This window comes from Pocillopora damicornis, chromosome 13 (assembly GCF_964200805.1).
Source record: "Pocillopora damicornis chromosome 13, jaPocDami1.2, whole genome shotgun sequence".
Lineage (NCBI taxonomy): Eukaryota > Metazoa > Cnidaria > Anthozoa > Scleractinia > Pocilloporidae > Pocillopora > Pocillopora damicornis.
The window spans coordinates 18,324,652-18,466,415 of record NC_142682.1 but is presented as its reverse complement, the minus strand read 5'-3'; the positions used below and the strand labels follow the sequence as shown (position 1 = coordinate 18,466,415).

At 37.4% G+C, this 141,764-nt stretch overlaps 12 protein-coding genes and 1 non-coding gene across 18 annotated transcripts; 6 read left to right on the top strand and 7 right to left on the bottom strand.

Annotated features, from left to right (window-relative positions):
• The first annotated feature begins 666 nt into the window (after window positions 1-666).
• LOC113670674 (arf-GAP with Rho-GAP domain, ANK repeat and PH domain-containing protein 1) lies at window positions 667-30,821 on the top strand. The gene is made up of 45 exons (XM_027186851.2): window positions 667-2,184; window positions 3,342-3,907; window positions 8,303-8,365; window positions 8,801-8,838; window positions 9,439-9,514; window positions 9,998-10,066; window positions 10,507-10,573; window positions 10,762-10,814; window positions 11,386-11,439; window positions 11,821-11,870; window positions 11,973-12,021; window positions 13,150-13,262; window positions 13,580-13,664; window positions 14,160-14,220; window positions 14,457-14,510; window positions 15,114-15,199; window positions 15,782-15,870; window positions 16,077-16,170; window positions 16,855-16,923; window positions 17,305-17,344; window positions 18,062-18,102; window positions 18,243-18,270; window positions 18,379-18,431; window positions 18,878-18,943; window positions 19,377-19,433; window positions 19,555-19,661; window positions 20,103-20,172; window positions 20,464-20,554; window positions 20,723-20,803; window positions 20,917-21,051; window positions 21,672-21,777; window positions 22,403-22,487; window positions 22,732-22,815; window positions 23,258-23,287; window positions 23,392-23,439; window positions 24,471-24,551; window positions 24,804-24,915; window positions 25,274-25,380; window positions 26,094-26,207; window positions 26,316-26,431; window positions 27,056-27,103; window positions 27,506-27,569; window positions 28,271-28,339; window positions 28,770-28,811; window positions 29,265-30,821. The coding sequence occupies exons 1-45, from the start codon at window positions 867-869 to the stop codon at window positions 29,367-29,369; spliced, it is 5,034 nt and encodes a 1,677-aa protein (XP_027042652.2). The 5' UTR covers window positions 667-866; the 3' UTR covers window positions 29,370-30,821.
• Window positions 30,822-30,936: 115 nt separating this feature from the next.
• On the bottom strand, window positions 30,937-37,182 carry LOC113670673 (spermatogenesis-associated protein 4). Its single transcript, XM_027186850.2, has 8 exons — window positions 36,997-37,182; window positions 36,747-36,876; window positions 35,553-35,671; window positions 34,639-34,732; window positions 33,237-33,305; window positions 32,693-32,753; window positions 32,145-32,258; window positions 30,937-31,633 (listed from the first exon to the last, which is right to left on the bottom strand). The coding sequence occupies exons 1-8, from the start codon at window positions 37,071-37,073 to the stop codon at window positions 31,509-31,511; spliced, it is 789 nt and encodes a 262-aa protein (XP_027042651.2). The 5' UTR covers window positions 37,074-37,182; the 3' UTR covers window positions 30,937-31,508.
• A 691-nt stretch (window positions 37,183-37,873) lies between these two features.
• Window positions 37,874-40,756, top strand: LOC113670703 (visual pigment-like receptor peropsin). The gene is made up of 2 exons (XM_027186880.2): window positions 37,874-37,986; window positions 38,854-40,756. The coding sequence occupies exon 2, from the start codon at window positions 39,000-39,002 to the stop codon at window positions 39,903-39,905; it is 906 nt and encodes a 301-aa protein (XP_027042681.2). The 5' UTR covers window positions 37,874-37,986; window positions 38,854-38,999; the 3' UTR covers window positions 39,906-40,756.
• Window positions 40,757-41,754: 998 nt separating this feature from the next.
• On the top strand, window positions 41,755-47,854 carry LOC113670685 (cysteine-rich hydrophobic domain-containing protein 2). The gene is made up of 6 exons (XM_027186862.2): window positions 41,755-41,970; window positions 42,111-42,165; window positions 44,054-44,209; window positions 45,396-45,452; window positions 45,725-45,784; window positions 46,036-47,854. The coding sequence occupies exons 1-6, from the start codon at window positions 41,843-41,845 to the stop codon at window positions 46,084-46,086; spliced, it is 507 nt and encodes a 168-aa protein (XP_027042663.1). The 5' UTR covers window positions 41,755-41,842; the 3' UTR covers window positions 46,087-47,854.
• A 1,051-nt stretch (window positions 47,855-48,905) lies between these two features.
• On the top strand, window positions 48,906-52,856 carry LOC113670696 (histone PARylation factor 1). The gene is made up of 6 exons (XM_027186872.2): window positions 48,906-49,115; window positions 49,544-49,669; window positions 50,234-50,423; window positions 51,003-51,101; window positions 51,326-51,564; window positions 51,809-52,856. Exons 1-6 carry the CDS (start codon window positions 48,935-48,937, stop codon window positions 52,111-52,113), a joined length of 1,140 nt encoding a protein of 379 aa, XP_027042673.2. The 5' UTR covers window positions 48,906-48,934; the 3' UTR covers window positions 52,114-52,856.
• Window positions 52,857-54,508: 1,652 nt separating this feature from the next.
• LOC113670656 (uncharacterized) lies at window positions 54,509-58,410 on the bottom strand. 2 transcript variants are annotated; one of them, XM_089192396.1, is made up of 2 exons: window positions 57,659-58,410; window positions 54,509-55,701 (listed from the first exon to the last, which is right to left on the bottom strand). In XM_089192396.1, the coding sequence occupies exons 1-2, from the start codon at window positions 58,041-58,043 to the stop codon at window positions 55,406-55,408; spliced, it is 681 nt and encodes a 226-aa protein (XP_089048522.1). In that variant the 5' UTR covers window positions 58,044-58,410; the 3' UTR covers window positions 54,509-55,405. The 2 variants fall into 2 exon arrangements, with proteins under 2 accessions (XP_089048522.1, XP_027042631.2); XM_027186830.2 differs by having other exon boundaries at window positions 54,509-55,704; window positions 57,659-58,392.
• Window positions 58,411-61,399: 2,989 nt separating this feature from the next.
• LOC149035798 (uncharacterized) lies at window positions 61,400-67,571 on the bottom strand. Of its 2 annotated transcripts, XM_089192395.1 has the most exons (3): window positions 67,392-67,571; window positions 66,907-67,118; window positions 61,400-62,645 (listed from the first exon to the last, which is right to left on the bottom strand). In XM_089192395.1, exons 2-3 carry the CDS (start codon window positions 66,983-66,985, stop codon window positions 62,314-62,316), a joined length of 411 nt encoding a protein of 136 aa, XP_089048521.1. In that variant the 5' UTR covers window positions 66,986-67,118; window positions 67,392-67,571; the 3' UTR covers window positions 61,400-62,313. The 2 variants fall into 2 exon arrangements, 1 of the variants encoding a protein (XP_089048521.1); XR_016182560.1 differs by lacking the exons at window positions 66,907-67,118; window positions 67,392-67,571 and adding an exon at window positions 64,446-64,551.
• A 7,940-nt stretch (window positions 67,572-75,511) lies between these two features.
• Window positions 75,512-77,252, bottom strand: LOC113670702 (homeobox protein Hox-B4). The gene is made up of 3 exons (XM_027186879.2): window positions 77,059-77,252; window positions 76,505-76,881; window positions 75,512-76,284 (listed from the first exon to the last, which is right to left on the bottom strand). Exons 2-3 carry the CDS (start codon window positions 76,830-76,832, stop codon window positions 75,998-76,000), a joined length of 615 nt encoding a protein of 204 aa, XP_027042680.2. The 5' UTR covers window positions 76,833-76,881; window positions 77,059-77,252; the 3' UTR covers window positions 75,512-75,997.
• Window positions 77,253-83,660: 6,408 nt separating this feature from the next.
• LOC113670660 (proteasome maturation protein) lies at window positions 83,661-90,045 on the top strand. Of its 2 annotated transcripts, none has more exons than XM_089192393.1 (6): window positions 83,661-83,792; window positions 87,004-87,089; window positions 87,564-87,624; window positions 88,706-88,807; window positions 89,010-89,103; window positions 89,516-90,045. In XM_089192393.1, exons 1-6 carry the CDS (start codon window positions 83,754-83,756, stop codon window positions 89,581-89,583), a joined length of 450 nt encoding a protein of 149 aa, XP_089048519.1. In that variant the 5' UTR covers window positions 83,661-83,753; the 3' UTR covers window positions 89,584-90,045. The 2 variants fall into 2 exon arrangements, with proteins under 2 accessions (XP_089048519.1, XP_089048520.1); XM_089192394.1 differs by lacking the exon at window positions 83,661-83,792 and adding an exon at window positions 86,325-86,358.
• An 801-nt stretch (window positions 90,046-90,846) lies between these two features.
• On the bottom strand, window positions 90,847-102,338 carry LOC113670657 (sodium-coupled monocarboxylate transporter 1). Of its 2 annotated transcripts, XM_027186831.2 has the most exons (16): window positions 101,950-102,338; window positions 100,177-100,242; window positions 99,291-99,342; window positions 99,096-99,163; window positions 98,126-98,277; window positions 97,857-97,997; window positions 97,248-97,377; window positions 96,927-97,015; window positions 96,517-96,629; window positions 95,926-95,993; window positions 95,490-95,576; window positions 94,606-94,766; window positions 94,015-94,115; window positions 93,288-93,412; window positions 91,534-91,566; window positions 90,847-91,089 (listed from the first exon to the last, which is right to left on the bottom strand). In XM_027186831.2, exons 1-16 carry the CDS (start codon window positions 102,289-102,291, stop codon window positions 91,060-91,062), a joined length of 1,758 nt encoding a protein of 585 aa, XP_027042632.2. In that variant the 5' UTR covers window positions 102,292-102,338; the 3' UTR covers window positions 90,847-91,059. The 2 variants fall into 2 exon arrangements, with proteins under 2 accessions (XP_027042632.2, XP_027042633.2); XM_027186832.2 differs by lacking the exon at window positions 91,534-91,566 and having other exon boundaries at window positions 101,950-102,335.
• LOC113670658 (2-oxo-4-hydroxy-4-carboxy-5-ureidoimidazoline decarboxylase) lies at window positions 102,323-103,193 on the top strand. Its single transcript, XM_027186834.2, has one exon. It carries the CDS (start codon window positions 102,414-102,416, stop codon window positions 102,936-102,938), a length of 525 nt encoding a protein of 174 aa, XP_027042635.2. The 5' UTR covers window positions 102,323-102,413; the 3' UTR covers window positions 102,939-103,193.
• Window positions 103,194-106,062: 2,869 nt separating this feature from the next.
• LOC113670661 (uncharacterized) lies at window positions 106,063-131,722 on the bottom strand. Of its 2 annotated transcripts, none has more exons than XM_089192391.1 (23): window positions 131,215-131,722; window positions 123,069-123,353; window positions 121,776-122,081; window positions 121,148-121,288; window positions 120,439-120,735; window positions 119,267-119,569; window positions 118,091-118,366; window positions 117,370-117,681; window positions 116,337-116,672; window positions 115,564-115,893; window positions 114,547-114,837; window positions 113,603-113,932; window positions 112,910-113,176; window positions 112,186-112,467; window positions 111,572-111,757; window positions 110,751-110,858; window positions 109,953-110,152; window positions 109,428-109,550; window positions 108,978-109,048; window positions 108,643-108,683; window positions 108,176-108,272; window positions 107,567-107,675; window positions 106,063-106,767 (listed from the first exon to the last, which is right to left on the bottom strand). In XM_089192391.1, exons 1-23 carry the CDS (start codon window positions 131,303-131,305, stop codon window positions 106,489-106,491), a joined length of 5,061 nt encoding a protein of 1,686 aa, XP_089048517.1. In that variant the 5' UTR covers window positions 131,306-131,722; the 3' UTR covers window positions 106,063-106,488. The 2 variants fall into 2 exon arrangements, with proteins under 2 accessions (XP_089048517.1, XP_089048518.1); XM_089192392.1 differs by having other exon boundaries at window positions 116,337-116,679; window positions 117,614-117,681; window positions 131,215-131,477.
• Window positions 131,723-134,086: 2,364 nt separating this feature from the next.
• LOC113670691 (uncharacterized) lies at window positions 134,087-134,998 on the bottom strand (the record flags this gene model as incomplete). Its single annotated transcript, XR_016182207.1, has 1 exon — window positions 134,087-134,998. It is a non-coding gene; the product is annotated as an uncharacterized LOC113670691 (transcript).
• Between the last annotated feature and the right edge of the window lie 6,766 nt (window positions 134,999-141,764).

Below are 141,764 nucleotides of genomic sequence, written 5' to 3'. Positions count from 1 at the left end.
ATGCTAGATGACCTTGTGAGGAGAGTGGCTGGGGAGAGCTGCTTTTTTCGGAATTTTTCTGTTGAAGGCTTTTGTACTCACCTAAGCGTTTAGTGTTTGTTTGCATTCATGTTAGATTCTTCTTACATTTTAAAGATCAATTACCATTAAAACATTTATGTAAAATTCACCTAAGAATCGTGAGAGAAATTGCAAACATTTCAGAGAAAACCACGTACCTCGTCTTGAAGCAAAAATGAACACCCGTGCCCAAGCTGTTATGGTAGTTTCACAACCACAGATACCATTAGTGAAAATTTGCGAAATTCGTACATTTCTTCGTTAAAATACTCACTCTCACCTTGCAAAGCAACCAAAGTGATAGTCTTTTGACTTCTGGATCGAAACGGATCAATAGCGCGTTATATTTGGCATTTTGTTTAGATAGGGTGGGGTGGGGGGGGAACACGCAGGGGTGCATAAAATATTTTTTGTTCCGGGATGCTCTACCCCGTCTGGCTACACTCGCTTCTAAATCCACTCAGATACCCAAATTCATAATCTTGACACTGTTTTCTTAAAATCAATTCGTAAAAATCTCTTAAAAGGATCACTCTTCCGGGGTAACTATCCCTCGAGGTATGCCTTAGTCCCGTGACTGCTGAACAGTGGTCAGCAAAACACCTTATTCCGATTGTGCGCATTCCACAGGTCCCGGAAGCTTAAGTCTTATATCAAAAACATAGTCTCGTTTGTAAATTAAGTCTAGGCTTTGAACGATCTTAAGGTGGTAATGTGCATACTTAAAGTCCTACTGATGAATCATTTATTAGTCTTTGATCTATAGCCACATGGATCCTTGCAAGAGTGTGAGCGTTTGATTTCTTATGGCTACCGCAAAGGAAGACTTTGACGCGGTCAGAGAATGGTTGTTGGCCGAAGTCAAACTCGATAGGTATGCTGAGAAACTTGAGTCAAACGGCTTTACATCACTGGAGACCTGTTGCTCAATAAATGAAGATGCCCTTGATAAGATGGGAATCGTCATGCCATATCATCGAAAAAGATTTCTTATGTTTACGGAGAAACTCAGGGAAAAACTTGGTATGGATTTCACGAACGAGGAAGATGGCAGTGTCAGCCCGAACACGGACGTAACAACAGACAGGTCTGAAACGGGAACTGAGCAGCAGGACTCGCTCATAAATTTTGTTAGCGAAGACGAAAGTGTAAGTGCTTGTAATGATCAGCTTCCGAAGGAAGACAGTTGTGAAATTACCGCAGGTGAAGGCCTTGATACTAAAGTTCCTGACGTTCCTTTACTTCCACCGAAGAAAAAATCCAGCTCTTTGAAAGCACCTCCTCCTATTCCGCCAAGAGCAGATTTAGAAGAAAGAGAGATACCCTCTAAAGAGACTTCAAAAGTTTCAGATACTCCTCTACAAGATGCTAAGCATGTGGAAGTGGATCAACTCCAAGTTCAATCAAAACAACCTGATGTTCCAGCAAAAAGGGCCCCCTCAAAACCTCCCAGGAGAGTGATTAGGACCCCACAGGGTAGTGTACAGAATGGTATGCAAGAACAAGATATGATTTCTTGTAATTCTAATGCTGATAGTGTTGCAAATATTAGTTCCTCTGATGAGAAAGAACCTCAGGTGCAAATGAATTCAACTTCAAGCTGTCCTGTATTGCCTAACACAGACAATGGAAGTGATGAAGCAAGCTCCACTCTGCAGAGTAATGAAGAAACAGCTGCAGCAACAACTGAGCCAAGGGTAGTGCCAAAAGCACCCGAGAGGCTATCAGCAAAAAGACCAACACCTGTACCACGACCACGAAAAAGAAGACAATCAGAAGACAATGTATTAGTGTCAGATCTAGTTACAGATGGTGAATCAGAAGGAGGCAGCAAGAATGTGTGTTCGGCAGTGTTAAATGATGCTTCGGAACAGAGAACACAATCATTATCTCTATCTGGAAGAGGAAGTGATCTTGCAAATTCCTCTGTGGGAAAACCATCAACGCTACCAAGATCTGCATCAGCTAAACAAAGGCCTGCCCCTCCACCCCCTCCCACACGTCAAACAGGTTCACTGAAAGATCTCCCTAAAAGGCAGATATGTGATCTACCACTACCACCTGTTCCTGTCACAGGAAGTATGAACCATCGGCAAAATAAATTGATCAGTGCTCCTCACCAAGGTTAGCTTGCTTCTTTGGTAATTTTTTGAGAACTGAACTCTCAACTGAGCTATCACACACATGGATCTTTGTATGAAGCAGATCCCTTCTCCTTTTAAGTTCTTTACCTATCTTAAGAAATGTGTTGCTTCATAATTTGGCGTTTTGGCAAGAGAACTCTCCTTAGTTGAAATGTTCTTCCATTGCCATCGCTCATTTTGTAGGATAACAACAACAACAGAATCTATTTTCTATTTGGTCCATATTATATACCTCAGCCACAGACAAGTTATGTCTGTTAATGTAATTAGTTTGTTACATCCCTTTACACCCTAACATCAGCATGCATCATCTCCACACTGTTCTCTATACATTTCCTATAGTGCTGACAAAGAGAATTTGTTTAACAATCAAGAGCTTCCTTAGTTGGTGATCATTTCCTTTATTCTCATGACCTTAATGTTTGTTTTAGGAGTGATACTGACAAGAGAAATTAGATACTAATCACTCTTAGGGATTAAAGGGTTAATTTCAGTATCCATATTCTCCATACTCTTTTTGAAACATTTCCTTTGGTACTGACAAGGAGAATTGAATTAACAATCAAAACTTCTTAGGTTGGTGATCATTTATTTTGTTCTCGTGATCTCAAAGAATGATTCAGCAGTATTACTGTAAGGAGAAATTAGATGCCGGTGACATTTCAAAGGGTTAAGAGAGAAATCAGAGGAAGAGAAATTGTTGTTTTCAGAGACTGGTGTCTCTCTGATTGGGGGTCCATGTATTGCAGGTTTAACAGAATATTGTATATAATTTAACCCTTTAACTCCCTTGAGTGACCAAGACAGAATTTCTCTCGACATTATTAATACAATATCAACCATGTAAGTGATGAGAATAAAGAAAACTATCAATTTGGGGATAATTAGTTGATCCAATACTGAATCCTCTGAACTAACATTATAAGAATTGTATGGTTGACAGTAAGGAGAATTACAAATTTGGTCTGGGAGTTAAAGGGTTAATTATATTATAGGAAGTTAGTAGGTATAGCTGATTTTAATCTTACTTAGGGTTTGGGTTAGGGTTGGATAAAATTTTTATCCATGAAGAGTCACCTGTTTTTTGGAAAGAGTTAGGATAATCTTTAAATTTATTGCTTTGATACATTTTAACAGGAGCATCAGAGCCAGTGAAAGCTCAATCAGAGTCAACAGATGAATATTCACTGGTTCAACCATTACCACGGAAGACATCACAAGTGAAGTCTCAACCAGATTCAACAGATGAATATTCACTGGTTCAACCATTACCATGGAAGACATCACAAGTGAAATCTCAACCAGAGTCAACAGATGAATATTCACTGGTTCAACCATTACCACGGAAGACATCACAAGTGAAATCTCAACCAGAGTCAACAGATGAATATTCACTGGTTCAACCATTACCACAGAAGACATCAACAGTGAAATCTCAACCAGAGTCAACATATGAATATACAGAGGTTCAACTGTTACCACAGAAGACATCAACAGTGAAATCTCAACCAGAGTCAACATATGAATATTCAATGGTTCAACCATCACCACAGAAGACATCACAAGTGGAGTCTTCACTATATGAAGAAGTTTGGAAAGGAGATCCAAGAGAGTATCAGAGAAATAATGATACAGCTGAAATTGAATATGAAAGTGATGATTCTCTGGATCCATGGTGTGCAGATTTGCCAGAAATGAAAAAGGCAAGTCAAAACATGAAATCTCTCTTACATTGGGGCTGTGCTTTATCGTAGCCTGGGACTAACCTTTGTCTTAAGCTGACTTTTAAAAAAGATTTTTAGGGCTGTGTTTTTTCACAGATTTTTTCAGGGCCTCCAGGCACTAAGAAGGTACTTTAGAGCACAGAATTTGTTTTCAATTTGATCCCTTTTACTTTAACCCTTAACTCCCAAGATCTCATTAGCAATTCTCCTTACTGTCTGCCAAACAATTCTCATCATGTTAGTTTGGAGAATTTGGTATTGGATCAATTAGTTATCCTATAATAGATATTTTTCTTTATTCTCATCACTCGTCTGCATAGTATTGTATAGATATAGTAAGGAGAAATTCTGTCTTGGTCACTCACAGGAGTTAAAGGGTTAAGTAGAACAGACTACGAACTCCTCTCATTATAATAGTTGGGGTGTCTATTCTTAGTCTGAAGTCGATAGCTTCGTTAACCTGTTCATAGTTACTCTAAGTGTGCATTTCCTGTGACTCTTTTCACCCTAATATCAGTGTGCATGTTCTCCATTTCCTATCATACTGACAATGATAATTTGTTCAACAATCAAGAGCTTTTTTGTTCAGCGATCATTTCCTTAATTCTCATGACCTTAATGTTTGATTTAGGAGACTTTCTGTAAGGAGAAATTAGATGCTAGTCACTCTTAGAGGTCAAAGGGTTAAAGGTGCACCATAAGTGAACTGACCAACCTGGCTGGGCAGTCTAACTTGTGGTTTGTGACAGTAAATGACTCTGAACTACATGACAGTAATTGACTCTGAACTACACAACAATAAATGGCTCTGAACTACACGACAATAAATGACTCTGAACTACATGACAGTAAATGACTCTGACCTACATGACAGTAAATGACTCTGACCTACATGACAGTAAATGACTCTGACCTACATGACAGTAAATGACTCTGAACTACACAACAGTAAATGACTCTGAACTACACGACAATAAATGACTCTGAACTACATGACAGTAAATGACTCTGAACTACATGACAGTAAATGACTCTGACCTACATGACAGTAAATGACTCTGACCTACATGACAGTAAATGACTCTGACCTACATGACAGTAAATGACTCTGAACTACATGACAGTAAATGACTCTGAACTACATGACAGTAAATGACTCTGAACTACATGACAGTAAATGACTCTGAACTACACGACAATAAATGACTCTGAACTACATGACAGTAAATGACTCTGACCTACATGACAGTAAATGACTCTGACCTACATGACAGTAAATGACTCTGACCTACATGACAGTAAATGACTCTGACCTACATGACAGTAAATGACTCTGAACTACATGACAATAAATGACTCTGACCTACATGACAGTAAATGACTCTGACCTACATGACAGTAAATGACTCTGACCTACATGACAGTAAATGACTCTGACCTACATGACAGTAAATGACTCTGACCTACATGACAGTAAATGACTCTGAACTACATGACAATAAATGACTCTGACCTACATGACAGTAAATGACTCTGACCTACATGACAATAAATGACTCTGAACTACATGACAATGAATGACTCTGAACTACATGACAGTAAATGACTCTGACCTACATGACAGTAAATGACTCTGACCTACATGACAGTAAATGACTCTGACCTACATGACAGTAAATGACTCTGACCTACATGACAGTAAATGACTCTGACCTACATGACAGTAAATGACTCTGAACTACATGACAATAAATGACTCTGACCTACATGACAGTAAATGACTCTGACCTACATGACAGTAAATGGCTCTGAACTACATGACAATAAATGACTCTGACCTACATGACAATAAATGACTCTGAACTACATGACAATAAATGACTCTGACCTACATGACAGTAAATGACTCTGAACTACATGACAATAAATGACTCTGACCTACATGACAGTAAATGACTCTGACCTACATGACAGTAAATGACTCTGAACTACATGACAGTAAATGACTCTGACCTACATGACAGTAAATGACTCTGACCTACATGACAGTAAATGACTCTGACCTACATGACAGTAAATGACTCTGACCTACATGACAGTAAATGACTCTGAACTACATGACAGTAAATGACTCTGAACTACATGACAGTAAATGACTCTGACCTACATGACAGTAAATGACTCTGACCTACATGACAATAAATGACTCTGACCTACATGACAGTAAATGACTCTGACCTACATGACAGTAAATGACTCTGACCTACATGACAGTAAATGACTCTGACCTACATGACAATAAATGACTCTGAACTACATGACAGTAAATGACTCTGACCTGCATGACAGTAAATGACTCTGAACTACATGACAGTAAATGACTCTGACCTACATGACAGTAAATGACTCTGAACTACATGACAGTAAATGACTCTGAACTACATGACAGTAAATGACTCTGACCTGCATGACAGTAAATGACTCTGAACTACATGACAGTAAATGACTCTGACCTACATGACAGTAAATGACTCTGAACTACATGACAGTAAATGACTCTGACCTACATGACAGTAAATGACTCTGACCTACATGACATTAAATGACTCTGAACTACATGACAGTAAATGACTCTGACCTACATGACAGTAAATGACTCTGACCTACATGACAGTAAATGACTCTGAACTACATGACAGTAAATGACTCTGAACTACATGACAGTAAATGACTGTGACCTGCATGACAGTAAATGACTCTGACCTACATGACAGTAAATGACTCTGACCTACATGACAATAAATGACTCTGACCTACATGACAGTAAATGACTCTGACCTACATGACAGTAAATGACTCTGACCTACATGACAGTAAATGACTCTGACCTACATGACAGTAAATGACTCTGACCTACATGACAGTAAATGACTCTGACCTACATGACAGTAAATGACTCTGACCTACATGACAGTAAATGACTCTGAACTACATGACAGTAAATGACTCTGAACTACATGACAGTAAATGACTCTGACCTACATGACAGTAAATGACTCTGACCTACATGACAGTAAATGACTCTGACCTACATGACAGTAAATGACTCTGACCTACATGACAGTAAATGACTCTGACCTACATGACAGTAAATGACTCTGAACTACATGACAGTAAATGACTCTGAACTACATGACAGTAAATGACTCTGACCTACATGACAGTAAATGACTCTGACCTACATGACAGTAAATGACTCTGAACTACATGACAGTAAATGACTCTGAACTACATGACAGTAAATGACTCTGACCTACATGACAGTAAATGACTCTGACCTACATGACAGTAAATGACTCTGACCTACATGACAGTAAATGACTCTGACCTACATGACAGTAAATGGCTCTGAACTACATGACAGTAAATGACTCTGAACTACATGACAATAAATGACTCTGAACTACATGACAGTAAATGACTCTGACCTACATGACAGTAAATGACTCTGAACTACATGACAGTAAATGACTCTCAACTACATGACAGTAAATGACTCTGACCTACATAACAGTAAATGACTCTCAACTACATGACAGTAAATGACTCTGACCTACATGACAGTAAATGACTCTGAACTACATGACAGTAAATGACTCTCAACTACACGACAGTAAATGACTCTGACCTACATGACAATAAATGACTCTGACCTACATGACAGTAAATGGCTCTGAACTACATGACAGTAAATGACTCTGAACTACATGACAATAAATGACTCTGAACTACATGACAGTAAATGACTCTGACCTACATGACAGTAAATGACTCTGACCTACATGACAATAAATGACTCTGAACTACATGACAGTAAATGGCTCTGAACTACATGACAGTAAATGACTCTGAACTACATGACGATAAATGACTCTGAACTACACGACAGTAAATGGCTCTGAACTACATGACAGTAAATGACTCTGACCTACATGACAGTAAATGACTCTGACCTACATGACAGTAAATGACTCTGACCTACATGACAGTAAATGACTCTGACCTACATGACAGTAAATGACTCTGAACTACATGACAATAAATGACTCTGACCTACATGACAGTAAATGACTCTGACCTACATGACAATAAATGACTCTGACCTACATGACAATAAATGACTCTGAACTACATGACAGTAAATGACTCTGAACTACATGACAGTAAATGACTCTGACCTACATGACAATAAATGACTCTGAACTACACAACAGTAAATGACTCTCAACTACATCTATGTTTTTTTCTTAAACTGAAGGCTTTGATGCCATTCTTATTGAAGTCTCCAACTAGTATTACTTCTCAATATTTTAGAGAGGTGACAGCACAGAGAATGTGGACTACAGTAAGGCAATACCAAACAGCCTAAGTCCAAGGGTAAGTGTCCTGGTCTAGAAGAGACATTTTTCATTCATATGTAGTTCTTGATTTTCATCATATGTATTTGGTAAAACAATGGACCTCTATACTCACAGACTTTCATCTGATTTGATGATGGGGTACTTTTTTTTACAGTAAAGCTGAAATGGAAGTTTAACCATTCAACTTTGAAGATTTGATTGTTACTTATCCCCTTCAGCTGCTACACATTTCCTTTTGAATAAGTGATGAGAATTTGGCATCACAGATCATGATGACATCTTCTGACTGATAATAAATAATGGATATTATAGGGAAAAGTTAATACATGGTAATCACTTCTGGGATTTTAAGGGATACTTACATTCAAGGTTGAAATTTTTGAGAAGCTAAGGGATTTTAGTAAAACTCAACATCTCATCAGTAAACATTCCTTGTTCTTGCTTCTTGTAGGTTCGTAAAAGTGAAGGATACCTTTGGAAGCAAGGAGGGTAATTACAGAAAGTATTGCTGAGTATTTTTATGAGATATGCTGTATTTTGATGAACCTGTAGGGCAAGTTGCAATACAAACTACTCATAAAAATACGCAGTGATACAATACACCCGAACTTCTAATATTATATATTATTTTATTATACATTAGAATTACTATGGAAACTCTGATGGTCAAAAGCATACAGTCAATAACAGTGGCAGGTGAAGTTGACATGATAACCCAATATCTGCAGCAGATATTGGGTTATCATGTCAAATTCAAAGTCTGCCAAGTTTCCAAGCCCCTTATCTGTGTAGTGTTCGCAAACTTTTGCATACTCATAGAGAAGCATCTTCTTTTGCAGATTGTCTGAAAGATATTTAATAAAACAATTATTGAATGTAATCAAGCCTTGTGTTTGTGCTTTGGCAGGTAACTCAGACCTGCACTTTGATAATTCATGATGTCATGCTCAGCCTCATCCAATAATTGCTTATTAATAACTAGATATGAAAGTTGCAAAATCAGATACACAACAAAAATTTACCACAGAAGTGACTTGTAAAGTCATGCAGAGTTCAGTACTCTCAATGAGAATTTCTCTTCTATTTTAGGCAAAAGAACAATAAGGGATGGAGAAAACGGTGGTTTGTTTTTGATGGCAAGGACCTAAGATACTACAAGGATAAGGTAAGTTTTGTTCACCAAAAAATTGTCCTAAAAGATGAGGCTGTTTTGTTTTGAAAGTTTCTGTAGCATGAAGCAACTTACAAGTATTGGTTGCCCCCCCCCTAAATAGGATCTTATTCCATTACAGATTACCCCATTCATTTTGTAATTCTCAAGGTTTCCCTATCAGTTTTCTGGTACCCATCTAGCCAGTCATATTGCTTTATTTGTGATAAAATGCTGGTAGACTTCTACCAATTCTCTCTTGCTAGCATTTATTTATGAAATGACTTGCAAGTGTCCTGTTATGCCAATTAGTTTTTTTTTTGGTGGAACTACCCAGACTAACTTTATTTGTGAAATGACTAGCAAGTGTCCTGTTTTGCCAACTAGGTATTTTTTTGGTGGAACTACTTGTAATGACTCGCAAGTGTCCTGTTTTGAGAACTAGGTGATTTTTTGTTGGAACTACTTGGAATAACTTCAGTGTTTGTTACATTTCAGGATTCCCTGACTGAATCTCTTCATATAATTCCTGTAAACCAGATAAAGGACATTGAAAATGTGAAAGATGTAAGTATTTTGCCATAAAACTGTTGTTACAAGCCAGTGTTACTAACACAAAACTGACCAATCTGACCAATCAACAAGCAATGACTTCTTTTAAATTCTTCAACATCTCTGCTTACTGTGGTCTGTGGTGATGATTGGCACAATTTGGATTAAGTTGAAATCATTGTTTGTTTCTGATATTATGACTAGTCAATTTCATTCACCATTAGAAGTGAACATACTGTAATCACAAAGGTGACATTGCAATTGGTTGAATAGCTCTTGGTTCTGAAAGTTTAACAAGCACAATGACTATGACAGAAACACATGTTTCTTTTGTTTTCTCACTTTGTGGCCATGAAGTAGCTGTGCTGAGCCTAAATATTCAAATGCATTCTATTTGTATCAAATACACTGTTTTTAGTAAAAACAATTACTCATTCTAACTTTCATATTTTTAGGAAAAACGTTCAACATTCAAAGTGATAACTCCAAACAGGACTTTCATTTTTGCATCAGAAAACATCAGTAAGTTATTTCTGTAGTTCCTTTTTTTCCACCTCAATTGCTAATAATAATTAAATGATCTTAGAAAAAAATAAATTTTCACTTAAATATTGATTTTTTTTAACAAACTTTTTGATGCCATGTATAAACTACTTTAAGTGGGTGATTATTGGTATTCATTCTTGTAATGTTTTTGCTTGTTTCTCTAGCGGAAATGAATCTCTGGTCTCAAACTCTTATGGAGGCAATCATTGGCTGCAAGGTGAGGGTGAACTAAGGGTGGAAAATTAAATTGATGCTGATAAACAGCTGAAAATGTAAGACAGATTCCTTCTTGATTTTCAAAAGGATGAAAATTAAAGAGTTAAGTACTGAGTCTGAGTCTGAGTCTGAAATTCCTGGAGGAGAAAGGAAATACGAGATTAACAAGAGCAGTAAAGAACTGCTGATTAATTCCAGAAAAGAAAAACCAGAAAGAAGGCTGGAGCTAATTGTTTACCTTAAGTAAAGATAATTTGGGTCAATATCAGTATCTGGGCAACTGCCCACCTACCCCTCCCCTAACCCAACATTAACCCTAACTTGTTATCAATTGACTGTTGTTGAGTTTGGGGAAGGGTAGGTGGGAAGTTGCCCAGATACTGATATTGATCCGATAATACTCTTATGATGTCATGGCAGCCATATTGGTTACTGATAAACAATGAAGTGGTGGCAAATAACTTTCTGCGGCTGCCTGCTACAAAAGTGAAAATGTTACATATAGACTACTATATCACAGGCAGTACAGGATTAATTTTTCTTGATTTTATTTCTTCTCTTCTGTTTTGCAGGGAGATGGCAAGAATTGGAAGAGTGGTGGGGAAATGAGTGACCCAGACAAGGAGGTAGAAAAGATGAGCTTTTGGTGTCCTTGATCTGCAGTAAAAGCTCTATATGAAAAGAAAATTGGTTCAATATATTTATTTTATCAAAAGAAAGAAAGCTTTCACAGGCAACTGATGGGTTTATTCACATTGTCTCTCTGTAAAGCACTCAAATTAGCCATCTGCAAAAAGGCTCCATCTGTGAAACATGGTAGCACTCAATGTATGCTTAGTTAACTGAAAATAGAAAATAAGGAAAATCACAGTACATTACGTAGCATGTTTTTCCACAAGGGCAAATCATAATTTGAGGGTGGAATGTTTAAATCTCCCCAAAATTCTTTTTCCCACCAAATTTAGAGTAGCAGCCAGTGAATGATGTTCATATTTTTCTGTTCTCAGGGATGGCTGAAGAAACAGGGACACAATGTTGTGGCAGACTGGAAGAAAAGGTAAGAGGAATATGAATGTTGAAATGTTTCTTTAATTAAGCAGTAAGTTAATTCAACCTTCAAACAGTGACATCCAATTCTCAATTTTTGTGTTACATGTAGATATGTAGCTATCAAGGGGGACAAGATCTGTTACTATGACACTTATGAGGTGTGTTTCATTTTCATTTTCATTTTTTTTTTTTAATTAAAATTCTAGTCTTGATTCGTACATGTTAACCCTTCAATTCCCAGATCAAATGCTTCATTCTCCTTACTGTCAACCATACAATTCTTATAATGCTAGTTCAGAGAATTAAGTATTGGATCAAGTAATTATCCTCAAATTGATATTTTTCTTTATTCTCATAACTTATCTGGTTGATATTGTGTTGATATTGTAAGGAGAAAGTCTGTCTTGGTCACTCATGGGAGTTAAAGGGTTAGCTGATAAAAATTTGTTACCATTTTTTTTTTTAGTGCAGACAACAATTGATTCAAGGTCTTCAGACTGATACATTTTTTTAACCCTTAAACTCCCATGATCTCATTGGTTATTCTCCTTACTGTCTGCCAAATGATTCTTATTGTGTTAGTTTGGAGAATTTGGTAGTGGATCAATTAGTAATCCCATAATTGATATTTTTTTCTTTATCCTCATCACTTGTCTGCTCGATACTGTATAGATATACCGGTAGTAAGGAGAAATTCTGTCTTGGTCACTCATGGAAGTTAAAGGGCCAAGGGAATTCCCTTCTTTATCTTTTGTAAATTATGCATAAATATGCACATAAATTAGAGGAAATCTGTAGGAAACAGTTCTCTAGATTAGGTCTTGGGAGTTAAAAGGTTGAGGGGAAAATTGTACTGATAATTATGATCAATAAATTTGTTCTTTTTTGTTCCATTTTGTGGTTAAAATGAATTCGTAGCTCTTTACTCTCAAGATCTGATTTTTAATATTCCCTTTAAATTGATACACATTTCCCTGTAAATAATTTACAAGAATTTGGTGATAGATTGAGATAACAGCCTTTACTCGATAAGTTTGTGTACTCTGATCACCTGTTTGCTTGATAATGTATGGATGTTATAGGGAGAAGTTACATATTGATCACTTCCAGGGGTTTACTAGAACCTCAAAATATTACAATATTTAGGTTTTATTGTTTCTACAGATACAGGGATTTTACTTGAAGTGTTTTGGAGTATTTCAGGGCACATTATTATTCTCATTTTCCCATTGTTGCTGTGACTCACTGTAGAAAAGCACATGGTCATGTATGTTCTTTTAATTTAGGACTTTATTTATGCAACACCAATAAATTGCATCAATGCTGCTTTGGCCAAAGTGAAAACTGTTGACGGACACAAGAACAGATTTGTAATAATCACGTTTCACAAGTCTTATAGGTTAGTTTTATTTATTGTTATGGATTTTTCTTTACACTTATTTAAGCTACCTTCAGTCAACCATTTGCTGGTCACTTTTTGTGTAAAAATGTTTATTGAGAAGGTCTTGTAGAGTGTGACTGAAATGTTCATGAGGAGGCTTGTATGACTCTCAAATGTATTTTGTTTGAGTGTTTTAAAGCCAAATGAAAACAGAGTGAGGATACTGTATTAAGGCCTTAAAATAATATGGAATTAATAATATTAATACGAATTAAGGTAGGACTTGGAGAATTGGAAATGACTAATTGATGGCCACGAATTTTGATTGTTCATAGTTTCCAAGGAGATAGTGAATTTGATGCTTCCTCGTGGATTGTTGCCATAGAAACAGCCATTCAGATCGGACTTGGTGATACAACGGTGAGAGAACTTTCTCTTAGAGAACTTTTGGCAGTAAACTAGGATCTTGGGTCCTCCAATAAGCCTCAAAACTCTAGCAATGTTGACCGGGTGCTCAAACGTACCTTTCACCGGACGGAACTCCCAGGTAGAAGTGCTACACCACTATCGAGTTATTCTGAGAACACACGTCAAGAGACAGACGAAGTTGGAGGTGCAGCCAGTCATAGCTGGAGGGGGCACTCTATATGAGCGATAGATGAAGCGATAAATGGGAAAATTTTTTCTCTTTTACATCAAAGTAACTGAATTGAGAGTTTCTTTTGATTGGGGTCCTTCTTCCACTAAAAAGAGGAAAGCAGAACAATCAGTTGCAATCTGGCGCCTGCAACCTGCTTCCCCGCATGCTCGAAAAAAAATCTAGTGTGGTCTGATGATACCAACGAGGATTTTTTAATTAATTACTATTGTGGGTGTGTTACTGACCCCTCGTGTCTTTTGTATTTCCTACTGTAGATTCGTGAAAAAGTTTGGGAGAATCCGAGTAACCGATTTTGTGCAGACTGTGGAATGAAAGGTTAAATTTTGTATTTATATCAATGATCAGTTACCTTTTGGTGGCCTGTTTTGTTGAAATGCGTTTAACTTTAATCAGCTGTTACAGAACTCGGTTTCGAAGCATCCGAAGCACTATAAGGGAGGTCAGCGGTTCGACTCTTGCAAGCACTTCACTGCTACACTGGCTGAAGAATTAATTGATGCTTAACTTCATTAGAGCGCTCTTTATCTATTATGACTTTTTTTAAATTTCAGATCCAGTGTGGGCGTCAGTCAACTTCTGTGTTTGTGTTTGTGCAAAATGTATTGGTAAGTTCATTTCACAGCCTAAAGGTTTATTACAAGCTGCACAAGTTTTACAGGAAAGTGCTGTTGGGTTACACCTCATTGTGGTGCTACAGAACTGTGAGAAGAAAAAAAATGAAACAATAGCTTTCATTTAGCGGGAGAATAACCTCAGATATTTGTCAACGGATATGATCTGTTCAGAGAGGCTCGTTAAGGAACATGTTATGGCCAAGGATAAATATACAAGCATAATTTTGAGCCAACTAGAGACTATTGTGTATATGTCCATCCCAATATTTTCTGCACCGCGCGGGACGTATCTGATCAACAACATTTCCTTTCTTCATGGAATGTTGACTTTCCTGTGATCTGCGGCGAGGTTCATGAGCAAGCGTGTTAGTGTCTTTTTCTGAAACAAGAGCAGAAAGCTCTCGTCTATGTAATTATTTCCACGACTTTGATCACACCGTACTTAAAGCTTCAAAATAGGGCATATCATTTAAGGATTACTCGCTAGTACTCCAAAGTTTTAGTTAAAGGATATTCCGGCGGCGGGAGACCAATCGCGCATGACGGAAAATATTGAATAAATTTTCATGTTACGCATTACTTTTATTTTAAAAGGTGTTCATCGCAACCTGGGGGTTCACTGTTCTCGTGCACGTTCTCTTCTTATGGACGAGAAGATCTGGAACCCAGCCCTTATAGAGGTAAGTCTATTTCCGCAAGGAGCTTTTCTCATTTGAAGCATTTTGATTATAGGATCAGACATACATATATGGTCACGGTGCCCTAAAGAATCGTTGAACGAATAGTATTGTACTGAGGTCGTTAAATTGTATGCCTGTTTTGTATACGCCTTGTCATGGATTTACATAAGTGAATGGCGGAATATTCTCGTATTTGCCAGAATCCTGCGAGAATCTAGCGGAGGGGATTTGAAAACAGGTTGAACAGAAAGTTCATTTCCTCCACTCGTTGTCTTACTCATATTGATATTTTGACGTTAGAAGTTCAATGCTCAATTTGATCGGCATGTACTCACAAGATCAGGAGCGAATGTTTATCTCAGTAGGGTTTGGAAATTTTTTCAATATATAGAAAAATTTCGACCAAAAAATTTTCAAATACAGTACGACGAAACACCTTTAATTTTGCCTTCTCTCTGTACACTCGCACGAGTTTGTCTCTCGCCGAGTGATGAAATGTGCCATCACTACAAGCCAATGACTTTTTTCATTTGACAATTCTCCTCATAATATTGCACTGTTTCAACTTTTATCTCAACACAGCTGATGATAAAAATTGGAAATGACAACGCCAATCAACTTCTTGAACACAAGTTACCCGAAGACGACAAAATAACACCAGATGCCAATGTGTAAGTAACCCTTAAAAAAACCTTTTGAATTCTCCTTACTGTCTGCCATACAGTTCTTGTGTTGTAAGTTCGGAGAATTTGGTATTAGATCAACTGATCCCCTAATTGATATTTTTCTTTATTCTCATCTCTTGTTTGCTTGACATTGTGTTGATATTGAAAGGAGAAATTCTTTCTCGGTCGCATAATTTTAAAATTTATTTTAGTGCGGCGAGACGAGAGTTCATCTATTCCAAATACTGGGAAAAGAAATACGCCAAATACCATCAAGCTTTTGGAGATCCTGAGGCGCTAGGAAAGGTACATTTTGTAATATTTCAAGACAGAAGTTAGGCGGGGGAAACTTCGTCTCCGTTTACTTCCTTAGTGTGTGCGAAGTGTCCGCCATAACTTTGGTGGGAAAGCAATTTTTGAAACACCTAAACTGTCGTTAAGCGGTCATGTGAATAAGTTCTCGGCGAGTCTTTGGCGGGAAGGTAGTTTTAGACAGCGAATAGTCACTGTAGTGGGCAGTTGTGTGACACGTGCGTGTTTCCCGCCAGTTCTGTGGCTAGCAGGCAGCGTTACAGCTGATTCTGTGGCCTGAGGTGTGATCCGTATCAGACTCCCGCCAAAAGTGTCGCGCTACTAATGCATACTTTGCACCAAATCTGTGGCTGCCAGGCAGGTTTTAACAGCTGATTCTGTGACTTGCGGTGTGATCCTTATCAGTCTCCCGCTAAAAATGTCGTCAGCTGCCCGAAGGAGACCTTGACTCTAAATTTGTTATATCTTGTTTTGTAAAATCGTTAAACGAACTTTGAGTTAATACATTAATTTTAATTTTACCGACCGGTCTACCGCCTCGTTTGTAGTTTCTCACCTTACACGTGTCAAATATATTTTGAAACCGCATTAATTGCATCTTGTTTTGTTTGAACCGGACGCAGTTTGTTATGCACATTACCAATGGTCATTTTCGAATTTCGCTTTGTTTTGGTGTAGGTCTTGCAGGATACTGTGGTCACAAAGGACATTTTATCCACCATGGAACTAATTTTAAACAAAGTGGATGTAAGTCAATGATCCTAGACTTATTAGCCTTGACTTTATTTATGGGTGGAATACATTTTTGTCCTCGGAAGTTATCCTTTCGAAAATTTTATTTTCCACATCGAAAGATGAAACGCTATAATCATTTATTGCTGTATATTTTAATTAATTTACCTCTCCGTAAATAAGCGCGGCTAAAAGTTTTTCTTACCAGTGGCGAAACAATTTTGCGAGCATTATACAAGAATGATGAGACATGCAACAGAACTGGTAGGCGTGTGGCGATAAAATCGAGTTATTTTTACTCTGAAGATATATATTATTTTCTCAGTTTTCATAATGGATGCTTTCAAAAATGTCCACTTTTAATCTCTTTTAATTTTTTTCTCTTTTCTTTGCCAGGTTCGTTACATTGCCTCAGATGCTGAGGAAGAAAAAACGCGTAAGTTGTGAAATTCTTTCATATAAGTTCCCTGCTTTCAAACCAAGCCTAGAAACAATTTTTTTTTTAGTTTTCAATTTTCAATCCGGTTTCCCTTTCGCCAACAACTAAAGAGAACGTAATGGGCTGTAGGGTATATTTCAGTAGAAAATTTTGAAAGTAGATATAGTCGAACCTGTACCACGGGGAATGGCGGGGAAAATGCTTGATGCAGGTTGACCGCTAAATACAACTCCACATAACAGGAGCCAAAAAAGAATAAAAAACGCAGTTTTTCTTAACAGTCTTATGAAGAAATATAATCGGCAATGAGGAGAAGACATTTGAACTCAGAGTAGTGACAATGATTTCGGGAGATAAACATGAAATAAATTCGACTTGAGAGATTATTCTTAGTAATATTTTAGTGGTTTCGCTTTAAGTGATCGTTCAATACAGGTAGAATACAATACAAACAAGCTGTTGGGACTCAGTCAAAGGTGACTACGACCCTCTAATAGAGGTGATCGCTTAGTAGAGGTGGAAATTATAGTAACTACGGGGAAAAAAGTTTGCGACTTTGACAACCGACTGCTTAAAAAAGAGTGACCGCTTAATAAGGTGCCGCTTAATACAGGTTCGACTGTATCTCGGTTGAAAGGCCTAAGGTAAATGGTGAATGATTTGCTACGCTGAGATTGTAATTTTGAAATTTTTTTTTCCTTTTAAATTGGACAGCGCTCGAATTGGCGGAAGAAACTGGACAAACTCTTCAAGCAGTGAGTACTTTGTGTAGGAGTAAATTGTGTATTGTTTCTCGACTTGCTGAACGCCGGCTGAAAAACCGCTTGTTTTAATGACGTTAAAGTTTACTTGTTTTCAAGATCTCCTGATGTTTTTCATTCATTATTTAATTTAGGAACTGCTCCGACAGAATGGTGGAGAAGGTATGTGTTGTCTTGATTTTTTTCTACTTTTCTTCCTTGTCTTTGTCATTTTGGAATCGTTTGCAAGTTTTGCAAAGGAAGAGGTCTAACTCTTGCGTTCTTTTCTAGGAAAACCTGATCAGAACTTAGGTGATGACCAAACAGCGACGCTTAACACTGAGGTAAGATTGTAGACTGTCATGTCTGTAATACACGATATGGTATTGATGGACACATTCAGCGCTGTTCATCAATTGTCGTAAAGCAAACCCAAAGTACACACAGCGGCCAATTAGAACGAAGAGGAATACCTGAATGAGCCAATAAAAACTTGAATCAACCAGATTCTAGCGCGGGAAAACGCCAGAATTATTTTTTGCATCTTATTGGTTGAGAAGGTGGCACAAGATTTCAAGACACAAAGTGGAATAAAATTTTAATAAATTGATGCAAGTATGGATTACTTTCGACACTCAATTTTAAATTGCAAAAATTGTGGAATGGATTGGATCGATGTTTTCGTCATATTTTACCCTTAAGTACTGATAAACATAGCTAATTTCATTTCGTCATCCCATAATTCCAATAGTCCTTTTAAATCAAACGATGTTGATTGTTTCTTTGACAGGCTTCTCAGAGTGCTCCCATCGAAATAGTTTATGAAAAAGAGGGATTCTTGCAAAAGAAAGAAGGAGTAAGTTTTAAACGCTCTGATTTTAGAGACGAGGTGAAAAGCGGACGCGCAAGAATGGAAAGCGAAAACTGAGGTTGCAGTTCGGGATCAATACCAGTATCTGGGCAACTGCCCACCTACCCCTCCCCTAACTCAACAACAGTCAATTGACAACAAGTTAAGGTTAATGTTGGGTTAGGGGAGGGGTAGGTGGGCAGTTGCCCAGAGACTAATGTTGATCCGCAGTTCGTGTCAAGGAAACTGTTGTGTTGTTTTGCATTTTGCTCGGCGCTCCCACGTACAGTTGCCAACACCATATTCCGCGTCCATTTTTCTCTCATCTCTATTGAATTTAGCCTGCTGAGCTTGTTTAAGATCAAATCTCCTCACCGAGGCCCGTAATGTTCTAATGTTACTAACTTGCTGACATCTGCGATTTCATATTTTGTTGTAGAGCTGGAGAAAAAGGTGGTTTTTGTTGAAAGACAGGCATTTAAAGTATGCCAGAGGGGTTAGTGGAATTTTTTTTATCGTTGGTTCATTTCTTCAGGGAAAGAAAATCGAGTTTTGTAATTGCTTTTGTTTGAATGATAAATCGATTTTGCTAAAACTGCTGGCTTACTTGTTCGCAGCCACATGACAAGGACGACCTTGTTACGATTGACCTTAGAGCAGTGACGTCACTAGTGAGATGTCCCAAGGGAGAGCAGTTACAACTGGATATTGTTACGGTTGACAAGTAAGAAGGGTTTTGCATTATTCTTTACGCGAACTAACTTCGGTTGTCACTTTCTCTATACTGTTCTGTATACATTTCCTAAGGTGCTAACAAGAAGGATTTGTTTAACAACCAAAAGGTTCTTTAGTTGGTGATCATTTCCCATATTCTCGTGAGCCTAATGTGTGATTCAGGGGTGATATTGTAAGGACAGAGGAGATCCTAGTCACTCTTAGGGGTTAAAGTGTTAAATGTGTTCGTTAATTGCCTTCAGGTCCTTATTTGAGAGAGTTTTACTCGCAAAAGCGTACTAATTATGTAAGAAAATGTGAAACTGGACCTAAACATTGATTTTTTCTGTATTGTATTGTTTTCTATTGTAAGTTCGTTCTATACAAGTTTGCCCACACAACGACGAGTCGCGAGTCCGGGAAATACATATATATTTTTCGATTTTTATAGAACGCATAGTTTGAAGGCTGATAGTGAAGAGGAATTGGAGGGCTGGTACTCAGCTCTGAGAAGCAAACAGGTAAGAGTCTGGGACTGAAAGAACTGAGTAATTTAGTATTATCGACCGGGTTGATAACGTAAATTGGCCACCGTGAAGAGTTTCAAAACTGACATTTCGAGCGTGAGCCCTTTTCAGAGCGAATGGAGAAATTGTGGGGGGTGTGTGTGTTTATATGCGTATTTTTCTGCATATAAAAGCCGCAGTTTCTTTAGAAACTTACTCCCTTTATTGAAAGAAATGACTCGACTTTTATTAATTGGTATTGTGTAACCAGCGTATCCACTTAATTGAAACTATTTATTTCCGCAGGTTTTTGGTGTTCTGCTTTGTCAGCAAGGGCTTGGTTCTGATGGAATCCCACACTTAGTGGCAAAGTGCTTGCAGTTTGTCGAAACTTATGGTAATTCTTTTTTTTCTAGGCGGGAAATTGATGTGAAATGATTAGTGTGACTACAGACGCGCCCGATTTAAGAAAGCAGCTAATGCACCAATTAAATTTGAGGAATTTGGTATGGTTATGATTAACGATGTCATAACCGATTCTATGAAATATTTTCGATCACTCCAGGTGGCCTCGAGATGGAAGGAGTTTATCGTGTGAATGGTGGGCAGTTGACAATGAAAAAACTGAGAACTTCCTTTGATCAAGGTATCAAATTTGTCTAAAAATCCATAGTGATTTGTGATTTGAAAAAGAACTGTAGTTCATTATGTTGGACTTTTCGTGTTGTCTTATACCGACGTGTTGGTATCTCTCCTTAGACGCTGGTAGCGTGTTGCTAACTTTGGATGAATGCGGGGTCCATGACGTCACTGGAGTACTGAAGCAATACTTGCGACAACTTCCCGACCCAGTCATCCCTGGCACCATGTACAAGCATTTCATTGCAGCTGGCTGTAAGAATCAATTTTTTTGAGGGGGGGAGGGGGATAAATAGATTGTGTTGAGCGTCGTGGGTATTTTGAACGAGATTTCTCTGGATCGTTTAATAACAGCACTCTGTGTTGGCTCTACAAAGCTCGCACTGCTCTTTCACGACCCGTCGGATGTATTAATCACGTCTTGGTTGTGCCACACCTTGCACGATTTTTATGGTTGTTGCGCCTTTCACTGCTCGCATATTTTCCCGCGCTTGACATTTCTCACGTTTTTTCCTGCGCCTCTTCAGTGCCCCCGGCAATTTCTCTTGTTCTTTCGTATTCTATAGCTCTGTTAGTTTCTATTGCTCGCGCAACATTGTTAAAGCAATTAATAAAGATAAAGATATGGCCCATTTCTCATTGATTAGTTGCCAAACCACGGTCAAAAGTACATTGGGTTTCCCTGCACTTTTTACCCTCTGCCGTGTTCATGTATTTCGCGAGCACTATGCAATTTGTCGAATAAGAGATTATTTCGGAAGGTAGTGCATTAGATACTACTCGCAACGGGGCGTGGTAATTCATGATAATGTAGTTGTTTATGGTAATGTATCATTTCTTGGCTAATTTATCCTTTTATTTACTTCTTTCCTTAGCGATTCAAGACCATAATACAAGACTACAGACAATTAAATCTTTAATAAACCAGCTTCCTAAAGTGAACCATGGAACTCTTAAGGCGATCATCTCTCATCTGACTAAGTAAGTGTAGGGACAATAGAGGTTGCGCTCTATCAAAATCGAACCAGAATCACCGTAACATTTCCTAGTTTTACTTTCGCGCGGCCTTGGGAGACCCAGCGGCCTGGGGTCTAGGGCAGAACTTAGGATTGGGAAGTCCAGTTGGAACACCGACCAGCGGGTCGTCTTGTTTTCGTACTGATCTCCACTCTCCACCCAGGGGTATAACTGGGAGCTGGCGAACTGTCAGAGAAACCTGACGAACTGCTGACGAGGGGGAAACTGCGATGGATAAGCTTCTTAAACTAGAAAAAAAAACATATTCTCTCACTTTCTTTTATGTGTCATTACTTGGGGTTTGGGGACATAGTTCAGTCAGAAAAGCTACATCAAACAACAATGACTTGTCAACTGATCTTAACGCTCAAGGCGATAAGCTGCTCTGTTGATTACTTCTTGGGAGTTGTTAATTACCTCGTGGGAGTTGTTGTATTTATCGCCTGTTCCATGGACAGTCCAAATCAATTTTTTTGTGACTTTTGCGAAGAACGAATCAGCTTTACAAGGGATTATATACGAGAGATTTATTCAGGTTTTGTTTTGCCATGTCCTAATATTGGTTATTAATTTTTTTCTTCCTTTTCAGAGTGACCGAGTTAGTTAGTGTCAACAAAATGGGAGTGCCCAATATTGCCATGATCTTCGGTCCTACTTTGATGTCCAATGAAAGCGTAAGCATCGTTCATATTGTTGCTGGAACATAATTTGGTAACGAAAGTCATCGAAGAATCAGTGAATAGTTGGTGAACACAACTTGAAAAGCTTTTTTTCTTACAGTTGCTTACATTTGTAAATTCTATTGAACTCTCAAAGCTTCTTATTTAGCCTTCCTTTTTTACTTTTTACGGCTTTCTTTTTCACATTGATTGATTGGCCGTGTTGCAATTTTCTTCATCTTTTATCTTTTTCAATTAGACTGGGCGAATGGACGATTCCTCAATTAATCAGGAATTCTCCATTGTTGGAGACATGATCACGTATTATAAGTGGCTCTTCGACGTAAGTATGAGATAGTTACCTTCTGGTATAGACCTGGTTCATATTAATAAAAAAATTAATTCCCCTGCTTACACTTACTACTGGATAAGAAACGAGTTAAGAATGGGTTCTAGGTAAGTGTCAGGGATACCAGAAAAATCACTGGGAGAGGGGAGGGAGGTGGTCAACCTTCGATGGATTAGGATCCCACCTCAGAGGGGTAGCATTAGTTTAAGACGCAAAGTCTGCATTCAATTCCGAAAGTCACTCTGGTCAGTCTTGTATGCAGACTCTACTTCAAAGATAAAGCCGTAGAATTCATTCCCTCACTTTTGTGGAAGACTTTAAGAAAATTTGGCGCATCAGCGAAACTGTGCCCTTTCGTAAACAAGTGGAACTTTGGCTCCCACCAGTGGGATAGTTACAATAATGATTAATTTTCTATCTTTTTTTTTTTTTCAAGGTGAGTGAGGAAGAAGAAGAGAAAGCCCAGGTTCGAACGAAACATTTACTTAACCAATACCTTGTCTTTGGATTCGCTATGTTCTCGGGTATCTTTGCAGTGTTTTCAATTTTGTTTTCTTATTTATTAATTAGGTAATCGAAGAAGCCACTCAGAAGATACGAGAATTGATAGAATTGAAGGTAACACTTTTGCAACATAAGCAAGCTTTCTTCGCTTTTGGTCTTAGTTTTTGGTCCTAGAGCGCGCCTCGATGGAGCAACGAAAACGACCAATTATAACGAAGGAAAATATCACAAGACCACGAGCGCGGGAAAACGCGGATCACCAAGTCACGTGGTTTTCAATTTTGCTTCTCATATTGATCTAGCAGTTTTTTTTTTTTTTTTTTTTAATAGTAAATAAGTTGTCTCTTTACTATTGAAGCCAGTGGACAGAATTACGCCAGTTGCGCCTACGGTGTTATACGTGCGTGACATTTTCTGGACGTTACATGTACGAGTACGTGATCCGTTTGAGGGTCACAGATTTAGTGTAAATAGTTTTTTATTTTTTTATTTTTTTAAAATTTTTATTTTTAAATTACAAACACAATGCTTACAATACAATATGAAACACCACTTACACTAATTACAATGCTTATTTACATTACTCTACTTACAGTCACTAATAATTACACTACTTACAGTCACTAATAATTACACTACTTACAGTATCCAGCTGTATTAACAACACAATCTACTAATTATGCCATTACATACAAAAAGTACTATTTTCTTTTAACATTGCACAGTGACACATACCGGCGATGGCGACGCCCAGTTAATTCTCTAACAAAAATAAACTACAATAAACTAATAAACAAGGAAGAATATGAGATCTAAGTTTATGCATTGGTCTTCCATTCTTTTCCTTAAAAAAAGGGCAAACACAAAATTATATGAGAAATTCCCATCTAATGTCTGATCTAGCAGTTGGAGTGGCTTTTCTAGACCAATCACAGAGCATCTGAAATCAAAGCCCATACAATCTTGGATTACTTTTGACACTCAATTAAAATTGTTTTCTTGCAGTTTCTTAGTTTTAAAACTACGTCATTTCCTGTTTTTTTTTTTTCGTTTCAATCCGATTTATTTCTTAAACAGAAATTAATCCTCTCTTCTTTTCTGGCGAATAATGTTTTTAACTAATTTTTTTTTCTCACAATGTACAGGACAAACAAAACAATTCCGGAGGAGAATTCACTTTGGATATTTACGTAAAAGAGAAGAATGACAATCCACATTTAATGAAGGTAACACATCCCCCGTGGTGTTTTCCTGATCAATAATTAGCTTCTCTCGACATTATCAGTTTGTTTAAGAGCTTACAGTTATTTAGAATGAATAAACACAATTTATGTAAAGTAGGAACTAGCAAAGCTGCAAATGATGCAGTTTAAATCTTTCGTGAGATGCTTTAACTGCAACGTAGCTCCATAAGAACACTATGTTGGTTCGTAAGGAGAATTAAGGTTTTGGACTGATTGGAAATGTTTCCCTCTCAGGTTTCGTCTGAGATGACAGCAGGAAGACTTCGTGCAGAGATCGTTTCTCAAAAGGCACTATCGCCCGATATCGACTGGGTGCTGTTTGAGGTTATCGATAATGGTGCCATGGGTGAGTGTTGTATCCAGTCTCTTGTCACCTCATCTATAGTACTCTTCCATTGTATCTAGAAACACAAATCAAAGTAATCACAATGGCCATGTAGAACAAAGGAACATATCACAAGCAAATGAGCAAATGAGAAGCTAGAAAACTGCGTGAAAACCTCGCGAGAACAAAACGCGAGTGGGGCGAGGAGCGAGTTTTCTCGAAATCTCGAAGTGGGCTCTGAAGCGAATTTAGAATAATTCTGGGTTACTTTTAATTCTCAATTGAAAATTTGCTCCTCCTCTAACATTTTCAAACCTTTTTAAGTAACATGCCCGTTCAAAATTAGTATTTATTTCTTATTTTGTGTGTTCTCTATCAGAGCGAGCGTTTCAAGTCAGAGAGAAGGTCATGACCGCGGCAAACTGGGGGAGTGGGAACTACTTGATCGTCAAAGAGAATTACATCGCAGAACAGATCGCTCCATATGTAAATATTTTACTTATTCTCTACGAAATAATTTACTACAAACTTCTGTTTCGAGGAGGTCCTCATGATTCATTAAGTGACATTTTAAGAGACTTCAGTCCGATTGAAATTTGAGGCTATAACTGATGACCTTATCATTAATGCTTCTGTAGTTAGCGATTAAATTAATGTCTTTTCACGCTGTCCATATGTGATTTTAGATTTGCCGCAATATTGATTTGATTTCAGCGATGCTTGATTTTGCTTAATTGTGATGTACCTGGAAAAATGCCTCAACTGCTGCATGATTTTCAGTTTCACGCTCGCAAGCAGGAGTAGTAACAGTGATCCAGTCAATCCGGCTGCATTTGGTTTTCTCCTTAGAGTCGTTTTATTTTTGGAGGAGTTTAAAAGTCTTCTTATTACATGAAAACTTACTTGAACACGACACAATCTACAAAAAGGTAGTTTGACCAGAAAGAAAAGAAACAACATGGGACGAATCTACCAAAGAGGAAGGAAGAAGGCCAAAGATAGACATAGATGGATAACAAGATTAAATTTTGGTTAAATCTTTCTTTCAAGATGTACAGACCGAGACGTAGGTCCCCTGAAAAAGTTTCGAATGTCTTGTTGATGTAGCTGTCCTTGTTTTAAAAGTTTGTTTTTTCAACGGTGATATTGGTTTTATTTTTGTGTTTAATTGTTTTTTTTTGTTGTTCATCTGTTGTCAGGTCGGTACCCTCTCGATCGAAGGCTCCCTTTACATCCGGGATCCTAAAAAGAATTGGAAACCGAGTCTCGTGTGTCTGAAGAATGGCTACATGTCGGTCAACAAGGAACGTGGGGTACAAACTATTCCCTTTATTACAAGTTCTTTTTCCATTTGACGCTTTGTTTCCAAAATTGAAGCGATTTTATTTGTTTTACTTTGTTTGGTTTTTCTTTACCTTTAGTCAATTTTACGAGCCATCAAGTCGGACAAATCAGACTCAGAACAATGGCCACTGCATAAACTAACCTTGTATGTGGGTATTCCAGCCGAGAAAGCCACAAAAACACTGGACACGAGGTAATCAGTTATTCTGACACATGACGATCCACAACTGGATTTGTGAGGTCGCGTACATTGCCTATCAAAAGTTGTTGAAAGAGAATATTAAAACTTTTTCTCGAACCTGAGGCAAAGCAAAAAAAAGAAAAAATAAGAATAAAAAAGAGTTTCCTAGGAGAATTCAAACCCCAGATCTTCCGATTTTCGCGTTGATATTCTCTACCAAATGAGTTACAATGAGGTATGTGTTTGGCGAAGCAGGCCATTTATCAGGTTTTGGGTAGCAAAGAAAATCTTGCCTTCATATTTGTTTTTACGGCTGCTTTTTATTAAGTAATTTTTAAACTAAATTGAACTCGAGAACACTGACATGATCATTAGAATAGCATATGCATAATTTTTTGCGTTAGTTGTCAACAACTGCCGAGCTCTTCTACCCAATAGTAGAGGATATGAGAAAGTAACCTTGTGTGAGCGTCATTTTTGGCTCAATCTTTGCGCAAATCTTCTTCGCGCTGAATCGTTCAGATAGCGCGTATAAAAAAGTATTGGCGTGCATTAGCTTGAACTGCATTCATAAGCATTGCTCTGTATTCTGTTGGCTGATTATCATGAATTTTTTGGTTATTTTATTCTTCTTAGTTGCGGGTTCACTGTTGTGGTTAAAACAGATCAGGAAGACATTGTCAGGTTGGTAGAAAACAGTCAAAAACGTCTAGTATTGCAGATTTAATCAGACCTAGAGCATCCTTATGGCGTCGTCTGTTGTTACTTGGGAGAAAAGGAAGGCAGGAAAAAAAAGCGGGGGAGGGAAGGGTTAAGAAAAGAGAACACGAACAGATTACTTTAGGGGAAGAGAGAGCGAGGAGAACACTAGGGGGGTGGAGGAAAGAGAAGACACTCCCAGAGGTAAAGATATGGATTAAGTCAGGCACTTCGGAGTGAGAAATTTCTGCTCTCTTACGCGTGTTTCCTGCATTATTGTCAAGTGTGTGCGACGCGGGCAAGATGTATTTAGATTTGATTTACAAACATTTACAGCTTTAGACGCTTAATTCGAATCAAACGATTTTGTTAATGTTTTCGCTGTAGGTATATGTGTGCCAAAGACAAGGATGATAGGAACCGTTGGTTGGCTGCAACATTGAACATGAAGGTACAAAAAGAATTCAGTTGAAACTAATTCTGGGTTTACTCTAACACCGTGGTCTTAATAAATATATAAATATTTCTAATCGCGAGAAAGAAGAATGACAAAATATATTGAGTCGAGCCGTGTTCAAGGTTTCAATTTTTTTGTTCGAGTTCTTTAAGATATGCGAATAGTTCTTTGTTTCAGGGGAGATCCACATCAATTTATACTTCGCTGCATGTTCTTTGAAATATTGCGAAGACATTCAACTAAAAACCAGAACTCCTGTTGAGCTGCATTCAGGGGCAAGCAGAAGACCTTGACGCAGATGAAAGAAATTTTCAATTGAGTGTCAATCAACCAATACCAAAATAATCCCAGAAACCAATCAGAACCAAGGTTACATCATCATTAGCCAATGAGAACTCAAGGTGAAAACAAGAAAACTGCTCGAAGCGCGGAAATGACCAAGACTCCATTGCCTATAGTTTTGTGCCTGATTGGTTAAACGATAACTAGCGCGTATTTACTAGACCAATCACAGTGCAAAGGTGAGGAAAGCCAAAGAAGTCTCGGATAACTTTCGACATTCAATTGAAAAATGCTCCAAAGGTGATAAATCAACAGCTGCAGTAAGAGAAAGTTTCCAATAACCACATGTAATGTGTTTCCTAAAGAAAATCAGCAGTCTGTCTCACGCGAGCTTTTTTCGAATTTTTTTTCAGCATCCTGAAGGCATTTGGTCAGATCCCACACAGGACTCAGAGGTGTTATACTCCTTGGTGGGCCCAAAGGTAAAAAACAGTCTTCGTACAACAAGATATGAAAAGAGATCTACAAATATTTTTGATCTTCCGGAATTGTTGTTGAAATTATCCTGAGCGAGCTCTCTGCTTGTTGGCCTCTCAAGTGCGTTATGCTGTTTTAAAAGCAAAGGACATTGCTTAAAAAAACTATAATTTGAATACAAAATAACAGAATACTAAACAAGCTCAAATAAATTCGAGAGGTAAAAAAGCTGATAAGCGATATAATTTCCCCATAATTCCATACTTAATTCTGCAGGGGGATTGTTGATAAAGGTAACTACTAGTCTAAACGGCGACAGCAATAAATTACGTTTCGAACAGAGGCTTTGTTTGAGAATTGTATGGGTTACATGGAAATCTTTTCTTTGCTTCTACCAGCGCTAAACATTCTTACTAAGTTTGTTTCTTTAAACAGGGCGCGCAGGGAGACGATTCGCCTTTATTCCTTGGAAGACAGGTTTGTTACTTAACCAAATTATTTGATTTTATCAACTGAGTTGATAATGTAAATTGGCCATTGTAAAGAGTTTTTAAAGCTGACGTTTCGAGCGTTATCCCTTTGTCAGCAAAAGTCGAAGGGCTAACACTCGAAACGTCAGCTTTAGTATGTGAGGCCCTCTACAGGGCCTCACAGAATACCACTTTCCAGTGACGTGGGCCCCCTGTGTAAAGACTGTTATTATTATATTATTATTGTAATTATTATCTCTTTACGGTGGTGAATTTATAGAGTCAAATTATCTTGTTATATCTCCTAACGACGCAGCACCACAGTTTCCCTAGAAACGTACCCCTTTTATTCATTTGTTACAAAGCCATTTGATATCTTTATCGTATGGTGTCCTCCCTTTGTCAATTAACTTTTTGAAATGATTTTTTATCTATGATATTTGGCAATTTCTGTCAACAGTCAGTACATCTTCGACGGCAAGGCTCCACGAAGCACATCGTGGACGAGCTCAGAATTCGGCAAAAGTCCTTAAGACGTCCCAAAGACAGAGGCCCTAAGACATGAGCCGTAGGATCCATTAACTTTTTTATGTGTGAAGCCTAGAAAGAAAATAAAATGCACAATTTTTATTTCAATGGAAATTAAAAATCGAATGTGCACATGTGAAAATAGAGAGCGAAAAATTGGCCATTAGAATTTAAGCTAGTGACAATAATTTGTAAGGATAATAAACGGTAACACATTCGTGATCAGAAAATGAAAATAATTGAAAGTAAATATCAAAGTTTATTAGAAATGGGTTCTACCTGTTCATACATTAGTTAGGATGCATCAGAAAAAACGAGTTTGATAAACTCGTAAGAGGTAAAAATTAGAATTGAAATTTTGTACGCGTTGCATTCCTAGATTGTTTCGAAGGAAATTGGGGAACAAGCAATATGCTTGTCATAGGGGAGCGTGAAACTCGCGGAGAACGCGGAATGGAGTGTTAATCACGCGAAACCAAGCAAACCCGTGTCAGTAGTTAGGATCCACGCAAGCTTCGCGTGGTCACGTGCAACTTAAGCCTTGCAAGTTTTAAAGTGATCCACGCCAAAGTCGCGTCAAACGCGTTCCACGTAGATCTTGACTGTTCGTGCTTGTATCTGATAAAGAATTTCGTTTTTTCATTCATTTTTTTTTTCACGTAAACGTTATAACCCGGTAAGTTTGAAAACATTTGAAACTTTCATTCCCTAGTAAACCAACTTTCTGATATAAACGTTTGTAACAGTAATTTTCACTCGTGGTAAACATTGTTCAAAATTTCGTACTCTTCATCCTGTTTGTAGACTTGCCAAATTTAACAGAAGTAGCACTTACAGCCATGATCATGAGAGCAAGGTTTGCTGTTAAGACCTCTTACTCGTGTCATCATTTTACTTTGTATTGCGATAAAGAATGTATTTTTGTATCGTTTTGAAAATGTTGCCATTACGCTTTGATTACAATTAAAAATGTTTTCTACGTGTAAACGTTAACCAACTTTCTAGTTTGTTCTTTTTTTCTCATAAAGGACAACTAATTTTTTACATAATTGAATTTTGAAGTGGTCAATAAGGAGTTAGTGATTTGGTAACTATAGTCAATGCAAACTGACGTCAAATCATGAATCTGGTCCTCAGTGTCATGTTAAAGCTTTAGGATTTGTATGGGATATAACCAACAGTAAAACAGCCATGAAAAATTACGCAAAGAGAAGGCATCCCAAAGTCTCTATGGTTAGTTCAATATAATTATCTAGGATTGGTTAACACTAGTCAAGATGGCATACAGATTTACAGAGCTTTAAATTGATAATGAGTTATTCGTAAGTATTTGTTTTTTTTAAGACAGAAATATAGATATATGTCAGCCATTATTATTTTTTTGGTTATTTTGTACAAAAAAAATGTAAGGATTTTTATCTTTGGTATAACCCAGCTTCAGTGTATATTCCTTTGAATATCAATAAAATGAGAATAAAGATTGTCTTAATTTTTGTCTTGACAAATATCCTGTAGCACACAATTTCAAACTGACAATTACTGACATGTAAACATGAGGACTGCTTGTCCACACACTAAGGATAAGTCAAGTTTGAGCACTTAAACATAGCAAGGTTTATTTATTTACAACACAACGTATCAATTATCTACATAAAAATTTTGCTTTGACACAATGAAATTGAAAATTAGAAAAAAGAATGCCACTCTTAATCTTTATCTGATGTTTTCTTGAACAAATTGAGTATTGGAATGCATTTGATTGAAAGGTAAATCAGGTATCAAAATTTACTGAGCAACGCTGGAGTTATCAATTGAAAGGACTTCATCTGTGACATCAAGAACCAATCTTTTTCTCCAAAACAATGTTGTGAATGACTACTTTCTCCCTTACGTAGCACTACGTTGTCAAGCAGAAAGGTGACAAGAAGAAAGGAAAGTATTACTGACACTAGTTTTTCACAATCGTCAGAGCTGAATTATGAAGTGTATGTTGGAGATATTTAGATCTCAGCAGAGAAAGGGTTGAAGAACCTAAAGAGAAAACTTTTAACATGTGTGTTACTGAAAATTGAATGAATAGGCCATTAAAAGCTTGTTAATGATGGGACTGTCTCATCAAAGAATATTTATAGGCCGGGATTTCTGATAATTTTTTTTGTTTTCATGATTGCCATCCTCAGTGCACCATTGAGTACATTCCAGTAGTTTGTATTGGAGGAAGAAATCCTTCACTTGTGTCTGTCACTTGGTTTACTTGTATTTCTGTGTATTTTGCTGGTTGATTTTCATCAGGATTGCCCTCTGAAAGGGAAATGACCACAGGATTTAGGGTAAATTAAACACTATTGTGGTGAAAACATTTCCACTAATCAAAATATAAACTTTTTGATCACTGACTGGATAATTAATTACTCCAGCAGAGCACATTTTTGTGTGATTAAAAGTGGTGTTAGTTTTTCAATTGTCAACCACCATGCCCTTATGAAAGAGGGGGGGGGGGGGGGGGAAGAGAAGAGGAGAGGAGGGAAGGGGGGAGAAATGGAGAAATGTGAAATTTGAAATTGTGACATGAGTTTAAGCACTCTGGGAAATAATTTTGAGTAACTTTTTTACCTGACAGTGGTTTTAGAATAATTTCAAAAATGCTTATTTAATGTCTTCAAGAGCACAATTCACTTAGTGGGCTGGTGCAAACTGGTCTGACATCCCTCGGTTTTCACTACCTCCTGGCTTGACTAGCAACCACAACACTGAAACTGTAAGACCTGTAGCTTTCTATACTGTTTCAAACAAGATGGATCAATCCTCTCACCTATTTTGTGTCCTTTTGTATGCCTCTGGGGTCTTTGTAGTGATTCATTGTAGTTTGATGGGGGAACTTTCCTAGGACACCGCTGACCAAGTGTTGGGCGAATACCAAAACGACCTGTAATTTAGACAAACAAGCAATACTTACGAATGAATTTGCTGGTTCAAATATTCACAAAAAATTATTTTATTGAAGCTCTGGTAAGCACTGATATGTGTTGAAAGGCAAAGATCCCAATTTCATAGGATGGGGATTAACATTTATAACCAGTGTTTGTATTTTACATTGTTTTCATTAATTTATTAATTTAATTTTTTACAGAAAAGCATTTTCTTGAGAAATCTTAAAATAATGAAGAGGCCTCAAAATTTTTCTTAATGAAGAATGGCATGAATCATCAATAACTCACATATTATATCTAGTTACAGAATCAAAGATAAAAGTATATCAATTCATTTAGCTTTGTCCAGCTTTCAAAACACATCAAAGTATAGCAGGATCATGATTATTATTAATCCTTTCATTGATTTTTCTTCTGGATTTGTACTCACGGGGATCTTCAACTCTTTCCTGTCTTCTATGCTCCAAATGATCATTAATTATAGCTTGGGCCTTCAAAAAATGATAATGATAAACAAATAAATAAATAAACATGGTCCTCAATAATGCAACTGTGTATGACATATATTTATATTCAAACACTTTTGCTGCAAATTTCACATACTGGTAATAACTTTCTTTTAATAGCTCGACTAACATATGTAAAATCTAAAAGCTTAAATGATGAGTGAAATATGCACTGGCTGAAAATCACATCAGATCTTTTTTATAATTGTCCAACACCAGAAAACCATAAAACTGAGAAAGATCAATTTTACATGTTGATGTAACCTGATTTAAACACAAGGTTATGCAGAGAATTTGAGACAGTTCTGTAAACCTGAAATGCGGTAAACAGTTTGCATAACTTTTAAGAATTCTTTTGACCCACAAGTTAATGTAGATCTATGAGGCTATGTAAAGACAGAGAGTGTAAGTGGTACAAATATCATGTGTTTCATTCAGAAGTGTCTCATGAAGATATAACATTCTCACCTTTTGTTGACAGAGAATACGATCTGGATCAGTTGACAACTCTGTATTTGCAATATTATTTTTGATGGCCTATAAAATAAAAATCACAAAATTACAATACATTTATGATACTTCTGCTTAAGCTTAACTTAAAAATCATAATTAAAAATTGATATATTTATAAACTTTTTTTCTCAGTAGTCTCGCCCACCTACTTCTCCCCATCATCAAGGCTGATATAGCTTGAGAAGCAAAAGAACTTTCAATCTGCCACGATTTCACACTAACCGTTTGAAAAACTCATCCCCACCATGTGCCAACAAGTAAATAGCAATGTTTCATAAACTGCAGTGCTCGTAGCCAGTAATTTGTACAGAGCACTTTCATAAATATATAGAGACCCTTTGTAAATAGCAATTGTACTATATTTATATTGTAAAGAATTATACAATTCAGCCTTTGGTTGCAACTCAGTTATTCCTATTAAACTATCTAATAGTATCTATCTAACTTATAGTAATTGCTCAGTTACTGAGCAATTTTTCAATGTATCTTCACTTATTCAAGATTGCAATATATCTTTGGTCGGGGTCTATTAGAGGTACAACAGAGTTTCAGTTTGCTTTTCACAGTAAAATTTGAGATAACTAACTGTAGTCGAATAATTTTGATTTCCTCTCTGTTGGAGGATTGGCAGTGAGCATAGTCTCCTTTGCAACCATTATTTGGTGTTCTCACACAGTTGTGTTGTGTGACAAGACCAAACAACAGCTGCAAAGAAGACTACAGTAAGTGTGGCACTGATGCATTTTATTTTTTCTTGGAAGTATTTACTAGACAATAGAGACAGTAGACCAGTCATAATACCTGTACGAGTTCAGATAAATTAGGTTTTTTTTCTGTCTTTTTGCAACATTCTTGTTTTTTTTTTCTAAATTTATGCTCTTTTCACTGACAAAAATAAAAACATTAAGTACACAAACTGTCCCATCTCAACCTGCCTGGCCAAAAAAATAACTCTTACATACATGCATGCCTATCTATTTTTAGAGAAGGTTGAGAATGATATCATGAATTATTAAAACTGAGGTATGACTTATCTGACAGAGTGGAGGTTTGATAATTCATGATATCATGTAAAAATCAAATTCAATAATTGTTTTATTAATACATTTTTTAAACAATCTGCACAAGAAAACACCTCTCTCTAACACAGACAAGGGGCTTGGAAACAAGGCAGACTTTAAAGTTGACATGATAAATACAACATCCACCACATATTTGGCAAAATTATCATGTCAACTTCACATGCTATTGTATATTGATTAAATGCTCTTGACCAATTAGATTTTTCATTATAAGTCTAGTGTATAATAATATAAAATATTTTGACCTATAATGATAGTAAAATTCTGTTATTTACCATTGAAGCTGTAGATCTTGCATGAGCTGGAAGCTGTTCTTGGTAGTTGCTATCAGTAAAGTTATATTCATCTTCTACTGGTGCACTCTTGATTCTTTATTAGAAAATTAAAAACAATTTTCCATGTACATCAACTTATGAGTTAAACTACTATTTAAATTAGCCTTTCTTTTTACTTGAATTTGCCACATCATCCTCTATCATTCTGCATTTGCAGGCCCTACCACAGTATATTTAATATACTGCAATATACCTGCTATATGTAGAATGGGATATTTTGTAAATACAAGTAATTTTGTTGTGATTTTAAACCTACTTTTCTTGACAAAAAAATTTTTAAGAAAAATTAAAACAATTTTGGTGAAAAACAAAACAAAAGAAGAACCTGACTTACTTTCTGTTTGTCAACAGGAAGTATATCTTCTCTATTAACACTTAAATTTGCCACAACAGCCTCTATAATTCTGCATTTACAGACTCTACTAGAGTTAATATTTAATATACTGTAATACTCCTACTAAATGTAGAGTGGGATATTTTGCAATAACATGTAATTTTGTTGTGATTTTAAACCTACCTGTCTTGACAAAAAAATTTTAGGAAAAACCAAAACAATTTTGATGAAAAGACAAAAGAAAGAAGAACCTGACTTACTTTCTGTTTGTCAAAAGGAAGTATATCTTCTCCATTAACAGTTAAATTTGCCATAACAGCCTCTATCATTCTGCATTTACAGGCTCTACTACAGAAATATTTAATATACTGTAATACTCCTACTAAATGTAGAGTGGGATATTTTGCAATTACACGTAATTTTGTTGTAATTTTTTTATCTACCTGTCTTGACAAAAAAATTTTAAGAAAAATCAAAACAATTTTGATGAAAAGACAAAAGAAAGAAGAACCTGACTTACTTTCTGTTTGTCAACAGGAAGTATATCTTCTCCATTAACAAAGCTGCAGCATTAGGCTTGCAATGAATTGTTCCCTCTATTACCTCTTTAGGAATGTCAAATTCATGACGTTGAAAAAACTAAAAAAACAAAGAAAAGCAAACAGGGAAATCAATAACAATTCATTTAGTCTCTATAACAACCAGAATGTGCATTAGCCCATGGAGATTAGAGAATTCTCTGTCTAAATTTCCCAGCCTGAGCTTATCTTTTATTCAGATGCAGAGAGTGTATAAGCTCAGCCAGAGGGTGGTGTATTAATAATATAACCAATTTTTTCCCATCAGGTACTGATATATTTTAAACTTCCAAAAACTTATGTATCAAATAACCATAATTGCCCCAAGTTCTTAACTTGTGTCCTTACCAAATACCACAAATTCATAAAAAACGACTAGATTTATACCCCTCCTGTTATATGAAAAACCATATTCTTGATGGAAAGACCCTGTGCTGGGGCATTCTGGCTTACAAGTGATTTTAGCAGGTTTATAATTTATCCTTTGGTTAAATCTGTTCTAAGACAAAATATTTTCTCATACACACTTGTATCTATCATCATCAAGATCTCAGAGTATATCTTGAAATCAGTGAAAGCGAAGAAAACATGTATTTCATGTTAAATGTTTTCTTCTGTAGAACTTTTTCCTATTCATGGGACTAATGAGTTAAACATTATATTGCTGGCTAAATAATTCTCTGATCTCTGAAGACAAATGAACATCCTGCTGTATACATTTTAACTTTAAAACTGATTTACCAGTAAGTTCTCCTTATGAGGTGAACAGTAATACTGCAAAATTTAGCAGATAAACAGGTTACAAGAACACACAAACAGATCAGCTGGAGCTACAGTGTGTTATCCTGATAAAATACCAAACCCGGTTGCTTTAAAAGGAAATTCATCGCAGTTCAACAGTTTGGAGGTAAAGGATTAAATATTAGAGGGTGGGTCTGGTGCTTTCTATGAAAAACATGCAAAACACCATGTTTTCCCAATTCTAAACCACAAACCCACTAGTTCCGACTTAATTCAAAGAATTCAAAGTGGTTATTCCACATCGTTTTAGTAAGCTTAACTTAATCGAGACTAGTCCCTTTGATACCGGTGATTTTACGAAAGAGAAAATGAACTAGCGAACCAAAGACGCTTACCCTTTGTAGTTGAGACCAATTCCCTTGTCTACAAGGCAGGGATGTGCCATTATCGTAGGAGTGCATCTCAATTTCTTGTGGAAAATACCAAGAGAAAATCTCTGCTACGAGATATCCATTTGAGAAATCTCTGTTAATTTAAAAAAGATAAATGATTCGATATTAGAACGAATCAAATGGACAACAAATGATCAATTTGAAGATCGCCTTAATAAAACTCTATTTTCATGTTAAAAACACTCAGTTTTACCTTCTAGTATTTCTTACGGGATGTGAGAGGTCCAAGCTTTGTATCCATTTCAATATTTCACGGGGTAACCCGCTCATAATTGTGTAAAATCCCCTTAAACTCGCAATATATCTGCTTTAGTCTGTTCTCGGGCGCAAGCAAAGATATTTACGTTTCCAAGGGAATGGCATTACCTATGATTCTTCACGATCCTATGAGGTAACTGATAATATCGCGGGCGCATCAATGACATCCATTTGATACATGGAAGGGTCGAGAGGGTAAGGCCTTTGTGTTGAAAAGAAACGATAGTTTGGAAAGCGCTCCCGAAAAAGAGCATCTAATCACAACTGACCGGAACATTATTCTCTGGGTCATTTTTGCGATCTGCATTGAAAAAATCGAACTAGATAAAACTGGTGACGCAATCATTTGTTTATTTCTGGTAACGGAACCGGATGCCCGAAATATAGAGGCTGTCAAGTGAGAATTAAGAAATGATTTTTTGCGTTGTCCTTGTTGCTCCAAAGCTTTCATCCTTATTCGCTTCTCCCAAATACTTTTGGTTCCTAAGATAAGAAATGATCCTCTTCTTTGGTAAACAGTGATATCACAAAGTTTTCCGTATGTAACGGCTGCCGATTGATTCGCTTAATGATCTGGAAAAGTTTCGATGTTAGTGTAAATTGGGAATAATACATTTACGAACCTTTCAATTTATTCAATTGGTACACCTTTCATGTAAAAATTATCGCGTGTCGAATAAAAAATTTACTTGTAATAAATTGGAAAACGATTTTAATGACACGTGCTTTCATTTTTAAACTCAAGATTAAAACTTCAGAAGAATAAAAACAAAATCGAGAGCCACCAGCAATATACCTGTCCCCTGAGCTCTGTTACGATTTTTAAATCAGCGACCGTGACATTTCCATTCTTTGAAGCGGAGTATCAGCTGGAACCAATGAATCGGAACGGAAAACTTGAAATCCTGTCGTTCGGCCACGTGAGGTATTTAGACAATTTCATATTTCTCGAGCGTATTCCTTTATTAAATAACCCTAGAACCACGTCAAGAGAGCTTTTCTCCAGCCTTTTAGCTTTTATTATTTAACGCAGTGCCGGTTAAATTCAAAGACAAAAGATTTAAATGTCTCGGCTTATGAATAATTGTCACATCAAAAAAACACGTGCTTTGCTAAGGCACACACATGTTTCCTCAGTTTGTTTATTGTTCAGGGCATTGTCTCGCCGTTGCTCAGTTGTTAGCTGTTCATTCAAGCGAGGATACACGAAAAGGCGCTGCAAAGCTACTTTTAACGCAAATAAAAGACTTCTAAAAGACAAGTCGCACAGAGGCTCAATCAAAAGAGAGGGCAAAAGCGGGCTTCTATAAAGCTAACAATATCAGATCTAGGTTTCAAAACAAGATCATTAATCGAGTTATTCATAGTCCCACAGCAACGGCCATGCTCCGAGCATATATGCTGTTTTCCCGCGAAACATGAAATCCCCTGTATTTCTAGCCAATCACAACTAGGAAAAGAAAGTGAACCACCTGCCAGCCAATAAGAAGGCAGAATTCACAACACCTTAACAGGTGGACTATAGAGAAAATTTGGTCATAAATTTAACATTACTTTTTGCTCACAAACAGGTCCCTAAGTGATAAAAAAGTCTTTTGTAATATTTCTGTCAAAAAAACTCTTTGTTGGGAGCAAATTAATGCCAAATAGCCATTTTTGTCTTTTGGTTAAGCCATTTCTACGAAGCTTAAGCGGATCTCGTACTCGAAAGCAGATTTCTTGTGAGGCACCAATTTTCAAACCTGTGTCTTTTCCTGGATGATTTGAAAAGACTGTAACATTGTTTACGCAGAGACAGCAGCCACTAAATTGGCCTTAATCTGCGGAAAGTACGCAACACTACGGCAGTGAACTGGCCACAACAGCTGCTCCGTGGCTCGCCGGAGAGAAATAATTCGCACAACTTGAGGTTTACCGAACAGATCGCTTCATAAGAAAATGGGTTATGGTGGTGAAATTGGATTTAGCATGGAAATCACTTCATATTCTCCCGTCGCGTCCGTGATAGCAGTTTACTGTCTCATGACTATTGGAATAAATATTTTCGTCTGTTACTACATCTACCGCAAGAGGTGTCTTCGCACTTCATGTACAGCACTGATCGTGGCGAATCTGGCTGCGGTAGACGTTTTGGTCTCGATCAAAGATTTGCCTCTCTTGATCTCCGTGAGCACGACCGGAAGGTGGTATTTCGAGGAACACTGGTGCCGGAGTTATGGTCTCACCAATGTCATATACATTATCGTGGCGATTTCGACATTGGTTACCATTACGACTGAACAATATTTCCGATTGACCGAGTCACAGAAATCCCAGGGAAATTCCTCTCGCTCTCTACCACTCGGTTACATCATTGCACACACAACACTTTCATACTCGCTCTCCTTGTTGTGGAGCAAGTATGTTTTCATCAGTAGAAAGGCCTTTTGCGAGGTCGATTGGCCGCCTTCCGGGTTAGGATTCACTCTCATTACATCTTGCATCTTCCTCATCCCAGTCTCTCTTTTGATCTACAACTTCTTCGGAAATGACTCCGAAGACGACAAGAACTCGAGCGAAAAGGCGAAGCTAGTCAAGTTGGAGAGCGGAGAAAACGAGGAAAGCGACGAAGATAAGGCTCATAGTCGCCTGCAGCTCGCCATTTGCACTTTCCTGGTCACGTGGTCTCCGTACGTGATTGAGAGTTTTGTCACGTACTCGTCTGCGGTCCCAAACATTGTTGGAGTCGTGTGCGCCTTTATTCCGATTGTAACCACGACTCTAATCCCACTGTGGTACATTAAGTGGAGACGAAAAGCTGACAAAGTGCAATTATTTTCTTCATGCCACATCCAAAATTGTTAGATCTTGCTTAAATGCTTGAGAATGACACGCTAAGTTTTCTGATTCTTTCGATCTCTATAATTGTTTCCTGGTCGCTATCATAATTTGAAATTTGAAGGAACAAATATTAATTGGGAGTTTGTACAGACTGTAAGGCATCGTCTACACGCCTGATGTTTACTTTATCCTCGGGAAAAAAAGTTGTTCATTGATGAAATTCCGTCAATATCAAAGCCATTTCGCAAAATGTCTATCACTACGGTTGTACATTTGCCTCACTGGCCATCTTGCGACAAGTTTTTCGAATAGTTTTAGCCGTGAGTGGCTTAAGATTGAATTAATTTTGAGAATTAACTTCAGTGAAATTGAAAAAGAGTTAATTTTATCGAAGCATTATTCTTTGAGATAACTAATTAATAACTATTGGCGGATTGGTTTCGAATTTATTTTTCTTGTAAATAACTAAACAAATTTGATTATTTTATTTCGGATATACCATATATATTTTGGGCTAGAAACTTGCCAGGTTCCATATGATTTTATTTTCTCAGATCACAAAATTTATGGCGAATTCTCTTATATTTTCTCTCGAATCTTGTAGCTATTTTCCTCGACCGTAACCCTCATTATTGCTTATGAAATCTTCCGTTAGGATAATTACAACATAACCAAGAGAATAAAATTAATTCTTTTCTCTTAAACAGAACCAATATTTTCTTTCAACTTACAATGGTCAGACAAACGTCACTACCAATTACAAACTCTTTTTTGTTCACAAGCGTTGAACGGAAATACAGCGTCACGTTGATAGAAAAGTGATCTATTAAGTTTGCAAAAGAAAATACATTAAAAAGTAATTAATTATTGGTTGAGTTGGTTGCAAAATTTTATTCTTAACAGATGGTGTAGAGCCGCCCAATAGCCTGATTGGTTAGCGTTATCGAACTGCCAGACTCCCTGCCAGACCTTAACTCTCTCTCATTTTAAAATTTTCTTGAGCTGAAGATCAGCTGTCGGGTAATGAAAATTCTTCTGAATCGACTCTCAGTCTACAACTAGGAAGGAATGCCGCAATTAAAACTGCCCCTTTAATGAAGGTAACATATTGTGACAAAAGCAAAAATGACAATTTTTTGAGTCAGTTTTTGCCCCGTGAGTGGCTGAAGTTATCGCCGGTATTTAACTGTTCCAGAAGAGGGGTTCAACTACATTTTGAACATCTTTACTCTACGAATGTTCAGTCAGTCGCCGCCAAAACACCCATTATTTTTCTCAAAACACCCATTATTTTTCTCAGTATTTGGACGGCCCGTTTGATTCTGCCATAGCCATGCGAGCAAATAAATGGTTTCGGATACGCAAACGCTTTTGATTTTCTGCATCGTGTCAAAAGCGGTTTCGTAACATCTAATAGCGTCACCACTCATAATAATAGCGAAGAATTAACCCTTCTCTGACTTTTTCGCCCGTGGCTTTCTATGGACAACTTTTTTCTGTAGTTTTTGCTGTGCAAAGTGATTTCAGTATTTACCCAACACATGCTTAGGAGGAAAGTGTTTTTGAATGAAAACTATTCGTTAAATGAAGTTGATTCCCGTTCACTCGAACTTGAAGGGACATGAAAAAAGGTCACTAAATTACCGGAAATAATGGAACGACGGGAAAGGAGAAAAAATAAACGGAAGCTAAATGAAGAAAAAAGCCGATTCAAGGTTGTGGAAGTTTGACTTACCAAGGATAGAAATTATACATAATAACATACAACAGAAACCCAGGGAAATTATTTAGCCCGCGAGATTACGAGTAAAGAATTTATCAGAACTCTGTGACCGAACTGTTACCCAGCTTACCTCGTCTTTCAATCCCAGCGCTCTTTGCAGGCTGTAGTAAATATCCCTTCACTTCCGATTTTCTTTTTCCAAGCGGTGTCTTTTTTTCGCGGAAAAACATCGCAGTGAATGGCGAACTTTGACGCTATCTTTGATGAGAATCTTCAAGAAGATGAACAAAGTTCGCGTGTTTCTGACGAAAATGTCCAGGTGACACTAGAGCCGGTTGTTATTCGCGGAGTAGGACACATGACAGTGTAAGCTTTATTTACGGTTAATTTTACGTGCCGTCCAGAGTTCGAAGTTCTGCCATTGAGAAGATGCCTGGCAGTCTCCTAAAAAACTAGCAACATTTGTTATACAAGGAAATCATTACCTTTTCCTTCTGTCCTTTTAGGTTCGGGCTCAATAGCAAGTTTGATGTGGAATTTCAACAAGCCCTTAGTGCCAAGGTGAGGTAGTTGTTTCGGTAGAGTGGCTGGATTGAATCACGCGCACTCAGTCGTTTTATGGGGGTCTTTAATAACAACGTTAATATCCTTTCCGGTGACTATTTCATCTAGTTATGGTTTTTATATCACTGCTGGCTACATAAATTACTGATATACCAAGTTTTACGACTTTTGCTCGTCTAAAAATCTTAAAAATAATTGTAATAATTCGAACAATCGTACGTGTGCTTCCATTGTTGCGTGTGTGTTTCACTTTATCGCCGTTTACCGTTTGTCTGAGTAATTGTGGCGACTGGAGTCGTGATCTTCCTTCATTTAAAGCAGCAACCAAGATGACTGTTTCTTCTGCTTTTCTCGCGCTCTATCAACGTGTACAAAGAACGCCATCGCAGATGAGAATAACGTGCTGAGTGGATATTTCGCTTTGCTGTACTTTGAGTTTTTTCTCATAATGGGGTCAATCAATGAACAACACTCGCAGGAATTTATCTCCTCCATCTGGCTTTTGTAGCTCAAGTCTTGGAAGTAATCACCTTGCTATTTATGATTTGACCGAGGATGTAAAACCCATTTCTCTCTCGTTTCCTCGCAATTGGGCATGAAAGGTTCATCTGTGCAATTAAATAAAACCTATCAAGGAACATTGTTGTTTGCTATGATAATGTTTACTAAATTTTGCGGTGATTAGTGGTGTTGTTAACTCTTAAGGACAAAGGACTTAAATATAAAGCAGTATATATTCATATATTGTTGAAAACATCGATTTTACCTTGTTGGAAGTGGATCATTGTTTTAGATCAATTTATGATAAATTTTTCAATGTTAGCATATTTAATGCAGTTTAAAGGTTGCCAAGAAACTTTTTAACTCACACATTTTCAGTCATGAAAATATGACAAGTACACAGCAAATGTCTGTTACTTATTAATACAAGTTTATGGTTTTGTGAAATGGTAAATACTTGTTAAATACCTCAGACCTTCGGATTCTGTGCTCTGATGCTCTACCACTGAGCCACAGAGACTCTATGGTAAACGATTTCATATGACACACATCCTGCATACCATTAGGATCAATTATGTATATAGCGTCATGTTTGTAAATAGAATGAGAGAGATGCTTTGTAAAGATATAGAGAAAGATGGTTTTTGTCTTGTGATGAGCGTGGTACAAAGAAAAAATTCTGAGTCCCCATGAGGAATTGCACCTCAGACCTTCAGATTCCTTGCTCTGATGCTCTACCACTGATCCACAGAGACTCTATGGTGAATGAGGTCTATTACAAAGTTCATATGACACACATCCTGCATACGGCTGGGATCAGCAATGAGCATTGGAGTCCAGAATCCAAAGGCCTGAGGTTCGATTCCTCATGGGGACTCAGAATTGTTTCTTTGTCTACTGGTACCTTTCAAATGACTCATTCAAGGCTTTATCTTGAAATAAGATTTATTTAATTTATTGCATGATCACAAGTGATCAATCTCAAGTAAGGAGTGGTTAATGTGAGTCCAACTTTCAATCACACTGTGGCAAAATCAACTGAAAAAAAAAGGGTCGCACATGAGATGCAGCTGAGTGTGTCAGTGATGTTGTTACAAAATTTTGATGTCCTCTGTGATCTATTACTTAACAGACCCTTATCAACCTGCAATCTGTTCCTACCAAATAAATAATAAGTAACAGCCAATCAATGTGTGTTTCATTCAGCTTCATATTAATGTGAGAAAGAACATTTGATTTGTATGTGATACTGAGACCATTGAACTTCTTTCCCTGGAAGTGGCTGGTCATAGCAGTAGGGGTACTTGAAAAAGAAAAAGAAAAATAAAACCCTGAGGCTTTTACCAACATAATCCAATGTTTGTCTTACATGTCTTACATGCAGGTAGCCCCAGAAGAGTACAAAGCGACTGTCACAAGAGTTAATAGAGTGCTTAGTAAGACAATGCCTGTCAATGTCCGCTGGTTACTCTGTGGATGCATATGCTGCTGCTGTACCTTGGGAATGTCCATGTGGCCTGTGGTTTGTCTCAATAAAAGAGTAAGTGGACCCAGAAGAAGTAAACTTCAGAACATGTAGTTGAAGGTCCTATCTAAAAGATAACCATGTTGCTTAATCTAATCCACATAAACTGCAGTTGGTACAAAATTTTGGTGCCAGAGCTATATTAGATTTAAGGAAGTTTAACTGTATCTCTAAGGGACAGAGATCTCTTAGATGGTTAGATGTGACGGAAAAGGTTATGTTTAATGAGTTAATTTCAGCATTCAAATGTATAAATGGCCTAGCTCTAGATTATTTAGGTAAATATTTTGATAAAGGTTCAGCAGTTCACAACAAGAACACAAGGGTATGTAGCAATTATGTGGTCCCCTAATGTAGATTGTCAATGGGACAAAGGGCATTTTACTTTTGGGGTCCAAGGGAATGGAATGGGCTAGCCTTTTCACTAAAGAAATTAATAGTTTTATGAAGATACTTTTTAATAATATGTTTTGTACAAAATAATTTTGAATATATTTTGAATAACTTTGAATATATTTTTAATTTAATTAAATTACTGTAAATAAGCTTTCTTAATTACCAGTGTATGGTAATAGTTAACATTGTGATTGAAAAACCCAGTTGAAGGGAGTTTCAATCAAGTATGTATGTAGGTATGAATGTAATTATGAGACTGAGTATTAAGAACTTAGCAGCAGCAACAACTTTTCAGCCAGTCAGGATTGGGATGAACATGCTAATAGCACCAGGATAAGGGTTCAAAAAGTCTGAACCCTCAACTACTGGCTTCTCAGAAATGACTCATTCAAGGCTTAAACATGAAATAAGATTTACCTTATTTATTATATGATCAAAAGTGACCAATCTCAATTAAGGAGTCTTTTGTGAGTCCAACCGTCTATCACACTGTGGCAAGTTTACTATGTCAACAAATTCTCTGAATTTCTCTGTCATACTTGACATAATATGAATATGATAATAATTGCCTCTCAGAACTCAGATTATGACATCTATTCAGGCCATAAAAAAGCCTTTCCCTGACACCCAACAAGAATCCCCTTCAGAATTACCAGCACTTGGAAAGTTGTATTACATGTAGTATACATAATTGACTGATACTCTGTTATTAAGTTAAATATGTATTTGTTGTTACAAGTAATTCCAGTGATTTGAAGTGACTTCTGCTCTTATTGATACTTGATCAATCTTTTCTTTGTTGCAGACAAGACATTCAATAAATAAGGTGTTAGATGCTGAAAATAATCACTTGTATCATAAGGTATGTCTTTCAAGGGAGTTTTGAAGTTTCTGTATTTCAGATCAGGCTTTTTATTTTTGAAGAGTTGTAAAAATCTCCTATGTTTTGCAAACACTTTCCGAGACTGATTAATTTTTATGTAGATGTCTCATGAAAAGCAATGGTTGAATGAAAAATAGATTATGTTTGGTGGTAATGTGGATAGTATTTACATTTATACCAAATGAAGTAGGTGTTTTCTTAATTCTGAGTGAATAAATCCCACTGACAGTCAGAATTTATTTCCTCCACAGCTTGGGCTTCACTGGCGATTAAATAAACAGCGATGCAATTCCAGTAACATGATGGAATATGTGAGTGTTTGCATTGGGCAATTGTTTCTATTTCTTGCTATGAACATGATTTTAAATCTTTGACTAGCATCATCAGTACCAGTGGGTTTATGCAGTTGTTTATTTTTTTGTTGTTGTCCTTCAAGTCTGTCTGGAAGATTCTCCACCAAAAGCTGACCAAACTCTTTGTGTGTGTTGGTTCCTTTTGGTACTTTATTTCTTTCTTATCTTTCTTTGAAGATGAATATGAAAATTTCGTATTTACACCCTAGGTACTGCTGGTCGAGTTCTTACCAAAGGAGCAAATTTTACGACCTGACTGATGACTCCAGAATGTTTCACCTTCCTGATATAATTCTAGAATTGTATATTTCATAAGATAATTTGTAATCTGTAATATACACTGTTGTAAATTGCAAATTTATGATAAATTTATCAATAATAATTGAAAGTCTTTAGTTTTCTGATGAACTGCTTAGTTAACTCAGGATCCATACAATCCTGTAGTTAACTTATAAGTTTAATTTTAATTCCTGGTTGATCATGCAGTCTCAGTCTAAATGACTTTATTTTTATATGAAAGACAAATTAAAAAAAGTTCTTTATTCATGTATTTACATATATGTCCATAAGTTATAACCAATTCCTATTTTTTATCCAATGATTTATCCTTGAGTTTTGAAGAGAGACAGAGAGGAGTTATTGCAGGATCTCTTGCAGGATCTCTTGTTGTGCATGCCTATTCAGCCATGTAAGTCAACCAGGTTAGAGGGGAAGAGCTTTTAAATCTTCAGGTCACACAAAGCAAAGGGGAAGAAATTGACCATATTTCTACTGCCAATAACAGAACAACTTGATCTCATTGATTTACCAATTAAAATGTGACTACCCAAAAAATATTGGGTAGCCCTGGTATAGCTCATTGCCTTGTTTGAAGAGATTTTAGCTATTTTATGTAAATAACTAGTAAAGCCCAGAAAACTGTCTTGAATATGGATTCCTGCTTTTTCCAATAGAGAGGACAATATCACAGGAGGTAGTACTAGGGTTATCATAGCTTATATCAGTATGTAAGTGATCAATGATCCAACTGTTGCTTGTGAGGAATATAAATTAATTTTCAGCCTCTATTAAGAATGAATTTAGAGATATTTTTAAGTGATATTGTTTAAGGTTTTAAGTCATGTGAGGGTTGAGCTGTAATGGCCCTGTAGAAGGAGTTTGTATAATATTAATGTTTATCTTAACGCCAATAGGTTAGAGAATCCAAATTCTTTGCACACAATAGAAGCTTTACGTATTTATTTATGCAATCTGTTGTTTCTATTGCCTTGGAGTTCCAAGTTTGAGGTATTTCCTCTTGAGCTATTTTAAGTTGAGTTTCACTGGTAATTTGGAATTGCAATGGTTTTGCTTTGCCTCACTCTTTGATTGGTTTAAAAAATGTTTGCCACCCTCCCACCAATCTAGGAAGCCATTTGCAACTTGGTCACTTGCAGTTTTCTTTCTTTTAGGCGGTTTGCTTGTGTTTGCTTTGACCTCTTATCAGCTCTTGTGATGTTTACCTTTGGTTTTAGTGACTGTTGCGATTACTCTTGTCATAGTTTATTGAACTCAACTGAAAATATGTTCGATTTTATGTTTTGGCTAGATTTTTATGTTGGTCAGTTGGTCATGGTTGTTCAAGAGCTGGGCAGTGTCTTGTAACTGATAATTCACAATCCAGGAAATTATTTCCTACCTTTTGAACAACTGACTGTTGTACTGGTTTTGCCATTATTTTCTTTTCCTTCAAACTAAAGTTATTTCACTTCAGGCAATTGTTGTAACAGGCAATTGTTGTAACAATCCTATCTTTGCTCTGTGTTTTTCCCAGTTGATTTGCACATGCTGGCATGTGTATCTTTGGTGCTGGCACCATTAATTTCAAAGGAAGAGTTATGCTAATTTATTTTTTATTGATTAGGTTTTTACATTGGTTGAGTTATAAGTACTAAGTTGGTAAGGTGAGGGTTATATGTGCAGTTTATTAGTTACTGGGTAGTAAAGCGTTGTTGTTATATTGGTGTCAATAAAGTGGAGGAAAATTGATGTGTTTCTATTTGTTTTTGTGTTTTTTTCTTTTTTCATTTTGGTATTAATCAGTCACCTCTTTATTAAACTGATCAAACAAGTTAATTGTAAATGAAGTTTTTTTTACCCCGGCTAAGACTTACCGTAATGATTTGATTTAGCGCCTAGGGAGGTTATCAACGTTTGGTTCCTAATTAACGAAACGGGGCGCTTCTTTCTAATTTGCGAAACAGCAGAATGTGCGAAATAAAGCTTTGATGTTTATTTGAAAAGAATCAATTGGACTGGAAAACTGAGTTGTTGTACTAGTATCCTACCTGGCCAGATCGACCCGCTAAACAATCTTCACACAGCTTTTAAGACAATGTTATTCGTTTGAAGGAACTGTGCATATACGTGGCTATAAAAACCGAGAGACTGAGACCACTGTTTTTGAAGTAGGGCTTTGAAAAATAACAGGAAGATGAACTACGGTTGATCTCAATTTACATGTACTCTAGCAGTGCCAGCACCGAAACAGAATAGGGGTGTTTATTAGAATAAGAGGTGCTTATTAGAATGAGAGTGCTAACTCAACACGGACGCTTTTTAGAATAGGGGCGCCTATTAACAAAAATCAGATTCGATGAGGGCGCTTATTGGAGAGGGGGTGCTTTGTGGAAGGAGAGCGCTTGGTCGAATCATTAGGGCAACGAATGTTTCATTCTTCTGGCGAGGTACACCAGTTGTAGACGTTCTCCCTTTTTTTGGCTTTGTTTTCTTTAGTATATCTACATATTAACCCTTTGACTCCTAAGATCTGTCCCCGGATGTTTGGAGGTTTGATAGCGTCAACCACAAGATAACTCTATCCAGTGGATAGCGCAGTACTCTTGGTTATCACTTATTTGTTGGAGAGCGATTTATTCATTGGATAGTGTTATTCTGTCTCTATGCAACTTGGTCTTGGGAGTGTTAATTCTCCCCTCTAGCTGTTACACGTTTTCTTTTAAATTAGTTATGAAAATTTGGCGTCAGATCAAGAAAACAACTTCTACCCGACAAGTGTTAGCATGCTCATTACGCAGGCAGACACTCCAGTGGACTGGGTAAACGCTAATGCTAAGTAAACATTCCTGGGAACGAGCATCTTGGCGCCAAGTTCCCGCCAACTTGCTGCTGTGTTTCAACATGGCGGACGAAGCTCGCTCTCCGGCCAAAAAGCGAAGGAAAACCGAGAAGAGAATCTTAGATCGGGACAAGAAGATTGAAGAACAAGAGCAGTCGGCTAAGGCAACAAGTAAAATGATTTATTATAGCAATGCCTAAATTATTTGTTTCGAGATCAGGTATTATGGAAATGAAATGCTCGAAGTATAAAAGTTACTTAATTAGGCTTAGGCTTAATTAAATTGCAGTTAATAGAATTTGAATTGAAGTCTGATGTTTTTAACTTTTCGAAACTTTCCACCATCTTTAAAAGTTATCCTTCAAATTTATACTCTTTCAAATCTTTCCGAGAGAAAGAAATCTAATCAAACTCGATGCAATTGCAGCTGTTTATACGATACTGTTAAGTAGGTGACATTTAGCAAGCGCCCTGCGAAAGGTAATCAGCTTGAAAATTGTATTTCCACAATTTACATCGGTGAGTGACCTCATCAACCTTATTCTAAAGCGTTAGGATTAGATCTTAACTGACGAGATGAAGCTTTATTTTTTTTCCAGACAAAGAGGAGACAAACGTCTCAAATGTCAAAGACAAACTGAGAGAAGCACTCAAAGTTGACCTTCCTCAAGACTTCTTTGATTTTTGGGAGTTTTGCAAGACCATCAAAAGCGATAATCCATGTGGTAAAATTTGTTAACTCTTATGCTTAAGATTTTAGCATACTTTCTCCTTAATTAGGGCTATATACTTTTCTGTCTGTTAGTTCAGAGAATTTGTTGCCAGCCAGATAATTTTCTTCATCCTCCTCATCTCTTACTAGAGAATATGTTGAATTTTTTAGAGAGAAATTGGAACTTTGATTATATGAAGGAGTGAAGAGGTTTTCTACAATCAGCTGTCAAAAATTAATTGCTTTCCTTTCTTCCTGCTTATCATTTTGTTCTTAACCCTTTCACTCCCACAAGTGACCAAGACAGAATTTCTCCTTACAATATCAATACAATATCAAGCAGATAGGTGATGAGAATAGAGAAGAATATCAATTATGTGATTATTAGTTGATCTAATACCAAATTCTCTGAACTAACATCATAAGAATTGTATGGCAGATAGTAAGGAGAATTACTAATTAGATCTTGGGAGTGAAAGGGTTAATGACAGAAAATGAACACCACGCTTAGGGTGGATCAATTTGCAGAATCCACCAACAGGACTCTAGATATTTATTTTGTTCTCTTCATCTGTAGGGGCATTAAGTGATTCTCTCGGCTTAAAGCTGGTTGGTCCATATGATATATTATCTGGATCATTTGATGACATCAGTGAGTCAGACATCACATCATATCACCTCCATTGGAGATATTACTATGATCCACCAGAATTCTTAACTGTCCTAAAAGGGGATGATAAAACAGGATATCATGTGGGTTATTACAGGTAAGATCTGTGAACAAAATTATCAACAAGAACATTTAAATGAGCAATGCTGTAAAGTTTTGTGTCTTTATTACTGACCCAGGAAATAAACTTTTACAAGAAATAAATATTCAAATGTTGATATTCTGTAGTACAGAACAGGAGAAACACAATTTATAGAGGATAGTAAAGATTGGCTACCTTAAGTTAACTCAGATTACAATTGGCAAATGTGAATCATTTACAATATACCACTTTGTTGTGAGTTTGAACACTGTTCTTGTGCAGGCCTGTAAGAGCACAACAGAATGGAAACAGAACATTAAATTATTAATAGCTATATTGATAACAGAACAGTCAGGTCAAAGGCCTATATTCCTTCAGAATACAATGCACTAAGTGTAGTAACTGAGTAAATATATATGGGTCAATGCCTCTAGTAATTAAAACATAAGACAAAAGAGTTTGGCAAGGGAAAAGAGACTTGGAGTTAGTGCCGTGATGAAAAATTTACCATTACCAGACATATTTTAATCAATTAATTTCCTTGTGTATCAGTTATACAGTCATTGACCATAACCAGCTCTTGTTGTTTCTCAGAGATGACCCTAAGAGTCCTCCTGTGTTTGTAGCCTCTAACCAGGCTGAGAAGACTTGTGAGTTCACAGTGCTAGGAGAAAACCTTTTCGCTGCAGTCAGGTAAATAAAATTAACTGTTGGCTAAGGAGATGGTCACCTCCTCAACAGTTGTTTTCAGTTAAATTATTGCCCTCCCACCCCTAGACACTTTCCAGTCCAGGAAGCACATGATAGCACTCAAGTTTAGGATTAATTTTAATGCACAAGGATTAATTTCAATACTCTTATTATATTAACTGCCATCTGACGATGCCTGTCTGTTCTTCTCTGACATTGCGTTGTAGCAAGTTTCTTAGCGATTTTATGAAGATGTCCAGTGCTAAATCCAAACAAAAGTCACTGAAAGCTCTACAAGCTTCATTGACAGTGCAAGCAAAAAAGTTGAAATACAGCATTGAGATAGTAACACCTGCAATCAAAGCTAGGAACAAGAGGGTTGTTAGCAAGACTTTTCATAAAGCTGGGATTGTAGTCCCTGTGGATGCAAATGATGTTGGATATCGCCCTCTTACTGTGACTGATGGTGAGTTCTGGTGACCATTGCTTTGATCTAAGGAGTAACCCCATTCAAAACTTTCCATATGTAGTACACACTGAAATGTGCCTTTAATGATTCAGTGACTTTATGTAGCAACCTATGTGGGTTCAGATTAGTGGTTGGATTCTCAGGTCTTTGCTTATTTGATTTTCAGGCCAAAGCCAAAATTGCTTAAACCTGGTAACAATTTTCCCTCACTTTGCAATTGTCCTTAATTCTTGGCAAACAGGTGAACTGAAGAAAATTCTCAAGCGTATCACGGAAGGTAAAACTGAAAGAGAGAAAGAGCAAGGTTCGGAAGATCTCCAAGAAATCATGACTCTGGTACAGTTTGCGAATGACGAATGTGATTATGGCATGGGACTTGAGCTGGGACTAGACCTGTTCTGTTGTGGAAGCGAACGTTTTCACAACACCATCTTACAGCTGTTGCCTCTTGGGTACAGATTACTTGGCAGAGATGAGTTTGCGGAGATAGCAGAGATTCATGTCAAGAACCGAAACAGGGCTTCACTAACCCAACTTCCATCCTGATTGAATGAACTTTCATGTTTATCACGTTTCACGCATCTCACGCATTCTATTATGGAGTTCAGATGACAGCGAAAGAAACCTCGTTGCAACCATTTTAGTCATGTCTAGCATCTTAGATATAATCGCAAAACAGGCTCCGAAATATTTTTTTTTAACTTTCTAGCCAAGTGGCGATTAAATAGCTTTGTCTCAATCGATCGAATGGAACAATTTTGTTGCCAAAATGAATTCATAAACAGCTGAAAGCACAGAAAGAAATTTTGCCATAAACTTCGCGGGAGTTGGATACTTGCAGCGCGTGTAAAGGACTGGGACCTAACAGCCGGTTAGAGCATGCGCATTCCGCACATTTTAATGCCATTAAAACGGCGGCCAGTCGTGAATGATGAGAGGATATACGCCTTTGACAGAAATTAATTGCTATTGTGTCAGAGATACCATAATGAGCTAATCTTTGTAACCCGTATGAGGAGCTTAAAGCGGCGTCATTCAGGCTTATGTAGACGGAATGTTTGTGAAGATAAAGTAGAACTTTGGAAGACCGCGAGAAAAAGATAAATGCTTAAAACAAAGTAATGAATTTTTATGTGGTTGTGCTGTGATTTTCTCAAGTCTTGCCGCAAAAGTGTATGAATCTACAACAGTGTACCACGTCGATACATTTCAAGTTATGAATCAACCTGAGGACATGGTTTAATAAAGCCATAATCTCTTCAAATCCAAGAGAGGATTTTCGTCCAAAACCTTCGACTCTTAATTGAATTGTTAAGTTTGAGTTCCATAATACGATTTTCCTTATTTGCACGTGGATTGAAATAGCAGTCAAGGTGTGCCTAACAGTCCTTAAAACCTCCTGTATTTCGGAAAATCTATTTGTTTAAGTTTTTGTTTGTTTTTGTGCCCACTGGGGAAACGCCACCGGGCTTTTTAACGGTTATTTAAACAACATGGTCACTGATGATGTTGGCGAAAATTTCAACTGAATTAGCTGAAAAAAAAAAACAAAAACAAAAAAAAAAAACACCATTGGCTTGAGGAGGACTAATGATTTTGAAAGTGGGCCGAAAATTTGCATGAATTTTCAACGCCAGTTTTACAACAACCATCTTTTTGTCACTGTATCGCTAATTTTAATCCTTCACTTGATGTTTACGAGTCGCTTTTTTAACATTGGCAACCCAAAGTGAACTCCAGGAATGAAAAAAAGGAAGGTTTATATATGAAACAGGACCTTGATATCCGGTCGCGTCTTTCCGTCAAAACTACTCAATACATTTCCCCACGCCCTTGACACATCGTTAAATCTAGTTGAACTGTGTTTGTTTTACATATTTCACACCCTTGGAACTTCGATAAGCTGTCTTTGTTGTTATTGTTTTTTTTCTTTGTCAAATCAAAATGTCTTTCATCCGCTATTTCTTATTACAAAGAAGTTTTCATGCCATTGTTCCACTTCAAAATTACCCCGTTTTTCCATCTCGGATGACCATCCCACATCAGTCACTAAGAGGTGTCGCCTGTGACATCATATATCACTTTGTAACTCGACGGTTAAAAAAATTGTTTGAGAGTGGTGTCTAAGTAAGTAAACGGAAATGCCTCCTAATATTGTTGACTCGTGATATCCGGATGCAGGTTGAGTTTGATAATTTTTTCGTGTAATAAACTTTGACGCAAGTTTGGGTGTAGCTACCGAATAATTGATATTTAATTATCCACCTTCCTCTCTAAGCGTCATTATTTAGCCAGGTCAGACTTCAAGATTCTTCGGAATGGACTATTAGAAAATTTTCTTTTCTAATTTAGTTTCTCGTTAAGTGGCCGGGGTAAAGTTGCATTTCTTTCACACGAAAAGAAAATCGATGAATTTTGCATAAATATCCTCAGAATATAAAAATCCCTTTATATCAAACCCTTTCATCCCCAACTCTGATCACCAACTGCTTTCTCTTTTATGCAATGATTATAATTCACGTGATCACCGAGAAAATGTAGTTTTAATCAGTTGAAAAAATTTTAAGGTGCAATGTCTTCAGTGATTTAAAGTAAGCTCTTATAGATCGGGTGTAACAAAAAAGGAATGCTGTTATAAGCTTTCGTTTTTTTTTTCTTACAAAGTTTGTTTATTATTTCAATCGCAAGTGGACATTTTTTTTTCAAAGTAAATTGAATAAGACTTCACCGACAGATAGGTTGAAGGACAGACTGAGCAGGCACAAGAAGACCACCATGCGTATCATAAAAATATCACCATGGAATACTATACTGCAAAACGGACTTCAGTCTTTAACTCGGAACCAAACTGAATGTCTTCCAAAGAATTTAACACATGTTTCATTGAGGTCAAATTTTGAATATGGAGGTTAATATTTCCCACTGAAAGGATCTAGTGATAAGATTTAAAATAGTGTTTTATTTCTTTCTTGTAAACCTCTTTAACAACTGACTTTAAAAAGAGGAACTGAACTGAACTGAAACTCACAATGAAATAATAAGTTATAAATGATGACTGTTGATTTTACACCGGCCGAATGGATGAAAATTAAATTTGAGGTTTGAGGAGGCTGCATTGCGAAATACAAAATGAAACACCTTTCGTTAAATAGCTACAACGAAAAATATTGAGCCACTTTGAAAAAGGTAGGTTCCAAGACTAGAATACTTTAAAATGCATGGGAGGTATCTGTCGAGGTCTATCGTACCGAAATAAATTGAAACCATTTGCACATACTGAACCCTTAATTTAATAAGGGAAAGTCAAAATTTCTTATGTGATACAAATCAGACGTATAGCAACTGATCATGAAGAACTAATGACTTAGTATTCTTGTAAGTATATCCCACTGTGCGTTTGAATGAATCTCTCAGCTATTAAGCGTAGCTGTGACCCGCTTCTTGGTATAAACAACATCTCTCTCTCTGCTGCCGGAAAGGAAATCCGGCTGACGTGTTAAGTTGATTGTTTCTTAACAAGTTGGACGCAAAATATCGACAACACTTCAGAGGTTAATTGTACAAAATTCAAGGCAGAAACAAATTTAAGCAGGAGTATCCTGTACCTATCGATTGTAGATACGCGTGATGAAATTTTGAGGGAAATTTAGTAAGTTTCGTAATATTGTCGTCTGGTGAAATATTTACATGTGTTGGCGAATTTGTTTTGTCCTACAAAAATGACTGCAAACTTTTCAGTATACAACATCAAAATGTACAGTGTATATATAGGCAAATGCAACATCAACATCAAAAATTTCCAACCATTAAAAAAGATGTGCGTGGACATGTTACTAAGTCAATCATCCACCATGCTGTACAATCTTCGGATTTCATTGGGGCTTGTCTTTGTGCTTTCAAACGTGGTCTCGTTCTTTTTCATTTTCATTCTTCGGTTTTGGAACCATATCTTGATGTGTTTTTCCGAGAGACTTAAAGACTTGGCCAGCTCTATTCTTCGCGCGCGGGTTATGTATCGGCTAAATAGAAACTCTTTTTCCAACTCGACTTGCTGTCTTGTTGTGTACGCTGTTCTAGCTCGGGAGCGCACCGTGGCGGACGACCAAGATTCCCTTCCCCGACCTTTTGGTCTCTCTTCTGACGAAAATAACACAAAGATTTATGGTACTGTGTTAGTCTGGTGAATATGCCGCATCTAACCGGTATGACGTTTGGAAATGAACGATTCAGAAACAGCATTTCAAACCGTCTAAAAGCGTTTTCGAGTCTTCGTTTAAGTGTTCTTTGACCGAAGAAGATTACTGAACTTAAGTGCTATAAAGAATTAAATTTGCCTGACTAAGCTTATCCGTTCTGTTAAATGTTTGACGGATCGTAAATCAAAATGGATTAAAATACCATTTTTTACTAAAAAAAGTGCTTATTGCATTTAATTAACGGCTGGCATCTGTCCGCCGTCGGACCCAGCCTAAATTACTCGGGACAATGGCACTTAAAGTAAAATTCTAACCAAAATTGTTCACGCACAAACGCACCGAGGAGCCTGAACGTTAAAATTAAACAGCTCTTGCTCAGACACTGTGCTTTGATGGCACAATTTTTCGAATCATTTCCTAATTAAATTAAAAACTACGTTAGGTTTCCAACATACAATCTTTCGGCCATTTTGTGCTCTATCGTGATCTGCGATGATCTTCAGTATACTACGAGCTCAGAGCAAATATTTGGTTGAGTAATCCCCAGCTTTTACTTTCCTGGCTAGAAGATCAAGTCACAACGATCTATTAAAAAAGGAAATTAGCTATTCTACGGTTAATTTGATGCACAATCACAAAAACAGCGTAACTATGGATTAGCGAAGAGATCAGGGAATTGAAATAATGACACGGAAGGATTTTGTGGTCAGCCTGAGTTGTTTCCAGAGCTTGTGCTAACAAGCTAATTTCTGTATGAGATCAAACGTGTTACTGAAGCCCTTAGGTTGAAACCTCACCTCGAACATGAATGCGCGATTAACGCACATAAATCATTCCACAGAACATAGTCAGTGCAAAGTCACAGCTTCATGAATAGAGTTGGAATGTTTGCGATCTCCTTCGTCGCATGCGGGAAATTGGAACTTCATCAATAACTGAGTTTACAACCTGGTTTGTCACTGGTTTCGAAGTAATATAGTCTTGATAAATCAAACCATTTCATAGATCAAATTTAGTTGTTTTTCTCAAATGTGAAGTCTTCTTTGTGAATACATGGTCACTCCCAGACAGACCTGAATGACAAGTATAGAAATCGAGAAGGGGTTCTCGCTGATAGGACTGAAGTCAGAGCTCCAATTAGATTCCTTTTTTAGTTGTTTTACTTTGTCAACAAAATTTAATGACATTAGGAATTGAACGTTTAGCAAAATCGCTTAACGAAGTTTAAGTAAATAAAATTGTGCATGTGAATACGACGAGAAGATTCAAACACAGCGGAACTTCTGTAGAGTACTCACTCAACGACCTCAAAGAGCTCAATTTGGCTTTCTTGGATGCCCTTACTCGAAGAACGCAGAGAACGTTCCTATCTTCTTGGGCGGCCTTTTTAGTAATTACATTTTCAATAAATCGATTGTTAGCTGAGTAATGGTCAGTCCTGTTTTCTCTACAAAACATCTCTCTCAAGCTGAGGAGAAATCGCTCAACTGAATCACCGGGGAAGAAGTATTTACGTCGAAAAGACGTTCAATGCGTCATTTTAAGACCTTCGGCAAATGTTCAACGCGCGAAATTCCTACACCGGCATCACGAGTTTTAGTTATACTTTCGCGGATAAGAAGTACGGTAAGCGACTAAAGGCGTCAAAAACAATATTTCCGATCATTCTTATACCATGAAAACTTCAATGTAAGCTTAGTTGTCTTCTTTGACAAGATGATTCACATCACATTTTTGACGACAAGAGCAAAGGGCAATTCACGTAATTGTGAGATTCTTAAAAGTGCGAAGTTGAGCCTTGGGTGTAAATATAGCGTTAATTTGCGTGTGAAAAGTCAGCCGCTGGCTTATTTTTAAGTGAATGATAAGACGTGAGGGAAATATAAAAAACCCACCTGTAAAGGTAGTGAAACACTGGAGAGCATCTTCTCCGCAGGACGTCCGGCCCCTGTTTGGGTAGACCCTTGCACCAAAGGGTGGTAACGCTGAATTCAAGTCTTGTACTAAAGACTGAGAAACTGTTGGGAAGCCATTGCAGATCTCTGGAAGGAGAGGAATGTTCCAGTCCAACGGTACTTGCTCGGGAGCTTGTGTTTGGCGGTAGCGAAAGCATGGTGTAACGTGATAAGCTCCAGTGTTGTTGGTTTGCGCACTATTGTACGGCTGAAGTTGTGCTCTACTCCTTCCTGGCGCATGCTGCGAGTTCATCGGATAAGTGAATTCGAGACCGCTGCTGTTGAATCGATCCACGGTTTTTGTCATGTTGCATGTACTGTTCATGTCAAGGTTGACAATGTCTTCTTGAAGTGAAGTACGCCAAGTTTTTATTTGATTTCGTGAGCTCCATGGTCACGTGTCACACATTGTTATCCAATTACCTGAATCGCCTCAGACGTTAGAAATAATGATGTGATAATATTCTGTCAAGATTCTCTAGAAATTCCGACGGTAATAGAAGAAAACTCTAAAATAAACGTTCTTCCCGACTGAACCACCTAAGGCATTTGCTCAGTCTCAAAACATTCCCTATAACTTCATGTCATCAAGCTCTCATGAATCCTTCTTTTTTTTCCGGCTAAGGACGATAATCGCTGTGATTTGTTTACCGGTACAAGAGGATAAAAAAAGTTCATTAATTTTGGAATAACACCCACTTATGATATATCAGAGCATTTGTTTTATTTAACAGCAAGAGTGCAGTTTAGTTAAGGAGGCTTGTGCTAGCCTGAGGGAAACATTGCAAAAAAGAAGCAAAGTGACACTGGTCGCAAATTTTTGCGCCGCGCTACAAAGACCAGAAAATTTATAACGAAATCGTCTGACACAAGCTGATCTTAAAATTTTATAAATTTAGAAGAACAATTTTTCATTTATGGACATTTTTTTCAGTGTGGCGTCGAGCGTAACTCATCAAAACTCATTAATTATACCTTTTGACAGTTAATGCAGGAATCGGTTACAAATTAGAAGTTCATTGTATTTCGACACATGTGAGGTTTGTTACAATATTATCTTGCGCTCTTATGCCATATTCTTAGGATCTCAGTCCACCATCAATTGTGTTTTAAACACCAAAGACATGTAAGCTCCGTTAATCGGTCGCCAAAAAGTCTTCTAAAGACGCGCGAACGGCATTGATTTCTTGTTTTTAAAGTGGCAAAAGTCGCTTAGAATTTGAATGTAATTCCTGTGTTTCCTGTTTGGCTACAAAGAATTCAAGGACTTAGTTTGTTTTGGCTTTTTATGTATTTTAAAGCGACAGGTCGATTAAAATGAAACTAGAGACTACAAACAAACAAATTTTTGTCACAAGACCCAACAGGTATGATTTTCCTGCAAACATAGCAAAAAAATTAGTCAAGAATTCTTTGGTAGTTGTATTTGAAACTTTAAGTTAAAAAAAGGACCGAACTAATTTTCGGCATGTTAACGGAAGGAAACACCTTAGGTACTGAAAGAACAATTCTGTCGATTCTTTATAGATCTCGTGATACGAACCATCTACTTCCCCTTTCCACAGAAACAATCACATTCGAGCAAGTTACAAACTCTCGCTCTCTTCAAATAGTTAGTGTATTCTTCACTGAAAAATCAAGTACAAATTTTAGATGTTGGTCGTTTGCCATTCGGGTCAATAAGTATCGTTTTAAGCCACCGTCTATCTTGTCAAGCTTATTCTCCTCAATTTGGTTTTTCCATTGAAACTTAACTAATATTTGTCTCTTTACAATATTAAAGGTGTTTTTGTACATCGCGGGAAAACGACATTCCACAAACTAATCTTGATTCGCTCTGTTCCCACAGAAAACACATGCGAGAAGATCGCGAGTGCTGTATGTTTCTTTTGAAAACTAGCGTACAACTCCAAAACTTTTACATATGTTTGCAGCCGTTTTCGATTTCTGATGACGTTACACTCAAGATTTTTAGAGTTAATATATGCATGCAAGTAGCGATAAGCAAAAGCTACCCATCGATTATCATTTTGCTGCGAGCGAGCGGACAAAACGTTTGGCTTAAAATCGGTCAAAATCATTTACCTTGTGGAACGTTCTCTGGTGTACTTTGATCCTTTGTTCTGGGATAATAACATGAATCTGACCCCTTGCAAATGAAATTTCAAACTAACTGTGGGACGTAAGGTTTGCAAGCAGGGAGTCTCACTTGCGGCACTAGCACCTGGATATTACCCAAGCTTAGCTGAGGTATGTCCAGTCACGTGACATGACAAAACCAATCATCACGACAACTCACTTAGACTCCAGGTGGACGTCGAGAAAAAAAAAGGGCATGGGTTCTAACCTTGGCTTTAACTCCTTCTTTGAAAACGAACCGGCAGTTATTTTCACATTTGACACTTAAATCAAAGAAATACGTACATGCCAAAATATGTGCGTGGTTAGTCGGGCTCAGAGGGCTTCTTATTACAAGGTTCTCACAAACTACATAGTATATATTGTGTGTAATCACAAAACACTTAGGAAATTTGATGGTAAAATAACGCAACAAGACAACATCGAAAGATAGTACGAATAAAGACTTGGTAAAAATTTGGAGATAATGCGGAATATTGTTAAGATTTCTTCATAAAAATGGACTGTTTGTGATACTGTTTTCAGTTTCGGTAGACTTCAGAACATTTAGCCACAGCCGCCATAGCTTGGTTTTTCCTTGGGATCAGCCAACGAATGCTAGACGCGAGGGGTAAAAAATTCAAAGCAACTGAAAGTACAACCCAACCAAACATATATATTTAGGACAATATACGGGATAAATTTGCCAGAATTCATTCATGTCACATTTCGGCCTGTACCTATTTTTGTAATCGACGAAACCATTTCATGCCAATAAAAATCTTGTCCTACAAAGTAGCGAAAAGATTTCGATTTTAACATAGCCTGAATCTTCAAATCTTTCCAATTGCTTAAATTGGAAAATTTACTGCGATGATCACATTTCACTTTCATCTACAACCGCAGTACAAATATGAATTATTTCATATAAAAACTTCACATCATTTCACTGCACGGGAAGATATGAACTCAATAAATTGACCTGGCTCCCAATGTGTGGCTTCATAGCTCAGTTGGTAGAGCATCGCACCGGTATCGCGGAGGTCCGGCGGGTTCGAATCCCGTTGAAGTCCTGATTTTTTTCAGGCTTCTTCTATCCAATTGCTTAAATTGGAAAATTTACTGCGATGATCACATTTCACTTTCAATGAATATGTATGTTGGCATTCAACCACTATTTAAAAAATAATCATGATTGTTCACGTGGCTTTAAAAACCATAACCTCCATATGCTTAAATCAGATTTTGTTCAAGGAACAGAGTGCCTGAAGAAGGATGGACGAGCATATTTACAAAAAAAATGAAGGAAGCTTCGTCTGTCACCCTTCTACAAATGTCTTCAAACGCAGTAGAGCGTCACGGTTTAACGATGAGATCCAAACTTTCCCTCCAGTTCCTTAGGAAAAGTTGATGCAAGGGGTTGCATGGGGTCTCTGAGTTGTCACGCAATGGAGACAACACAGAGCCCTCAATTAAACAGCGCGCCGTTGTTTGGAGCTTCTACTTTCTGTATCAGAAATATTCCTATCCCTCCCCTCCCCCCCCTGCCTCGTATGAAAGAAATTAAGTGTGCATTTGTATTTTATTGACAGAGCCAACAAATGGATCTGATTTCGCCTACGTTTCTTTTGAACTGCTGGAGGAGCAAAATCCGGGGCTACAAGACGTAACCATTATAACGACATACATATTTTTTTACATGGCTACAATGTAGTTTTGGCAAATGAACTTGCTAGTCTAATAGTCAGTAATTTGAATCTGGTAAGTCTTAGCGGAGATGTTCCTAACATCGTTCCTTGAGCGTTTGTAAGCCTTGTAGGCGTTTCCATCATGAGAACCTCGAGAATACGGTTACTGTTTCCGCTGGATAAAACCATAGTTTATGAAACCACTGTCTTTTGCTAGTTTTGCAGATTTTGGAGTGCAAGTTCCAGCTTCTTAATATGTATTACGAACCGCGGAATGGGCCCGAAATTGTATATTGCGAGAAAACCCTCTCTTTTTAGCCGACCTGCCCATATTCCTACGTATTGTAGTGAGTTGTTTGTTATTCCTGCATGCATTAAAATAGCATTGATAAACAGATACTCACCACAACACGCAGGAATGTAGACAAATCTACTAGGGTTATTGGGTGTGGTCGTGATACAAAAATTTTGGGCCCATTCTCGGGTTCGCTAACCTTCGTAGTAGTTTCGGCTGCAGAATATGGAACCTTTATTCACACTTGGGTAAATCTCCCTAACTGTGTCTTGCAGAGAGGACATAAATGGATCACATCCTTAAATGATTTGATAAAGAAAGGTATTAAACAGCAGCCAAAATGACAGCCAAAGGCACATAACAAACCTGCTAGTGCCCAGGTCGCGCTACTTACACGGTATTCAGTGTATGTCAAGACCCGGATCCCACATGAAGTGCAACAAGTCGAGCCAGGGACATCTTTAAAGCTTTCATACCTTACTTGTGGTTGAACATCAAAGATCTTTCGACCTTCTTTCTTGGTAAACGTTGCTTCCTGAACAAGTTGAAGGGTAACACTGCTTTTGCTGCTTTCGCTTAAACTTGTTGCCGACTCTGAGGGGCAGACAAGTTATTTCGGGAGTAACACAAAAGGCCTGTGGAACTCGGAAGTTATTTGGAAAACTTTCCATCGGGTTTTCGTGCTCCATTGACAAATATGTCTCGTTTGAAAAACTAGTGCCAACTCCAAATGACTCCAATAAGGCGGAAATACTCGATTCAGAACAATCAGCGAATCTACCAGCCGGGCGCAGGTTCATGTTAAATATTTCTACCGCCTTAGGTCCTGCAAAATAAAAATAATACCTGACATCAATTTGCAGTTGACCTTTTCATTTAATGACAATATAGGGCCACGCTCAACCAGGATGCTTTGCAGGGGAAGTGGCCATTCTCAGCTGTTTTCTGTATTTCAGAAAAGGAAAGCCAAAAAGAATACTAAGGGGGGAGAGGAAGAGAAAAATTGTAATTTGAAATTTAAAAACGAAAGGGATTTTCTACATGAGTAGCCGAAAGAGGGGAACACGCGCGAAATTTCAATTATATGTGAAATACAGAAAGGTAAACTGAATAAAAACAGGCAGTAGTCTCACGATAGCTGGGACAATGAAAATAATAATTGGAACGTTAATGATCGTAAGAAAAACAAATAAAAATAATACTAATGATGCTATAAGATATCATTGTGCATATGTAGAGTTCTGTTGTTTCGTCTTAAACAAAAAAGGCGTTATTTGGTGAGGTTTGACAAACATATCCGGCATATGAGACTGCCGATTTTAATTCAGAGGACTGATCGGAGTAGTCTTGTATCGAGTTTTTGATCGCTGACAGTTTTTGGAATAAAAAGCAGATGGAGATATCTGAAAACGTTATAGCTCGGTTTTGTGGGGTTGTGGACCGATATACGGGCCTCTTTTTTAAAATGCTAACTTCAGTACGCATTAAGCATCTGAATGTGTCACCATATAGCCTCTTGATAGTTGTTTACAGCATATAAACATATCTTGTACTGAAAGGACTTTAAGTAGTAAGGCCATTCAGAACTAACTTAATGTCTCATATATCACTATAGAGCTTCATGCTTTAATGAAGACACAACTGGGAAGGTTTGTCGGGTAACAGAATTTTCAAACGGGGTAATTTAAGTTAAAGAAGATGTTTCAACGAATATTCGACTCACCGGCGCTTCAAATGTTTTCATAAGCGTTTTTTCTGCAAAACACCTTCACCGTTGCAATAATTTTTTAAAATTCACGCATTTATTATCATCCAATCTTTGATTTTGTGTTCACGTCAAGTTCTTGCTCCAAATAACGAGATATTCTTGAAAACCAGCTTTACCTCAGTAAGATGCTTAATTAAGTAATTTTCGAGCCGCAGGAAGGAAGAAATAATGAATAAATTCGTTTTTTTTTTTAAGTAGAATAACAGTTTTGCTATCACCGCCTTTAAGTTCATTAATTTTTAAGGCCCTTCATTATATTGTTCCGAAAGACTAAACATATTTTCAGCAAAACGCCTCTCCTAAATGTTAATCGAATTTAAGAAAATCGCTCTTCAACTTAGGACTAAATTCGCTTTCAAAGGATAATTACAGTTGACCTTGAATTTGGCAGAAAATTTTAACTAATACTCATCTCACTTCGCATATAAAGCGAAAAGTTACTTACCTCGAGTTGAAAATGAGTCAATTCCTCCTATTTAGTACAGATTCTTTTTTTAAATGAAAATCAGTCGACAGTCCTTCGAGACAGTGCTTGAAAATTTCTTGTCTATAGCATTGCCCACTTAATTCTTTAATTTTGTCATTTCCCTCTGTGTTCGCCGCCTATGCAAATTTGTATTCGCATTTTAGCAATTATCCTCACCGTGTTTGTTCTTTCATCTTTTTTTTTATATACTTGAAGGGTTAAGATCTTTTGTCAAGTTCGCCACTGATATCAAAAGATTCTGAATGACATTAAGTGAAAATTTCATCTCCAATTTACTTGACCGCTCAGGGCTTGAGGAAGAACTGGTTTGTTTTACATTTTACTATGAAGATTTTTGTTTCTTGAAATTGAAATTCTGATCATTTACTTACCTGATCACCACAGGGCTTGAGAAAGAAACAGTTTGAAGTTATCTCCCGCAAAGGACACACTGCGCACAATTTTCATCATACACTTTTCAAAATATGTTGCTAAAATATACTAGGAGGGTATAACATGGTGTTAAGATGACGTCACAGGTTACGTTAAGTTGCCAAGCAACCTAAGATGATCGCAGCTTTCACCGAGATGAGGCTAAATGTACCATGTAGAGGCTTTTTGGTTGACGAAGTTCATAAACTATAAATTTGTGCCAGGGTGGACGTTTGAATTGGACATATCTGCATAAGGTATAAGAAACGTGCTTGAACCTCTCCAAAACTACCAGCTTAGTCAACAAAAGGAAGTGGGCGTTGTAACGAGACAGGGGTGTATCACTGCACTTTCCATTTCGAAGACAGAACTACTGATGTTTTCTTATTAATGCTCGTTGCGATAAAAAAGAGACTAGAAATTTTAAGCAAAAACGACACAAAACGAGTGAGGGACATCGAGCACGAAAGTTTGCATAACGCTCGCTTTTTTTAGAATCAAAAACAAATGAATTTCTCTCTAACAAAGACCTGTCGGCAGAGATCGTTCACTCATGAGAGTTGTTGAGCATTTTCTACGCTGTTTGTCAGTTGGTGATTAACCGGCCGTTGTTGAAGAAGCTATTTTGGCAGTTAAGTCTGTTGCCTTGTGGAGAAATAACTGATGTAGAAAGGTTTAAATAATTAAATTAAAGTGAGGATTGAGCGCCGGAAAAAATATTGAGAGGCCGTCGGTGAAGGTTCGATTGCCCTACTGTGTGCAAGAATAGCTTGGTTAATAATCACACCCGGCCTAGCTAGTGAGCGCATGTTACAAACTTTTGCTTCTGATTCCGCAGTAAGGCTCATAGATATACTCGAGACCATGCAGAAGAAGAATTAAACTCCACCTTTGTTACTTACACTGTCACCAGTAGAAACTGTTGTGTATTTGCTTAAAAAGTCCACGTCAATTCTGTTATCTGTTGTGTTCATTGATGTTCAGCGTCGTTAGAGTCCCTGCCGACCGAGTGTCGTAAAACCAAAAGTGAGGAAAGCACAACGGGCAATCAAAACAAATGAAACAATCACATGAAGCTAATGAGAACGTAAAATAAAAACAAGCAAACTGCTTGAAGCTCGGGTAAACGTGAGTGACCAACGTACAGCTCCCATAAATCTTTATTGTATGCATCCTCATCCCCTTTCACCTCTGTATTCACATTTTGACGAAGCCAGTGCTGTATACAATTTTAGCATTTTGGCGTGGAGTTTCCAATGTCAATAAAAAAAGTTGAAACAATAATTCTAAGTGGTAAAGAACGTTTTAGGGATTATGACTTCCTCTGAATAACGTTCAAAAAATCTCACTGATTCCTCGTGAACGGACTGTTCGGCGGGACTCTCTGTAGTTTTTAGTTTCCGTATATTTAGTCATGGAAATATTATCTTTGAAAAATTAAACGTACAAAAGCAATTAAAATGCAAAAAGATAAATACAATAACAACAAAAAGAAACAAAAAGTAGAACGACAAAAAAACAGCAAAAAATTAGATAACAAAAGCGAAAAAAAATCAGTCTTTACTGTAAATTCTCATTCTTCCTTAATTTTAAACAGTTTCACATTTTATTTCAAATTCTTCCTTCCCAACAGCTAATTGACTGAAAAGATTGCCCTAGTCTAACGTTATGACATTAATTAAAGTAAAAAAATGCCAGGTCAGGAACTGAAAATAGACTGAATTTTAGACGAAAATCAATTATAATATTTATTGTGTGCCCTGTTTAAGATAAATGAGACAGTTCACCTACAATGGTCGTTCAAGCAAAAAAAAAAATTAAATAAATAAATAAAACAAAAACTAAACAATGACGTTATTAACCATGCAAAAGAGATATTGACCCTCTGCATCAATGGCGATGTTTTTGCGAATGTTTTGATAAAAGGAAAAAGTAACATCACGATGTTTTTTTTTAAATCTAATCTTTACACACGCATGTGAACACATTGTTTATTGACTTGTTTTCTGACGTCATAACCACGTGCCCAGGTCGATCGAGTACATCGTAACTCGCTTAGTATCAGTCGTAACGATAGAACTAAGTTATTTACATTTCTATTGAGACCATTCGCAGTTAGGTTCGTTGCAAACACCTGATCGAGTACCATAAGTTGCTAACAAAACTTTTGCTTAAGAGCCGGCGTTATTATGCTCTTTCATTGACAAGAGAAAAAACTATAAATAAAAAACACCTAATTTAAGGTCAAAAATTTACCTGCTTTTGACCTTTGAGGGAAAATTGACGTTGCAGTTTACCGGCGGGAAGTTAAAACAGTTTGAAAAAAGACGCCGACAGAAGCTTAAAAAATATATGACTGCGGAATAAACAGGAATAACATTACAAAAGTTAATATGTACACTAAAGATCAAAGCATTTCACCTGTAGATAGCTGTTGAACAGATTTATACCAAACTGACGGATTAAAACCATTTATCAGCTTATCCTCCGACTGATGCATAACAACAGAACACCAGTTCTTGAGCGGTTATTTTATTATTCATTTCACCGGTCTTTTGAGCATACACGTGCAAAAGCGAGCGACGAGAATTCCAAGAGCATCTAGCATCGGTTGGTAACGCGTTCATCCACACCTGAGGATTAAATAAATACCAAAAAAGTGCAATAGGTACCAGCTAGCACGTGGAAATTATGGAATAAGTGTTTACCGCCTGTACACCAGAGACAGAAATAGAAAAACATAGATTATATATACTTGTCTTTTGACAACAAGCAAAGATGCTTGAACAAAAAAAATGTATATCGCCATGATACCCTCTTTTGAAAGCACGCCACACCATATCGTTGGAGGTAAATTCTCGTGAAACCCCTACAGCTGTAAAACTATATAAGTTAGAAATTTTTACCGTGGATGTGAAAAGTCCTAGAAGCGTAAGAATCTTTTTAGCGGCGACTCGCCAATGGCTTTTCTTCTTAACAATTTTTACGAAAGCAGAGCCTTGAGCTACATTGTTAAAATCTGTAGTTCACCTGTGTCCATTTAATGTTTCACATCCTTACCCAGACATGCAGTCGCCAGTATTTTAAACCACCCGGCCTCTAATCCATTGTTTTCGTTACGCTTTAAGCGCCCATCTATTTGGTACTTTTGTTCACAATTATCACACCTTATAGGTTTGGAACAAAAAGTTTTGATAAATACAGACGAAAATTCTTAAGACGCGTTTTGAAATGCTCTTCTGAATGATCTGAGTGACTGAGTTTATAACGCCCTTTATTCTTACAAAGTGTATCATTCACAAGATCGATAAATGTAATTAAATGAAATTGATTTCTTCCTTTTGTTTCCCTCAGGTAAGAAACGCTTTTAACTGAAGAGGTTAGTTCCGAAAGGACAATCATAGACAATCAGATGTTAAACCGTAAATTGTGTGCTGTGATCTTTTTAATGGTCCAATTTCCTTACTAGGTAAAAAAAAAAAAAAATCATCCTTCAACTTTTAAAGCCTGCTTGTTAGATGTCTTCGCAAGAAACAACTACAATGCTTTGTTTACAGCGAGGACACTTAGAATAAAAGAAAGTTTTTAGTGAAACATTTTTGATCTTTCAGTATTTATTTATTTTCCTCGTAATGAACAAATTAAAATGAACGTTTCAAAATTCGCGTTTATTCAGTTACTCCCGTTGTATAGCAAGTGGAGGAACGGAATTTGTGAGAGGTTGCGACATACACAACCAGGCGTCCTGTGGTAATTATTATCTGATGTACGCTTTGTTTTGGGATTCGAGGCGGAATAGTTTGTCTGATGCTGGTAATTCATTCGTTGGCCACTGTCTGAAGCAGCAGTATTAATTTTTTTTTTATCAAAAATATATTTTTGTTAATCGGTATCTTTTTATAATTCTGGGTAGAAAAATTTTTGATCTTTCATTTCCCACAACGTCACATTCTTTTGCAAAACTTAAACGACGATTTTTTTCAGTTTGTGTTACCAAACCTTGCTAATCATATAATATCAGTATGTTACGAAACTACATATTGAGGAACCGTAGTGTTAGGCAGAGAATCCTGCGGCAGATGATACAATTTACTTTGTTGATTTTAGATTACATTTTTAGTTTATGAAGTTCATCGACATTTTTTCGGTTCAAGTCTTGATTCAAGTCTCCTTCCATCGCCATTTTTTTTAAAGAAATAGTTCAATTTGTTTGCAGCTTAGGGTTTTGTAGAGTTCAGCTAATGTTTGATGAAGTCGTTATAGCACAATGGTGGTTTAGATTTTTTAAGGAATGGAAAAGAAATCAAATGAGCCCACTGAAAAAGCCTTCAAATTCAAGCCCTGATTTTATCTTGAAGCCGACTAATATAAGTTTTTTTTGGGTGTTTAGTTTGTTCGCATAAACAAACCAAGAAATCGGGTTATCAAGAGAGATTTTTATCAATTCTCATGAGCATGGAGAAATGAAAAATCTGAGGCTGCCATCAAGATTTGAATCATTGATCTTCCGATTATGTGTTCGAATGCTTCAATAGTAAACATAAGCCACAGAGAACTTATAGGAATGGATAATCATTTACCAAGTTAATAAATGATGATGGTCTTGCAGTCCGCTTGGTCCAACATTGTGGAAAGCGTCCTGAGTAGGGATGGGTGGATAATTTTGCCAACAGTTTCCTTGATGTCTCGAAATGGCAGGACATTTTGAGTGTTCGTGCGTCCAATAGTTTTTTAAATTTTCTGGCTGAACTCAACAAAATAAGACAGCATTTAATCATTAGAAAACACAAATCTGATCGGCGAAATTACTTTTTTCTTTTAAAGAACAAAAGTTTAACTTCAGAACTTCTCCTTTTCGATTCACAAACGCGAACACGCGTGGTTAAATCCAAACGAGAATCGCTCTCCACGCGCGAGTCAGAGCCACCCTCGCTGACAAAACGGCGTGGAACTTTACTAAAAGATATTGGATTTAAATCTCTAAAACCGCTAATCCTAAGTGACACGAGAAAGGAGATTACATAACACGACCATTCTCAAAACATATGTGATCTCTAGCAACTGGTGAGAGTGATCAAACGCACAACAACTTTCGTTTGAGCCGTTTATTACTCTGTCCCTACCAGCCAAATGTTCCTCTTCAGTTTTTCTTTTGAAGAATGTAATTTACTTTATTAGACAAGTCTAAATTACAAAAACAGAGAGCAGAATGAAATGGATGTTTATTTCTTCAAAGAGGTTTGGATTGGACGACGTTTGTCGTTTACTTCTGAGTTTGACTCAACCACATGAATTAAATTTCGAGACAGATCTTACAGATTCGTATTTCCATTCTAGGGTGGATTTTAATTAATTTTAAACAAAACAAAAATCTTGTTTTAAATTTGCCCGAGCTTATTACGAGAAGCAACGCAAAATTTACCGGTCAATTTTCTTTGTATCAGTTTAAAACGCCCGTTTCGAAGGTAAATAGCTCTGTCTAAATTGATGTTTCGAGGGGCAAATATTCCGCCATATATTGGGCTGTCGTATCCATGTAACAACGGGTCGTATGTTGGAGTAAAAAGTTTGTAAATGGTTCTAAAGGCTTTATATTCGAGAGGAGGTGAAAAATTTGCTCTGAGTCGATGTAATGATCACATTTATCGCTGTTGCTCGGTTTCAATTCTGTTCTTTCAAGAAACAAAGGAAATGAACAGAAATATGACAGAAGCGAGTTTACATCTGTTCTGTAACAAATGTCCGTGTGTGTGTTCGCTATCTTGTCTTTTTTTGTTTTGTTCGTTGTATCTTTCTTGGCTGGACCTCCTTTCCCCTACAAAAGACAGCGCGAACAATTAACAGTGAAAGAATGAAGCTTTTCATGGCGACATTAGTTATTCTTTGTTATTTCTTCATAGAGGGATACGCGTGGTTAAGTTAGCTTTTAATATAAATAACACGCTCTGGGGGAACGTTACATATAAAATGGCTAACTTCCATTGTTTAAATTCACCTGCATGTTTTTTCTTATTCCTTCGATATTCTTGGATTTTTTGTATGAAACTAAACCTTGAGTTCTGTCAGCGACACAGAACACAATCCGAGGGGCAAAATAGTTTCTTTGAAAAGTGTCTAATAGCAGGCGAATTTTGCCGAGTAACGTCTAATTGATTTTTACATTTGCAGTAAGAGTTTTCGACTACTTCGAATTTGCTATTGGCCGTTACTTAAGCAAACAGAGATTTGATGCTGAAATGTTGGCACATGTATTTAGCAAATATCTGTTGTTTGAGCTGAATATAGAAGCCGTCGATTTCTATCCGAAATTTATTGTATGGAGTAAAAAATCACGAATTGACAATACTCCTTCACCCACGCACACATGGAAAATGCCACGCAATACAAACGCGTGGCATGGCTCGTGTTTTCTTTCACTGCTCGTGCGACACCAGACGCGCTCACGCGCGCAATGTAATAAATATCTAATCACAATTTTGCCATGGTTACACAAAATAGTTAACCTTGCCTTCCAAATCGATTAGAGAAAAACAAATTGATTGTCTGTGGTGTAGAATTACCGAATGAATCAGATTTTTCTAATTTTGAATGCGAAAAATAAAACCGACTTAGAGAATTTAACTGATAATTTTTTTCATTTTATCCGAGGTCAATACATTTAGCGCAAAAAAAGGATATTTTGACTCCGAAAACGATCAATTCTCTAAAAGCCATAGAACGTAATTACCCATCTATTTTTAACAAATTTGTTCTAATGTAGAAGGACACCTAAAAACGCCCGAAGGCTTTTTTTAAAGCTTTAATCATTTTTCCGTTGAGGGCGGATTTGCGAGCTGAACAGGAAACTTTCACCGGCTCCTTAAATACAAACAAAAAGGATACAAATTAATTTTCTCAAATTACCAAATTAAATAAATGTTCTTTGATAGTTTAAATGGCCCTCAAAGATGCAAATTTGATTCCCTTTCAAATTAGACAAAGGCAGTTTTTAAAAGAAGTTTTTTTGAAGCTTTCCGAAAGGATGCATGCACAACATACTGTTTGGAATAATCAAACCGAACCGACAACTTTCAATGGGTTTTTTTGGCACTTAGGTTCATTTCCGATTAGGCATCATTCTATAATTAAAATCTTGAATTTTCATAAGCGGTTTCAAGTAGAAAACGAATTTATTTGCCAAAGGGGAATAGTTGTTTTACCGGAAATTAATATGTTCACATTTATTAGTCTTCTTTTGCGAATTAGGAACCGATTCACCTGTCCTTTTGGCTTGTTTGTCGTTCATAACCAATTCATTTATTTCGTATGAAACTTTCAAGCTAACGATGTTAACGCGCAATTTATTTTACTCATTTTGCCCGTTACACGATGGATTCCTGATTGATCACAAAGAATCAAGGATCTTTTGTAACAGGAGACGAAGATAAATCGAAAATGACTCTTGTTTGTGCAGAATAATAGCACACGCCCATCGCTTACCTTGAAGCAAAAAGACTGTACACAAAGCTAAATGTTTCGGGCGAGTGAAAAGGTTTTTCTGCCAGGAAGGTAAGAAATCTCAAAAAACCACGCAAAGTTTTGGATAAGTTTTGCTAATTTGGTTCATACGTATCTTTTCGAAGTGTGTCTTTATCCGCCGAAAACACTTTCTCTTGCTTAGTTTTGGTTTCAAATTGTGTCATGGATACTAGTATAAACATATTGGCTATTTTGGCGCGCTAAAAATATAGAGCTGGTTACCTGAGAAACGTAGGCGCAGGCAGAATGAGAATTTAAAATTATGGAGAAGTCGAAATAGAGTGTCAAATGACTAATGGTTTTCGTAATTGAATATTATTGAAATAAAAGACTATTCACTCTAAAAGTCTGTATAGTGTGATACCTAAATCGACATCGAAGTTTTGTTAAATTGGAGAAGCGAATTCTACTCTGAAAAAGGGGAAAATTTGATCCTGAAGGAGGGGTGTTAATTTTTAGCGATTTTTGTGCCTGCCTGTCAGTGCAGACGTACTAAAAAATACGCTTTTTATTTCTTGCACAATACGGAAAATTACAAAGATTGCCATAATTAAATATCACGACTTTTCCTTCAACCTGTGGGGCCCATCTATAATTACTGGAGGCCTTGTTCGTGACAGAAAGGTTAGAAGAAGCTTTCAAAACATCCAAAACTGTTTCTAAATTAATATCAATATTTAAACATCTCGATGTTTCATTCGATACCCACGGAGAGATATAATGACATCAAGCTGGGCTAAAACGGGCTGCGATGAGATTTTAATATTCACTGACATCTTCCCTCATCATGAATTGACATTTAAAAGCCATTTTTCCTCAAGAGAAATAATTTTTTTTCATTGCAAAGGATACGTTTCAAATTATGTTTTGGAGATTAAGTCATGAAAAAGACAAAACCAGATTCTTGTTGCAGAAAGATATGCAGAAAATAATGCCAGAAAAAAGGAACAAAACAAAACAAAAAGGAAAGCACGAGGAGTGGGCCTGTCTCGTACAAATGTATCTCCTCTCCGTCTTCGTTTTACAAATGAACTTTAAATTAATGACTTGCAGTTTGACAAGGCCAAGGGCAGGTGCTGGCATTTTTCTTTACCAAAGTATTGAGCTTGAAATATGGTCTCGTTTAAAGCCAACTTGGAAAGCCATATCAGCAGTAATTACCCATTAAAAAGATGCAATCTATACCGGCGGGTTTTACATAATATGTTTTCTTCTAATAGCCGGCGGATACAACAAAAGCAAAAAAATCGCTGAGCCCATGCAAGGAAATAATCAACTTTACCCTCAATTTACTTTCCGAAATGTAAAGTAAACTACTATGTGCATTTCCTATGGTATTAATGCGAAATATCTTCCTGTGTGGAGGGTTTCACCAAAACGCAGCATAGAAAGTTAATACAACAATAAAGAGTGCGATATTTTAATTTGTAACGTGTTTGCAAAATTTCAAGTGCTTTTCTAATTTCTGGCAAACAGCCTTGAAATTTTAGCTGAAAATTTCGCTGAAACGTTGTCATGTGAATACCGTTTATTAGCATAGTTAAAATGTCGGCATTTGCGGCGCAATTCGGTGAGTAATCAAGACTGTGTTCTCTCGCGAGATTATTTCATTTAAGACTCCATAAGCTGTTTTCAATAAGTGAAAGGATCGAGGGGATTATTCAGATTTTTATTCTAAAACTCTTTCTCGGAAAACATTTTCAACTTAACTGCCAAAGGGGAAAAATGATGAAATACTCTCTTTTATAGTGAATGACCTTGTTGCGGGAAAGTTCGTCTTTTTTTTTCCTGTGTGTTTTTGTTTGTCCTTTTAAAGTATCGCATCTATATTACCGCCATCGTAAGGCAGAAGTGCATTTACGCTTGACAAATTATAGTCCTACAAGATAACTACTGAAATTACACCCTTTCATGCTATGCTAATTTGTTTCCTTAAAATAAACTCAACTCTTGACGTCCTAAAGTTTCTTTGCTCTAAACTCTTACGATTTAAATTTTATGATTTTTTCCTTCAATGCCTTCGAAAAGCTAGCTTGTCAAATCCGTATTCCACCGAGGATTAACTAATTTGACGTGGATTGTTTTAAGCATTGATTACTAAAAGGCACGATTTTCTTTCTATTTCTATCTTGATGGAACATTTTGGAAGTCATTTGCAACTGCAAGTTCCCTTCTGCGATAAAATCATCTAGCGTGATTTTGTTTTTTATTCAAAAACTCTGTCACAAATTCGAGGAGAACTGAGCAATTTTAAGGAAACTGAAAGAAACCCCAATTAAGTTTATTTATAACTTGTTTTGTTGCCACGTAAGGAAGAACCCGGGAAGTTTTCACGATAAAGGGTCCGAATAAAACCCGTATCGCCCGCCTACAATTAACAAAGTTATTTACTCGGTTGGGTGTCATTTGACCATACTAGAAAAGAATTAAAACTTCTGTTTCGCGTTTGACAGTTTTCCCATCCTCTAACAGGGCGATTTCAATTCGTAAAACTCGTGTGTATTCTTTATTATGCCAAACGAAAACGAGTCAATGTTTTAGCTAATTGTAGGTGTCAAAGTGTGTAGAGGCTAACGAAAGTAAGATTAACAAACTGAATACTTGGCGTCTAACCGCAGCTCGCGCGTCATTCCACAAAGTACCCGCTCGTAAACAAAGTTTGTGGCATGTTAAATTGACATTTAAATGCGTGCAAACGAATCCCCCGCTTATAAATCTCCATTTAAGCATTGCCAATTGTCGAATATTCGAAATTGATGAATCACCCCGAGCGAAGTGTCAGCTCGAATCATAATGTCAGAAAAGTTGCAGCTCGGAAAGAGAAACCAGAAATCAGTTCGCTAATTCAGTTTTTACTCTGGATGTTTCTGGTTGTTCGTTTGGGTATACTTTTTTTTATACATTCTCTAAAACGGAGAGGAAAACGTAAATCAATACCCTTCATTCGAAATGGATACTGCACAATTGCGGTTTAAAATCTACAGGTGGAAATGTTAACAGTTTGACTCTATGAAATAATTATGTTCCATTTTGGAGAAAACTTTCGAATTTTAAAAAAAAAAAAAAAAATGGAGGAAGATTCTTCGGATGATTTTGTCGTAGCCTTGGTAAAGGGTGTTCCTGATGACCTAAAATTTTATCCGAAAGAAAAGTAATTAATTTCAATTAAATATAGGCTCCTCGCCAGGCTGAAACTACAAGATTGCCATTTTCTGCTCATGATCAAACAAAGGGACACAACAAGTGCTGCTAATTTGATCGCACCGGGAAATGTGAAAACAGAATTCAGAGAAATGTTCTGAACTCGCTAAATTACCATATTTTCATTTCTTAGGCCCTATCCTCGTGCTTGAATACCAAATAAACGACAACAAAATGATTTGAGTGCTGCGATACATTTCGATTTTAAGCTCTGAATTGAACCGGACTATAAAAAAATTTTACACTACCAGCAAAAGTCTGTAATCCCAGTTAAATACTATAAATTTAAGGAGGCCGAGTCACTCGCTTTTCATCAATTCAGATTTCTTTTTATTTGGAAGAACCAATGGCCTTTCATTACTAAAGACCCTCGTTAATTTTTTTTACAACAATTAGACTGAACATATGTTCTTGAAGTACTTTGTACATCCTTGGTTCCTGAAATACAAACTGTACTTGCCTGATACTAGCAATACAGATACAAAAGAAGACATGCGTGATCGATCGTTCTTTCATATATTTACGACTCTGATAAATCCTTCTGATGTCGAATGCAGTTCGAGGTGATGATTATCGTGTCTTATCGCGTGAATGTGACAGAGTCGATGCATTTCACCAAGAAATTAATTAGCCTTATAATGAATTATCCGATTAACGCAGCCATTTTAGACACCTTTTTGTTCCGTTAAACTATTGTACAAAAAAAGTCGTTACCTTCTACAATTCTCTACATATTTACATGTACGTAATTTGCTGTCTTTTAGCGGACGCAGAAATGATCAACGGGACCACTCTAACTTGAAGGGGAAAGCGGGCTTTGAGTGCTTTCTGTCACTTGGTGTTGGGCAGCTTTTTTGTCCTTTTTCCATTTGACTCGGCGATTCTGGAACCAGATCTTAACTTGTTTCTCGGATAAATCTAAAAGTGCAGCGATTTGAATCCTGCGAAGGCGGGAGAGGTATCTGTTCTGGCTGAATTCTTTTTCGAGCTCCAGTAACTGCATGCTTGTGTATGCTGTACGAATGCGTTTTGATCTTGAATTTCCCCTGTTCACATTATTCGGCTCAGCGGCTCGGGAAACTGTCAAGAAAAATAGGAAAAAGAAAAAATAAGTTAAACGAGCTTTATCGCAAGGCACAATCGAGCATGTGTACAGATAAAAAAGTGAAAATTCAAGATTCAAAGGCTTGAAGTGTGCCAAGGTTTAACCAAAACACCTGTCGCCAGATTAGATAATGTGGCTTCTCCGAGTAAAAGAAGGTATCGAGTTGAGGATAAAAAAAAAATTACAGATAATTACCGTATGACACTAAGCGAAGGCGATCTTCTTCGCTGCTTGCATAGTGAGGCTGTAAATGAGCATGTTCCGCTTTCAGAAACTCGGCTTTTGAGTACAGGCTCGCTGCATCAGATATGGTTGCTCCGCGGACGTGTAAAAACGGATGAACCGCAGGACTTGTTGGAATACAGAGCTGACATAATCCTGAGGCTTCCGATTGCGAAGGAGTCCAACAGCAAGAACAGGGAACAGTTGGCTCGAAGCTGCGTCTTGTTTCTGAGATAGAAGCGCTGGAACTTTTCGGTTTACTGCTTTGGATTAGCGACTCGATGTAAAAGGAGGAACTCATGATGTTGACCCGTGCGCGACAAGGAACTCGCTAGTTGTGTCGGTGTCAGCTATAATGAGGCATATATAGTGTTATGCGCACGTGGCCAATGTTGCCAAATTATGTTCACCATTGTGCGTATCATAATGGAATATCATAAATAATGAACGAATTTGAAAGCTTTAGAAAAACAGTTTAAAGCACGCTTAATTACTGATACAGCCATTCAAAATCAGCCAATGATTACCTAGTTGGGGGCGGGGTATAACTCCAGTGCTTGTTTCAGTTCTCCTTCTCAACCAGGAGATTTGCTTCATCGAATGCAATCATTTGATCGACAAGCGCCCTGAACACAAGCTTCGTAATCTGCTGCACCTAACATCCACCAGTAGAATTAATCACGATAGTGGCCCCATGATGTTCTTTTTAAAACCTGTCTTTGCCCTGTTTCACCTGCGAGCAGTTGATGACATTTCTATTTCCAATTGTTAACTATTCACTCGGCCTTTTTGGTGTCAATGTAATTAACTTTTCATCTATGTTCTTGCAAGCACCATTGTGAGAAAGTTTAGTTTGCGCCGACTGACAATCACACATCCTGTATAATAACAAACAGCTCTTTCTTCCAAACGCGAAGATCCGGTTCGTGAATTAAACCCCATATAAGAAGACAAACAACCTCAAATTCATTTATTTTCAGAGGATATTCCCCACTTTTTCTGTTACAAAATTATCAATTTTGACTCTCAACTCTTAAAGCTTCTGGAAATGTTACGCGTGCCAAGCGCCGTGAGCTTTACGATCCTAATCAAGATTGTTTTCAAAATCCCTGCAGTATCATTATTTTGTGCACTTATTTGCTTAACAGTCACAAAATAAATTGAATTTTTTCAAATAAAGTCCCCAGGCAAAATAATTGTTTAGCGAAGTTTAATTTTATTTCTGCTTGAGGGGGAACTTATCTCGGTGCTTTTAGAGTGTCTTAATTTTTTTCAGTCGCCTCTTAAGGAGCACATCTTTTCACTTTGATGCAAAAACCTTTCGGGGCGCTCCTTTCCTACAGTTGTAAATGAAGATTTAAATTGCAAAAATTCTAACTCTCAGAAAACAAATGCTGTTTAATAGACCTGGCAATAATACTTGTTGCAAAATTAAAAAGTCGAACCTGCACCTTGCCTGCGCAAAATGAATATTAAAAATGAGCTATGAAAACCTTATGGGCAGGCTTCAGCGCTAATCAAAGTAAATACCTTTTGTAAATAAAATTGCGCGCGCTAAATTAGCCAAATATTTTTTGGAATGTTTTGGCCTAGAACTTTCTGATGTATTTTCGAAAGACCTGAATCAGACTACCCGTACATCAGGGAAAAGAATACCCCCCACAAGTTTGCTTTACGTAGATTTTACTGATATTAATAGCTAAGAACCAATTTGAAAAACGACCGCGCGCTTCTCGTCAACAAGTACCTTAAAGCCTGGCTAATAAATTGCGCTCAAAGACTGCACGCTGTTTAAATATTAAGGAATCAAATAAACTGGCACAGGTTATTAACACAGAGTAATTATTCAATAGGATACATTTTGCATTACAGACTATAATTAGCTATTCTATTTTGATTTACGCGTTCGCATTTTCAGCTCATTTTACAGTTGTACAACGGCTCTGAAAAGTACAATTGTGGTATGGTGAATTTCAGCGAAATTAATTTTGCTTCGTATTCACATCATTAAATTTTGTGTTTACCCATTTAATTACCTTTAATCTTTCCGGAAGGTTCCTTTTCGCGCTAACTACGGAGGAATAAGGTTTAACCTTGCATCCCTCTTTAAACAGAAGTTTTACAGGAAATTAGCTTAGTTTGTGTAAACATTATTTGGATGATGACTCCGGCTGCAAGTAACACAGAAATTGTCGATAGCATTCAAAGTAAATACAGGAAAAGGTAATAACCTGTTACTGGAACAAATAAAGAACGTTACTTTTTTCAAAGTAAGCCGGACATAGCCTACAAAATGTGAACAGTACTTTCCTTCCCGGGGAAGCGATCGATCACCAAAATATTCTCTTTATTTGTCCTTCCTTAAACTATGATAACAGAACCGCGTATAGAGTTTTTATTTCAATCCATACTTGCGTAACGGCCGAAAGATTCAGCAACTCTTTTTTTTGGGTTTTGTTTCAAAGATTTCAAGGATAATTTTCCCTCCATCATCGCGGAAATGTCCTGCATTTTTAGCGGTTTCCATGAAGACTACTCTAAACAGAGAAGGGTAATTAGGTTTTTAAGTGTCCGCGCGCGTGCCGTTCGATCTCCGTGTATGTATAATCTTTTGCTCGCGAATCAAAACAAATCTAGTCTTAGATCTCTGTCAAAAAAATGAGAAAGTATTTTCTTTTACTAGAACATTATAATTAGACACAACAGAGTTTAGGCGTGCAGTAGTTAAAGCACGGGTAAATTAACTTAAAAAAAGATATAATTTTTAATGCGTTGAAAACAGTGGGACTTATTTATATCCTGTGGGGTGATAACAAAATATTTGGAAAAGCTCAACTCACTAGGAGACTTCTGAATTGACAATAGATCTCTAAAAGAATGATCAAGAACATTTTAATCTTCGTAGATTGTGGTTTTGGGACAATTTGTGGTCGAAAGCGAGCCAGTTAAGCGTCGTAATTAGGAGATTGTTTATATGGAGAGTATTTTCACGTCAGTAGAAGAAAACTTTGCACTGTCGTCTAAACTACCTGCGGCTTGATTCAAATCCTAATTGAAACAAACGTGTAAACGCACAAGGCCAAACCGTTAATTAAAGTTTGTTATTGTGTTATCGGCTAGAATCACGTTGGAAGGAAAAAAGAGGTTGAAAACGAGCGACGCACTTTACGAATAACTTTTGGGAACACTCTCCTGGTACATCTGTCACCATTATACCTTAAGCTCTTCACTGGGATTTCATCTTGTTTCACTCGCATGGTTACAAAATATCGAATCCTGATTTGGCAGATGTTTTTATTTTGCACCTTTTGAAAGGAATTACTGCTGAAAGTATTCATATATGAGAAAAAGCTATAGAATGACTCAATTAAGTGGAGTAATTACCGACACAGCTTGTGAACTTGGTTAATCTACCCGAACCCGTCTTTCTTTTTTACTTTTTTCTTTTTTAAGCGTGCTATCCTAGGACTTGTAAAAAAGGCTGTAGCTATGAAAACGTGATAGTTTTGTTTTGTGTTGTTTCCTTGAAAAGTCTTATGCCTGCCAAAACGACAGGTATCATTGTACTTTTAATAAATGATAGGATCGGTTATTTAGTTCAAAGTTTATAAACGCCAACTCAATTAAACTCAGAACAGATAGTGGATTTTTATTACTAGTGACTCGAGCGATGCGCACACCTTGCTCATTAGATTAAATTGTTTTTTTGTGAATAGCCCAAAAGAATAAACCAAAAATTAGACTAACTCGGAATTTTAAATGAAGTTTTCACCTTGCAAAACTTGATCACAATGATCCAACGCACGGAAAATCATCACAACCTGAGCATCTAAAAGTTTATTCACGTGCAGAAAAAAAAATGACGAGGAAGGCAAAATCTATCTTTTTCATTCCATATTTTGACGGGCATTTTTAAGTTTGTCCTGTCGGCGAAAAAAACAAAGAAAGTAAACAACGGAAATTTGGCTCTCAGTAGTGGCTATCTAGCGTTTAGCAGGTGAAAATAGGTCGGTTGTTTGTGAAGAAAGCTGGTCGCTCGAGCTCATGACAATTTGTACATTACGTTCTGTGAATACAAACTCTACTAGCTTAATGATTTTGGCGTACTCGGTGAACAATGAAAGGTGCCTAAATTAGTCATTCAATAAACTACTTAATGCAGTTTTATCAAGAATTTCACCATTTTGCCTCACCAAAACAAGAAAGGGAAGCGATATTAATATTTTACTAAGTGGCGATGAGACTAAATTCACAAATACTTGCTGAATTAAAACTATATCATATCTTTTCGAAGGTGGGTTGAAAAAACTTGTGAAATTCCAAGCTATCCCTCCAAAACCTGTCTCGACTTTACTGTGATAAGAGCTTGGTGCAAATTTTTGAATGGATTGTAAATCTGTGAAGAAACGAATTTTAAGTATCTTTTATGATCAAGTTTATTTCAACGAAAACTGCCTGAAAAATTAATGAAGAGAAGTTGAAGATGATAAAGAGACAAAGCTGGTAAATAACCAAAGTAAGAACTTAGCCGGAGAAATTAATCGATCAAGGAAAGAAATTTGCTTTCCCAACCCACGAAGGATAACAGTCAAAATTTATAATTGAAGCACACACTGCCGAATATCAATTTTGAGATCATTGAAGAAATTAAGCTTGAAAACACTGAACAATTTTTGTTTTTGAACTTATGTCGCAACGAATAAATGCAGCAAATGTCAGATAAAATAATCAAGGTATTGAAGACAAGAACGATTAATTTTCATCATATTTTCTCCCGAAAAGAATAACCTTACTTATTAAGCGTTAGAAAACAACTTACAAATTCTGTAATGAGATTTCGACTGTCATGATTTGAACCAAATTGTTATCCGACAGTTAAAATTTCACAACTTTCATCATAAATACCACAGTGGGGCAAATTATCTCAGTTTCTAGAACATTAAGGCAAAGCAATGTTCAGTCGAACTGGAATCACGTTAAGTTACCAAAAAATAATATTCAATTTTATAAATTTCAGTAAAGCATTTAGTATGCGCGCAATGTTAGCCATGAGAAGCTGTCTGATATGAGTTTTGACTTTTTTTAAAAAGATTTTCCGTTGACCTCTGTATTTAGGCAATATCAATTCGAAATACTCGCAAGGAGGAGAAAGTAAATTCCCTTAGACACTTGAGAAAATGAGTGATAGTGACAAATACATTTTCGAAATATTAGTCACTGCAATAAGATTCATTGAACAGAACAGGAGCCGCTTGTTTTGTCGAGGAAACAGCGGTTATTTTTAAATGAAGAGCCTTGAAAGACAAAGTTTAGTTGCGAAGAGAGAATAATTTTTATCAAATATTACGCAGTGACGGGGAAAAAGCGAAACTGTTCTTTGATATCGAATAGAAAAATAAACATTGCTCTGACGCAAAAGCTACTGAAAACATAACACAATAGCTGATTTCATGTACCTCGAACAAACAAGATATGAAAACAGGAAGGGATCGGAAGGAAGGAAGGAAGGACTGAGCAATCACATATAAAGGAAGCACGTAAGTAAATAAAAATTATGTAGAAAGTGAGAAGAGATGGACTCAGGGAAGCGGTGGGGAAAACTTGGCAAGTAATTTTTTTTATAGCAAGTAGCGTACTGACAGTTTAGCCATTGTTTCGCCACTTTTAAAAGGTTTAATTCTAGATCAAACATACTTTGCTATCGGTTTCTTGTCTAGTTGTACAGCTACGGGACTTCTTTTACGTCTTGCGAAGTGAAGAAGAGTCTTCGTTTTTTTCTTCCTTCAATATGTCTTTGTTAACCGAAGTTTAGCTGAGATTTAAGATTCGAAATAACTGCGGTGGATTTTCGAAGCTTCTCCGATTGAAAATGGTAAATCATTGTGAACTCAAACAAATATGCTTATCTGTTAAGTTGATGAATCGATACTAAGTACTGTTTCTTCCGGGGTTCGAGGTGTTGAAGAAATCCTTTCAAAGCAAACTTGGAAAATAAAAAAAACGATAGAATTTAATCAGGTATGTGAACTATTCGGCACCATTTCGTGCGTCTTTGTGTTCGAGATTGATGGATACGTGATTCACAACTTCATAAGAGCTTCGTTCTTCGCAGTGGGGAGCCAAAACACTTCAAGGAACCTGTCATGAGGGACTTTATTCCACGTGTGAGAAGTAATCAGCAGATCAAAAGTCGAGAAGTCAAATTAGCAGCATCAATGTGTACCTGTAAGGAGGAATTGTATTCAATATGTTTCTGACCATTAAAACGCCTGTACAATGAACACAAGCTTTTATTTAATGATGCAGTCTTGAATACATCGTTTTAAAGGTTTTCTATAGAAAATCCAACTCGATTGGCTGCAGAATGAACAAAGTATGGTTAGTCGCCTAGACGAAGAGAATACGCTTCTGGAAAGAAGTCGTCTTATTTTCGGCTCAATGCACAATAATAAATATCTTAGTGTGGGTTTTGCGGTAGATTACAAACGTAACCAAATTTCTTTGTTCATTGATATTGTTTTCTTCTAGGCGCAAACGGAAAGAAACATTGACATGGACAGTCCTGATTTACTGTTTCATTCAACCGACAAATTATTTTCTATTCTTTTGTTCGTTGTTTTGTACCGAAAGGCGGCACAGATCAGAAACGTGTTTTTTGTTTTGGCCACAAAAAGGTTAGTAACACGCGATGTGCTTTTTGTTGGTTACACAGCATTATTACCGGATAGAAAGGATGACAAAACTAACGAATTACGAGTACTTCAAAAATGGCTTTACACGTGCCGCAGACATAAACTAGCCATTCGTGTACAGAATAAAAATAGATTCAAATCGTCCTAGTTGGAGCGCTATTTTTTTAAAACTTCAGAAGAAAGCCATTTAAAATCCGCGTGGAGAGATACCACGGGGTTTAAATCGAGTTCAGGGTGACTTTTAAAATTTAAAAAGATAACAGCACGATGCTTTTACTGGAATCTCAAAATTGCAAAGCTTTAAAATGCTGAAAAAGATGTTCAAATTTAAATACCAAATATTGACCTTGGAAAATGTGTGGAAATTTTGAGCAAGTTGTTTGCCCAGGAGCCGTAAAGTAAATATTGTTGAAAGGAACAGCTATAGTAAGTATCACGGTCGACATTTCGGCCCAAATAAGCCGATCAATGCCTGTTCATCGATATTTTCCAGTGATTAACAGGGCAATAATGACGCCAAAACACAGGTAATGTTAAATTGGGTGACTGCAAACAAGAATTATGCCGAGGTGAGAAATAATTTCGTTTCATTAGGAGCCTCATTGGCCACTGACCTTTTGCACTGCACGCGGTTAAGTAATTAGCGGGGACCGCTGAGACAATGCTAGCACACACTTGCTCTTAGCCCTGTGCCAAGTCTTTGAAATTCTTTCAACAAGCCATCTGCCTTGATTTGCTGGTGCCTTCGATTCGCTGGCAAACAAAACAAGGTATTCCAGTTGAGTAAATCACCAGTCTAGAACAGAATAGGGGCATGATGTGCTCGGTTTGTTTACGAAGTGCTCTACCTGCACCTGACATCTGCCGTTCGTCAAGAACAACCTGTGCAGATTTTCCAGAACACGTTGTGCAGAACGTTACCTTCATAGATGACCTTGATCTCTATTTTTAATTGATTTGTTTATCAACTGATTTATTTTTAACCCTCTTGGGCCGATCATATTTTTCCATACAAACAAAAACCTGCGTATTTTGTCTTGCTTACCAGCGAGAATCAGCGAACAAGTTACACAAAAGACCACTAACTCTTTTATCACAATAAATTATCTAACTGATCTACACCGGCTGTCTTAAGTACTGGGGAGCTTGATCACATACTTTCCAATGAAATTGTTTGGCTGAAGTTCTGTCTGTTCACCGTCAACCTTTTAATGACTCAGTTAAAGTTGAGCGGGCCCCCCAATTTTTGTTTATCGGCTAAAATAACTTTAATCCGAAAGCTACCAAATGCACTCGTGGGATTAGGGTATTTAACATAACTACATAACATGTACACAATTCTTGTTATTTTTTTATTCGATTTAGTTATGAGTTACACCATTGAAGTATTTTCAAATCTGTTCAACGTGCACATCATGGAGACATATTTACCCTTTTGACGTTTCTGAAAGAATAATTAAGTACAGAATAGATTTACACTGAAGAAGGTTATTCCGGTGTCGTGTTCAATCCGGAACGTTTAGGTACCGCGTCCGTTTTACTGTTAAGATACCAGTAAAAAAATTGGCTACGACTCTGGAGATTTTGAATCTGGAGTTTAACTTGAAGTGAGAACTTTGTAACCGGACTTATAATCCAAAACATTGTGGTGTAAATAATTTTTTTTATGAATTCGAATGTTACCTAGACTTTTTGTTTTTTTTCTTTACTTCATAAGATGATCTACTTCTAGTTACAGAAATCATTTTACAAAACCTTTCCCATTTTTCTGGTTGCTTGGAAACCCCTCAATAGTGCTTTAAGTGTCTTTTACGAAGAATGGGAACAGCCTTAGGGCCTTGGAAAAATTTTAAGTTATTTCGTCACATGTTGAACCAAAACAATTGTTGCGACAGTTGAATCAGTTTTAAACTCTACGTTATAGGACGCCAATCGAGCTAAAGAAGAACCGAGTAAGGACAGTTTCGGCGAGTAATTTCACTGCATTCACCAATGTGTAAAAGCAGTTGAGAATCGGAATGCCTCGTAGTGAAAACTTCTACGGATCCAAATACCATACACAGCGACAGGTCTGGTATCATTTTCCGGATTTGTTTTGCCTATTACACACATTTGATGGCAGTCCAGTCTAGCCATACGAATCCGGTGATTTACAATGCAATAGAATTAACACAGCCACCTTCTTTTTTACCTCGCGGCTGTAATTCTTAAGTTTAAAAACATACTTTTTTTTAATGACCACAACACGTGTTCATGAATTTTAGTGATTTGTTTTCGTCGGAATGGCAATATCTTGAGAGAACGTTTGGAGCATACCAAAATTTTTAACACTGGAAAAAAAAATCCTCTTGCTATGTGGTCTCAGAACCTCGAGACGTAGAAGACATGCCGGCCATTGGTTAGTTTACTGAATCCCGCCGGATTTGGAACCCCGATTTCAGCCCCCTTAGGTACGTCTCTTGAAAGTCCCGCCGGGGTCGAAGGATTTTGGTTGTGTCACGTGATGCCCCCCTAAGACTCTGTAGTATTTTGATGATTCCCCCTCAATGGCAGTCAAATTTTTCAGTCCCCCCCCTTTAACCTTTGTTAACCACGGCTGATAACCCCTCTCGTCCCACCCTCTTCCTCCTATGAAGTGGTAGGTCGCCGGTCTATAAGAAATTGTTGTTCCTCAGTTGGAAACCTCAGTCAGATAATAGTTTGTCGTGGTTAGTAAGGACCGTGAAGGCAAAATGGAGGACGGATATTGTAGAAAAAGAGCAGTGAAACACGAAGTTTATATAGAAAACAAAACCGTGAAACAACGACAAAAACAACACTAGAACAAAATAAAATCTAAGTGAACATTTCCAAGTTGCAGGAAAACCTCAACTTTTACGCATGACTACTTGGTTGGATGTAAGTTAACCCGTTGAGAGGAACGCGAAAATGGTTGTGTTGACAGCACCTGAGGATTTATACGGTACCCCGCGCCACGTAATTCCCCTCCTCAGTTCTTAGATAGCTCCCAGGACCTCTCAGCTGTCTTGGTCTCAGGGCACTTCTCTATCTCTCGCCCGCCCGCTATGTTTTTATAGCGGCTTTTTTTACGTGGGGCATGCGCTAATTTAACCAAAATCCAAAATGGCCGATTTGGTGAGTGGCTTTCCTATTCAACTTTTTAGAACTTTTACTCTAATTTTTATTTTCTTGGAACGTTCGCACTAGTTTTAGACTGTTGCATATGTTTTTGAATAAGTGTCATGAAGTTAAGTTTCCGTGAACTCCCTTGATCTAATCCCTATTTCCAGTATGTGTCAAGAAAATTTTTTTCGCTGTGTCATGTGCTTCGGTGAAAGTTGTAAATGTTGTGCTTTAAATAGATAAGCTAATCCTCAATAGTAAATCCCGACAAGGGAGTCTATAAAAATGATGCAAGGGGTAAGTTTCTAAAGAAACTGTGGTGCTGCGTCGTTAGGGGAGTATAACAGGGTAATTTAGTATTATCAACTGAGTTGATAACGTAAATTGGCCACCGTAAAGAGTTTCAAAGCTGAAGTTTCGAGCGTTAGCCCTTCATCAGAGCGAATGAAAAAGCGAATGATGCTCTTATTGTTGCGTTTAAGGACATATCAAGCACACATGGTCTTTGGACTTTTGGTAAAATTGCATGCGATGCATACAGCTTAAAATGGGTTTTCATGGCAATAGCTTTTCTGCCTGCTTGACTCCCAAGAATGACTGCTCTGTTTTCAGTTGAAGGATTCACTGTTATTTTATCATACTCTCTCCATTGTTTAGTCTGCTCTGCCTGGCAAAGTCCAACCCATCACCGAAGTGAGTTCCTCGGTCAATAGCTATGGTGTACCAGATCAAATGAGAACAGGGTATGAGTACTTGTAGCTCTCTGCTTATCTTTATTTTACAATCTTCAAGGCAGCATTAACAAGTTGAAATGAAGAAAAAAGGTGGATCTATAGTAGTAAAGTTTAGCCATTAGAGGGTCTGGAAAAGAATCATTGACCTCTGAGAAACCAGACCACCTTGTAACAACTCAGTGAAACCTGTGCAAGTGCATGTTATATATTGATTTTGTTGTCCAATGTTAACTGTAATTAGTTCCTGTATTAAACAGACACCTTGGTCTGTTTTGTGGTTGTGGAGAAACACAACTTGCTTTGAAGAGACCTGTTTAGATGGTGTGCTGTGAATCAAAATTTTAAGAGGCATTTTCATCCAAAACCTACCATTGGGGCATTATTTAGCCCTTAAATCAATTTTCTAGAAGTTCTTTCCTTCAGAATCTTTTTTTTTTTAATTTTCATTTCTGATGTATTAATTACATACTTTGTATTTTCAAGGTTCTCGAATGTTAAGAGTGGATTGATCACAAGCCATCCTCTTGAGAGTTCTGAGAAAAATGTAAGTCAGTTGAAGATTTTGCAGAAAACCATTGAATGATCATAATGATTAGAGATGTTTGTAGAGTTTAAACCTCGGTGCACTTTCCAGAATAGATTAAATAGTAAGTTTATACAGCTCATCTAATAAAAGTTTTTTTTGCAACATTTCCAGTCAGCCATTTATAGGAAATTACTCTTTCATTATATAGGGGTTGAGTTGGCCTTATGTTTTAATCCCAGTTTCTTCATGCTATGGAGATCGGAACAAGTTCCATTGTTTTGTATGCCCCTCAAGTTGGGTGCAGACACTCTAATCTTTCAAACTTTGGAGAGGCACTGCACAATGTGTGGACATGTAGAGATTGCTCAAGCCTTCCATCCTCACTCCAATTAGTATAGGTAATCACATGATTTTGAGTGCAATTTGGAATAAATAAGCATGAGTAAATGTTTCCCAGACTAACAAAATTGCACAAGCCTGAAGGGCAAGTGCAATTTGTGGTCTTTGAAAACATTAACAAGTGCTTATTTATTCTAAATTGAGTGAGAAAAATCATGTGATTTTGTATTAATAATATACATGAAAAAATTTTAGATAGCTTATCATAATTAAGCAGAAGTGAAGTGTGTGCATCAAGTGCAAAAATAATCTATTCAAACACTGCAAGTGACATTGTGTGTTTGGTCAAAACAACTGAATATGATCAAAAAAATAATATACAGTGATATTTCCACATCCTTAAGGCGCAAAAAAGTTCAAAGTCCGGCTAAACAGTTCAAGGAATTGTCAGTCTGGTTTGTTACTTCTTTGCACTGAATTAACCCCCTTTTTTGAATTACCTGAAAACTGCAATTATCTTAACCAATCAGAACTGAGTAATTTTTTCATGTATGTTATTATCGACCAAGTACTTCGTTAAGGCTGAAAATAGCACTGTATTAGTAATGTACATTGTACACTGTAAGTTGTTTTAGTACTAGCATGGCTAATCCTCCACATTTCCATGAACTTAGACATACTTGAAGCTTTTTGTTCTTTTAATGTATTTTGAAAACTGCATAATGTGGTAAAATAAGTGTTGTGTTTTTATTTTGACTAGTTTCTTCAAAATCAAGAATTGCTTGACTTTAAGATGCTGAGAAATACACAAGGTCTGCAGGCCCCACTTAAACTACAGATGGAAAGAGCTGTTGCATCGAAGGTATCAAAGAAACATTTTGATTATTTGCTTGTCTAGTTGTTGATTCACAAAGGACATTACCTTTATTATAACTTTTCGTGTGAATCTAGTGACAAACACAATAGATTTTGCAGTGACAAGGTAGTGATTTAATAATCTTGTTCACTGTGGAGAATGCTGTCACCTGATTCTCATTGTATCACTCATACTCCTGTCAACACAGATCCAGCGATTGCCTTGCCTGCCTAGCTCAATGGTTGCATTAGACTCTCTTTTGGGTACGGATGAAAGTATTGGATTTGATGATTTCTTAAATGGTGAGATACAAAGTTCTCTTTCACCTCTTGTTAAGGAATTTTGAACCCCTACAGTATATGACATGTTGAATCTTTAAATTAGTGTTGCCTCACAGTTAGCTGCTGAATGGTACTATATTGTAAATTCTTGCAGCAACAATTTTTAATACACATAAAAGTGCAGGCAGAGACAGGTGACAAGAAATTACTGACAAAGCAAGTTAACACACAGACTTGTCTTTGAGATTGAGCAGTTTGAAAAATTGGAGTTTTGGAAAGTGGGTTTTTTTTTTGTTGGCAGAGAGTTGAAGTACATTTTACCCAGGAAAGGTCTAGTGTGTAGACTTGGCTCTACCTTAGAACTCACATGTTGAAATACAAAGTTTTTAACTAAGGGTAAATGTTTGACTGTGTTTTGTTTGTTTATTTCCAGTTCAAGGTGATTCTGAGGTCATGTCAGATCCTCATCTCACAATGGAATACAAACTTGGTCTTCATTGAATTCTCTTTCTACTTTATAAATGCCCTTTTCTTTATACAAGTATAACTTAGTACATGCTGTGTAGTTACCTGTGAAATTTATTTTGCTGTGAACAAGTTGCTGCAAAGTCACTCAAACATAGGGAGTTGTGGAAAAGCTTTTCATACACTAGCTAGTTTATTTCAGTAAAAACAATGTTTGACCCTCAAACTCCTGAGATCCAAGAACTAATTTTCCTGATTGACTGCAATATATTTCCTTGCAAATGAAACAAAACATTCCATTTCATATCAATATAACACTCTTTAGCTGATAAGCTTGTCTGTTCTCATAACTGGTTTGCACAATGAGAAGTTAAGAGAATCACTTTGGGAAGCTGAAGGGTTTAATGAGAAATGCAGTTGTGTAGGAGAAGCTGATCATTTGTGGAGGAATTGTCTGTCATGGTGAAAATGAAATAAAACTACATTTACAAATGTCAACAATGTTTTTAATGTCAGCAACAAATATATCAGTTCAATTATGTCTTTGCTTGAATAATTTAAAGAGGGATTTCCCCTCCCACCCTTGCACTATCTTTCTTGCTAAGTACTTTGTATGGGACAAATATAGTGAATGTTGTTGTTCAATGGTTCATTGAATGTGGCAATGTGTGTAAAAATAATCATGTTACAGTTGCTTGTATTGTTAAATGTATTTGAAATACAAGACTTCTGATACCTGGGACTTCATGGCAACACTAGAAAATCTTTCCTTATCTAGATTTAGCCTCCTTCCCAATCTCAAGGGTTGTCATGCATTATGCACAGTGGAAAGTGTGGGGGGCCATAACAGTATCCCTCAAAATGTCCACCTAAAAAGGCTAACCCAAGTGACAAAAAAAAAAAAAACAAAAAAGACAAAAAAAACCAAAAGCCTAACTAAGCTGAGTGTTAACTAAGATAACTGACAATAAAATATATGTATATTGAGGTATGGATGCATGTGGAAAGTTTGGGGAGCTTGAGGGAAGCATAGGAGTAACTCTAGCGTCTAGAGCCAACTCTACAGTAATAACCATTATTCAGGCAATGGAATTAACAACAAACACTAGCACCATTTACAAAGCAAGAGTTGAAGTGAAAAGGAGTCCTAAAATACATTAAGTACCCAAGGTACAAGAACATTTATAGATAAAGCTTTGAATGTTAAAAACTATATCAATTTTTCTATAAATACAAGCAAATGAATGCATGTATGCTTTCATAACAATAATAAATTTTTGGAATTGGAAAATTAGTTAATTTACTCTAAATTTATCACAGTATAATTATTATTAATGGTGAATACGACTAAGTAATATAATTATAATACTATGTAAGTAATCTTCATGAGTAATTTTATAAATTGCTTGTAGGAAAGTGATGCAATGTGACTCTATGAGACAGCTCTTGTTTTCAATTCTTTCATATGCCCCATGTTCAAGAGTGTTGAAAGGTGTGCTCTTGTGTTCCACTTCAGCTAATAAAAGGGGTATTCTCATCATCCTGCAATATAAAATTGCATAAAAATTCAAATAAAATGTGGACAGTTTTGGACTGTAAACATAACGTAGTGCAATCTGTGTGTAGCTCTGGATACAGTTTGTCAAAGTACTGTTCACTTGTCTCTAATTAAAATTAACCTTTCCATTCCCAAAGATAAGCATTTAATTTCTCCCAACAGTATCATCCCTGAATCATACATTAAGGTCATGAGAATAAAGAAAACGATCATAAACTCAAAAAGCTCTTGATTGTTAGACAAATTCTCGTTTTAAGCACAATAGGAAAAGTAAAGAGAGTGGTAAGGAGAACTTGCTTACTGATGTTAGGGTGTAAAGAGTTCATTATTAACTGGAGATACTTTATCTTACACATTCATAAAAAGTTATCATATGCCAAGGTTAGTAGTAGGTTTGTAAAATTAATTTACCCAGGCTTTGCACTGACCTGATTTTGCAGGTCTTGAAGAGCAATGAGATGCTGTTAAAGTATAGGAAAATTGATAATGTTATTGTTAAATTGACAAATAAAAAAAATTAGGTGATTAAGACACAATGTTGAATGCAACATAGTTTTAGTTTCTCTACATTTGGAAGAGTTAGAGATGCTCTACTATACTGAAGAAATGTAAAATGGTTTCCATGTTTACATAGCCTGATGTAAACACGCAGGAGGTTGGGAGAACACGAGATAAGTGTAGGAAACCAGGACGCGAAGTGGAGTGGTTTCCAGCTTATCTCGTGTTCTCCCAACCTCCCAAGTGTTTACATCAGGCTATGTAAACATGGAAACCATTTTACATTTCTTTTATAAAATAACTAATGAAAGAGGAACGAAAACCGTGTTTACATACGCTCATGTAAAATGGTTTTATGGCCAAACAGAGCATGCGTACTATTTGAATTATTTTATAAAGTTGTACAATGAAGACATTTACAATAACATAATTTTGACCCTAAAGCTATTTTAAATGTGATTCCAATTGACTTCCTCCTGATCATTTTAACATGAACAACTAGGTGTTAATTCAGAAATATTAATTAAAAAAATAAAGAAACTTGTAAATACATGTAATTAAGGAGATAACTGGCATACCAGGGAGGTAAATCCAAATTTTCACACATACAAACAATGACTTTTTTCTAGAACAACAGACTTATGGGGCAAGTGGTTGTTGCCAAGTAGAGCTGCTACAGTGTTGCGCTGTGGTAAGATCCCACAATTAGGGTGAAATATGCTTATAAGAAAGCTGAAAGATAAACATGTCATTTTAAAGCCTATGAGGAGCAAGTACTATTCAACTAATGGTATAGTTTCGATTGGTTTCCAGCATATATTTTGATGAGATATTTAAGTGCTCAGTAATAGTTTTGAATCAGAAAAAAAATTAGGCTCATTCATTTTATTTGTTGAACTGTAACACAGAAAAGTCTCAGGCTGGTCAGTAGATAATATTAGTAAACAGTCAGTCAGATGTCTGTGTGTCATGTTCTTTTTTGTCCTGTGAAAGTAAAACAGAAATAACCACTCAACGGTTGAAATAATAGCTCCTTAAAGAATTAGTTGTCAGCCACCTTCCACGAGAATCTGCCTGCTGTGACAGCTTTGTGAAAAGGGGCTTTGCATGTACTGCTGTCAAAAAAATTTTTGAGTCACTTATTGCATTGCTGCTACCATTGCACAATGTAATTCAAACAATAAGCAATTTGTGGAAAGTATTGAGGGGGGAAATGTTGCCAAAACAAAAAACTACTGCAACATGAAGAAAGCTGTTGTTGCAGCTTGTCCATACAGAATGTTGCCTTGTGTGTGGGACCTTTCAATGAAATATGACTTCCTATCCTGAAATTTGAGCCTCTATTTGATTATAAGCAGATTTATAAAAGGAGAACAAGTCCATACAGCAAGGCAGTTTTAAGATTCAAATTATGAAGAAAGGTATATAAATTACTACAATTTTAATTTAGCATTCCCTTTTGAAAAAGTTGTAAAATGTATTTACAGTACTGACAAAGACTGCTGCTTAAGTAGTGTTCATTACTAAGAAGATCCCTCAAATTATATTTGTTTCTTTGTCAGCAGTTCAAACATGTGATTTTCATATATTTACAGTAATTTACTACAGAAACTGTATACACAGTAACCAAAAAATAAAACCTCCTGAGGGCAAACAAAAAACAAATTATTGTTATATTAATTACCTCTATGGAATGAGCACCATTAAGAGCCACATTTCCAGAAGTTTTAGTGCACCTTCCAAAGCAGTTTGAGAGCTTGGAATAGTCAAACAACAAGGCTGGGTCTATTCTTTCAGTGTCATGTTTTTCTACAATTGAAAAGTAACATAGCTTGGTAAGGGATGAGTGCACCAAAAATTAAAGAAAGTTTGAAGAAAGATAGAGATAAAAAACAGAAAAATAAAAACAAACTTACATGAAAGGAAGGGAGAAGGACAGGATGATGAGATACAGGTATGTAAAAACCTCAGAAAATCTTAATCAAAATGAAGCCCTTAAACTCTCAAGATCAGATTCTTCATTCTCCCCTCTTGATACTACAGATTTTGTTGTATATCAGTAAAGATAACTTTGTTGTTGATCAAGATAACAACTTCTACCTGATACGTTGGAGTATTCTCATGATCTGTTTGCTGGATTAAGTACGGATATTATGGGAGAAAATACATGTAAAGGGTTAAGCAGACAAAGTTACAGTAAAGACACTCCTCACCAGACAGGTCTATCTACAGCCATTTTGACAAGTAACTCCAAAAAAAAAATTAAAATAATAATAATAATTGAATTGGAAAAAAAAAGTGAGAGCCAATAGATTTAATGGAAGCTAGGAGCCTCTATTTTAAAAAAAGATCATTATATAATTTTGTAGACTTTTCAGTTTTAGCAGGCACAATCTCCCACAGTCACTCACTAAATATATAACTGGCAAGGTATCCAATGACGTATGTGATAACAAATCCTATGACACCATACCAAAAGAATGAAATCTCGTACACAGAACTAGGTTGTATCCTGAAAAGAAAAAGTCAGTCACAGTAAGTGTGTACTAAAACAGTGGATGGCATGGAAGACAAGCTCTGATTCTATTCACCTACAAGCAATACATGTATGATTTTTGCATGAAAATATTTAACCATTGCAGGAATAAATGAGTTAAAATCATCTTTTTGTGCTATGTTATCTCACTGTTTTCATATAAACTAAAACAACTCTTCACCTCAGTGTCTGTGGCTAGCAGTGGATATTTACCTCACAGGCCTCCACTTTGTCACACAGTTGTTAATTATTATGTAATGTGGAAAATAAAGGAGGAACTTGGCTAGCAGCAAAAAAATATGCTTGCTCTCCTTCTCGAGGTTCCATTACAGTCACTATATCATTATAGAAATCATGTACCATCTTCTACAAGTTATTTTTCCAAGACCATTACAATGAATGCCATACCAACAATTTGTTCTAAATGGTAACATAACATTGAAGTTCACTTTTGTTCATAAGTTACCTTTGGGCTGGTTCTACATATGACATATTAACATTAGTGAAATTGCTTGGACAGCCAGATATAGACATAGGCTGAGTAGGGTACTCAGGTGGGTGAACCAGAGCTCCTATGCTAATCCAGGTGACTGTCCAAAATCCAGCCACTACTCCGATCCATACACCCTAAATGTAACAACAACAACATCAAATCTTTACCCTTTATCCCCAAGGGGTGACTGGCATCTAATTTCTCCCTACAAAATCACTACTGAGTCAAACATTAAGGGTACAAGACTAAGGAAAATGATCACCAACTGAAGAAGCTTTTGATCGTTAAAAAAATTCTCCTTGTCAGTACCAAAGAAACTGTTTAGAGAATAACATGGAGAATATACAGACTGATGTTGGGGTGGAAAGGGTTCATTTCAAGTAAATGTACAAAGGATAAACTTAATGGAATAGGCCATTTTACAGTTGTGTACTTAGTTGCCAAGCCTTTGATTTGGAGTGAGGCTGAAGGTGACCTTGTTGTGTTAGAGACCAGAATCTAGTTAGCATGATAACAAATTAATTTGCATTTCAAAAGCAGTAAGGTTTGTATCATAACAAGGTCACCCTTAGCCTCACTCCTGTTCAAAGGCTTGGCAACCAAGCATACAACTGTAAAATGGACTATTGTGAGGTCAGAAATCTTTGTATTTAATCAAAGCAAAGAACTTCTCAACTGGTTGGTACCATTTTAGATTGGGAGTTTTGCAAAATCTTGTAATGCAAAGTAAATAATAAATTAATGGATTAATTTTTAGTCTTTGGGGGAGTGAGGTCAGAAAAATATGTGCCACAAGACTTGCTTAAATGGGATATGTTGCTGTAAACACCTTACATGAACAGAGCAGGGAGCTTTACCTTGGCATTGGCATGAGTCGTCAATATACCAAGAGAAAAGAGGGCCAACATTGGCCCGCCTGTGGTTCCAAACATTGTTGCGCTCATCTGTAAAAATCAATAACTTGATATTGATTTTGGTAAGCACATTAAGAGGACAATTATGGTCACTGATAAGAAATAAGTTAAAGATGCAACATTGTCAAAGGTTTGATTGCCATTTCTATGTTCTTTTTATCTGTCAGATTTGGACTAAGGTGTGTCACCTACATATTTTCAAGCAATCACAACTTGACATAACTTAGCATCTTTAGAAAATAATGCTACCTTACTTGGAGAAGACAAAGCACCAGATTTGTGAGAGTGGAAATTGAAATAATCTATTTATAGTGTGAACCATCAAATGAAAAATTTATTTGATGAACATTTGTTACACATGTGTGTAAACAATACTGACCTGTAATATCATTCCCAATTTTGAAACCAGAAATGCCAGCCCAAGTGAAATGAGGCCATATACAAATACTATAAATTAAAAGAAACAGAAAAGGAATAACTCAGATTCAGTCTTGCCCTCTGATTGCACAGAAACAAGATTTGTGCATTATGGCTTAATTTTTGTGGATTTATCCACAACTCTTAAGCTTCTGTAAGAGACCAAGACATAACATCTCCTCACAATATTAATGTGATATCAAACAGACAAGTGATGAGAATGAAGAAAAACATCAGTCATGGCATCATCACTTGATCCAATACCAAACTCTCTTAACTGACATCATAACAATTGTATAGCAGACAGTAAGGAGAATTACTTATTGCAACTTGGGCATGAAAGGGTTTAACTTAAATTAAAAATAGTCCAAAAAAATGTTCTTCATCCCCATCCAACTTTATGCTATCTTGATCTGTCACTGTTGAATTGTTGTTATACTTTTTTCATCCAATCTTATAAAACTGAATTATTTGTTTTGCATTTTCTCCAAAGTTTGTGGAAATTTTAATCATTATGAAAAAAAATTAAAAACTAAACAATGAAAATTGTTACCGAGCAATTTGGACACAAGAGTTTCTCTCTCAGTTGGAATATGCTGAACAACCAAGGGAGCAAAGTCCTCCACTGTTACTGCTGCCAGAGCATTAAGACCAGATGCTACAGTGCTGAAAAAAAAATTTATGCTGGATTGTGCTGTTTAACAAATTCTTGGCCAGATATGCACAAATATCTCAATCTCCTAACTTTTCTGGAAATAGATAACACTAAATTTTATTGAAAAATATGTTCTCATGCCTTCCCTTTTTCATTTTCCAATAAAATTTCTTGGTGTGGGTATGAATAGAAGTAGATACCTCTAGGATGTACTGAAATCAGACATGACCCTATCTCTGTCTTTTATTATTAAAGGAAAACAAAACTGTAAACATTTCATCTAATGCAGGGTAAGTACTGAATAATACCTGAGAGTCCCACAGAACAGCGAGGCAACAAAGACTCCAGGAATACCGTGGAACTTTCCCAGAACTTCAACCACAAAATATGGCAAAATCTAGAGAAGACAGTGCAAAAGATCAAAAGATATGTTAGACCCTATACATTGTAACATCTATATGCACATCCTCCATACTGTTCTCTATAAATTTCCTAAGGTGCCGAAAAGGAGAATTCCCTTATTATTAAGGGCTTATTCATTTATTCTGTCCACACTCCAAAGTCAGAATATTCTGTTTGCAAGCCAATCACTTTTTTGGCAGATCAATAATTAAGAGCCACTTGTTTACCTCGTCATCTTTGGATATTTCCCCAATACTACGAGGATCACAGGAGGCAAAGTATGCATAAATCACCAATCCTGTTAGGACTGTTATTGTTGTGCTGAATATGTTCAGAGGAAGATTCAACCAAACAGCCCTTTGGAAAGATATGAACAAATTATCTTCTATAAATAATTCTTTACCTGTTATGTGTTGGCAATCTACTTTAGTTAATACATAATATAAAGTTCGATCAGATGATTCTTAAAAAGAAAATAACTGTTCACAAGTAAAAGAAATAAATCATGTTTGGAATATTGTATAAACCGACAAGGTCATTTTGGACAATACTAGTTTTATGGTTGCAAGATTAGTTTAGTGTGTCCATGGTTAAAAAAATAAAACAGGATTTTCCTGACAAAGCTGTAATAAATCTCATTTGGACTTGAGAATATAGCGCACATACTAAAATGAACCTTAAATGTGTACTGCAATTAAACTAACATCATTAAAGGAAAAAAAAAGATTTCAGTAATTTATTTTTGTTGTAACTTAAGGGAATTGTAGTTTGCTTGTCAAGATCATTTCTTTACTTCTACTATTGAAAATAACTATCAGAATGTTACTGGTATATACCTCTGAGCAGACTTAAAGGACTTTGAGGTCAGAAATCTTTGGACAGCTGTCTGGTTGGTTGCATAGATAGGTAGCATTTGGAATACACCACCTATCAGAAAAACCCACAATGTGGTTCTGTGTGTAGGATCTATGGAAAAACTGTAAAGAGAAATGATTTTTAGTTGTACTGAAACCATTATTTCTCTTTGCTTTGTTATTACAAGATCAGTGAAATTGATAGTACTGTAATAGTCATAATAATCTTGATTTTTTTTTAACAAACTTACTCAAACTCAAGTCTGTGCCCCTTGTAAGCGATATCAAAAACTTTACTCAGACTTCCAACCTTTATTGTTCCTACTGTAATAATTGTTGTCAGCCCAACTAACATGACTATGCCTTGAAACACATCTGTCCATATTACAGCTTTCATGCCACCCTAAGGACAGTGACAGTAATAAACATTACAACATCATTAGTGCAAGCCTTTATACAAGCATCTTGTGACATGCGGTGTACACAATGTGTGATCCCTCATGCTTTTATTACAACTGTAGGCTGTGATAGTAATGGTAGCAAATTGACTGGTAGTCTAAACAAGACGCCACAAAAAAAAGGTTGTCTTTCGTATTTTTAAATTTCAGCTGGTTTTTGAACTAATAGACACAATCTGTATGAAACCATGAAAAAAAATTTATTAAATACTATCATGTTTGTTTGGATTACCACCAATGTTACTATCATGTTTGTTTGGATTACCACCAAAGTGTCTCTGCTGGACTTGATGTGATCCAAATGGGTCTTGATACACCATATAAAAGTAAGTTTCTTGTGTGTGTATATTAAGTAACTGCACACTTTTGAGACCGTACATGGTGTCCCGAGTGTAATTTACTGTAATTCTCAGCTCTTTTGAGTCCCTGCAAGATTTTTTAACCTGTTAACTCCCAAGATCTAATTGTTAATTCTCCCTTCTAGCTGCCACACATTTCCTTATGATTGAGTGATGAGAATTTGGTGTTTGATCAAGATAACAACTTCTACATAATAACTTTGAGTATTCTCATTACTTGTTTGCTGGACTATGTATGGATATTTTAGGGAGAAGTTACATGCTAATCACTACTTCATGATGTTGGCATCCTCATTAAAGATTACTATTACTATCAAATGTTTTGCTAGAAGTAGATGTTTCGAAAGACTTTTTTTCAAAATTATTCTTCACAAACAAAACCACATAACTAAAAAAGGACTTACTACTGTGGTGTAGAAAGTGCAGACAAGACCAGTTACAACCGTTGAAAGCCACAGTGGGAAACCTGTCACTTAATAATACAAAATACCACAAATATTAACTGGATGATCAGTGAATTACAATATTTATTTGAAATAAACCACTCTATATTCTACACATATAAATATTTTCAGTTGGTATATCAAATACTTTTTTACCTGATTCTAAGGTCAGTGATGGTCCATATAATACAATAGCAGTATACAAAACCTGAAAAAAAAAATTTTGAAATAAGATTCATAATTTAGAAAACTGCGCTCATTTGACCAACAATAATGAAAGAAAAATAGCATGACATGGGTGATGACAAATGAATGAAATGGCCTTTAATACAAGCATGTGGGATGCACAAGTTAACTTAAGTTTGCGTCTGTGGGGTCCTACGACAAAATCTTTCATAAGGAACCAACACTAGTTGCAACATTTTAAATGAGAAATTATAACAACTGTGATACAGATTTCACAAACTAATTATTATGCACAGTGATGTATACACTAAAGAAATGATATTATAATTTAAATTCATATGACACTTTCCACATTGCTCATCCTTTCAGTATACAAGACTCGTGCCTCTAACTATGACCTATTTATTCTCCAAGAAGTTCTCTGTGGCTCACTGGTCAAGCATTAACCCTGTCACTCCCAAGATCACCTCAGCAATTCTCCCTCTGTCTGCCATACAATTCTTAAAATGCCAATTTGGAGAATTTAATATTGGATCAAGTATCCCCTCATTGATATATTTATTTACTCTTGTCGCTTGTCTGCTTGGTATGGTACTGATAATGTAAGGAGATGCTCTGTCTTGATCACTCATGAGAGTGAAAGGGTTACAGAGAAGAACCTGAAGGTCTGAGGTTGATTCCTTATGAGGACTCAGACTTTCTTTGTCCTGCACTTGAGACAACGCAATAAATATTTTTCCTATTTAATCTTTGATTTGACATTACTAATACCATAACTTATTTAATAGCTAGCTAAGCTTGAACAGAGAGAAAAATGGATCCAGTTAATGATAACTAGAGATTAATATTCACTTACCGTTTGTATAACAAACACTACAGATCCTAACATCCTTACACTAAAGGAGAATCTTCTTTCTAGATACTGAAAGAAAATGTTTTTACAAAGCACTCAGTCCCACGAGAATAAAGTCAGTTATATCTAAATTTCATTTTGTAAATGACTGCTTGTGCCACACTATCAAACAGACCTTGATGTCTGAGTATATTTTGACTAATGTTGTAATTAATTTTACTTTGGGTATAAGTTATTTATAAACAAGTTTTAAATTATATCATAACAGTTTTTTTGGCTAAAAGATGATTTATTTCAGATTTAGTGTGCACTGTTTTTCTAAAATGTTTTAATTTATAAGAGAACAATATTCAAACAACTGCACTGATAAAGTTATAAAACAATTGGTTCATACATCAGCTATGCATTCATCAAGATATGATGCACTTGGAAAGTTTGGAGGGTGTTCAAGAAGCTAGAGATGCTGTAGGCTGTACCTCAAGCAACCCTGAAGCATCTTTCCTGCTGCACAAACTTCTGGGGTACTTCTTATCCCAATGAATGTACCGTCACTGATGTAAGAAAGAATTGTCAATCAAATGGAGAGTGGAGATTTTAGGGAAGGCTTAAAATGAAGGTGGGGAAGAACTAATTCAAATGCTAAAATTTATAAAGTTATAAATCCAAATTTAGTGCCAATCATGTTACTTGGGTCACAAAATTAACTATAAGATCCTACTACTACTTCTTAATTCATTTCCTGTCATTGGATCAGGCTGCTTTTCTGTAAGTGCGACAGTAACAATAATCGTACTGGAAATTAACTAAAGGGATTTCTGTTCACTAGTTGAACATTTTATTATTGACTCAAACTAAGTACGATTAACAAATTAAATTGAGCAAAAAATGACTGATCTCGAGCGAACTAATCTTGAACGACCTCGTATAAATTCGAACACGACTTCGAATAACCCTGAACGAATTACACAAAAATTAATTTTTTTTTCAATTATATGGCAAACGAAACGAAAACAAACCTACAAATTATCGTACAAAACAAAAGACGTTACGTATGAAAAAAACCTACAATACGACGAAATAAATTGAAAAAAAAAAGATTACGTAACGTTAAATAAGTACGATTCATAAATTAAATGTTCTTTTGTCCAATTTCTTCCAAGAGTTACACACACACACACACTCACAAATCGTAAAGTTTTGCTATTTGACTTGTTCATAGTGGGTATAATTTGAAGTTTTCGAACAGTTGAATTAAACTGTAAATAATCCTTTCTTAGGATTCACTGGTTCGTGCGAATCAGTGCCATTAGTCAGCGACGGGCTGCATAAAAAGGGGGAGATAGAAAAAAATATATTTAAACCTTTCAAACCGAGCTACCCCGGAACATACACACCGGCATAGAACTTCACACGAGAAAAGGTTAACCATGTTAAATTAATTTAAGACTGAATTGATGTTAAGTCATTTCACTTTTTCGATTCCATTCAATGATAAAAAAAAATGTGTACGAGAGAAAAGAACGCGAATGTTACTTGCTCATGACAGATGATTACACCAAGTAAACATTTGTTCACAATGAAAAACGATGAAAACTCTGTTTGTTCAAATGTTCGTGGTATTTGTATCATAACTGTGCGATTACTCCAATACATTTTAACTTGCACATTTGAATACTACATTTCGCGCATTTCAATCGAGATAAACCGGAAATTTGGTACTAAGCGATCGGTGCTAATTATGCAACGGGATTCATTAATTCATGTATGACAACCTACCTCGTAACTACTAGTCAAACGAAGGTTATAATACACAGGTAAGAAAACCAACGCCATGATTGGAACAGAAATAAAGTTCGTGAAGGAATTGATCCAGTACTGAAAGCCATACGTGTAAACTTCGGCTGGATTTCCTAGGATCGCGATTGACGAAACAAAGGAAGCAAGGACGGAGATGGCAACCGGAATACTAGCCATACTTCGCCCAGCCATGAGATATTCGTTGTTATTCTGCTGTGCTCCACCCGCCCTAGAATAGAATATTCCAATACCCATAGATGCCAGCAAAGTCAGAGAAAATACAACAAAATCCGCCACGGTAAAATGTGCGTGAATCGCCATAGCAGGGAAAATTGTTGTAAACTGTGTTTTTCTCCGAAATTGAGCCTCCTGATATTGAAACCAGCGACAAAGCTAATTAGATTGATTCCTTTATGTAAGATCACGTTTGGGATAAATTCAATATGGCTTCCAAACTGAGCATTTCTGCAGTGAACGAGCTTTATTACAGAGATTTTATCCGTACGTTTGGCAATGTTATCGAGGAGACAAAAATTTGTGCAGCAGCTGTATGTGGTAGGAGGCCTTTTAGGTCATTTGACAACTTCGTGGAGGTGATGTGCCAGTTTATCGACGAGCTTCCCAAAGATGGAAGAGCCGGCATATTGCGCAACCATCCTGATCTTGCCGATCGTTTAGAATCACTTACCCCCGAATCCCAAAGAGAACAAACACACGCTGGTATCACAACGCTAACAAAAGAGGAGATTCAAGAGTTAAAACATTATAACCATCTCTATAGTAATAAGTTTGGATTTCCATTTGTGATTTGCGCTCGTTTAAACAATAAAGATGCAATTTTGAAAGGAATAAAATCGCGCTTGAATAATGACAGAGATCAAGAGCTAGAGTGCGGGATTGAAGAAGTGAAGAAGATCATGCTGCTGAGGATGAAAGATTTGGTTGAATGCGAGGACTCTAAATTGTGATAAAACTATGGAACTATAGACATATATCTGTTTGGAACATGGTAGGAAATAGCATACAGAGTTTTTTTTTCCTATTAATCGGAGCACAGTATATTTCGTCACTCTTGGAACAATCCATCCCTCATTTTTTATTAAGTGATGCAGGTTAAAAAGGTGGTAGCCATGAGGCTGATGTGGACCTACAATTAACTGATAAAATGTAAAATAGTAAACAAAATAATTTGTAAAGTCACCCTATGGTATTTAAATTCAGTATAAGCACAGGCGGCTCAAGCTCACGTCTCGAGAAAAAGCCAACGATGAATTCATGAACGCGTCACGCGTTGTGTGACTCGGTGTTAAGTTACGGGAGGAACCGTTGAAAATTTGAACACGTTATAAAGCATAGTATGGGGAACGACATATGGTCGATTTACAACGATAAATATTTCGAAATCTGAATATTTTACACGTAAAATCAATAAAAACTTACTCATGCCCTGTGTATCCGTCGTAGTTTCTAGCGATTTCTGCTGTTTTAAGCTTGCTTTACCATCACTGTTATCCATGTCAAAAGACGAACTTCGTCTTTTGACATGGTTAACAGTGATGGTAAAGCAAGCTTAAAACAGCAGAAATCGCTAGAAATTCGACGGATACACAGGGCATGAGTAAGTTTTTATTGATTTTACGTGTAAAATATTCAGATTTCGAAATATTTATCGTTATAAATCGACCATATTTCGTTCCCCATACTATGCCTTATAACGTGTTCAAATTTTCAACGGTTCCTCCCGTAACTTAACACCGAGTCACACAACGCGTGACGCGTTCATGAATTCATCGTTGGCTTTTTCTCGAGACGTGAGCTTGGGCCGCCTATGGTATAAGTCAATAAAATGAGGTTCATTGACAAACAAAAGTTACAAACTAATCATTTCATGACTGTGTTAGAGGATGGTAATGCTGATTTATTTTCTAGGGCAACAAACCACGGATGCAGTTATAATTATATATTATCAGTCAATGAGGATTGCGAGGTTTCCTCTGACCAAAAGATCTGATGGCATGAGAAATGAAATAAAAAATCCTGAGAAAATGTACAAGGGTTATAGTAATGAGCTGCTCTTAAACAGCCACACTTTGAGATCCTGAAGGAATTTTTTGGCAAAGCAAGGTACACTTAAGTGACCTGACACCTTATTCCACATTTTTGTTTAGATAATCCAAAATTTCCTAATTTTTTTATGGTTAGTAGGTACTCACAGACTCATAGGGTGGTCAGTCTGTGCTTTAATCTCTGACTCCATCCTCCTCCCCCTCTCATATTGATCCCTGATCCTTCATAACCTCACCACCTGGGTAGAGCTACTTAAGTGGTCCACACTTCTCTCATGCAATTTACAATTTTAAATCTGTTGAGTGCTTTTGTAAATTTCTATTCAATGTGGCCTCTCAACTGAGTCTTGCAGCAGTGAATAAGTTTAGCTACAGAGATTTAATCTGAAAGTTTGGCAATGTTATGTAGCTAATGAAACTTTGTACACTTGCTGCATCTGCATGCAAGAGGAGGCCTTTTATCTCATTGGTCAGGTAGCTTCCTGCAGGTGATGTGCTAGATCATGAGTGAGCCTCCATAAGGGAAGCCTTGCAGGAATTTTGATCATTTTGAATCCAAATTTCTGTTTATGAACATCTTCAAGCTAGTATGATTTTCTAACCACAGAAGAATACAACAGCTTAAATGCAATAACGGGCTTTGTAAACACCAAGATGCTATTGTGAAACAAACACAGACCTGTTTCAATAATGATGATGATCAAGATTTCAAAAGTGAGGTTGATAATAATGCTGCAAATTAGAGATTTGATGAAGTTTGAGGATTTGAACCGATGGACACATTTAACCCTCTGACTCCCAGAAGTGATTAACATGTAACTTCTTCCTATAATATCTAAAACTTATCCAGTAAACAGGTCATGAGAATATTCAAAATTATCAGGTAGAAGTTATCTTGATCTATCACCAAATTCTTGTAACTTATTTACATGGAAATGTGTAGCAGCTAGAGGGGAGAATTAACAATCAGTTCTTAGACTAGATTGTTTAATCTGTATGAGAAAGTTTTGTATACCTAAATTAAAGCATACATAATTATTTCAGCTTCCAATTAAATTTTGTTAAACCCTTTCACTCCAAGAAGTGATCAATATCCGACTTGTAATTGTATAGTCAAGTGCACCAAAAAAAAATTAAGAAAATACATAGAAGAATTAATAAATTGATCAGCTCAAAGATACCTGTAGGGGGAGGCTTAAAAAAGTGCCGAACCTGCCAACGAGTTCAAAGCTACTGCGGTTTTACCTTATGTTAAAGGTCTGTCCGAACAGCTTTGTCGTTGCCTACAACAACAAGGCGTACATGCTGTTTTCAAGTCAGGGACTACGCTAAGATCTCAGTTCGTGAGCGGGCAGTATTCTACAAATCCTGCAATCTGATTGGTTCCGAGAGTGGGCAGTATTCTCCCCATCCGGTCAAGCGGGAGTCAGGTTCTTTTCAACCAACCATTTGTTAGGTTTTAGAAAAAAATTAAAATGTTATTCACCAGCCAAGGTCGGTCCGTAATAGGAAAAAGTGTGCCCTCTGTCTTGTGTACCCAAGACCTCGGGCACACTTTTTCCCAATACGGACCTCCCGTCTGGTGAATAACATATATTTGTGCCCTCTATCAAGTTAGGTCAGCGGTGATAGGTTATTGCTTTACAAAAATATATACGGCTATTGTGCCCGCTATCAATTCGTTCAGCGGTAATACTCGATATGTTAAGTTAATAAAGTCGCGGGGGAAAATTTATCGACAATTATGAGAAATTTCTGCAACGTTCGATTTGTCTACAGTATTGCCACCTCTTTGGTTAGATCATGATGATCCAGAGGTGCACCCTACTTCGAATGTGGCTTACTAGAATATTAATATTTCTCAAATTACACCAGCCTGTCTGCTTTTGGTGCATGATTTCCGGGGCCACTCTCCATCCTTTTACAGAGACAACTTTTTTCACCTTCTCCCCCCGAGTTTTGGGGCGATCGTTCTTAACATATCTAACGCTCCATTATAACTTCCAAATCATTCCAACGTATCATATTTCCGATGTTATTGACCTTTTATTTCTATGAAGTGATCAACATATGCTTCTCTTCATAGTTTCAAGACATAATCCCACAACTAGGTTATGAGTGGACAAGCTCATCAAGTAGAGGGTGTTATTGTGATATAAAATCAAATTCTCTCAACTGATCCACAAGAAAATGTAAACAAGATCAGAGCGGGAGTTATGAATACGATCTGAGTTAGTTTAGGGTTTAATCATTTGTAACCGGATACCGCCGTCTTGAAAAAAATTAGTCTCATGGCTGTTTTCCTGCGAATGGGCTTGATTCCGTCTTCTATTATTGCAAGAAGTAAAAAGGAAAACCTTTCTTCTGTATGAGACAATCAGGGAAAAGCTAAGGAAAGGGCATGATCACAGCGATCCTACAGCAGCTGAGTTCTTCGGTTACAACCACTCTCCTAAAGCACAGTTTCTGCTATGTCATTTGAACTGTTTGTAGGCTTGAAGCCCAGACCTATGTAACGTTCGCAGTGTAAATCCTTGGATTTTAGCTCGCTCGTCCAATTCTTGTTTTCCCCTGACAAGTCTTTGTTTCTGTCATTATTAACGTTTCCGTTCAGAAGCGCTGACTTGTAACCAAGGGGAGATATCTCTGTTGGCTTCAAATAACCATCATCATCTATTTCTTCATTTGGCAACATAGGCTCGTCCTCAAGCTCTAGATATCCCTCACGGCCCTATGAGATAGAAAAAAAAAATGAAAATGTTCATTGCATGACCTTGTCAGCTTGTCAGCTAGGATTATTTAGCGAGAAAAAGTACCGCATGACGGCTGGTAAATGAGTCTGTGATAATCGCCGTCTAAACACTTATTTCTTTTAAGTACTTTTTGACAATTTTGATCACCGAGCTCAACATTTTTCTATTTTCGTGCAAGACACTTTCCACGCGGATGATCCTTTCCGTATGCAGGACACGTGAAACACACATGAACCTTGTAATCGCCTTACTCACTAAAGAGTCTCTTTGACTAAATGGTAGAGCGTCAGAGCGCGAAATCCAAAGATTTTGTGTTTCATTTTTCATGGCAAACATGAGTTTTTTCATTGTCCCTTCCACGTTCGTGACAAAATAAAGATCTTTCTTTATATTTTTAATCTTTGGCGATTTTTGTAAGAGACGCAATGGCCAAGGATTTGGCGCATTAGACTACGAATGGAGAGGTCTGGGTTCGATCGTTAACCTTGTTTCTACACCTAGGAGTAGAAATGGCTGCTGGAAAAGTGTCTGGAAACCTGGAAAACACCTGGAGATTACGTACAATGAAGTGAGTTCCCAACTCATGCCGGTTGCTTGGTGCTACGGAAAGCGTGAAGAACATGGCATGTGAGCATATTTTTGCGCTTTTGCATCCTTGCAAATAACTAATTTGAGGTTTCTTCAGGTTCTCGTTCAGGGAAACTATCCAGTTAAGATAAATAACCCATATATGCCGAAAGAATCCATCTGAAGAAAAGAAATTTATGATGCACTGACCATGGCAGCAGAATTAGATTCCATCACGTGATCCAGCCTCTGCACAAGCGCGGTAAAGTTCGGTCGGTCTTCGGGTTTCTCCATCCAACAGTCTGTCATCATGGCATACCTGTCAATAAACACAATAATTTGCTGACTTTGATTGACAATTTAGCTGGCTGAGAGAAGCGAATCACGCGACGAGACTCACGTGATTCCTTATGCTGAAACTCGATTCATTCAGTTAAGAGAAGTTAAATGTTTTGACCTTTTTTTAGCTCATAAACAAATGGCGCAGGAGAAAACAAGCTAAGTGTCCTGTGATCCAGTTGGTGGAGATTCTGACTGTCAAGAAAGGTCTGAGGTTCGAATCTTCGAGAATAAATCTTTATCTTTGTTCCATGTTCGCTTGCTGAAAATTTTCAATATCTCTTGTTATAAGTAACATTAACACTGATGTTAGCGCATCGCGCAGAACTCTGGGATAATGCCTCACTCTCGGATTTCCGCGCGGTTCGCTAACATCATTTTGTCATTTTTCACTGTTTGCTTTTGATTCGCGCGACGGACTTCGTAAAAAGGGAGGGGCTGCTCGTAGTCTAAAGTATCATACGTATTCGAGGCACATACATTTCTTCTGGACATTCCAAGGGTCTTTCCATACGATTTCCGTCCTTGATATATTGATAAATTTCTGTCGGCGGTATCGAAGGATAGGGATTTCCTCCTACAGTATAATGAAAACAATACGTTGGATTCGAATCTCACAAAGGCCAACCGGCCAACACTAATACAGGAGCGTAACTACGAGCCTTACTCTTTCAAGAACTGAAATTATTTTGATCTATTTTAGTATTTTTTGTACCTCTAGACTTCTCTTTTAATTAAAGTCAATTTCCCTTTGGACAACAGACCCTGTTGCTAAATGTAAGTGTTTACGAGTTTTGTGCTAGACTAGTCACTCAAAGTAGAAAGGATAATACCTTGGAAGGGTGGTAGGGTGGCGTGGGGTGAGGGGTTGGGGGGTTTACTGAGGAGGTTATAGTTTTGATGGCGCACCTATGAATCCGAATTCCTTTAAAATCGTCAAGTCTTACCAAGAGTAAACAGCTCCCAGAGAAAAATTCCAAAGGACCATCTACGAAATAAAATCAAAAGGAATGTGAATTACTGTGTGAACTACTTAACCTTTTCAAATTGCAAACCAACGCGAGTAAGTTTTACTTCAAAGGCGATTGCAATGGTTTAGTAAGGGGGGAGGGGTACCAGAGGACAATTGACCCCTTCCATGTAATAAGACACTCATGGGCTCCCTAGGGTTAGATATCGTACTCATGCCTCTGGATTTTGGAATAATTTTTTTTGCTTTTTTTCACCTGCACATATATATATATACATTAGATTAAAATTATACATTTCAAAACCGTCTTACACGTCACTCTGCTCGGAGTAAACTCTATCAACTAGCGATTCAATTGCCATCCATTTCACCGGAACAAGGCCCTAGAAAGAAACATCAAATCTGTATGAGGAAAAGACTGATTGGTGGAAAAATAAATCACCAGTGAAAGTTTAAAACACGAGTACACTGTTGTTCCTTTTGTGTTTGTCTGTCTCTTTCAAAAGCCTACTCACTTCTGGGGTTCCATTCCCCCGACCTAATTCCCAGGGTCCTCACCGGGGAAGGAAGAGAGAGGGCCCTGGGAACGAGGTTGCGATTCCTGATTGGGAATCAACTTTTTTTCTCTTTCCCACGATCGCGGAGAGACGAAAAGTCATCCCTCTTTATGTCAACTAATAAATACTCAGCGTCTGAAAGAAGGAGTTTCCTCTCAAATGGATTTGAATTTAGGCGTAACAGAATGAATTTGAGCTGGCTCACCGGCGAGACTTTGATGTACTTGTCATCTTTATACACATCTCGGGCTAGCCCAAAGTCTGCAACTTTCACCACATAATTTTCCCCAATGAGAACATTCCTGGCTGCTAAATCTCTGTGGACACACTGGAAAGACAATAACAGTTAGAGACTGGTCAACATCGATTGCTTGAGGAAGGGGAGGTCGGACGATTTTGATTGTAACATAATGATATTTAGCTGATCCCCCTCCAAGGTTCTGCAGTATTCTAATGACCCCCCCCCCTCCTTCCCCTTCTTGGAAGTCAATTGTAAATAGGCGACGGCTGATCTCCCCTCCTCCCCCCCCCCCCCATGTGAAAACCACGTGTAAATAACGATCGGTCCTTGTGACCGACTCACAACCTTTTTATCTCACTGTTCAATTCAACTAGTTCCTAATTATGTCACCCTTCAAATTATACTCTCATTTGGTTTATCAACCACGATTCGTAAATCATACAATGAGGAAAAGAAAAAAGGAGGAAATTATTTTAAAGGATCACCTACCTTTCTAGACACAAGAAATTCCATGGCTCTAGCGACTTGAAAAGCTGCACTCACTAGTTCTGTCAAGCTGATCTGTTTGTCAGGATCTTCGGTGGGTGGCAACCATGTTGGGTCATAAATTCCTCGACTGTTTCTCAGAAATATTAACATGTTCCCATATGGACAGTACTCGATGATCACACAAAAATCACTGTAACGACCTGGATATGTAATTTGGTAAAATAAATTATATTATAAGGAACTGGAGTCGAAACACAATATGGAATGGATGAGACAAAACTATCTTTCCTTCCACTAACGTTTTAAAGTTGTAGTTTGTGCATCTTTGGCAGAAGTAACAAAAATAACAGCAAACAAAATAAAAAAATAATCAATAACAAAAATAAACAAAGAAACTAGAGGAACAACAGCATCATTCCTCCTGGTTGTAAACGAGATTTATATTTATGCTTTCTATGAAACTGGTGTTCAACTAACCGGGCTGCGAAGTGTAGTATTGAAACTAAGTGGTCTAATATTAGGAAGAAAAATTCTCCTTTAAACATTACATTGAGAAATAGTTTACGTAAGCGTTAAACAACAAAAAGTTGATATTTAACCAAAGATAACGGAAAAAGATCATTAGCTTAAGCCAGAATATCAGTGACGTGATCCTTTTTATAAAGTTGTCTTAGGTTTGTCGCGCGATTCAAGGAAAATCAGTCTTTGATTCTACTCCAAAAGATAGATTTCACTGCAAAACAGGTACTGCTCGTGGTTTACATATAACTGGACCCCTAAACATCTAGCTTTTATTACCCTTTGTGCAAGCTGCCAATAAGTTGACAATATTCTTGTGAGATCCGATGTGAATCAATATCTTTAGCTCGGAGATCAGGTCTTTGTGCTCTGATTCCTCTGCCCCCTCTGTTTAAGAGGAAAGTCGTTGATTTGGAGTTAAAATAATGAAATCATGTGTTAAATTATAGTTGAATTAGAGGTCATTCAAGAGAACTGCAATGTCCGGCAAAGTTTAAGATAGAAATTATAAGTGTGGGCGACACAGTTGCCTAAAGGTAAACACAGTGAAATCCTAAGGTCTTGGGTTTGATTTCCTCTTTGCCTTTCTCCAATCTGTAGTGTGTGTAAGTATCAATGAACTGTCAAGGAAACATGACAAACAACCTCGTTCTCAGGGAACTATCTCTTGCTTTCTCGAGGAAGGAAGGAAAAGGACCCTGGGAACGAGGTTGTTTAACAAAAATCATTGGGCTGACTTGGGAAAGATAAGCATTCCTTTAAGTGGGGTTCAGCATTTTATTTAGTCGCTTTATGTGCAGAAAAGTTGCTCACTTTCCCAAAATTTTCTCCGGCAGAACGAGCGTAATTTTTTTGCGTTCTTTAATCGGACGGTGGCAAGTGTAAGGTGGCGCGAAGTGCGAGTCACGCGCGAGGGAAGGAGCACGTGTCCTTGAGCTCCTTCCCTCGCGCTTGCCTCCCGCTTCACGCTCGCCTAGCGCTTGTCTTAGTTCGCCCGTAAAATGCAAAAATTTACGCCTGTTCTGCAGGCTACCACAATGTGGGCAAGTTGGATCGCGTGCGAAGTTCACGTCTGTTAGGCGAAACGATTTTTTACTCACCTTTCAATGTTTTGACTGCCACCTTAACAGGCCCATGAGATATAGAGGAACCCCTTCGTGAGTCCTTTAAAGTCGACAATCGATGTCTTTTGTGCGAGTTTACCGCTGATGCGCTATCACTTATGATGTTCCCTTCTGCTTCGGCCAAGTACACTTCGCCAAAAGCACCAGAGCCGAGCACTTTGCCTGCAATCCGTGAGAGTATTTGAACGGTAAGTTCGCCATAAGAAATGGCCGCTAAGAAGCTTACACCAGGCTCCACAGCATGGGCACGTTCATTGTAGGGGGAGGGGAAGTGGAGTTGGATAGACTAGATGTACATTTTGGAAGAAGAGGGAATTATCGTGACATTTCCTGCAAACGCGAGTGTAGAATTAACAATTTCCATCGCTTACTTTTCTTATAATCCTTGGAGAGATCTTGCACTATGCATTACGAAATATTTATCATAGTCATAACAAGTGAAAACATGCATATTCGTGTACTTTCATGTCCAAAATGCTGAAAAATAGATCGAGGGAGTATAGTTTTACTTGCTATTGATCTGTTGCGTAACTAAAAGGAAGGCGACAATCGGTTAAACCTAAGAAACTATTTATCTATTTAAATCTTACAGAAGCGTAGATGCTCTCTTGGGAACTCCCAGCGTTTGTCCAGTGGCAGCTTATGTACTTGTTCAATAAGAGGAATGGAGGAATCCAGCCTCGGTATCATGTCTGGCAGGGGAGGAGTGGTGCAGATGTAGAAACCTCCATAAATCTGACGCCGGCGAACCAGAATGGCAGCGATGACCAAGAGTAACAAAAACAGAGTCGCGCCAACGACAATGGCTGCTATGAAGGGGATCTTCGAGTGAGGTCCCAGGCTCGAAATGGCGCCAACTTGTTCTGGTTGAACTGTGGTTATCAAGATTGAGGCATGAAAGTATGCTAGAAAGGTTACTAGGTTGAGGTGTGAGGAAAGGGGGGAGAAATGAGGTAGGGAGGAGGGATGGGGAGGGGCAGTCAGGGAGGGTGTTATTGCTTTGACGAAGATCACTACAAACGTGTCGTTCCGTCAAAGTTCCCTCGAATAATTTCAAAAGCACATAGGCGTTAAAGGGAACCACGTGGTGCCGTTTACAGATTGGAAAAATTTAATTGATATAGCCTTCCGTCAAATCATGCAGAGTTAAAATATTTTTGCTCAATGCATAGACTGGGTGATATTATTACAACTTGCTTTTATTGACGGAAATCGTCTTCCTCTGAGCTAGAATGCAAGTTTTGGGTAGCGACGGAAAAGAAAAAGGTAACTACCGTAAACAGCAGAGAAAGCCTCATACCATAGCACACTTACCAACAGATAAAACCACCGAATCATGTCCAAACTTGTTTTCAGCTACGCACATGTAATCCCCATAGTGCTGCTGTCGCAAGGATTTTATCAGAAGGGTGCGGTTCTTTTTGCCCCTATTCACGACAGGTACATAGTCACCCTCTGACGTTCTCTTGACCCATTTAACTGAGGGAGGGGGGTTACCTGTTACCTCACAACTGACATTTACTTTTTTGCCCAACTCCATGGTCAGGTTGTCATCCACCATGTTGGAAATTTTTGGCTGCGCTAAACGGAGAAAGAAGAATAATATTGAGGAGGAAAGAGAAAAGAAAAAAAAACTGAAAAAGAAAGACAATTGTGCGGTGTAAGATGATTTGGAAGCAGTTTGGCATGTGCATGAAAGGGACTTGAGAGATAAAAAAAAGGGTTTGTATTTCCTCGTGAGAAACGGCTATAATTACCCAATGACTCAGATGTTACATCTTAGTTTATCCTCTCATGCCAATGACAAAACTCTTGAAATTTCAAACCTTCTACAACAACAAGTCTGAAAAAGTTTCCCTTTTAGGGTAAAACATCCTTTATAAAATATTATGAATGGTCTCCATGCTGAGATGTTTAACCAAGTAAGATTTGAAGCCTCACAAATCTTTCAAAGAAAGATGGACTTAACAACGGACTGGAAATTTGTCACACATTCCTTATACAAACCTAATACATTCAAAACTGCTTCACTCGTATCTTTTCCTTTGATATTCTCGGCCTCACACCTATAAATTCCAGTGTTTTCGACGTGATTTGGTTTGCATATCAGCAACTCTCTCGTGAAGGGCGGGCGGTCACTCTCGATATAATGAAATCCATTTATTCTACAGTCATCCACTGACCCGAGGGAGAGCAGGCGCAACTGTGCGCCATCTTTGTACCAAGTGACATTTGGTGCAGGATACCCTGATGCAATGTTGCATTTTAATGTTGTGCTGTTAACGTTTGCTTCTCGGATAGTTTGATTTAAGAGCGACACAACGGGACGAACTAATTCTGGAATAGAAAGAGAATAACGATTAGATTTATAGGTAAAGATGAAGCCAACCAGGGCCAATTATGACATGACTGCGACCGGACAGTTTTCCAAACCCGGTCCTTGATCCAAAACCCTTTTTGCACCTTTTATGCAAATTCGTAAGAATTCCAACTTCCCTGAACATCCCACTGAGACTCCCAATGGTGATTTCAGCCCCTATTAACGTAATGCTCAATAGGTGATAAAACTCGAATGGAGAAAACTTGTCCTGTCATTTATTGATTTTTCCACACGCTTAAAACAAATTACCAGCCTGAAAGAGTTACTCCCTCCCGGCGTTCACATCGCTAAGGCCGCTTTAGAGAACGGGGTACTCCACCCAGGAACGGGTGGGGGGGGGGGGGGGTTTAGAGGATTTGGTTGTATCACGATTAAATTTACCCAATTCCCCCATAAGACTCTGTAATATCTGATGCTCTCCTCAATGGCAGTTAATTGTCAGTCACCTTTTTATGGCGTCTCTTTATTCTAAGTTCACGACGACCGATTCCTCCTCCGTTCTCTCTGAAAACCATGGAATCTCCCCAAAAATCCTTCCTCCCCCTTCCCCGCGATGAATAATTTCCCCTACCTGCAACAGAAACTACTATGACTGAAATCTTTGTCTCGTTTGCAGTCCATCCGTAACATAAATAATCCCCAGCATCCCCCAACTGCGCATGCCTGATAGATAATGTCGTGGATACGTTATGTTTGTTCCTTTTCAATGTGTTGGATAACATCTGAGTTGAATTTCTTTTTTTCCATTCGAGGTACTCAAAATCTCCCAAGTCAGCTTTACATGAGATCGTAAAAGAGCTCAACTCATCCACTTGTAGAGGGAAAGATGAAGGGACGATTTTTGGTAAAACAGCTTCCTTGTCTGAAAGGGAAATCATGAGAAGGAAAAATTTAATGGAGTTTGAACGTAGTAAAATGCACAGTCTGTTTGTTCTCGAACCTGTGTTTACTTTTTAAAAATTGGAACAGTTTTTTTGCAAATGTCGCGAGCAGTGATCTCGAATAGTGTATGGTTTTCGCTGACCCACTTTCGGGAAAGTCTTACGTATAAAACGCAGGACAAAAAAAAGCTGCTTGTCAAAAATTCAAGTGCAGTAAAATTTGTATCAATTTTAGTAAACTTTTTTTTTTTATTTTATTTTTATTTTTGTTTTTAACATTTTTTTTATTTTCACTTAAAGCACAAATACTAGAATATTACAAACAAATACAAAGTTAATTACACTAACGCTTACGCTACTCACTAACACTAATTACGAAATACTGCGTTACATTACATTCACAGTCGGCTAGATTTAATTTATGTTGTGGTTATATAATAATATAAACCTAATTTGTACAAATACTTCTACATCAAATTCCTTTTTTGGTAGAACGACTGTATATACAACTGCGTCTATAACTGTTAATACCCGATACTCATCTATTGAGTTACAATAACATGTTTTCCCATTTTTTATAATGAATAGATTCTTTTTTATTCTTTTTTGCAATCAAAAATTCAAATTTCCGAGTTTCAGTTGTTTTAGCCTTCAGTAAGGATACAGACGGCTTGATATTTTTACAACGACAATTTTAGTAAACTTACCAACTCTAAGCACGGAAAAAACAGCGTCATCATGCCCGAGGAAATTCTCGGCGATACATCTGAAGAAATATCCAGACTTCGCAGGTGGAAGAAACAAACTGCTTATTCTTGAAGGAACTTTTTCTGATGGATCGATCACATGACGTGGAACTCGTCGCCATTTTTTGGCATCTGGTTTGCATCCTGAATTACAGATTCTGATTGGTTGTCGATACCACTTGAAGTGAGGTACTGGATGACCGCGCAGCGCTGTGGTCTGGATCGTAGTCGCGTCCCCAAAAGACAACACAAGGAGGTCTGTGTAGTTTTTCTTGTTAAGAACAGGCTTTTCTGTCAATGTTACATGAATCAGCTTGTTTAGACTAAAGACTCACTCTACTTCTGAGTTTTAACTGTCTGTCTAAAATGCGATAAGTTTTTATTTAATGGGGTCCTAACACATATGTGGAAAAGCTACCATTAAATTATATCGCCATCTTAAGTTGTAGATATACATAAAATAAACGGGCCGTCAAGAAATTATTTCGAAAGTTTACCATAAAACTACTTTATGTATACTTCAAATGCGACGAACATGCTGCAATATGTTAGCATCAATGAACTAGAAATGGCTTTTGTCTGAAATTGTTAATTAGCAAGTGGAACAAATCATGATTCCTTCAGGATTCAAATCCCCACCAATTCGGTTTTTTTTTTAATTTCCTTGAGATATCAAGTACAAGGCGCGACTATAAAACAGTCTCCAGGTCACATTGCTTTTATCAATGACCTACCATGGATATCTAACGTAACAGTTTTGTTATCCGTTCCAACTGAGTTCATGGCGACACAAGTAAAGACTCCAGTGTCAAAAGGATGAAACGCTTTCTCGATGACCAGCTCTGTACCAGATCCCCTCCATAAAACATTGTATTTTCCTTGTTGACGGTGAATGAAGCATGTCCTCTTTCGTTCCAGATCTCCCTTACAGCTTCCGATTAGCCGCCCATTCCTGAACCACTTGAACGCATGGGGAGGTTTACCTTCCGTTTCACAAAACAGCCTCACATTTTGGGAAGCGTTTACAGACGCCCGTGTCATGAAGTTGATTATCTTTGGAGGTTTTTCATCTGACAAGTTTTTAAAGAGAAGCCATTCATGAAACCATGGAAGAATGATAAGGCAGAACGCTTAACGCTATTTCTCACCCAAATTAAAAAAAACAACAACAACAAAACAGAATCTGCGCAACTTTAAGGTGGCTTTGGACGCCGTCTATCTCTTACTTGCAACGATTTTTTCCCGATTTAGGACAAGCTAAAAATGGGGATCAACAACCTCAGGCTGTTTCGGGCTATTAGCATCATACGCAGTGATGGAAACAACTCTGTTGCTGTGGCAACTTGTAATGGGAAGAAAAATTTTTTAGAAATTTAATAAAACGAAGTTTAGACCTATTTGTTTCACAACGTCCTCTTATCATCGACCAAAATTGTCTAAAAGTACATTTAACTTTAACCAGACACCCTTGCTTCTTACCAACGAAAAGATTTGTTTTATTGTTGGCTGTGAACAAAGCAGTGGTAACGGTTAGCATTATTTTAGCTTACATTTGCAAAATTAATATTTATTGGTAAATTACTGTATGCACTTTAAGTGTCATGTTGCGAAGGCTATATCTTAAGTTCTGCTTCTTCCAGGACTTTGATAAGAAAAAATCTCTTCCGCAACTGTCGTCACAAACTTGCGTCATAATTCGCACGTCACATGCTTGCGTGACGAGTCTCTACAACTAAAACATGCCAAGAACATAAATTTGTATGTTACCTGAAAAAGTTAAAATGGCAACTTGAATTTTCTGGTCGGCATTCTGGCAATAATATTTTCCTTCATCGCTCTGCTGTCCTTGCATGATCTTAAACGTGTTATTTTGGCGGATCACGGAGACACCGTCGGGTATCCTTTGGTTAAGAAATCCTGGAGTTGTTTCATGCCATAATTTCAACTCAATGTCGGCTTGAAACATGGAGCAGTTGATATCTACCAACTGATTTGGGACTATTGTGATCAACGAAACTTCAAGTGAAGCCGACGGATAAATGGTTGTTGTCGATGCTGTCGGCACTGCGTTTGCCGAATCTTGAAGAAAAATATGATAAATCCATAAATTACAATGTTTGCGCCTCTGAATGGATTGGCCAATTTTCCTCGAAAGAGTTCCCTGTGCTGAACGACCCATGAAAATTCATTCCACAATTCATGTTATGTTAAACGGAAGACAGGTCTAAACGTTGAATAGATTCTCTTATGGGAATTATGTCCTCGGTCCCCGGCTGCCTGTCATAAACACACTTCCTACCCCTTGCTTCAAATATTGCATTACTCTACCTGTCTTTTAAAGGACTATCACTGGAAAGCATACTCTTTTGGAGGGATAGAATTTGTCTGAAGATTTAAAGGATACAAGCACAGCTCACTTGAAGGCAGAGACTGAACTAAGCTACATGGAAACAATTTTAGCGGCAAAACTTTTCATTTCCTTACTGACCTTTGACCTTGACTGTCGCTGTTTTTACAAAATATCCAACGCCAAAGTCCATGATCCTACATTCATAAACCCCAGCGTCAGAACTGCTGACATTATAAAGCTTAAGCTGGCTACGAAAACCCAATGTCAAGACGTTCTCCTCTGCTACAGGGACTTTGTTCTTGAACCACGCTATGTCACGAGATTCTTCCCCAGAGACCGAGCATGTAATGGTGAGGTTGTTGCATTTTTCTACCTCGGAATTTTGCTGCGATAACTTTGGGACAGGCGGTTTTCCTGACGAGAAAAAAAATACAGAAAAAGGGTGCTTCCAACAGGACACTAAACCGCATACGCTTTAAGGCCAGTGGCCCGTTTCTCGAAGGTCCCGGTACCTAAACGTGCCACTAAAGCTGTTCTATTTTCATTCAAGATGGGGGTTTCAAAAGTTTTGAAAATTATGCAATAAAAATATCAGCTACAGTAACATAATGGACTGGTTAGGGTGCCAAAATCTGCTTATCTATTCTTAAAAATTTTAAGGTCCCGTCAAGTTACTGGGACCTTTGAAAAATGTGATCCAGGTTCGAAAGCAAAATTTTATCAGCCAAGTTAATTCTGGGTGCCCTTCCTTTGGATCCATACCCTGAAAAAATTAGTTGAACTTCGTTCACTTTAAACTGAAAAAAGAATTCCTATGACTAATGAATTTTCCTCCCGTGGGTTTCCAAATTGCTTCCGGCGATTTCGTGGCAAAAACAAGCTAGGAAGGGTAAAGAAAGGCAAAGTATCCTTTAAATATTGACTAAATCGTAAAAAAAGTCTTATGATTTTCTCTAGATCGTTTAATCAAGACCAAAGTCTTCAGATCACCAAATTGCCGAATAATGTGATAATATCCACGTTGATCTTAAGACTTGTTATTATCTATTGCCTGGGGGGGGGGGAGGGGGGGATGAGGGGGGTGAGGTCAAAGGATTTTGAATGCGTCACGAGACGATTTACATGATCGCGCCCCCCCCCTTATTGACAGTAATTTAGCAGTCGATTTTTTATAGTCCCCCTTTATACTCAGTCGGCGACAACTGATGCCCTCTCCCTGCCGCCTGAAAACCTTGTGATCTCCCCCCAGAATTTTCCCATCTCCTACGCGATGAGCAATGAATAGCACCTTATACAGTAACAGTTGAAAAATACCTCTCAGGGGAATTGGAAGAAGAAACCCCAAGTCTACATCTTCTCGTGCTTGATTACAGGATGAAATAACCCTGCAGATAACCTTCCCTCTCATGGTCCGTTCTATTCCGTGTATGGTCACAGTTCGAGCCGTCAGGACAATCCTGTGCCTGTCCGGGATCAGTTGTGTTATACCGTCTGTGCGAATGATCTCCAAGAATATCATTGGCTGAAAGATGTGTTCGGCGCCACAATTCAAATCTACAGAGCTCCCGTTAGAAGCAAATAAATTTCTGTGCCCCGTGAAAATGGCAGATGACGGAGCTGGACGAAAGAAATTCAGGATTATTACTTTTAGACATGAGCTCTAAACTAAGAGAGTTTAATTTTGAGTTCTCAGTTATCAACTAGTTAAAGGGGGTAAGTTTCTAAAGAAACTGTAGTGCGGCGTCCGTCGGAGAGTAGCCTTTCGTCAGAGAGAATGAAATATTAATTTGCTCTGTTGAAGGGCTAAAACTGGAAACGTCAGCTTTGAAACTCTTTATGGTGGTCAATTTACGTTATGATCTCAGTTGATAATACTAAATTACCCTATCAGCTAGTTAAGTTTTTTAGAGTTAGTATGATCAATCTTGATTTTGACATTGAGAACCACTGTAGAGTAATTAAGTAATCTGGTATTATTTGTCTGTCGTGGTATAACAAAGGATATGTTAAGTTCTGACAATATTTAAACTTAGACTGCTTGTGGTCTCCACTAGATCCATGTTAGATGTTTGACAAAATAATCACGGAGAAGGGGTGGGGGGCTACTTGGGTTAATTTTCGCTGGGTATGTTCCGCTGACATATACCCAGCATGGCACATACCCATATAGACAAGATATGGTAACAACTTTTTCACCACGAATTTTCCATTTTTAAACCACAACTACTAAAAATAAAAAATGTGCGACCCTCTTCTAATAAATCTATTGAAGATGTAACCCCATTATAGTCAATCCAATCATGGCAATGTGATCCTATCCAGCGGCACATCCTCATAAGCCTATCACTGGGAAGGTCCACCCCCCTCCCCCCCCCGCCCCTCCCGGGACTACGATGAGTGGCAAAAAGCTCAAAACGTAACTCTCCAGTTTGACTCCAGTAGTAATGAATAAAGCTCATTCATTCAAAAAGTATATTACGCTTTACCTGGTTTGATCATCAAGAGAACTTCTTGCTTTCGACTTATAGAGGCAGATGGTGCTTCACAGAGGTAGATACCAGCATCATGAAAATCCACAGCGTGGATAACAAACGTCTGACCAACTCGAATGACTCTGCAGCCATCCGCCATTCGCTCCTTTATCATACCAAAGGGAAGCTTTTGTTTTAACTTGACTCTTATTGTAGGATCGTTCATTTGACAGCTTATTTTTACGGATTCCCCAACAGTACGGTCTTTCTGCTGCAGTGAATGAGGCCAAGATTCCCACTTAAGAACCTTCGCTGAAAGAATAAAGGGTCAATGAAATCTTATGAGCCTAAAAAACGATCGGATAGGAGCTTCTGTCAGTCAAGAACGTCGCTTTTCAAATGGTCATATATCCATAATTCGTCTGACTATAGCTCGGTCTTCGGCTTTCTCTTCAGATTTCCCAGCCAACTGAGAGAGTTGATATCTGTTTCTTCCCTATGTCTAAATTGCTCAGACCGCTTCCCGGCCAGAATAACTTAATTTTCTACAACGGTAGACACAGCTAAGATTTAATCGTTTAATCTACGATCTCAAGTCATAAGTACAGGTTGGTATTTTTGTTTCCTTTGCGCCCTCAGGAACGCTGCTTTGACCAGAGGTTTCATATCACAGTACTAGCAAATCCACAGTCCTATGCACATCATACTTCTCCGAACACCTTACCTGGAGTGCCGCACATTTTCTTGACGTCCTTCCACACCAGTCCCTTTGAGCAGCTCATTCTAGTGCTCTTCCCACCCGTGCACACAAGATATCCCGTAATGCTCTGCGGATCAGCGAACTTTCCATCAGGTTCCGGGCATTCTGAAGATGATTAAACGGAACATGTTTTAAAAACATCTCAGACATTCGAGTCAACTCATGTTCTTAACTCTCATTTAAGAGAAATGAAACACCAATATAAGCTCTGATATGCTACAATCGTCGTTTCTGAAACTCCATGAACTATTTCATATCGAAGTCGTGCAATTTTTTAACTTGTAGCCAAAAGCTACTGGAAATGATCGTTGTGATCTCCCAAATACCCATTTTTTTGTGTGTCTGATGCTTTTATTTCAAAATAAAATACCAAAGTAAAAACCTTCCGGTTGGTAAGTTGAGGTAAAAACGCGCCAGAATTAGTTGCATTTTCCCTCCAGATGCCGAACCTATCTTAAAGGTGTCATTGTTTGAGTTCGGTAGCAGCACTAATACGTATCTTAGTCATCCCAGGAAATGATAAGTTAAATCAAGCAAGATTAATGCACGTTTGACTTGAGGTAAAATTGAAGGAAATAATGGTATCTCCTACCTAAAACATTCAAGTTGACATGAGCTGACCAAAACCCGAACTCCTGAGAAGTTAAAAACGCACGGCACTCATACCAGCCAACCTGTTTCTTTGTGACATTCTTTAACAATAAAGTGTTGGACCATATTTCCCCTTCTTCGATGTCATACTGTCTCCTGACTTCTTGTTGTTGCATGGACAGAGGTCGTGCACTCTTGTACCACTGAACCGAAGATATGTTCTTGCCTTTTGCAGTACATATTAGATTTTTATCTCTATGGACAACGACTCCTTGATATCTTGCTGTCACGTTTGGTTTTGGAGGGTCTGCAAAATACAAATTTCGCAACCACTTCATTGTAACCCGACATTGGAGATCAAAACTTACTAGACTTGAGGTAAGTTTTACTCGAAGATCGATCTATCTTGTTGATGTTAATGCAGCTTCTTGCTTTCATTAGACTTCAAGCAGTCCCTTCTTTTCGGCGGAGAACTGTGCGCGAACAAAAAGAAAACAGGAAAAGGAAATAAAGTTCGTGCGCCGGGTGGAACTCTGGGAGTTAAGCGCATGAAAGAAGCGCGCGACAGACTTCCCGAAAAGGAAGGACTGCTCGTAGTCTAGCTTTCAATGACAAAATCTGTTTTGACGCAGTAAGTTGCGCACAGACCGTTATTAGGCCATTACCTATCCAACTTAGCTTAATGAATAATGTTAATAGGACCAAGTGGAGTCCAATTTGGTCCGTAATCATACGAGAGATTAACAAAATCGCGAGTATAACTACAGACAGAGTTGGACGACACAGAGTCCTATTACCAATTAATCATAATTGTTAAAATTTCCAAAAACAAGAATACATTTAGGACAAACATCTCTGATAGAAACAATGTGTTAAAGTAAATAATACCTCCCATTTGAAATTACCCTGTCTTTTTTTACGATTAGTGGTTGTTGCTATGGTTATTATGATCAATTCTGTGATTGGTGGATTAGGCTGAGTGAACTTAATTTGTGAAAAATAAAGCAGCTACTGCACCAACCATATTCGAGGAAATTGTAATGGTTATGATTACTTGAGTTATGATTGAGTCCGAGAGTTGTTGTGTCCTGTTAATTTCCTCGAGCGATCAACATCGGATATCCACTCAGTTATAAAAATTAAAAAATAACAAAGCCAAAAGTAATGATAACTATAATAACACAATTTGCAACAACAGAAGTTAATTGCCTAAATTTGATAGCTTGGTGATGTAGAATACATGAAACGTAATGACAGAATGTTAACAATAAATTCTACAAGCTTTTCACATTACTTTGCAGTCTTGGTGTCACAATAATTCTTCCAATATATTTGGAAAATCCACGACTTCTCGCCTGGCATAGATAGGAGCCCTGCTTTTTGTTGCTTACTCCATGAAGAGTAAATAACTGCCCATATTTAACCACGCCTTTTCTCGGTGTAAACATTCCCCCCAATCGTAACAGCCACAGTCTCACATCCACTGTGGAGTTATTGAGCTCACAGCTGAGATCGACGGAAGAGCCTTCAGGAACCGTACGATAGATGTTTATCTTTCCTATGTGCCGCAGTGATCCACCTAGCAATCCCGGTAAGAAATAAACAAAACAACAAGTTGTTAACCACAAAAGAGCCAATTAAAAATATCAATTTTAATAACAAGTATTTGAATTTTGTCTGTTTTGGTTAATCATCTCATCCAGAGCAAGTTTTCAAATGAGCGTCGTAAAAACCAAAACCGAAGTATCACAACTACCAATCACAACACAGGTTCTGACACGGGCAACCTGACTGATGCGCGGGGAAAACGCAAGTTGGTTTTCGTGTCACATTTGATTGTTTGAGATGGTGCTGCGAATTTTTTCAGGCCAACCACAGAGCGTAGTAAGCAAAACGAAAGCAATCCAAGATCACTTTTGATACTCAACTGAAAATTTCTCTACAAAAAAAATCAACGATTTCATTGGCTTTACCTTTCTTCTCTTTGTGATTGTTTTTGAAAATCTCATAACCTCTCGAATAATCAGACTTCTAATGAATAAAAATAGGTCCGCAATGCGTACTTGTGTGGGATTTTATTGACAAAGTGTTTGGAAGGGGTTTTTGAGCGGAAGCAAACCTGTCACTCACTGTGAGTCAACTGTACTACAGGGGTGATATTAGGCCTGGAATCAAAAGTCTGAATAGTAATTTTTGTGTGGGAATTATTTGAACAAATACAGATTCACAGGAGGGATCTGGGGTATTAACTTTTCCTTTTATCAAGCAATATGCCTTTCCTTCCCTCCCTGGAAGCTTTTTGGCGTGTTTTTGAACGTTTGGTAATCGTCTTCAACAAATAAATTACCTCTTGGTGGCTTAGGCTATTTATTTGTTTATACGGCAATACTGGAAATACTTGGAGTAGTAAATATTTTCGTAACAGTCATTGAAAAAAAATTGAAAAAATTTCTGCTACTACTTTTTAACTCGTGGATACACGATAGCGTAGAAACGAGTTCTTGTGGGCGCTCTGCGATATGCAAATTAGCGTGGACTCTTCGTAATTAGTCGTAATTAGTCGGCTTCGAACTCGAGATCTATCCTTCCGAAGAAGTAAGTCCAAAGTCGTGGCGCTATTATGATTGCACTGATCGTTGCGATATTTATTGTCTTTACACGCCTGTTTCGACATTTACTATATTGAAATGGACTTCAAATGTTTCAAATTAGTGCTATGATCAACTTAAAAACCAAATTTGAAGCGTCTTCGAATCGTCCATGCGCTGAACCTAACGAGGACCAGCGAGAATCACGAAGAGTTTGTGAGTGACAGCAAGCGGTTGACACAGAAATTCCCACGGAAACATGTACACATGACATAAAAAAAAATGGTAATTTGCAGCATTATTTCTTTCTACGCCAATTTGGGTCTTTCCGTTGTAATCGTTTCGTTTTGTTATTCTTCTATGCAAGCGTGACTGTTTTGATGGTAAGAATGAAAGATGATCGCTTTCCACAAGTCGTTGCCGAGCACGTGACTATAATCTGGCCGGTGTTGTTTTGATCACTTGACAATCTTTTTCGCTGAAAATACAGGACGACTTCTTATTTCAAGGAATGTTTTTCCAATTAATTTCTATCGCATCGGTGTAAAAAAGTACAGGTATATGGGTGTTCCGAAAAACAAAAGGGAAATTCAAAACTACGAGAAATTGCGAGTAATCGGCCTCTTGTACTACACGCGGGTTTTTTTGGTGTAACATGCGTATGTTTCCCGTAAGTTACAAGCACTTTACGCACGTGGGAATGCTGCAATCACGAATTTTATATTACGTGAAAGTCACGGATGTGGTTGTTTGCTCACTTCACTAATATGTTTGTTTGCTTGTTGTTGTTTTTTTGGTATCCTGGAGTATTTCAGGAGGGGTTGCAGACTTAACTGTGGAATAATTGTTTAATGCAGGGTTGTCAATAAAGGTTGCAGTTAGAAATTAGCCAAGATGCTAAAGGAGCTGCCTTGAAATTTCAGGACTGTGTGTTATGTAGTTTATTTTTGTCTTTTGTAAATGGTTGTTAAACTGGACAACTCTTAGAAAGATGACTTCAAATTTAATTTTAAAAGGCCTGTTCTGGTACCAAATGAATAAGCAGCATTTCCTTATTAATAGTTTTGCAAGTTTCTCATTACAAATTCCTCTGAAAAAAGAGAAACAACTCTTTTCATAACTATTTACTGCTTTCTTTTGTTGCTCTCTTAACTTAAAAACAATGTACATCATGATAAAGTAATTTGTTATAGGACACCGTGAAATGAGGCCCAAACAGCTTTATGATCTGTGAAATGTGTTTTTAAAACATCTGCTTGTATATCAATGTTAGATATATTTGTATATATATGATCAATTACTGTGTTGTTGTCAGTTGTATAAGTTGATATGAACTGTTTGTAGTGGTTATCCCTCACTAGTAAATTATACAAAGGTCTTCTGTCTGTTTCAACAAGCCAATTTATATCAAAGTCTCTAGTAATGGTATTGTTGTCTGGTGAAATGTTATTTAATACCTCAGTTATTGCTTCATAAAGTTGTCTTACAGGCACGTTTGGGGAGTGATATATCCCTATGATTGTCCAATCCTCAAACCTTGCTAACTTAATTACTGTTATTTCAACACCATGTATATTGTGACAATAGGGGTATCCAGGTAAGTATGGGATTTTACTGTACACAGCTGTACCACCATAAGACCTTGATCCATTGCTGGAATTAAGGTTATCATTACGGAAGAGAACATAACCAGCAATGTCATACATGTCATTAATATCTTGAAAATTAAATCTTATTTCTGTGAAAATATTGATATCAGCACTTAGATAAATTAAGTCTTTACATATATCTTCTATGTGTTTGTGAAGAGACCTTACATTAAGATAACACAGTTTAAGAAGGGAAAATGTTATGTCATGGAGAGGGAGGTGCAAAGCTTAAGTTTTGCAGTTGTTCTTAATCTCTCCATCTGGATTAACAGCAATCTTGCTTTCACACAAATCAGAAATATATAGGCCTTCTATAGCAGTCACTCTACTGAGTCCCATATAATGTATGTGTGGAATAGTATTTCTGGTACTAAAATCCACAACAATTCTACTGTCAGTATCACCTTGTGACCTGTGAATTGTTTTTGCTGCTGTGGGACGCAGTAGAAATTGTTTTCTAACAACTTGTGCTGTTCTGTTTCCACCTACCGCAAACTGTGTAGTCACAGGGTTTACTGGGGTCCATGTGTGTTCAATTCATTGTACATACAAATGTCTTTTTTCATTCCTTGTTTTCTGACCTACATCTGAGTGGTCAAATTGTACCCATACAATACCAGATGGTTTGGTTTGTTGATGTAACTGAACTAGTTTAACAACATTTCCAGCACCATTTGTCATGCCATCTTCGGTTCGTACATTCATGACAAGGTGTGTTCTTTCACCCTCAGCAAGACAAAGGGTTGAGGCTAACTGTTTTGTTTTTCTTGGATCATTGGGTATTTGTCTTAGTATTTTGTTTCTTAGCTCTGGAGAGATAGCTCCAATAACACTATCTTGAGCATTTATTGTGAATTTGTTTCCTGTGGCTGCATTATGGGCCCTTTGTTTAAATTCATCTACTTTAGCATTCTGTATAAATAGGTGAGCTGCATCTATTGGGTTGTTGATGTCTTCTTGTATAGCTCTCTTTAAGTTTTGCAATGTCAGCTACTGTGTGTTTACCTTTACGCAACCTATTAAGTAATTCTACAAACAATTTGCTGTCTCTTTGACCCATGATTTCATTAAGTTCAAACATTTTAAAGTGTTTATGCCATAAACTGGGAGAAAGAACAGCATAAATCTACATTTTTGAGGTCTTTGAAAATATAAGCATCCATAACAGATTCTAATTGGAATAAGTCACCAATAGCAATTATGCGCACACCTCCAAAATCCTCTCTACAGCCTTTTATATCTTTAAGCCTATTGTTTAGCTGTATTGCAAACATACCATTTCCTACCATTGAGATTTCATCAACAAAAATCAATTGACTTCTCAAAGTGTTTAGTCTACTTGAATCAAGCTGTTTGTAATTTCTCAGTGATTGATTGGCAGGAATGGCCAGAGTGCTATGAAGAGTGTCACCCTTAAGCTTTACCAGTTGGAGCTAATAGTATAACTATGATCTAATGAAAATCATCACCAGCTCTAGTGTTATAATACTTAAGTACTGCCTGATACAAAGCTTTTGTTAAATGCGATTTGCCAACACCAGCCCCTCCACTGAGGAAGCAGTAGAAAGGGGTTTCTGAGGTTTTAATCTGATGTAAAATGTGTTAAAAAAATTCTTTTTGCTCTTTATCGGGTGTCTGGACCATTTGACAAAAATCAAAATCAGGTAATTCATTCAATATCAGTGGTTCATTATTCAGCGATGTTGATGAAATGTTGAGATCATCAAAGAGGTCATAGTTTTCACTAAAATCAGGATGTAAATCTTCATGAGATCCAATCCTTGAACGGAATTGGTCAATGGAGATTCCCATATTTACTTGTGTGCTTGAGCGAGCAACAACAACAATCCAACTAACTAGAAACTCAGTTTATTAAAATAGATAACACTCTTGACAGTTCAAGGCAAACAATAGTTTCTTTCAGTTTGTGACACTTGTGAGACATTTTGAGACACTAGCGAGACACTTTGAGACACCCTGAGACTCTTTGAAGCGCAACCCGCACAAATACATTCAAGCCGACAAATGCTGGCTTGCGAAAGTACAATGACTCCTTTCAATCTGACACAACCCGCACCGAAGGTCCAAGCCGATAAATGTTGGCTTGTGAAAGGGTAAAAGCTCCTGTGCAACCTGCACTGAACACAAGCCGCGTTTCAGCGTGTTGAATTACGTGAAAAAATCTTTTGTTATAGACACCTGAAGAAATAACGAAACAAACGCCTCAGATTATGAAAGAAAGAACACAAACCAGGTGTACAAACGTAATCGCCTTTCGTGAGAGCTTAATCGTGAAGCTCCCACAACAAAATTGAAAAGTTAAAGCACGCAAAGAACCCGTGAAAATATGAAATGACTTATCCTTACCTTGGAAACAAAAATCCCCAAGAAACAAACATGAAATTCCGAATAAGTTCTCCAAAACCCAACGACTGAGAAGAGAAATGGCCGCCGTACAATACACTATGAAAAAACGCCGACTGGAATCCAGTCTTCACGGCTCACTGAACGCAAATAGAAACCACGTGACAAGCACTTCTCTCTCGTGGACAAATAAATAAAGAAATAAATTTCGCGGGCGTTGACTAAGTGTGGGAAATCCCACACAAAAATCAAGCGCTTGGTTCTCACGCATTCCTACCCTTTAGTAAGTTTTCTTTTCTACTTTGATTCTCATTGGCTTCCTGAAATGTTTCTTTTTGTTATAATCGACCACTCTGGTTACTTTGATGTGGGGCTTCTCAACACTCCATCAAAAATCGCCTTTAAAGCATTATTTTTGCAGGGCAAATTACAGTCTTTCAAGAACAAAATTACGATCACATGAAGGCTGATTTCTTAAAAGTTTAGATCTTGTTCAGATTACACCTGGACATTGGGAAAATTCAAGTTAACACGAATGTAAGCAGTATTTAGTTTTGTTCACGTTTCTCTTCTTTGTTTTCGGCTTATTATGCACTTATTAATATTTTCATTTTTCAGCATCGTATCTGTATTTCGACATTTGCACCAGCATTGACAAAGATTAAACAAATATCTAGCTAGTTTTTGTGACCTGTTCGTTCAGCAATGCTACTTCGCTTATGTTAAAGCGTCATTCAAACCTGATATCATTGTCGTCGATCCAAACAAGCGGTTTCGTGACTTTGTTCAGTGAGCACGAGTACAATCTCCTTTAAGCTAAATACATATATATATATTTTTTAGTTATTTTATTTCCTACTTTTCGCCATTTACAGTCCCTTTGCGAGGAAAATGCGTCACGTTCCAGACAAAGCTCTAATGTGAATTATCGTGTTTTTGGAACAAATCCATTCTTATCAGGGTATATTCGGTAAACGGTTTAAGATTAAAACTTCCTAGAAAGGCAAAACATTTTGACAGTGTTATGATATCATTTTCAAGTAAATACATCTTATTAGACGCTTTGATGTGTAGCATGACTGTATTTTGACTCGCCCTGCGGGCTCGTCGAAATATGGCACAACTCACAAAAATACTAAGCGATACCACACACCAAAGTGTCTAATGAGATATATTTATTTCGAGTGTAAGGTTATTCGACACTCTACTTGATGCATGCATATATTAACTTCCTGACTTTTCCATTTTTTCAATTTTCCCTCGATAATGATATCTTCACGACATTGAAACGTTGTAAATTTGTGACATGATTTATTTTATATCCATTCTTATCGTTATCAGACTTCCCTTAGCCTCACCTGGTTAGCCGTTGAAAAAAAGCCAAGGGTCACCGAGCCAAAAGCTTGTGAAACAGATATTTACAATTAAAAAACTCATTATTCTATCATAGCTCAATTTCCTGTCAGTAACATGCTTCTCAAATGAGAGTAGCGTACAACATAATCACCTAAAATTGAGTCTCTTTTGTTTGTTTAGTGCCAAACCCCTAACTCTTAATGCGTTTTTAACGCTTTAAATTGGACCACAAATAAACGAAGTGCCTGTCCTGGCGGAAATCCATCGACACTGCTAAAAATTAAAAGCGCCATGAGATTAGCAAAATTGGCAAGTTTTTCCAGTGCCATGGTTCGACGAATTTTCGAAATTTTACAGACATTTGAACAGTGGGGGGCAAGTTTATGCCCCCCTAAATACGGATGTCTCTAAAATGTCGCGACTTCACAAGGTCTTAATTTCTTTACTTTTTAACATATTACTCTCAAACTTGACAATTCTGCTAATCTTGCTTGGCCCTCTTTGCAGCTCTGTCAAACGATTTCCGCTGACCAAACCATGTCAAAAGATAAGAAAATCATGATGGAGTATCCTGCATGACAACTACACAATATCAGCACCTTAGTATTATTTCAAGTTCCAAGGAATTTTTAGCAAAGATTAAAAAAGGTTCACCGGAAATTAAAATTTCCTCTTTGCAAGCCATGGTGCAATTTGTGGGATAAAGGCTTTCAAGCGTCTTTGTTGTTTGAGTAAAATGACCGTCAGTGTTCCGTAAATTAAAGTTGGATATCAGTCAAAATTTCTGAAGTTATCTGTGTGGGTAAATCATTGAGTTAGCCCCCCGTACCCCCTAAAATCTTCGAATTTTTGTTTTACTGATGAGTTGAATTTTTTTTGTCTGTATTCAACGCAATCGTTTATCTGCGGCATGTTTCAAATGTCTGCTTATTTCATCGTTGAAGAGAGGTTTGATTAAGAAAAAAACTCGCCTGTAAGTTAAATTAGAAACACTTGCAAATAAATTTTAATTGCAAGTGATGTTTATAGGTTCAGTGTTCTCAAGCAATGCAAACTTAGAGGAATTCTTAACGTTACGTTTTTATTTCCTCTCCTGTTTCAGTTTCATTCTGATTAGTTTACACGAGACATATTTCCTTCCCGATCTCTGGAGTAATTAAATGTTGTTACTTGACTACAAATAAACCGAATCGTGCTTTCACTCCTTTGTACTGAATATTTCATGTCACGCCTCTGAGCAGATATCCTGTTGATTTTAAGCGGTATTTGAATATTTTCCCATTTCAGAAAATACCAGTAGCTAATACCGCGACCACATACGGCTAAAGTCTGGATGCAGCGAGCGATAACGAAGTCACGACTGTAAAAGACAAGTCAATTTTACTCCTATGCTCGTCGTTCAGGCAGAGACAGAAAGGCCTCTGGAAAACCACATTGTTAATCTTATAAAAAACGTAAGTTGAGTGAAGGATACATCTCTTACCTTGAGCGCTTGTTCGTAAAATGTTCCATAAAGAAATAATTAACAGGGCACGCACGAATACACTCCAAAGCCAGTTCACGTTCGATTCCATCCAAATCGCCGTCAATTGTGAAAACGGTAACCATGTACTAAAGAACAGTTGTCACATCGAGGTGTTTAAAGCAGCTCTTGAATCTTCAGTGACGCGTAGTACGTTGAAGATCAGCACATTCTCAGAGTGATTTAGAGATGAATGGATGCTTTTGACGTTTCAACCCTGATGTCGACAAATCTAAACCCACAGGATCAAATTACTGTCACGAAATAACTCTTTGTAGTCGGAAACAGATCGTAATTTAGCATAACACACTGGTGCTTTAGGAAACGTCATTTATCGATTTATCAGTTTGATCAATTATCGATCGTCGCTTACGTCACTTTGTCTGAAACTGCCCCTCTAAACCGAGTTTCTTGCTCTTAAGAAAGAGCGTTTTCACGACTACAGAAGTTATAACACAATTTTCACCGTATGGGTCCGTATGCGCACTACATAGTCATGATATCTGACAGAGCGACGTTTTATTTATTTTATTGTGAATGCCACACCTGACACACCCGTTGACGTGGGCGAAGTGCTTGCGGCATTTTGTAGACCTCCCCCGACGACGCGAGGGAGATTTTTGCATTGATGTAGCGAGTCTTGACGCGTAACGACACCAGGATCGGTGAGAAAATGATGCAGGGAGGGATATTTTATTTTAAGGAGATTGTGATCTATTCCTGCGATGATTGTAACCCACCATCAAGGTCTCTCGCGCGATCGCGGGATGAGGGTGCCGAAAGGCGAGGTTCCTCCTTTACATCCCACCTCCATCCCCGGGAGCCCCGTAGAGACTTGGAGTTTGGTCGTAGGCTGCGATAATTGGTGCTTCATAAACCCTTCCTTGAGAACCGAATAAACGGTGCCGGAATAGCTCTGAAGAAGATCTAAACAAGCTCGTTGGAGTCAGCAAGAATATTTATCACATAGAAGATTTTGAATTTCTGAAAAACTAATTGCCGAGCTGTCGATGTTATATAGGGTGGCTTTACTGCCTTACCTCCATCCTAGCATCAGCACTGCACTGATGAGGCCCAGAAGGCCGAAACAGTACTGTCTGCAGTTAGTTATATATATATATATATATATATATAAATATTATGAGAGGGAAAAAAGGACGTAACTACATTTCCCGACAAGCCTGTTTCGTGAGTCGCTTCACTCTTCAGGGGTGAGTGAAGCGATTCACGAAACAGGCTTGTCGGGAAATGTAGTTACGTCCTTTTTTCCCTCTCATAATATTTATTCTGCTCTGCTTCAACGTATTGAGCACTGTTCCACGCGAAAATCGACTCGCAAACTTCCTATATATATATATATATATATATAACTAACTGCAGACAGTACTGTTTCGGCCTTCTGGGCCTCATCAGTGCAGTGCTGATTCTAGGATGGAGGTAAGGCAATATAGCCACCCCCAAGTGATCTCACACATGTGGGATCATCTAAGCCATGCCAGAGTGCTCAAACTAGAAAAACTAGTGGGCGTGCATAATGCTAGCAGCAATGACTCATCCTAGTAGAGTGCTCAATTTGGACATGAAAGCTAAGCTTTGTATGCCAAAGAGCTATATCTATATATATATAGAGCTATATCTATATATATATATATATATATATATATATATATATATATATAAAACAATATAAATGTAAAAAAAATATGATATATGTTTATATACATATATAAGTTTGAAAAGCATTTTTGAGCAGGGACTATAAGCAAACGTTACAGAGACGTTAAGGCCCAGTGATGTTAGTCTCGAAGTGATGGTCTGGGTCCTAGTGTAGTATCCAGACTTCCCGCCGCCAAAACATGAATGGTCTTTTTATACATTTATACCAAACAATTACATTCACACTAAGTTTACACTCGTAGAAATTGTTCCGACTCGTAAAGAATCCGTACGAGTTTGGTTTTGCCGTTTACACACAAGTAAATAAATCCGAAATTAAAACTCCCTCTCAATTCGTGTCCCCGGAAATTTTAAATCCGAAATTTAGCGTTGAAACTTTGTGGCTCCGGAAGCTTTTGAATCCGGAAAGCTTATCCGTGAAAGTGATTTGAAGAACGAATTTGGGTACTTTTCCGCCTGCGATCTTTAGAGTTTGCCATCCTTTCTCAGATGAACAGGCTAAGATCTTGTGGCAATCCATTCTGTTCATATGACGTGACGAACTATTTCCTCTTGGTATTTGCTTTTGAAACTCTCCTGTTCTAATTATAAAACTTCGGGATCCTTTTGGGAGGAATATTCACAAACGACTCCGAGCAGTAGTTTCAAGTTCGTCATCTGTCCAACTTAAATTTGCATCTTGATCGACTCTAGCCCCTTTTTTCAGCGGAATTTTGTTTCATCGATCGAGGCAAGAAGCAATCTTGTAACCACTCGATCCAATTTTGTGAGAAACTTGTGGATTATTAAACTTTAAAACGATCTAAGATGAATCCTGGCAAACTATGCCGGCAACTCTTATGAGTAGATCAGGATTTGACAACTTGAAGTTTTTAATAACTGACGCGACAAAAATTTGTTATGACAAAATTCTATCCTTTGGTTTCATCGAGGCAATTCTAGTTTTGTCTGCTGGTTGGAAATCAATAATCAGGGTCGGGGGCTGGATATCGGTTTGACGGTGAAAAAACTTTGTCTTCTATGGAGCCATTTTCGAAAATTGAAAATTTTATGACAAAATTTTGTAAATACAGCCACTCGTTCGACCGGGTCAATAATGTTGAAACATCTATTATGATAACACATTCAAACTCGTTGGATCAGTATCGAACTAAGATTTTCGTTAAAATGGGAAACAATTTTTTTTAATAGCCATGTTTGAGCATTGGTACTATTTAGTAAATATGAGGGCAAACTCACAACGCAAGGAATACTCCTGCAAAGGGGCACAACTTTTCTGCTTCATACTCAGTCAGTTCAGGTCAAATTTTGTTACGTGGATGACTTGAGTATAGCTGATGTGATCATAACTCTTAACATCCGCCAACGGCCCATCCTCAAGCTCCCTGATTCCTTCTGCAATCTGTTCATCATTCAACTGATGAAGCATGCTCATGTATCGACATCGGTACATCTCATACAACTTGGATTTTGTCAGAGACATCGGGCAGCAATACTCCTTCTCTGATACACGTACGTTTGGATCTGCAACGAGCTTTCGGAGAAGTTTTCGCTTTTGGATGCCAATCTCCACCGCTGCTTTCTCGACTCTTTTCGCACTTTTGAAACATGGTTAACCTGTGTCCATTGTGGTCACTTCGATAAATATGCCTCCGGGGCGCAAAGAGTGAAAGATGCTTTTGTAGACGGCGACAGGATCTGCGAAATGGTGCGCGGCGCCAATAGATATCACTCTATCAAAGCAATGGGCGATTTCGGGATGAGAAAAAAATTCTTCAGCAGTTTTCAGAACTGGGTAGGTTCCTTCTCGCTTCCACGCTTTTTCTTGCATTTCTACGCTGGGATCCACGCACCAAATTGGTTTGGTCAGTCCGCACTTTTCATAGAGTTTTTCGGCGATGATCCCCGTCCCACTACCAATGTCAGCTATAATGTGATGTGGCTGCAAGTCCAAACATTCTATCAGAATTGGAATATTTGCTTCATGAAATTCTTTAAAGAAGTAATCGAACTTGTCTGCCACAGAACCATAGTGATCTGATAAAAAATAAAAAATAAAACCACGATATCAAGACATAGCTTGAGGATGTTTGTGTGTTTTGTCCGCGTTATTCTGTCCTTCACGCGCCCGACCCAGGCCCATTCGTTTTTTCACTCTACTATTGCGCCGTTTATTAATTCGCTCCGTGAACGCCTGGAACACGCCAAGTTTACACCAGTTCAGATGGCTATTATTAAATTACCTAGATAGCTTCGTTTTCTCTTGAGAAATATAAAGATGCCAGTTATAACCGCTCCCCCTCCTTTGTCTGCCTATCGCTTTTACCACTAATTTAGAGGTAGAGGTCACCAAATCTTAACGGCCCGTTTGTGATTGTCCACCTGTTTTAAAAAGAATGAATTCGTTTAATCTGATCGTTATATGCTTATGATTAATGATTTTCGTCGGGTGGTGGTGACTGTTAAGTCACAAAACTCAGCGAAAAGGCAAGTATGTTCAAAAGCACTACACGTATGCGTGCAAATCCATGACCTTTTGGCTCCACATATCCACAGGAAATTGCCGATGTAACACCTATTTCTTTTTCGGCTTTTAGATGATCGGCTGGACAAATTTCACAAATTGTGCAAATTTTGCGAGATTTCACCGTAGCAAACTGAAGAAAATCAAAGGCAAAGCCAAATTATCGATGGCGAGCGCCTCCCTTCGTGGAGCCTTAGCTTGAAAACGAAAATCATTTTGTTAATATTTACTACAGCAAACGATTGTCCGAACCTTACTCATCGCCGTTTTATGATCTTTAGGACCTAGAAAAGCGAAAATATAAAAGTTTTCCGGAAAAACGTCACGCTGCGCGTGCACCAACATTAAGCAAAACCTAGAACTCTATCGAGCTTCCTAAAGGTTACTTCCCACCTTTGCGGGCGTCAATCAACAAAAGTATGTCAGGCTTTTTCGATATTCTGATTGGTTGTCTAGATATAGGCATCTAAAGTTGGAGTAGCTAAAAATATGCGAGGCGTTTTGCGTAAGTGGACATCACGGGACAAATATTTCAAATATCGTTTGTCATTATTCCTGGAATGTTTTGGCGAAATTGGACGAAAATTGGTTAAATCTAGATACCCTATAAATTCGCTCAAAGTTATTACATTCTTACCAATTTTAGCTCAAGTTCGCAAACAACTAGCGCCACGCCAACGGATTATCACGCCTCCTGAAACAGCAAATCAATGGGATAACGGGACTTCCTGGCGTCATTGACGATGGATCAAGATTTCCCGGGTAAAGCAACCCATTGCAAACTCTTTTTCTTTTTTTTCGGTAACAGCCGGTTTCGCTACTTGTTGAGTACGCTACGTTCGGGTTCGCCACATGTTCGCTACCGACTTACATGCCGAATTCGCCGCTTACTTTATCCTACCATTCTATCTACTTCCACGATCTTTTAGAACCAACATCTTGTTTTAAAGAAATCTTCCTTACTTAACCTGAAATGGGCACCATGTTTTAACATATTATCTTGGTTTTCATTGAGCTAAGAGGGGAGGGTGTTGAAGTCCTAAATGTAATAACTGTCCTAAATGTAATAAAGTCCTAAATGTAATAACATTTTGTCCTAAATGTAATAAAGCCCTAAATGTAATAACGTTCGGTCCTAAATATAATAAGCCTCCTATGCAATCGTTTAACTGCGCTAACATTAAAATGTTAAAGTGACAGCTGTTGCGCTAAAGAATCCTCTGACCAATATTTATGGATTATTGCGGGCTCACTGATATTAATCAGTGTCTTTTTATTTGTTAAAGAGGTAGGTTGAGAAGCATTGGCTACAAAACCTTATACTGATACTGATGTGCTTTTGGCATCAAATTGACGGACGCAAAAGCAACGAGAACGTTGACTAATAGCTCTTTCTATATCATTGCCTCAGACTCTTAAGTGTAACAGATTTTGACGAAATACTTCTGTCGTCAGTGCTGAAGTTAACACTTGATGAACCGAATTACAAGGAAAAAGAAGTCCACCGACTCATACGTTAGACAAATTCTGGGCTCAGAAGGGCATTCTTTGTACTGTCTTCCCTTGCCGGATTTGTACGGGTCTGCATAAAATATATTCATATGAGTTATTGACCAAGCTTGAGGTCAAAATGGCTATATATTGGCTGAGTTCTTTTTTTTTTTTTGCGTTTTTATGGACGGAGACGAGGTCACGGTCCATAAAAAAGTAGAAAAAGAACGAGGCTAATATCCAGTAATCTTGACCATACAAGCTTGGCCAAGAGAGTTTATATTCTCTTGGCTTAATCATTAAAGGATTCATTGTATAGCAAAAGATTTCGCTTTGATAAGAATCAAGAATGGCCTGTTTATTTCGAGAGCCAATAGTGAAAGCCAACTGTGTTTGCAGTACAATGAACCCAAGAGGGTCGTTTATTTTTTTCTATGTATATGCAAACATTGTCCAAAAGTTACGAACTTTGTAAGTTTTCTTGCGTGGGATCAATACGGGGTATCCCGAGCGGGCGAGGGTGGGCCCATCATGCCCGCTCAGGTAGCCAATCAGAACACAGGATTCACTTCATCTTGCCCACGTGCGCTGCTAACTATTTGATAAAGTGACTTGCAGAGCAGGATATCGACTGACCAATCATATGCTATCCCATTTCACGATCACAGGTCTTGACATGTTACCTTTTTTCCCCGCAAGAGTCAAATTGAACCATTGAGCTACACCAATCAACACATGATGGTCAGTTGACGGTCTAATGAACCATTCATTTTTTTCCTTTAGCCCCTTATGACGGGTTCATCAGTTCTGCGAAGCGAAATATTAGGAAAACATATATTTTACAGTTGATCTCAAGTTTATATTTCATTTTTTGTCTTCAGCTCTTCTCCCCGCCGTGAGGGGAGAAAATTAATAGATAAATAGATGAATGAAAAAAGAAAGCTCAACAGTTTCCACTTATAGTTATATGGTACATGAACTGATTACTGAGGTGGAGTAAAGCCATAGAGGGCTGGAAATGCAATACCCCAAGTTCAAAATTGAATAAATCAGGATAGTCATTCTTAAAAATGAACTCAAATGCTTCATCAGAATCAATCGACACTGAATAACATTGATGTGCAAAATTTCAATAACGCTACTGATAATAATAATTTCTTTTGGATTAACATGTGACACAGCGAAATCATTCAAACTGCTTTAAAATGGTGCATCACTACTAAAGACTTTAACACGAACGATAACATCAACAATAGCATGCTAGTTCATCACCAATTGTAGTCAATTTCTTTTCCAAAAAGTCTTAATGGTTACGTACCAATCGATTCCATCCTATTGAGCTTCCAGCCAAGCACTAGCCCACTTTGGGCTGGAAATGATTTTCTTCAACTCGATCAATAAACCGCTTATAGGACCATACTTCGACTGCTGATATTTCCTATGTCCAGCAAGTAAAAAGACGCTGATTAATATCAGTGAGCCCATAATGTGACATGTATACTGGTCAGCGGTTTTTTGGTGCAACAGCTGTCACTAACATATCAATGTGGATGTCCGCCATGACAACAATGCACTGCAGGAGTCAAACGATTGCATTGGAGGCTTATTACATTTAGGACCAAATTTTATTACATTTAGGACCAAATTTTATTACATTTAGGACTTTATTACATTTAGGACCAAATGTTATTACATTTAGGACCAAATGTTATTACATTTAGGACTTTATTACATTTAGGACAGTTATTACATTTAGGACTTGCTGTTGAAGTCCTAAATGTAATAACTGTCCTAAATGTAATAAAGTCCTAAATGTAATAACATTTGGTCCTAAATGTAATAAAGCCCTAAATGTAACAACGTTCGGTCCTAAATGTAATAAGCCTCCTATGCAATCGTTTAACTGCGCTAACATTGAGATGTTAAAGTGACAGCTGTTGCACCAAAGAATCCTCTGACCAATATTTGTGGAATATTGCGGGCTCACTAATATTATTCAGCGGCTTTTTATTTGTTAAAGACGTAGGTTGAGAAGCATTGGCTACAAAACCTTATTCTAATACTGATGTGCTTTTGGCATCAAATTGACGGACGCAGAAGCAACGAGAACGTTGACTAATAGCTCTCTCTATATCATTGGCTCAGACTCTTAAGTGTAACAGATTTTGACGAAATACTTCTGTCCTCAGTGCTGAAGTTAACACTTGATGAACCAAATTACAAGGAAAAAGAAGTCCACCGACTTATACGTTAGACAAATTCTGGGCTCAGAAGGGCATTTTTTGTACTGTCTTCCCTTGCCAGATTTGTACGGGTTTGCATAAAATATATTCATATGCGTTATTGACCGAACGTGAGGTCAAAATGGCTATATATTGGCCGAGTTCTTTTTTTTTTTTTTTGCGTTTTTATTGACTGAGACGAAGTCACGGTCCATAAAAAAGTAGAAAAAGAACGAGGCTAATATCCAGTAATCTTGACCATACAAGAGAGTTTATATTCTCTTGGCTTAATCATTAAAGGATTCAATGTATAGCAAAAGATTTCGCTTTGATAAGAATCAAGAATGGCCTTGTATTTCGAGAGCCGATAGTGAAAGCCAACTGTGTTTGCAGCACAATAAACCCAAGAGGGTCGTTTATTTTTTCTATGTATATATGAAAACATTGTCCAAAAGTTACGCACTTTGTAAGTTTTCTTGCGTGGGATCAATACGGGGGATCCCGAACGGGCGAGGGTGGGCCCATCATGCCCGCTCAGGTAGCCAATCAGAACACAGGATTCACTTCATCTTGCCCGCGTGCGCTGCTAGCTATATGATAATGTGACTTGCAGAGCAAGATATCGACTGACCAATGATATGTTATCCCATTTCACGATCACAGGTCTCGACATGTTGCCTTTTTCCACGCAAGAGTCAAATTGAACCATTGAGCTACACCATTCAACACATGATGGTCAGTTGGTGGTCTAATGAACCATTCATTTTTTTCCTTTAGCCCCTTATGACGGGTTCATCAGTTCCCGAACCGAAATATTAGGAAAACATACATTTTAAAGTTGATCTCAAGTTTATATTTCATTTTTTGTCTTCACCTCTTCTCCCCGCCGTGAGGGGAGAAAATGAATAGATAAATAGATGAATGAAAAAAGAAAGCTCAACAGTTTCCACTTATAGTCATATGGTACATGAACTGATTACTGAGGTGGAGTAAAGCCATAGAGGGCTGGAAATGCAACACCCCAGGTTCAAAATTGAATAAATCAGGATATTCATTCTTTAAAATTAACTCAAATGCTTCATTAGAATCAATTGACACTGAATAACATTGATGTGCAAAATTTCAATAACGCTACTGATAATAATAATAACAGAAATCATTCAAACTGCTCTAAAATGGTGCATCACTTCTAAAGACTTTAACACGAACGATAACATCAACAATAGCGTGCTAGTTCATCATCAATTGTAGTAAATTTCTTTTCCAAAAAGTCTTAATGGTTACGTACCAATCGATTCCATCCTATTGAGCTTCCAGCCAAGCACTTGCCCACTTTGGGCTGGAAATGATTTTCTTCAACTCGATCAATAAACCGCTTTAAGGACCATACTTCTACTGCTGATATTTCTTATGTCTAGCAAGTAAAAAGGCGCTGATTGATATCAGCGGGCCCATAATGTGACATGTATACTGGTCAGCGGTTTTTTTGGAGCAACAGCTGTCACTAACATATCAATGTGGATGCCCGCCATAACAACAATGCACTGCAGGAGTTAAACGATTGCATTAGAGGCTTATTACATTTAGGACTAAACGTTATTACATTTAGGACTTTATTACATTTAGGACCAAATGTTATTACATTTAGGACTTTATTACATTTAGGACAGTTATTACATTTAGGACTTCAACACATGCAGCCACCGCATCCAATCAGTGCATTTTGACCCTTACGGGCCGCTCATTTTGACTGTTCTCATTGCTAGGTACTGATTTTCCACAATTATGCAACATGTTTGAGAGTTATTTTGATGAAGTAATGCAAGCATATTACTCAACAATATACTGTTTTGTCCATTTTTTTTATCGATAATTCATTATTGTTAGTTCTTTACCACTCATTTCTTCTTCGCCTAAAATTTCATTCAAACAGAATGGTAGATAAGCGCATGGCAAAGATAACGATCTTTACTCTGGAAAAATTAAGTAAAACAATAGAGTGAATTTGTCATGTTCCACTCCTTATTTTTTCTGAGTGATTGTGAAATTTGTGTTGTAAAATTTGAAACACCTTTTTTGCAGCACACAGAGTAGCATTCAAGTGAATCTGCTTCACCGTCATTGTAGGAAATCCAAATGACAAAAAATCTATCTTCAACGCTCTAAGTGGATTTCTTTGGTTAGCAGCGCGTTGAAGTAAGGTATCTTGATTCCCATTCGGACAGCACTTTTGGTATCACAAAAGCTGCACGAACTTTTTCGGATTTAGAAATGATTCTTGATCGGACTTTTGTGTCTGGAGGTTATGAAGATATCACAACAACTGTAATGTTTGTGGGTGATTGCATTACAAAGGCACCGTTTAATTTCCGCTCTGCTAGATCCTCCTCACTGCGCGGTTATTTAAGCCATTATTCATTGGAAAGAACTCAGAGATATTCTATTAAATAGTTACACATACAAACACGAAGCAAAAGGTTTTAACGTGCTGAGATTGTGTTGACGCATTTGTACACAAAAAAGCATTTCTTCAAATGAAAATCGAAGAACATTGCTCAGAAAGGAAGCAAAACAATTCGCCTGGGAAAGACCATATT

Coding starts and splice junctions, on each gene's coding strand:
- LOC113670685 (XM_027186862.2), top strand. CDS start 41,843: ATGGCGAACTTTGACGCTATCTTTGATGAGAATCTTCAAGAAGATGAA. Junction 42,166..44,053: donor AACAAGCCCTTAGTGCCAAG/GTGAGGTAGTTG, acceptor TCTTACATGCAG/GTAGCCCCAGAAGAGTACAA. Junction 45,785..46,035: donor CCAGTAACATGATGGAATAT/GTGAGTGTTTGC, acceptor TTTACACCCTAG/GTACTGCTGGTCGAGTTCTT.
- LOC113670657 (XM_027186831.2), bottom strand. CDS start 102,291: ATGGCGATTCACGCACATTTTACCGTGGCGGATTTTGTTGTATTTTCT. Junction 98,278..99,095: donor GCACTTTCTACACCACAGTA/GTAAGTCCTTTT, acceptor CACTGTCCTTAG/GGTGGCATGAAAGCTGTAAT. Junction 94,116..94,605: donor TATGTAGAACCAGCCCAAAG/GTAACTTATGAA, acceptor TTTTCTTTTCAG/GATACAACCTAGTTCTGTGT.
- LOC113670658 (XM_027186834.2), top strand. CDS start 102,414: ATGGCTTCCAAACTGAGCATTTCTGCAGTGAACGAGCTTTATTACAGA.
- LOC113670702 (XM_027186879.2), bottom strand. CDS start 76,832: ATGAGTTCCTCCTTTTACATCGAGTCGCTAATCCAAAGCAGTAAACCG. Junction 76,285..76,504: donor CCTTCGCTTAGTGTCATACG/GTAATTATCTGT, acceptor TTTTCTTGACAG/TTTCCCGAGCCGCTGAGCCG.
- LOC113670696 (XM_027186872.2), top strand. CDS start 48,935: ATGCTAAGTAAACATTCCTGGGAACGAGCATCTTGGCGCCAAGTTCCC. Junction 49,116..49,543: donor GCAGTCGGCTAAGGCAACAA/GTAAAATGATTT, acceptor TTTTTTTTCCAG/ACAAAGAGGAGACAAACGTC. Junction 51,565..51,808: donor CCCTCTTACTGTGACTGATG/GTGAGTTCTGGT, acceptor CTTGGCAAACAG/GTGAACTGAAGAAAATTCTC.
- LOC113670661 (XM_089192391.1), bottom strand. CDS start 131,305: ATGGAATCGAACGTGAACTGGCTTTGGAGTGTATTCGTGCGTGCCCTG. Junction 112,468..112,909: donor TTCGGTGGTTTTATCTGTTG/GTAAGTGTGCTA, acceptor TGATAACCACAG/TTCAACCAGAACAAGTTGGC. Junction 109,551..109,952: donor AATTTCTTGTGTCTAGAAAG/GTAGGTGATCCT, acceptor TTGTCTTTCCAG/TGTGTCCACAGAGATTTAGC.
- LOC113670660 (XM_089192393.1), top strand. CDS start 83,754: ATGTTAAATTGGGTGACTGCAAACAAGAATTATGCCGAG. Junction 87,625..88,705: donor TTGAGAGTTCTGAGAAAAAT/GTAAGTCAGTTG, acceptor TATTTTGACTAG/TTTCTTCAAAATCAAGAATT. Junction 88,808..89,009: donor AAAGAGCTGTTGCATCGAAG/GTATCAAAGAAA, acceptor CTGTCAACACAG/ATCCAGCGATTGCCTTGCCT.
- LOC113670673 (XM_027186850.2), bottom strand. CDS start 37,073: ATGAGCGGGTTACCCCGTGAAATATTGAAATGGATACAAAGCTTGGAC. Junction 36,877..36,996: donor CCCGTAAGAAATACTAGAAG/GTAAAACTGAGT, acceptor TTAAATTAACAG/AGATTTCTCAAATGGATATC. Junction 34,733..35,552: donor TTCCTGTTGACAAACAGAAA/GTAAGTCAGGTT, acceptor TTTCTAATAAAG/AATCAAGAGTGCACCAGTAG.
- LOC149035798 (XM_089192395.1), bottom strand. CDS start 66,985: ATGCATCAGTCGGAGGATAAGCTGATAAATGGTTTTAATCCGTCAGTT. Junction 62,646..66,906: donor TGTTCAACAGCTATCTACAG/GTGAAATGCTTT, acceptor TTTATTTTGCAG/GACCTAAGGCGGTAGAAATA.
- LOC113670674 (XM_027186851.2), top strand. CDS start 867: ATGGCTACCGCAAAGGAAGACTTTGACGCGGTCAGAGAATGGTTGTTG. Junction 14,511..15,113: donor TGTTTGTGCAAAATGTATTG/GTAAGTTCATTT, acceptor TTATTTTAAAAG/GTGTTCATCGCAACCTGGGG. Junction 20,804..20,916: donor GAGAACTTCCTTTGATCAAG/GTATCAAATTTG, acceptor ATCTCTCCTTAG/ACGCTGGTAGCGTGTTGCTA.
- LOC113670703 (XM_027186880.2), top strand. CDS start 39,000: ATGGGTTATGGTGGTGAAATTGGATTTAGCATGGAAATCACTTCATAT.
- LOC113670656 (XM_027186830.2), bottom strand. CDS start 58,043: ATGAACAGTACATGCAACATGACAAAAACCGTGGATCGATTCAACAGC. Junction 55,705..57,658: donor GTGTTTCACTACCTTTACAG/GTGGGTTTTTTA, acceptor TATTTTCGTCAG/AAGAGAGACCAAAAGGTCGG.